The 144,179-nt window shown below is 44.0% G+C and overlaps 2 protein-coding genes across 11 annotated transcripts in view; both read right to left on the bottom strand.

Moving 5' to 3' along the window:
* Positions 1–27,731, bottom strand: part of LOC5519404 (E3 ubiquitin-protein ligase rnf213-alpha) — a 107,189-nt gene extending 79,458 nt beyond the window's left edge. For 3 of the 10 annotated variants that reach the window (XM_048731656.1, XM_048731662.1, XM_048731658.1), the window contains exons 1-23: positions 27,411–27,728; positions 23,519–24,684; positions 23,180–23,373; positions 22,777–23,016; positions 21,782–21,990; positions 21,210–21,511; positions 20,814–21,058; positions 20,307–20,504; positions 19,790–19,982; positions 19,085–19,140; positions 17,599–17,893; positions 17,128–17,226; positions 16,714–16,830; positions 16,313–16,517; positions 15,000–15,314; positions 13,874–14,481; positions 13,407–13,566; positions 12,292–12,509; positions 11,678–11,907; positions 10,885–11,038; positions 9,990–10,741; positions 9,405–9,523; positions 9,229–9,306 (exon numbers count right to left, since the gene is read on the bottom strand). In XM_048731656.1, coding sequence (XP_048587613.1) covers positions 9,229–9,306; positions 9,405–9,523; positions 9,990–10,741; positions 10,885–11,038; positions 11,678–11,907; positions 12,292–12,509; positions 13,407–13,566; positions 13,874–14,481; positions 15,000–15,314; positions 16,313–16,517; positions 16,714–16,830; positions 17,128–17,226; positions 17,599–17,893; positions 19,085–19,140; positions 19,790–19,982; positions 20,307–20,504; positions 20,814–21,058; positions 21,210–21,511; positions 21,782–21,990; positions 22,777–23,016; positions 23,180–23,373; positions 23,519–24,684; positions 27,411–27,597 — 6,340 coding nt within the window. In that variant the 5' untranslated portion in view covers positions 27,598–27,728. The other 7 variants (XM_048731663.1, XM_048731659.1, XM_048731661.1 and 4 more) reach the window with 7 other exon arrangements.
* A 34,576-nt stretch (positions 27,732–62,307) lies between these two features.
* Positions 62,308–142,048, bottom strand: LOC125570308 (E3 ubiquitin-protein ligase RNF213-like). The gene is given in 87 exon segments (XM_048731857.1): positions 62,308–63,110; positions 63,893–64,074; positions 64,514–64,603; positions 64,803–65,000; positions 65,348–65,422; positions 65,778–65,985; positions 66,760–66,940; positions 67,685–67,765; positions 68,068–68,209; positions 68,570–68,757; positions 69,015–69,072; positions 69,489–69,574; positions 69,667–69,847; positions 70,263–70,410; positions 71,773–71,870; positions 72,725–72,759; positions 72,920–72,998; positions 73,896–74,102; positions 74,468–74,521; positions 74,781–74,876; positions 75,009–75,119; positions 75,595–76,032; positions 77,396–77,504; positions 77,991–78,233; positions 78,902–79,081; positions 79,756–79,856; positions 80,331–80,433; positions 80,834–81,048; positions 81,631–81,816; positions 82,167–82,360; positions 82,778–82,977; positions 83,488–83,755; positions 83,941–84,372; positions 86,408–86,609; positions 87,212–87,362; positions 88,287–88,423; positions 89,301–89,507; positions 89,888–90,026; positions 90,637–90,828; positions 90,999–91,084; positions 91,565–91,672; positions 91,960–92,089; positions 92,832–92,896; positions 93,056–93,221; positions 93,445–93,603; positions 94,140–94,495; positions 94,698–94,920; positions 95,591–95,952; positions 96,542–96,616; positions 96,740–96,873; positions 96,977–97,059; positions 97,773–98,008; positions 99,048–99,174; positions 99,312–99,443; positions 100,011–100,205; positions 100,323–100,438; positions 103,372–103,558; positions 103,904–104,066; positions 104,482–104,587; positions 105,265–105,402; positions 105,656–105,917; positions 106,429–106,648; positions 107,815–107,956; positions 108,215–108,321; positions 108,601–108,678; positions 108,778–108,896; positions 109,363–110,114; positions 110,255–110,408; positions 111,048–111,277; positions 111,660–111,877; positions 112,658–112,817; positions 113,180–113,790; positions 113,891–114,208; positions 122,826–123,033; positions 123,169–123,285; positions 123,622–123,720; positions 124,322–124,610; positions 124,954–125,009; positions 125,351–125,543; positions 126,650–126,847; positions 133,743–133,987; positions 134,279–134,610; positions 135,253–135,464; positions 136,135–136,380; positions 137,255–137,427; positions 137,863–139,007; positions 141,728–142,048. Coding segments are annotated over 87 exon segments (16,773 nt in total). The 5' UTR covers positions 141,915–142,048; the 3' UTR covers positions 62,308–62,950.
* Between the last annotated feature and the right edge of the window lie 2,131 nt (positions 142,049–144,179).

Below are 144,179 nucleotides of genomic sequence, written 5' to 3'. Positions count from 1 at the left end.
CTAGAGTGATCACTCCCTAGATTATGGGCCTGTACCTTCATCAGTAACAAGTTCTGTCAGGTGCAACCGCTAGAGTGATCACTCCCTAGATTATGGGCCTGTACCTTCATCAGTAACAAGTTCTGTCAGGTGCAACCGCTAGAGTGATCACTCCCTAGATTATGGGCCTGTACCTTCATCAGTAACAAGTTCTGTCAGGTGTAACCGCTAGAGTGATCACTCCCTAGATTATGGGCCTGTACCTTCATCAGTAGCAAGTTCTGTCAGGTGCAACCGCTAGAGTGACCACTCCCTAGATTATGGGCCTGTACCTTCATCAGTAACAAGTTCTGTCAGGTGTAACCGCTAGAGTGACCTATCCCTAGATTATGGGCCTGTACCTTCATCAGTAACAAGTTCTGTCAGGTGTAACCGCTAGAGTGACCTATCCCTAGATTATGGGCCTGTACCTTCATCAGTAGCAAGTTCTGTCAGGTGTTACCGCTTGAGTGATCACTCCCTAGATTATGGGCCTGTACCTTCATCAGTAACAAGTTCTGTCAGGTACAACCGCTTGAGTGATCACTCCCTAGATTATGGGCCTGTACCTTCATCAATAACAAGTTCTGTCAGGTGCAACCACTAGAGTGATCACTCCCTAGATTATGGGCCTGTACCTTCATCAGTAACAAGTTCTGTCAGGTGCAACCGCTAAAGTGATCACTCCCTAGATTATGAGACTGTACCTTCATCAGTAACATGTTCTGTCAGGTGCAACCGCTAAAGTGATCACTCCCTAGATTATGGGCCTGTACCTTCATCAGTAACAAGTTCTGTCAGGTGTAACCGCTAGAGTGATCACTCCCTAGATTATGGGCCTGTACCTTCATCAGTAACAAGTTCTGTCAGGTGTAACCGCTAGAGTGATCACTCCCTAGATTATAGGCCTGTACCTTCATCAGTAGCAAGTTCTGTCAGGTGTTACCGCTTGAGTGATCACTCCCTAGATTATGGGCCTGTACCTTTATCAGTAACAAGTTCTGTCAGGTGTTACCGCTTGAGTGATCACTCCCTAGATTATAGGCCTGTACCTTCATCAGTAGCAAGTTCTGTCAGGTGTTACCGCTTGAGTGATCACTCCCTAGATTATGAGACTGTACCTTCATCAGTAACATGTTCTGTCAGGTGTAACCGCTAAAGTGATCACTCCCTAGATTATGGGCCTGTACCTTCATCAGTAGCAAGTTCTGTCAGGTGTAACCGCTAGAGTGATCACTCCCTAGATTATGGGCCTGTACCTTCATCAGTAACAAGTTCTGTCAGGTACAACCGCTAGAGTGATCACTCCATAGATTATGGGCCTGTACCTTCATCAGTAACAAGTTCTGTCAGGTGCAACCGCTAGAGTGATCACTCCATAGATTATGGGCCTGTACCTTCATCAGTAACAAGTTCTGTCAGGTGTAACCGCTAGAGAGACCACTCCCTAGATTATGGGCCTGTACCTTCATCAGAAGAAAGTTCTGTCAGGTGTAACCGCTAGAGTGATCCCTCCCTAGATTATGGGCCTGTACCTTCATCAGTAACATGTTCTGTCAGGTGTAACCGCTAGAGTGATCACTCCCTAGATTATGGGCCTGTACCTTCATCAGTAACAAGTTCTGTCAGGTGCAACCGCTAAAGTGATCACTCCCTAGATTATGGGCCTGTACCTTCATCAGTAACATGTTCTGTCTGGTGCGACCGCTAAAGTGATCACTCCCTAGATTATGGGCCTGTACCTTCATCAGTAGCAAGTTCTGTCAGGTGCGACCGCTAGAGTGACCACTCCCTAGATTATGGGCCTGTACCTTCATCAGTAACATGTTCTGTCAGGTGCGACCGCTAAAGTGATCACTCCCTAGATTATGGGCCTGTACCTTAATCAGAAGAAAGTTCTGTCTGGTGCGACCGCTAAAGTGATCACTCCCTAGATTATGGGCCTGTACCTTCATCAGTAACATGTTCTGTCAGGTGCGACCGCTAAAGTGATCACTCCCTAGATTATGGGCCTGTACCTTCATCAGAAGAAAGTTCTGTCAGGTGTAACCGCTAGAGTGATCCCTCCCTAGATTATGGGCCTGTACCTTCATCAGTAACATGTTCTGTCAGGTGTAACCGCTAGAGTGATCACTCCCTAGATTATGGGCCTGTACCTTTATCAGTAACATGTTCTGTCTGGTGCGACCGCTAAAGTGATCACTCCCTAGATTATGGGCCTGTACCTTCATCAGTAGCAAGTTCTGTCAGGTGCGACCGCTAAAGTGATCACTCCCTAGATTATGGGCCTGTACCTTCATCAGTAACATGTTCTGTCAGGTGCGACCGCTAAAGTGATCACTCCCTAGATTATGGGCCTGTACCTTCATCAGAAGAAAGTTCTGTCTGGTGCGACCGCTAAAGTGATCACTCCCTAGATTATGGGCCTGTACCTTCATCAGTAACATGTTCTGTCAGGTGCGACCGCTAAAGTGATCACTCCCTAGATTATGGGCCTGTACCTTCATCAGTAACATGTTCTGTCTGGCCTCTCCGCTGGAATGGCAAGCTTGTAACGCACACATGTAACGGATTAACCGAGTCTTTCCACAACCAGTCTCACCCATGATGACCACAGGTATACCGCATCTGAAACAGATAATTAGAGTCATTTGATAAACTAGCGTGGATATTTTGGTGATTCCATGTGATTTTGCGTGCACCCAAGCTTTTCAAAATAACACTAACACAGAAGACACTCGTAAAAGCGCTGATCATTTAGCTACCTGAAGCGCATGTGAATAGCTAATATCTTCTTCATGTTATCGATGGTCAGCTCATAGTTGGGGTCTGGGTCCAGCATGCCCTCTCTCCATGTGATGCCCATGACGTCACACAACTTCCGAATTTTCATTTCCCTGAAAACAGTAATAACAGTATAACCTAAACATGTAGCTCACAAAAGACACATTTTAAACTGTGTGTGCTGCGTTAAGGAACACTATGGAATGTCAACATCGAGTTAAACTAACTGAAGCAATTGCTGTTTCTTTATGATACAAAAATACCCACCACAACAGATCGTAATTCGTTGTGCCCGGTGTAAAAGAACTCTTCCTGGATTAAAGGTAATGCCTTTACACCTATTGGTGCTAGGAGAGGCAAACACCCCCAGTGTTTTCTAAAATTATAAGGAAATGACAAGAAGGTCGTAGCTATCCCTCCCCCCCTCAGTTTTCTTAATGACCCTTGTATCGTTCTTTTCAGTTTTTCGATGTCTGTTACGGCCCTGAAAGGCGGTATATGTGAGTGTTTGTATACCAAGACTTATCCAAAACACCAAAGCTGTGAGTAAAAGCTATATTACCGTAATGATACGAAGCAACTATTGTTAAGTAATGAAATAAAAAATCGGCCATCCGGACACAGTGCCATATTTTGTTTTCCTTGTTTACATACTTAGACCAGGCCTTGTATTTTGGTGCAAAGTCGACTTTCTGCGCGTCCAGACCAGTCTTTAGTTGTCTTGACATTAGACTATTCTGAAGTACTGTAAGTCTGTCAGGATCGATAAGGTCGCCATCTTTGTTAATGTGGAAACCCATGAACGTCATCGTGACGCGGTCCTGGTTGAAAAATATGTACGGATGCGGGCTGGGGAGAGAAACGAAGGTTGTGACCGTCATCCTTCCTTCCTCTTTTATATTATTACCACCATTATCATCATCAGATCGTCATCTAACTAAGCCCTCTAAACTACCAAGTCCTGACCTGTTCTCCCATCGCCGCCGGATTTGAAGTGGCCTGATGTCCTCGTCTTCCTCTTCGGCACCAGATGCGCCCACTGTGCATGTGACAGCGTCATCAAGAGAAGGCGTGGCAAAGTCCTATAAAAAAGAAAGCATGTTGTTGAACAGCGCAGCAATCAGCGTACAACTACAATGAACAGAACTCTCTTACATCATACACTAGAAAACTAAACTTCTCATTCTCAAGACATAAATAATAAAATAGATAAATCGGAGTAGCTAATCACTCTCATCGCAGCTACATGCTGAATTACAAGAGCGAAGATTGTTGGTAATGTGGAGGAAAGAAAACCGGAGAACCCGGAAATAAACCCTCGGAGCAAAGGCGAGACAAACTAACTCAGGTCGCGTCGGAACCGAGAATTGAACCCGGAACCCAGTGGTGAGAAATACAGGCACTGCAGAGCGACGCTCTGCAACTACGCCACCTGGGCTCCTGTAGGTGTACATGTGAGCTTCCGTGACCTTACCCGAGACATGTGAATCATGAACTGCACAACAAACGTCTTAAATCCACTGAGAGTGTTCTGCATCCAGCTGTCACCGACGATTGCCGGGTCACAGTACACTGATCCCTCACAATCCTGAAGCTGACAACTAAGAAAGTCCACGAAGTGCCTCAACTCCGACCACGAGGGGTTTAGGATACCACAGTACCTAGCGAGACATAAACGAGAGGTTATCGATTTGGAAGTACCAAACATGACATAAAAGGGGTTAAGGATCCCGCAGTATCTAGAGAGACATACACGAAATCTTATCGACCCCGCAGTAACTAGCGAGACATATACGTGAGGTTATCGATTTCGCAGTACCTAGATTTCTCAGTATAGAATATGATATACGAGGGGTTATCGATCCCGCAGAACCTAGCATGACATACACGAGATATGTTCGATTCCGCAGGACTCAGCGAGACATGCACAAACGGTAAGCGATCCCTTTACGGTAGTATCTTTCGAGATCTGTTTTCCCTTTTGTTCCCTTACTTGATGAGCAGGGCGAGGCAGTCCGCGGGAGGACTACAGCGTGTAGCGCTAAACTTGAAATGGTCCAGGTTCATGTTCTTGTCCCGACCGTTGAGGTACTGGTAAGCACGTTTCACCGGTTCGCTGGAGAGCTCAATAGCGTCAAACAAAGGACTTGAGCCTGCTAAAATAACCGAAAAATTCGTAAATGAAGAAAGTGGCTGGATACAGGAAAACCAGTTGCCACTGCAACACAGTTACAAAGAGGAAATACACATAAAAATGGGCACTTTATTCTGAGGTGGATGCATTTTCCAATGTTTCAAGTCAAAATCTATGGCGAACAAGCATGGACTGCACGCTAGATTTCAGGAGCTAGCGCGCCCTACCCATGATGCATTTGGTTGCCGCAATCGTATTATATTTTCTATCCGAAAATAGAAAGAAGTAAACAAGTAAAAAAAAAAGTATGAGTCTGAGAATAATAAGGGGTGACTTTTCTCCGAGAAAGACAAAAACAATGCATTTCAGGAAGAATGGCTTGGCCAACCTTTATTCCTTACTGTGCGTTATTGTTAATTATTAAAAGAGATTACCGTTTGGTGACTCCGACTTGAGAATCTTGAGAGTTTCACGTGGTGTAATGCACGTGATTGCTGGTAGTAGAGAGAACATCACGGCGGTAGGTTGACTTCCAGGAAGCTGAAGTGTGTAACAAAAAAGGGTGACTATTTGAAATAAGGTATCATTGATAAGGAATAAGCTCTTGTATCACGTAAACAAATGCTTAAGTAACTGTTTAAATGTTTTCTTGTTACTGAGAAAGGTGCTAGTAATGATGTCGATACTGACGGTGACTATGATTATGTTGGTAAAAAATGGTGATGATGATGACTACGATAATGATAATCATAGTTACGATGATGGTTGGTTATGGTTGTGATGATGATGATGATGATGATAACGATATCGTGGTAGTGGTGGTGATGATGATCGTAGTGGACATGATGGTAATGATGACGACGATCATGACAAAGATGATGATGGTAGTGGTGATGATCATGTTTTACGATGATAACGGTAGTGGTGATTATGGTAATGTTGACAATGACGATGATGATGATGGTGATGATTGTGGTGAGGATGATGGTGATGATGGTAGTGGTGATTATGGAAATGTTGACGATGATAACAGTAGTGGTGATGATTGTGGTGATGATGACGATGATGATGATAGTAGTGGTGATGATGGTAAAGTAAATGATGATTGTGATGATTGTAGTAGTCATGATGATGATAGTACGTACCTTGTTGGAAGAGCTGGCGGTGGTAACTTCGATGACATAAAGGTCGGTTTTCCTTCGCCTCCATACACGACCTTGTCTGTCACTCATTACTCCTAGCACCAGCAGGTTGAATAGCACAGTATCCAAGCCCTCCACTACCTATGGACAAACATAATGAAAACACTCAGAATATTCGTTGGAATTCGAAGAACTCAAATTCTCCATGAATCCCAACTAAGTGAAGTTACATTTGTACTGTATAATTAGAAATCCTAGGAAACTGATCAAAATTTATATCTAAAAAAGGTGAGCCAAGTGTGTTATAAGAATACAGCTAGATCGCAAATCGGTGACACGTTTTCCTGAATACCATAGCCTTATGCACTTACGAAAGGCGAGACGTCGAGATGAATAATCCTTGAAATTGGCAGTTCCCCTGCAACTGGACTCTTCCAGAGCGCATCTAACAGGGAGGAGGTGTCAACCGCCGTCCCGTGGAGTGGTACTGTCAGAACAAATTGCTGTCGTCCCTTGAGCTCCTTTGCCATTTTCTTGTTGTTTTCAAGCTTGGCCAGTTTGTCCGAGAGTCTGCTGACCACTAGCGATTTGCCAACGCCGGCGCGCTCTGACGTCACAACTCGAACGCATAGGCTGTTGAAAATTCGATAAGTCCTTCGTTTTAGCATAGTCATCCGATGTTACATTTAAAAAACAAAAAACAAAAGAACTGAAACTGTGCACATTCATAGCAGGGTTTACTGGAGTGTGTTGTGAAAATGGCAAAATAAACATTCAAAGGTAAACAACAAATCAGTTATATCGAAACAAATGGATACAGTAAATATACAGTAAAGGGTTTCCTGGAATCACTTTTGCACATCATCTTACAGCGCATCCAGTAAAACCGTGAACATCTAAAATATGTGTGGAATGTTTATTGTCTTCTGACGAATCAGACGCGAGAATTCAGACACTAAGACTTGTTGAGACATGTTTCTAGTTGACTGTCTGAATATCTCGCGGGTGATTGGTCAGAAGAAACATTCCATACATATTTCCGGTGTTTGCGGTTTACTGGTCGCGCTGTAACCTGGGCTTTAAATCCAAACACTTTTTCTTAAAAAGAATGATTTATGAAAGGCAAAACACTAGCTAAAACTCCAACGCACTTGTCGTTATCAAGGGTCGCGGCTGGTGTCCAGGATACCATCTGGTCATTGTAGTACCCGTGTTGTGCTTCTCTACAAGTGAACTGCTTTGTGAAGTACTGAGTCAGCCTGGCCCTGGACGCACAACCTGGTGTTGCCTTCATGCGATGAGCGTCCAGCGCAGCAATCAAATGTGAGCAATCCTCATTTTCCGTGCTGCAGATTATCACTAGTTTCAAATCTATGAAATAATAAGGTAAATAAATTGGAGTAGCTAATCACTCTCCTTACAGCTAGATGCTGAATTAATAGAGCGTAGATTCAGACGTGGTCGAGTTGAAGGCATGGGAAGGCGCCTCAGCCTCCAAAATACACATGTCTGACTACGAACCACAGCTAAGATCGACATTGTGGAGAGACGAAAACCGGAGAACCCGGAGAAAAAATCGGAGCAAAGGCGAGACCAACAAATTCAACTCACGTCGGAACCGGGAATCGAACCCAGACCCCAGTGGTGAGAAGCACAGGCACTACAGAGCGACCGGGAAACCTGTGGTGAGAAGCACAGGCACTACAGAGCGACCGGGAAACCTGTGGTGAGAAGCACAGGCACTACAGAGCGACCGGGAAACCTGTGGTGAGAAGCACAGGCACTACAGAGCGACCGGGAAACCTATGGTGAGAAGCACAGGCACTACAGAGCGACCGGGAAACCTGTGGTGAGAAGCACAGGCACTACAGAGCGACCGGGAAACCTGTGGTGAGAAGCACAGGCACTACAGAGCGACGCTCTGCCAACTGTGCCACCATAAAATATGAGCAGCGATAGTTAGGTGGTATGGCCAGCTTGAGATGTTTTCACAGATGCGAAATCACGGCTTTTTGCGGGCATCTATAAAACATTGTCATGTCTTGATAAAGAAGATGTGTAGTACCATCTCTAAAAAACCGCTTGGGCAGTCTTCATCTAAATCGACGGTATGTAGGTCTTACTTAAAGCACCAATTAACGCTAGTTTTGCATTGATGGTATTCTGTAAAATATTCACATTTTTCAACATTGAAATTTAATAAGGGCTAACTAGGATCAGTTGTGAAACTGACACATCCTAAAAATAGGAACAAGTCTGCCAAAAATGTGCAAAAATATGCGCTTACAGAGTTGGACCTAAGTGCGTCCCTTGTGAAACTGGTATGCAAAGTCTCCGTAATTTATGTAGTCAAAGAAATACACTGTGATTACCCTCTCTGTGGAGATTCTCCAGCATGTGACTGAGGTTTTTGACAGCCGCCTGGCTGACGTTATACGGGAGAAGATCCGCGTTCAGGAGGCAAAACATCTGCTCCTGGTTGTCACCAAACGCCCGCCACCAAAACAGCTCTACCTGCAAGTTGAAATTGGGAATTAAGAGTGCCAAAATATAGAAGTGGCAGTAAGGTGCTAGTAATAACACGATTTCAAACTAAGTGTGTTGGCAGAAATGATCAGGTAGAAATAGTGCAGAAAAATACATAAAAGTGGAACTCAAAAATCACACATGGTAGATGAAAGTAAATTATAGTTTTATGCAGATTACGAGCTATCGCTAACGGGTTAAAGAGGACAAGTAGACAGAATAGAAACAACCGTAAAAGCGCCTCACTTCTTCAGCAGTTGTATCCGGTGTACAGGCGAGTATTTCAGCGGCACTTGGGAGAGGGCTGTTACCATCACCCATATACAGAGTCAGTACTGTTGGAAGAATTTCGGCTAAAAAGAGTATAAAGAGTTAGATATAGTAAGCCATCAAGCAATTTAGAAGTGTTAACATTGAGAAAAACAGAAAAGTAGACTATAGGTTTATAACTCCTAGAGGGGGAGGGGTGGAAGGAATTTAACTGCAAGGAGAATAAAGAGCTAAGTGCAAAAACTCCTTAAGCTATTCAGAAGAGTTAAAATTGAGAAAACAGATAAGTGGATTATAAGTTGGGTCTACTCCTAGGGGGGTGGGGGGGGCGGAAAAACAGTGTGTGTAACTCACCTTGTGGCACCAACAACAGGTTTGGCTGGTCCCGTTTCAGATACTCAGGGAAAGGTCGAGCCGTCGGCGTAATTTCAGCTATGAGGCAGAAATGAATCATATACACGGGTGAATTCTACAACTAATAGCAAAGATGCAAGTAATAGGTCAGGCAAATATGGGCTCCGGGTACTTACAACGGATTGTAAGGGCGCGCAACAGGGTTCCCAGTTCATCCAGTGTTAAGTATAGCCCTTCTTTAGTGTCCTCCTGAAAATCCTCTTCTTCATGCTCACAAGGTTGCTCCTCAAGCTCGCTATATCAAAATTGTTAACGTACGTTAAAATACGTATACAGTTGTAACTCTATGGGAATGATGTTTCAAAGTTTGCTTGTTAGTTTGTACTGTAAAACAATTACCGTAAAAGGTCTAATAAGCCACGGGGAAAAGAGAGGATAAGAGAGGGGGCAATTTCAAAAGGATTTTTTCCAACTAGGTAATTTGCGTATATTACGTTGGTCTCTATATTAACGATGATACTTAATGTCCAATTTACATTTGAAATGTATTGTAAATGTGTTGTTATACTTTTAGAGAGGGGGGTTATTTGATAATTTTGGCTCTAGATGGGGGAATTCAAGAGGGAGGCTTAAAAGAGAAAAGTATACCGTATTCCTCTTAATATACCCAACCTATTATGTGTATATATTTTGAAAGCTTTCAACACTTGATATATGCTAAACCTGTCTGGTGGTAGTAGTCGTATGAAGAGGCAACCCACCTGTCCTGGACTTCTGTGGCTTCCTGGCCATTATCCATTTCCTCGTCATCGAAGAATTCAGCAAAAGCTCGGTCCTGCTTTGCCTCGTCTGTCCAGATATCTATTATTTCATCATCATCTCCATGCTTGAAACACCAGTCCAAAAGGTCAACCTCCAGGACATCATTGCATTTCAGTGTACCACTTGCTTTCAGGCATGCAACTGCGACTCTTTCTGGGTCATCAAAACTCATACTCTCGACTTTTTCAAAGAAGGACGCGTATTGTTCGCGTACGCTCGCATGACGGAAGCTAGCGTTTAGTTGGTCACTGCTCCTTAACTCATGTTGATGTACGCCGAGGTTGCTCACGGCATTGATGCCAAAACATTCGATCAAAGCCTCGTTAAGGAGCTTTGAGCTGATCCCCGGAAGAACACTTTCCAAGAGACATAGCACGTGAAGAGGGAGACCTTTTGCGCCTTCGCCTTCACGTCTCACAGCGCCGATCTTTTCCCTCATTATAAAGATCTGACGAGTCGTGAAGTGGCTGAACTCGTGGTACTTTGTACGCTTTCTGTTCATATACTCACGCCATACCTCTAGTTCATCTTCCATCTCCTTACACAGGCAATCCAGCTTGTTCCGAATTGATTGGCCGGTTAGGTAGTTGTCATGGCAATCGAAGTTTTGCCTCCAACCCAGGAATCTCGCGTTTCCAGCCTCACATAGCGCGATGTAGACTTTGCCTAAGCGCATGATGCCTTCGAATACCTGATATGACATATTCGAAATCAATTAGGAGTGCTAGTCTACTCTACTCTCAACTTCAAACTTTGACTTCTATTGACAGACAGACTGATTGATTAACTGGCTAATTGAATGATGTATTGGTTGGTCGCATGCGTTGTTTTTACCTCTACAAAAGCGTTGATCTCTTCAGCACTCTCTATTTCTTTGTTCTGAAGCTGAGCTGTTTTGCCAGCTATAAGCATCAACTTGCTCTGCAGATCTTTCAGGTCGTTGAGATACATCGTCTTTTTTTCGCTTTCGTCCTCTTCTCTTGCATTTCTATCAACAAAAACAGTCCAGAATTAGGGATTTGAGACAAGAAAATTTGCCGTCCAGTCAAGATCACGTTAAGACATCAGATAGAAGATGTACCCCTGTCAACAAATTGGCATTAAAGGGACGTTTAACGAGCGTTTCACTTGCTTACCTTCGTTTAATGGAAGGTAGAGGTTGGAGGCAGGTAAAGGCCCTCTCACACCTTTTTTTTCTCTTGCAACATGTCTCGCAAACAAATAATTACAAATCGCACGCGCGCTTTTTTACGTGTGACCTCCCTTGCAACTAGAACTTACTTCCACTTTCCGCGAAAAAATTCGCAGAAACACTTCACGTGTGAGTTTTAGCTAGACAAGTTTCAACTGAAAAGTGTACGTGACAGGGCCTTAAGGCGAACCCGGCAAAAGTACAGTAAAAGGTAGGATGGGTTGCTCATAAAACATTTGCGAAATACGGTGAAATGGCATGGGATCAAACAAAAAGGGAAAGGTTTCGCGTACGGCAAGGTTAGACATGGCCAGGAAAACATGGTTATGGTAAGTCAAATCTGGTACGTACAAAATCACTTGAAGACATCAAAGTTTAGAAAAATTAGAAAAAAAAACATAGAAAAAGGCGGTAATTACGTAGTTGAACACTGACCTACTGACATAGTCTACAGGCACAGTCAAATTGATCACTTGATCAAGGGTGGTCTGTCCCTCGGACAGCGGTACTTGGTTCCTGTTAAAGTCTACTCCGGTGTCAAGGAATCCCACTGAGTAAACTCCGCCCTGGTTAATGGTTTTCGCCAGCATGATCGATGACATTTCTACTGATCCGTGAGAATTCTTCACTCCCTTTAACCACTCGAGATGTCGGTTGGTCTCTCTCTGAAGAGTACAGCGAAAAAAATTAACCTTTATCCTTCTTGTTTAAAATCTATGTACTGGATGTATATCGCTTATTGCCTTCGGTCTCGTTCATTAACTCTTACATTCATTTTGACCGAGTGCACGTACAAAACGACATAATAATACAAAAAAAAAAACATTTTGTTTTCTTAATGTTATAATGTCCATGTCTTTATGTCGGGCTTAACATAAGAATATAAGTGTGCGCGCCTGTGTCGTTATGTCGCTAGTGTGCACCAGGCATAATCAACCAATGAGAACGCGCGTAGCACTGTAGCTATATCAACCAATGAGAACGCGCGTAGCACTGTAGCTATATCAACAAATGAGAGCGCGCGTTGCACCGTATCTGGAAATTATTACCAGTTTGTTTGGCAGTTCCTTGTCTTGCTGGACAGCTTTCCAAACAGGTTCACAAATCATCATCAGCCCCTCAAACCCGCATTCTTTACTCAGGTTGAAGATTAGGGGCGCAAAGCTGAGGCAGCTGGTGTGGAAGTGGAAAATACGATCTACTTCCATGTCATTCTCGCCAGCGGAAATCATCGCCAAATCGACAAGTGTGCTCAGCGCGGATGTGTCTAGAAAATAAAGATATCAAAGTAGCAAGCACCAAAAGATCTCTACCTGTCTCACTAGGAAGTCATAGCGACTCAAATCATAGCGCAACTGAGAGCAAAGCAAGTCAAGGGCCGGTCGCACAAAGCTTGGATAAGTCCTATCAACCGGTTAAAACCTATACATTTGGCGAAGTCCGAATAAAAGTTATCCGGTTGAGTGCGGTCCGACAAAATTTTATCCACCGAAAAAATGTGAAGAGAAAATCAAATGACCTATTGTCTTCTTAGTTATTGCCAGAATTAAGACGAATTCAGACACAGTGGAAATTGGAACACACCAAAAACACACATTTCATAGTTGGCAACCACAAACTACGAACTTACATACACATCTGGTAGGACTGGGTCCATTATTGCTTGCTTTGTCGAGAGATTTGACTCCCCGAGACAGAAAGAAGCTAAACACTATCCCCTTTGATCATTTCATAGATTACGTGCCTCAATAAACAGTCACTGTTTGTTTTCTAACATATTTAGTACCTCTTGCCATTTTGTTATGGTTTGCATATAAGATTGGCATATTTAAAATAGCAAAGGGGAGCCACTTAGTGGCAAATGATGGTAAACCAGCGGATAATAATCGAACCTTCTATCCACGCTTTGTGCAACGCTATTTTAACCGGCAGATAGCAATACCCTGAATAGAGGATTTATCTAGTGGATAGCGGCTATTCAGCTGATAACTTATTCAGGCTTTGTTCAACTGGCCCCAGAAGTGTAAGTCTGCAAAAAAAGATATTACCCTAAACTACCTATGGTAAAGGTAGGTAGCCTGTGTTTTTGGCGGGAACATATTTGATCAGTAGTTTTAGGCGGAAACATGCGGGCAACATGTTGTTTTGACAGGGCCTGGCTTACCTCTGATTGTCTCTTTCAGCCACTTGACCAATGCCTCACAGTCCGCGATGGCCTGGAAGCAACTGGAACGTTCTGGGGATATCTTCTCAAGGCTTCCAGTCGCACTAGTCAAGCGATCATCGATACTCTCCAGTCGCTTTGACTTAAACTCAGAGGATGTCTAAAAACAGTAAAGACATCAGTGTAGAAAGTGGTTAGTCCCAAAGTGAATCAAAAATGACAGATAAAAATATATATATTCAAAATAATATTTCTATACTTTTTTCGATCACTCGATTGCCATGTGTGATGGACCCGGTTTCAGTTGGAGTTGACTTATTTCGCTACTGACATGTACATCTTATTTCCTTAAATGTTTGCTGACGTTGCCACACAGTAGGGCAGGATGTGCTAAAATGTGGAGGGTACGTTCGGTTTTAAAGCATTTGTGACATTCAAAAAAACTTGTTAATTATTGAATGACCCACCTGGTTGCGCAAATCGTCCAAGACAGAGAAGTCTCCAGTTAGGCCCACAGCGTCCTTGAACCTCCAAACAGTGTCAGCCGCCCTAGCATAATCCTGCAGACTGAAGTATTGCCCTATCTGTGTCAGGCGCTTCCCCACCAGGCTGTCATTATCACTGCGCCCGGTCACATTTGTGAAGAGAATTCTAAGTTCTCTCTCCACATCATCCTTTAATCGACCTTTGAACAATTTGTCTATCTGTCGAAGAGTGGTCGACCCATCAAGCAGTCCCTGACCTGTACTCTGCCACTCTGAGTACGAGGGCGACCAGACATGACCATAGACATCTTCCAGTGTCAGGCGCCCACTTAGCATTTCGTTCTTCTCCCTCTTTTGACTGGTCGCCTTCTTGCAATGTTTATCCCAGAAAACTTGGAACAATTGGCTCTCAAAGGCAACCGTCAGAAGAGGCAGCATTTCTAGAAAGTTCGGTGATAGGCCAAAGAATTCCAAGAATATGTTTTTGGATGGAGTAGTGCTCGTCTCTGGGTATGTAAACAAGTCTGACATGGATCGCTCTAAAATGTCTTCAGATGTTTTTGCTTTTAGAGACTTCAGTTCGAAAGTTTCTACGGGAGAAACAAGTTAGTATAATCTTTAAAAAGTGGCCTCCAAGACATACATTTTTAGAATGTTCGGCGACAAGCCAAAGAATAACAAGAAAATTTTTTTTGATAGTTCGATAGTGGCACACGTTTCTGTGTTAATACCTCCGCAGGCGTCTCAAGTGATTTGGGAAAAAGGCTTTTTTTCGACTTTGGGCTTCCTGTGGCGTGTTCATGAAAGGGGTTGGGGCCTGGGTTAGAGGGAAAGATGTATTTTGAGGGATTTTTTTTTCCCCCCCCTTCACTTTTCCGGCTTCCGGTTTCGGTTCAACTCGCCACAAGAACACCAATTCATAAAAATACGGAAAAATTACAAAAACACTCGAGATGCCTGCGGAGGCGGCTAGGCACGGCCAAAGATGTCTTCGTTTGTCTTTTTTAACAAGAAATCAAGGTCAAGATATTCTGTTAACAAAAAACAAAAATCAAGTTATAAAACCTTTTGAAAGCAGAAGTCCTAACAAATGAGAAACAAACTTCACCTTTCTCCTTTCCAGAAGAACAGAGCTTGATGTAGGTCGAAATCTCTTTCCTGAGTTCATCAAATATCGCGAGTTCTGTCGTCCGCTGTCGTAGGTTATCTTTTACAGACCCCGCAGAGGGCAGCTTGTCATCATTTTTAGACACAAGGCAATAAAGCTGGATGAAGTCGTCTGAGTGTTGCTGGACCAACTTCAGGGTCTTTACAGTAATCGACCCATCGAAGATACACTCTTGAACTCGTCCAATACTCGAGATGGCTCTCTCCATAATTCTACACGCCTCATCTGACCACATTTCTCTACTTGCAGCCGCTCCTGGTCAAAAAGAAAAGTAAATAATGGGATACAGCAATATCAACATCCCTGTAAGATCCCTATTATATGATGCAATGCGAAACAACAATCTTTTATTCACACTTCTTCCTAGCAAATAAACGGTTTTTTTTATTTTTTATATCTATTTTCTCTTTTTTTATCACAGACTAACAATACTTAGAAGTACCTTAGGCCTAGTTTAAACGCCGTTTTTTTTTTAATTTGCCGCTTTAAATGCACGTTTTGCACGGTCGAAATAGACAAGAGAATGCCTGGCAATTTAGACGCCGTTTTTTAGGCTTGCATTTAGTTATAATTGTTTTAAACAAATTAAAATTTGTTATTTAAAACCGCACTACTTTTTAAGCTTGACATGCTCGAAAGTCTTTTGCATGCAATTCAAGAGAATCAAATTCAAGATGGCAAATGCTACAAGAATTAAGACCAATATTAGTATGATAGAATTAATGTTGAGTAGGAGACGTATTGCAGCAATAGTGCGCAGGGGCGGGTCCAAGATTTTCTTTAAATGGCGGCTTAATTTTTTTGTAGTAATGTAATGAATAAAATCGTCAAAGCCTATAGTTGAGGTGAAGAAAAAAGAAAAGAAAGAATACGGGGGAAAACAGTAGAACGGGACTACAATAGAACAATGAGGTAATCCAGCCAATTACGTTAGGCCTCACGAGCGGGCTGCTACATCTCCGAATTACTAAATGAAGATGGATAATCATATTCTTATTAGATCATTTTAAACAAATCTAAAAAGAATATTAAAAGCTTAAGCAAAAAATGGTAGTTAGGTCGGTCCAAGGGCATTTATAAGGGACAACCCTGAGGCTAATGTTTAAAAAGTGAGTGCTGATTGCATGGAAACCGTTATCATTTTTGGTTGTTGTTTCTAAAAAAAATATTTTTACAAAGCCTTATATTCCTTCTCATATTCCTACTCACAATAAATTTTGAAAATATTAAAAAGACGCGAGTAGCAAGCTTACCATAAAAATCCAGAAATCCTTCCCACGATTTCCAGGTGAACAGATGATGCAGAAAATCATACTCGATGACTTTGGACTTTCCATTGGTGGCTTTACGCCAGGCATCCTCGAGCATGTGAGAGAGGAGTTCTCGCACCTTAGTTCGTTGTCTACCTTCAGAACTTCTTTGCAATAGCTCGAACGACATTTTTCCACCCCTTCCTTTCTACAAAAAAAGCATAGAAAAGAGGCCGACATTATCGAGAGTTCCGGTCTGACGTGGTCTTTATATGTATGTACTTTTGTTTTACCATGCAGTATAATCATACATGTAAGATGGGTATGTAAGTCACCGCTAACATCTGCACCATCCCTCTGTAATGAGAAGCTAGAGAAAAAAGATCTAGATTGAACAGACATACCTCAACAATGCGCTTAATTGCCTCAAAGAGCTCGAAAGTGACAGCTCCAACAATGACAGGAGTAACATCATCTGGTAGTTGGTCACCAAACAGCTCAATAATCTTGTCATCAGAAAGCTTTGAGAAATGGAAATAGTATAAAACGTGGCTGTCCTTATAGCCAGGGCATCTCAGACTTTCAAGGCAGATCTGTTCGACAACAATGTTACTAATTTCCCTGTTATCTAGACAAGCAATCTTTCAAAGTAATTCCCGTTTTGCTCAAGAACTGGTCTGAGGTTATGCTGGAGGACCTAGGGTTGTTCGTAGCTTTACTATTCTTTACAGATACAAAATAAGATGAGTTAACCATGAACTAACTGTATCTATGCACGGGAATAATGATTAAACCAACCTGTTAATGATTAAACCAACCTGTTTAACCCGAGAAATAAATATCGCCAGCAAGCTGTCATCCCAGTAGCGCTTGTCTTCTTCGTCCATTGACGCGACGGCGATAAGTTTGGACCAAGTCTATACACAAACACAATTAAAATGATACATATATAAAGTGCATTTATACTAGAGTATACTAAATATGATATGATCAAGGATGGCATTTCCCCACCACCCAGAATTCAGGATTCTTATGAGTAGCCAATCTAAACCATCTAAACCAATCGACAAAAACTTTCATGTTTACTACTGTCGCGCAGAAACACCATTGAATACCAAAACTGACAAGTGAAGGTCATGACTCACAACGCGATATTTCCACACAAGAAATAGATTTTTAAGGTGGTCGCATAACCACGAATGAATTTTGGCTGTTGCTCAGACTTTGAGGATGCATCGAATTGCAATAGCCAATTTCAAGTTAAAGGTTTTTAATTACAAATTATTCACCTTTATTTCGACTTTTTGTTTTCCTAAATAAGGTTCAATCTTTTTGTAATACTCCTTCTCTATGGTATCTTTTATGGCTTTGACTGCTTCATCCATTAGTTGCCTGTGCCCATTCTTTCCTTCCGAACTTTTTGATGTCTTGTTCATTGTCTTGATACAGGAGGCGAAAAGCTTGATGGCAGTCAAGTACAAAACAGGTTCACCTGAGGCGGGAACATTGAAAGATTGTTTTTCCAACACAGCCACAAGAAGAAGGTGTGCCGAGCGAGCTGTCACCTCTGCCGTTATGTCATTCCTAAAAAGATGGTTAAAGAATACATGAATTTGACTTGGATGGGTAGTATACAAAGGCGACATGCTAGAGATCTCTGAAAAAGGCTAAGAAAATGCTCCCAACATAGGCGCAATATTCATGTCTTCCCAAAACTGGAGTTCTTACTAGACTCGCTGCATTTAACTATATGGAGGGTAGACCGTTGGTCCATTTTACCATCTTCCATTGCGGTAGTTATAAAAGGTTATTTAGGGTACAAAGAGCCCTGCTTAAACTAGGTGGCAAGAAATTTGGTTATTTGTCGACAATGTAATTACATTTTAAGATGGTTTGAAATACGCGAATTTGGTCTTTGGTCATGTCTAATCGAAATAATTTATAACATCCTGTACTTGGCGTACATACGAAGACAGCAATTTAGCTTCCATTGGGCTAAAAACAACAAAAGGTGTATCAGCTTTCTCTAAACGGAAGGATAAAGGAAAGTGGTCCAAAACAGAGGTATAAATAAAGTCTGAGTTTATTCTTACAGTTTATGTTATTGTAGTCATCAAGACAGGTATTTCATAGATAAAAGCGTTCCAGACTTGGTAATCATCTAAAAACATCGTAAATCAAAGAAAAAATAAAGCCTTTTTTGTATTAAAATACAGAATATATTCTCTAAGAAGCTTATTTTATTTAACCGGGAAAAAAACTTCCAGGGTTGTCATCATGGGTCATCTCTTGGTCGAAGGGGTAAATGGCAAATACCATACAAGCAAGGTGCTAGAAACGCTGAGCTCACATATTTAATACTTCATGTTCTTAGGAAAATTCGAGTCGAGTAAGAATGTCTCCCTCAAAATAACTTAAAAGTTATTTATTACAAAACAAAACAAACAAAAGTTATGTATAACAAAACATTTCAATATAAAAGATCCTATACTATAGGATAGGATTAGTAAGTTGAACTTACTCAAATATATATCACAGAAGGAAGAGAGCCAAACGAGAAAAAGAAAATAAAGATACCCATAAAACACACACACACGAATACGTCACTTACGATGCAATTTTGGACGAATCTGTCAGGGCGATTTTTTTTGCGCGTGAGAGAAAAATCAACATGACAAGCGTGTTTGAACCGGCCTTTACAAAGCGTCGCACGTTTTCATAATCGCTCCTTCACCTGTTTAGCGAAGCGAAACAGAGAGGATCCGTTATACTCACATAGAGGAAATGACGCGGGAGCTTAGGTTTTCCAAGCTTGCATGGATTTGAGGAATCTAGAGTGAAAAAAAACGCTATTATGATTTTTCAAAAGAACTTTAGCAAACAGGCCCGTAGCCAGGATTTTTGGCGGGGGAGTTCGTTTACCCATTTAGCGGACCATTTTCTCTGTAGCTTGTCCTAGCTCGAAGTGATTTTCCTTCATAAGAGCGGACCTTCCAGTCGAGTGCAGGGGGGGGGGGGTCAGGGTTCAAAATAGCGGCCGGCTGTTTTTTGGTCTTTGCCGGCTTTTTTTTTTGTATCCCCTTCTCATATTTTTAGTATGCAGGCTTTTTATCCCCACCAAAATCCACAAAGCCGGCAAAATCTAGCACATTTCAAAAAAACTTTTTTGAGCCCTGGGGGTCTTTCGAACCCGTGAACCCCCCTAGCTATGTGCATGGTAAATTGATTAATGTATATTATCCCATTTCATCCCACAACAGCTTTAACACCACAGTTGTTAAACTCTACATTATGGGTGAGTATATACCCAAATAAAAACAATAGTGGATACATGCAAATTAATACAACAATACATATCGTTCGGATATATGGCTTGCAAATAGCAGAAAGAGCCATTTCAGGATATTCAATTAATCTCAGTGTTCTTGGCCTAAAAGCGTGCCTTCCTAAATCAATAGATAGAGCTTATACCATACTCACATTGCTGTATATGTGTCGACATCGCTTAAGACAATCAGCCAGGACAGTACAGACTTCGTGAACAGGGAATGCCTCGTCTGAGCTGATTACAGCTAAGTCTTCAATGATAGTAATTGAGCACAAAAACAGTCGGCGAAGTAGCGGGTCCACGGGAAACATCTCCTTGATTTCACCAACATAGAGATCGAAGGGCCTAGAAAAAAAAAAACACAGGAAATGAGTGAGATGACCCCTTCATCAAGCGTCGATAACAGGGATGCATTTCGGATGTCATGACATGGATCTGCATAGGTAAGGATGTTTGGCGTAACCATGCCTCGTTTGTTCGTTGGTTTGTTTTTAATTTTGTATCAAAATCAAGCTAGCCAAGCACACACTGAGCCAGAACCAGTACTGCTTTAACCAGTGCCTGCATCTTTTAACTAATTCTCGACTTTTTACGCTTACCCCAACCTTGAGTATTTTGGACATCGCAAAACCTCGCCCATAACTGTTTATCAAGACGAATCCCACTAACCGCCAAATAACCTCCGGTATCTTAGATGAGAAGCACCATTTCTCTTTGCTTTCTAGCAAACTTGGGGAAAGCTCTTTGAATGGGGTACAGTCCCCTCTCAGCAGATGGATGACGGGAACCATTAGAAGAATCATAGATGGTTGAATAAGCAACTCATGTACGCAGTTCGATATGTAAAGAACTGCTTCGACCAGTTCCCTGCAAGACATACATGTAGATTAAATGGCAGGAAGCATTCTCTAGATATTCATCAAAAACACAATGGTAAGCTCAATATGCATCCCACTCATGGCCAAGTAAGAAAAGTAGGGCATGAAAAGGCTTTTACGTTTAGTCAAACATACAATCAATGGCCTTCATGATGATGACTTGTAAGTTAGTAGGGATGATAGACGATCTTTTACCAAGACCAACTTACAAAGAAAAGACTGCGCCATACAACAATTCAAACTCGCCCATGACATTAACCACGTAAAATTGGCATATCAAATGAAATTATCATCCTACCCCCACATTTCTTTCGGTGTATCCTTCTCAATGTCATCGAAATCACACCCTCCTTGCCCATCAGGAAGAACCCTCAGACAGAGGACAAGCTTTGAGAGTGTTGCTTTGTCAAACTTAACGTTATGTCTGCGTGCAGTACAAGCAATACCAAGGCTGGACACAAGGCGATCCACACGCTCTACTTTACTGCCTGTCGTGTTGCAGGCGTTTGAATGGATCTTTCTAGTGAGGAATTCACGAAGCACCTTGGCAAAAAAGAATGGTGTGAGTTAAACACCTTATCTTTTGACTTCAGTCAGCCGGGGACTAGAAAAATACCTCATTCGCGAATATTATCTAGTCTTTAATATGATAATGTTGTATTTGTGAAACAATTATAAGAAAGAAAACACCAACCTTATCAAAGTCGAGCTTGGGCCTTCTATCTTGGCGGCCATGTCCTGAATTTGTGAAAACCAATGACATGCAATCTTTGTTCATTAGTATCTGATCCAGCGCCTGACTCAAAGTAATGTCCTCTACTTTGTCTTGCTCCATGCCAGCAGCCACAAACCCCTTCCATTTCGGGAGAAATTCGACAGCAGCACACTCTCTGTCTTTGACAAACTCGTCAGTGTTTTTGAAAAAACTAGAAAGCCATTCTCTGAAGCTTGTCTTAGAGGGCGGATATACGAATCCGTCATACTGGTGCCAAATGCCTACAACGAAAAAATGTACATGTAAAACAAAATACATGTCTAAAACTCAATTTTATTTTAACTTATAACTGAAGTCCTAAAGAAGGCGGTTAAACTCCTCATTGACAGTAGATTCCCCCTCCTGTGAAAGGGACCACAGTGGTATCTCTATTACACCGGTACACCTGTTTGTAACTTCACTCACTTTTCTACTATGCAAGACAAATGCAACTGAGGCACAAACTTGAAACCTCAAGACCACTATCTATCTGAACAATAAGAAAATCTTACCGTCTTTCTTGATGCTGCTCTTTCTTGGCACAAGCTCACGATCAATTATTTCACCGGCATATGCTTCAAATTCCAGATGCTCAAAATTAATGTCTTTCTTGTCGCATGTGGCCACAATGTACTTGTAAGAAAACGAGCGGGATGGGGGAACAAAAAATCGGACTGGTAATCTTGCCTCTCCATGTAGACGAAGTAAATCTTTATGACCACTGGAAACCAGCGAAAAATACTTATATAAAAGACATCACCATCAACAGAATCATCATTAATGTATCGTACACCCTCCCTCCTACCGCCCTACCATAAAGCCCCTCCCACTTCCAGTACTTCAAGGCCCGTTACGTCCAAGTATCATGGTCATGATCATCATTTTAACGGACTTGTCTGTACAGGAGGCTAGTGGAGGATGGTTAGCGAATTAATGCCCACACTCGGCACATAAATATATGTGAGAAATAAAGACTACTGAAGCCCTGTGCCAGTACCCGCCAGCATTGCTGGGCCAGCATTGCTGATAAAGTGCTAAGCCGGAGTTAGTTGGAAATAAGTTCACGAGTGACTGGCGTTTGTTGCTTGAAGGGACCAAAGGCAACCATGGATTCCACCATTTTACTTGTGTTGTTAAAGGCAATTCGCTAATTGAATTTGCGGTCGCCAAGACGGCGACGAAAAATAATGAATTTAATCTAATAATTAGAAAGTTGCATGTGGGACAAAGGAGATGCTGGGGAAGTGCTGGCAAAAGTTTGAACTCAATCAAAGTTTCGCCAACACCTCGCTAGGACCTCCCAAAACGGTGTTCAAACTGCACCAACATTGCTAGGCCAACTTCTGCACAAGGCTTAATGTCAGTCAAGCTGATTTTTAATCCCGATTAGATGCTTTCCTAAAACTGTCATGGTGGCCATGGCAGTGTGTGTCGCATTATAAAATGATAACTGATCAATCATCTTATAGGGTATAGTTAGTAAGATCTTATGAAGAGGGCTGCTTACCACCTTAATACACTAACATCCACCGAATTGTATTTAAAACTGCCAAGCTCTTGGGGACCAAATCTCAGGTGAACCGAATCTTTCTTTGGATCAAATGGAAACTTGGGAGACAATATGGCATGGAAAACAACAGTAAGACAGTCTTCATCAAAATCTCGTGGTGGCGGTGGGGGAATTGTTGCATTTTCTTTAGACACCTCTTTATCTTCCATCTTTTGATCTTCAACGAAGTTTTGTTGTCTAGTATTACAAACAAAATATAATCTAAGAAATAAACACTATAAACACTATAATCTAAGAAAATAATCACAAAAATCAAATGATAGTGTTTTTCTTTATATTTCTCTACATGCACAGGATGATTGTGCTAAAAGCAGAATGAAAACATTCACTGTTTACTCACAGATTAGAAGCTTTCTGTTCCTCATTACTTGCTCCCTTTTCATGTTTTGCTTTTATTTTAGCAGCATTCTTCTGACGCTTTGCTTCTTGATTCTCACGTTTTTTCTGTGCCTGTTTGACTTTCTTTTTCTCATGTTTAGTCATTCCCTTTTTCGACGATGCGCCACTCTCACCATCTTCCAGTTGTATGTTAACCTACAAAAGAGAATACAAGCCTATAAATTCTTTAACAGGGGAGCTATAAACTATGATAACAACTCCAGTAAGGTTAAGATAATACATTAAAGCAAGAAAAAATCAAAACATCCCATTCAAAAATTATGCCTGCACTATAACTTACATCAGATTTTACATCGGCAAGTGCTGTGTCAGGTGATACTTGGTTAGATTTTTCATGGCTATGAGATGCATCCCCTGTGGCTGTTGCCTTTACTACCTCAGAGTCTTTCTGATTGTCTTGCAAAGGAATACTTGACTTCTTTTGGTGGTTTTCAAGTATGGTGTTGTCGGGTTTTTGTCCAGGAGATGTGTTGTTCTCTAGCTCAAGTGAAAGAGTTTTATTTGTGAGACTTTGAGGAACATTCTCTTGATCATGTCTAGGGGATGTGTTCTTCTCTTGCTTATTTCCTGATGATTCTGTGATCTCTTGCCCATATTTCGGAAATGCAGTGTTCTCTTGCTTATCAGATGATTCTGTGATCTCTTGCTCATGTTTAGGAAATGCAGTATTCTCTTTCTTACCAGATGATTCTTTGATCTCTTGCTCATGTTTAGGAAATGTTGTGTCACCCTGCTTACCAGATGATTCTATGATCTCTTGCTCACTGTTAGGAAATTTGGTGCTCTCTTGGTCATTTCTTAGATCTGGGGTGTTCTCTTGAAGATTTCCTGAAGTAAGAGTGTATTCTTTGTTCCCTACATGGTACCCTGGTGGAGTTTTAATTTCTCTTCCCAACATGACTGCTTGATGAGATTGCACAAGAAGTTTTTCTGATTCCTGTATCTTAGGAGCTGCAAATCTCTTCTCCTTTTCACTTGACTTGGAAACACTGACACAAGTCGTTTCTTTCTCAAGTTCTTTGTATGGCTCTTCATCATGTTCAGTAGGAACCTTCTGATAGACTTCACCCTGGTTCTCTTGAATCTTCTCATGAACAAAGGCCTTGGGCCCTTGCTTGTCAGCAACCACATGGTCATGTGAAGCCAAAGCCTCTCCTTTCAAGCTACCCTCTTTTAGTCTTTGAGCTTCATTGTTTCTAGTGCAAGGCAACACCTCTGCAGAACTCTGCCCTATTTCTGCCAGATGCTGAGATTCTGGTGACAAAGGATGCAATGAAGAATTGTTGTAGCCGTGTGAGGAAACTCCAAGAAGGGCAGGTGTGATGGGTGTTGGGGACTGTAATTCAGCGGTTTTGGTTACAGTCACATGTACAGTTACATGCGATGATTGGGTAGACTGGCTAGGGATTGGACTGTCTGGGCCAGGTGAATGCCGGGCCTCAGTTGCTATATGAATAAAAAGAGAATAAGTCTGAAAGGAAATGATGATGGCCATCTTATATCTTATGCTTATTTCCATTTTACCCCTCCCCTCATTCGTGGAGTGAAATATAAGATAGTCACTAAATACACCTACAGCCATCAGGGTTGTAGCAGGGAAGCAGAGATCCCCTACACAGAGAGATAAAGAATGAAATGGGGACTGCCCCCTTCACCCCACCCTATCACCACCCCCTAGTTCATACAACGACTAAGGCTTTTGGTTACATCCATGTTCTTGTAAAACTTGTGAGCCCTCCCTTCCTTTCTTCATAACCTGCCAACACCTTTAAACCTCCCCCCCCACACACACATTGGGCAGCCAAAAAAAGTTGTACGAATGTGAAAAACACCAGCATGTTCACAGATTTACACTAAAACAAGAGGAGAGCCGTATAAAATAAAGTGCTGCTAACTTTTCTAAAATCAGCAAATCCCATACTCATACCCATACTCATAAACATACAACTAGATACAAATGTTTGATACAATGAAACTTTTACCATATTTACTCATGTTTATATAATACACACTTTTCTGACGCGAAAATTACCTCCAAGATCGGGGTGCTTATAACATATGAAACTTCTTGTTTGAGAGGTCAAATTTGCATAATGGCTACACCCAAAGTGCCCCTTCCCCTGCTATGGTTCTATAAATGGACAGGGGGAGAGGGGTGGACAATCAGATTGCTTGTATGATAGTATGTGGTAAATATGGAAGAATTTGGGTGAAAAAGAGTTTATGACAAGGGTTTCTGGGCACCACCCTCTAGGGATGTCTTGAATCCCATCTCCCCAACACACACACACACACACACACTTTTAGGCTAGCTCGACTGCACCAGTGTGGTCTCTATAATGGTATTCAGGGGCATGTTAGAGAATAATACAGGGTGTGCTACAACTGTAACCCGCCGACCTTTTAATGGTTTGAAAATGATTTTCTTACATCCTAAGTAATTCATGAACTCCAGTAAAAATAGTTAATAAGAACCACCTAGACCTAAATACACAGAAAACTCATTAATCGATCACCTATCATAAATCAAGTTACTTCCCTTTTAGCACTCAGTCAACAAAGTTATTGTCAAAGTCAAATAAAAGTGCAACATGTTTTAGGTGAGGCAATTATTTGGGAGAGGTGCTTATTAATATTTTTCTTCTAAGATGAGGTACTTATTGGTGGAGGCAATTATTTGAGGGGGGTGTTTATTCTTGCCCTACCAATCGATAAAAATCGATAATTGGAAACTAATCGAATTAATCAATATTAATCCATATAAATCAGTTGATTATTATTGATTTAGATTGAAAATCGATAATAATCAATACTTACAGACAAGAGCACTCAATCATATTGATTATTATTGATTCATATCGGGTTTTATCGATTTCTTATATTTAAAACTGACCGCTGGAAAATTGAATCTGTTATCAACCGTTACCGCATAAACAGGGAATGATACTTTTAGCATCTGGGCCTGTGTGCATCCGTAAATGTTATTTCATCACAAGTACTTTCAATATGATGGTAATGATACAACATTTGAAGTTGTCATGAAGGTATTCCACGACATTCCAGTTTCAGAATTTCACAATTACGTCCGGCAGGCAGAAACAGTATGAACAGGGAGTTATACATCGTATTATACGTACTTCGTACTTATACATCATCAGCTAAACGGCTAAGCAGTGTTCAAAAATATTTTATCAAGAATTATATGGAATGTCTTGTATCTTGTATATGGAGAATGTGGTTTGCAAATGGTAAAGTTTAGCCTTTTTGATAAAAAGGGCTAAATTATCGATAAAAATCGATAATAATTGATACTCACAGTTTCACGTTATCGATTTCTATCAAATTTCCGATATTAATCGATTGATTGATATTGATTTTTTTCGATTACTATCGATTATTATTGATCATCAGAATTATCGATTGGTAGGGCCGGGGCTTATTGAAACAATTACGGTAGTCATTTTGGTCTATTCAATTGTCACCAAAATGTAATTTCTCGTTCATGCAAATGAGCATGGTTGCTGGTCTTCCTCTTTGTTATATAAACTGTAAATAATTTGAATTGTGAAATAATGAAAATACAAACACATGTAGCCTATATCAATCTGAGGTGAGCTTTTAAATACGCTAGGAGAATTAAATAAAAAATGCTGGTTGCACGCTTGAGCGAGCGCTATGAATATGCAGGCATTCATGCAGAAGTTAATAGTTATCATTTGTTCTTGAAAGATTGTTTCAATACCATTTCTCATACCAGAGCACCATCAAGAAAATGCAAAAATGATACAATGGCTGTTGATATGAGTAAAATGATTTCATATTGCCCCATGTCTATAAAGCACTCAGTGAATTACATGAATACATGATCAGGGTATACCCCCAGACGCCCCTGCGAGCTGTTGTTGTAGAACTACGAACTGCTAACTTCCTACTTTCACTTTCTCTCTCTCCCAAAGAAACACCTTAAAAGTTCAAAAAAGAAGACATTTGAGCTACGAATTACTCTATGAAAACCCTCACACATACTATCTAGGTCGATTCTGTGAGCATACATTCTAGAAAATTGATATAGATTTATTGAGCTTGAGATCGCTACGATTGATTAAATAGGCAAAATGCACCATCATCATAAAGAAACTGCATGGCCAGAGATTAATGGATATAAAACTTACTTTGCTTAGGGGGCAACTGGTCGTTTGGGGACACTGTGGTAGAGGCATTAGTTAATTCTGTTTCCGATTTGCTGCATTGATCTTTGAGAGGAACGCCACACGCGGGACAGAAATGGAGTTCGACTCCTGCTTCAAACAGAGATTTGACAAACTCCGGTGGGTCACAATTAGGATTCGGGCATTTCATCTCGACGATTTTGTCTTATGTAGATCAGCGTAAGCTTTCCATGTCTTTAGTCAAAAGGCTCTACGCCTCAAATGCAATGACTTCTATTTCCAACTTCAAAAGCTAGCTATTTCCAAGAAATTGCAAAAAAAAGCCCCTACCGGAAATGCTCGCGCTCTGGAACGCCAAACGAGCCTCTCGACGTCGTTCCCAGGGCCCTCTCCATTTCCTGTCATTTGGGTCGGGAAAAAGGTAAAGGGCCTGGGATCGGCCGGTCACGTGACTCCTTCTACACCCAGGATTTCAGCATAAATTATCCAATGTTTATCTTCAAACAAGATGGCGGCAGAGTCGGAAGTACCGGCCGTTTTCACTCGATTTAGGCAGGGGCTTAAAAGTAGGGGCAATCATCTGTATTATAGAAGTGTCACGACGTTTCCTAGGATCATGCTATTTTTAGACGCACGGATTAGCCAATCAGATGACAGGGCGGAAAAATTGACTTTGTCTCAAGGAATCCAAAATGGCGGCCGAGAAGGGGGAAAACGGCACTTGCTTTTCAAAGTCTTCCTACATCGTCATATGCCTCCTAATTTCTTAACCCTTCTAGCCACAAAGAAAGAAACATTTTCTTACTAGCCTTGGACTATTTATTTCTCCATAAGTGGACTCAAACTTTGTTACGAGGACATTTTTTCGTACTCTTGCAAAAAATTCGGAAATAAGTGATCATTTGTTTCGATATCGACATTCTCTCGCTGAGAGGCCATATTATCATTCATAAGGTGTTTGATACTTCTAGTTAACTAACAATAGTGTAAGAAGTAAAATACGGAAGTTTATGTCTTGTTTTTTGTTTTACATTTATATTAAACTTATATATAACTTATATAAGAAATAATTTAGTCATGATACGCATAAATATTAACACTCATGACCTGCCCTGGACTCAACTTGCCCTGATCTGGTAAGAAATTGTAAAAAATAACCATGTAAAAGTATGATAACATAAAAGGCATTACATTTGTGTCTTTTTTTGTAAATTCTGTTTCCATTTAAGCTTAATTCGAAAATTGATACTTGTTTCTTACTCATTTAACTTATGATCTGTTATGAATACAGTACTTAAAGTATTACATACTTACAGTACTTTAATTTTTTCAAATTTTACTTTCTTTTGTCTGACCTCTTTGCTGTCCAGAATCATAATAAGATTTAAAATCTATGCAAAAAAGGCCAGGAGTGTATAAAAGCATGCATATCTGTCATCCTGGCTTGTAATAAGGCTTGCCATCATTATAGTAATGGCCCTTGTAAAATCTTTTAAAAAAAGTTCTTGATGGACAGATGATGCTGTCACTCAAACAGTTTCAGGCTCTTGAAATATTGTGGATCACATGGGGAAATGAACTCCTGGTCCATTTACCACCTGGTGCTTGGACCCCTTATCAATTATAAGATTTTTTCACAGACTGATATTCAGAGGAAGGATATAGAAATGACATGATCAATGTAGATGGGGCTAATAAAGTTACAATATAAAATATTCAATTGTTTTAGGACATCTATTTTGGTTTGAATGGGTCAAATAACATTTGACCAAGAGCTCTGCAAAGCCCTCCCATAACAGCATTAGGTTAACATATTCACCCTATATAGCTACCAACTCCCTTGCCTTAGCTTCAAAATACCCAGTTTGTGGCTAATATTTCCTGGTTTGATAAGATGTTGAGAATCAAGGCAAATAGGTCAATAGCTTGGACATATAAACCACTTGACAACGTCTATCCTGCTGGATGTCAACAGTTAGGGACAAGACCTTAAAAGAAAAAGGTTGACACCATTCAGAGGTGCTTTTTAATACACTATATTTTGGCAGGCCAATACCTGCAGTTAGTATTTAATAGTAAGAGTAGCATGTTTACAGCTAATATGAACAACTTCAATAATCATTAAGTAAAAAAAAATGATAATCAAAATAGGGAAATGTGTAAACTAAGTTATTTTACAGTCAACAATAAAGCTTTTTGAGTTGCAAAACTCAATGCAGCAGATTATTTCCTTAAAAGAAAAACTTGTCAAATTTGAACAAAGTATTCATAACAGATCATAAATAAAAAGTATAATTTTTTTAGTTAAATGGAAATAGAAATTCAAAAAGACACAAATATCCAAATCGAGGTTGCCTTTCATGTAAGTATACTTTTACATGGATATTTCTTACAATTTTTTACCAGATCAGGACAGTGAGTGGGGGGGGGGCGGGTTGTTTCAGTGAAACGGCCTGGGAGGCGCGAATCGCCCCTCCGGACCTCCCTGCCCCGTCTCTATATATCAGGCAGATAATGCTTCACGTACATAAACAATCGGCAAAAGCTAATGTAGGCCAAATCGATTTCACGTACATAAGCTTTTGGCGATTGCTAATGTAGGTAAAATCGATTTCACGTACATAAGCTTTTGGCAATTGCTAATGTAGGCCAAATAGATTTCACGTACATGAATGATTAATTAGGGCTGTAGGCCGAGCGCGTTTCGGTACATGAATAATTAATTAGGGCTGCGTACATGAATGATTAATTAGGGCTGCGTACATGAATAATTAATTAGGGCAGTCGTAGGCCGGGCGCGTTTCGCGTACACGACTTTTTCGGGCAAATAGCGATGGCGTCGGGGAGGGCCGCGAAAACGAGGAGGGCTGCCGACCTACGGAGCGCGGAATGACCGTTTTTCGGCCGTAAATTCGAAGCCGATGGCGTAGCGTTTAAACCTGAGCTTTACTCGAACACCTCGCTCCCGAACTCCTCGCGAATTTTTTCGCAGCCTCTTTTTCGCCTTTTCGCGTGCCTTTAGGGAGGGCCCTTTCCCGCTTTTTTTATCACGCGGTGCGGGGCCGTGTCGGGCTCTGATAGCGGCCTTGAGCGCGTTGTATCTCTCTTGTTCCTGAAGTATCAGCCGAAACTCTTCGTCTGAGATACGCCCGCCTTGCAGAGCCTTAGAGACCAGCTCGCTGATCGAGTTTTTCTTACTCTCCGCTAAAACCATCGTGTCTTCGTGTTTAGCCACCTTGCTCGTAAGACCCCTTGAGACCACCCCCGCGCCCGCGCCCACGACACCGACCAGCCCAGCGACCCCTGCCAGCGGAGCGCCGATCAGAACCCCTATCCCACTCAAAGAGACTCCCAGCCCGGCGCTGGAAAGCGCCCCTGCAGCGATGCCGGATGCCACAGACACAGCATGGGTAACGGCAAAGGCGTGCTTATACTTCTTCCGCACCAGTCGATAATGCGTTATCTCCTTGTCTAGAGCCGCCCGAGGGGGGGGACTGGGGGGTTTCAGTGAAACGGCCTGGGAGGCCCGGATCGCCCCTTCGGGCCTCCCAGCCCCGTCTCTATATGTCAGGCAGGTAATGTTTCGCGTACATAAACAATCGGCAAAAGCTAATGAAGGCCAAATCGATTTCACGTACATAAACAATCGGCAAAAGTTAATGTAGGCGTTATCTCATTGTCTAGAACCGCCTGAGTGTCACGTATTACCTGGAGTCGGAAACTTTGCGCGTCGCCGCCGGTGCTTGCCGGAGCGGTAGGCGTTTGCGGGGGGTGGGCACTGGGGAGCGGGGGATATATGGATATGCCACCGCTGCTAACGTCGCTGTTCGCCATGCCTGCTATGTCGGGCCTAGGTTAGCTCTAATACGAGGCGAACAGGCCTGCCCTTAAAGTCCACCCGTCTACCGCGGTCATCCCTGACCCATATTCGGATACTCGAGACAAACTCAGAGGAAGACGCTGCGACACAAGTGGGGGTGTCGGGCCCATAGACGACTTTCTCGTGCGGCCTCCCGCGGGTTTCTAGGCAAGCGAGAACGTTTGAAGGCTCGTCTAAGGCGAGGCACTGCGAGCGGTCTACGATGTCGCAGAAGATGTAGATGGCCTCTATTTTCGACAAAGTCACCTCAATTGGGGGATCCCCCACGGGCAGTACGAGGCCCCCCCCCCATCTGACCGTCTTTAGACTCTAGGCCAAATAGTGCGCAAAGCTCGGCGTTTAGGACGCAATGCCTGTGGACACGAGCACGATCTTCCCAGTGAGGGGATCCAGCTTCGCGGTCAGAATCTGGCTTTTAGCGTGGTTGATCGTTTCCATGGTGGACTCGGCCGTGTGGTGCCCGGCTGGCAGAGTAGCGATGGGCGGGAGGGAGTCTGTAGTCGTTATCTGCTGCTCCCGCTCGAGATTATACCAGCTGTTAAACAGCGAGCACTGCCGGAGCGCCACAAAGCGCGGGCGCCTTATCGGCTGCCCGAAGAAGAGCGTCAGTTCACATCCGGTGAACTCAGCGTGTAGGACCACCATTGTGTTGAACATAGCCCGCCTTCGTGTTTAATAGGGCTGAGCATGGATTGGGAAGGCTGGCAGATGCTGAACGAGGTCCCCCGAAGGAAGGGGGAGGAGACGAAGAAGGCGGCAGTTGCGGCGGGAGCCTCTATAGCCGAACATATCAAACACGCTATAGCCGAACAAGCCAAAAAAACGGTTTCCCTAGGTTTCCCTAGGTCTCTGACCCTCGCGCAAAAGCTGCTCTACGCCGTACACGCGACCCCCGTGGAGAGCACGGCCTCAGACATCACCCCACTACTCACGCAGCTGGAGATACACGTGGCTGAAAACAAATCATTCACGACTAGGGTCCGAGACATATTCAAAGAGACAGTAGTCACGCACAAGTCCGCCAAGGAGTCTCGCCGGTGGCTATCGGAGCCTTCATATGGGTACTGGCCACAGCAACTCATATTTGCGGTCTGGTGCGCAACCGCCGGATGTGGGGTGTCCCTAACTGACCCCACTTTCGCCACGCTCCCCTCTGTCATCAGGGGATTTCTAAGGTTTCACGTCTACTTTACCACCCGGAGGATACTCTACGAGCTCGGCGTCCCCCTGCCTGGCGACAACCCGTTCACGCACAAAGGTTACCCCTACAAGAAGGCCGCTTTCGAGCGTCTATGCATAGAGTTCGGTTTGCCGCGTAAGCCGGACTTCCGATGGAAAGGCGGGCGGAACCATGGGCTAGGCGATGTGTTTGTGTTCTACCCGGGGAGGGGTGTCGCAACGTGCACGTGATCCGTGGCTACGACACGGCGGCGGACGAGTACCCGAGCCACCTCAATCTGTTTAGCGACGAAGGTGGGACGTACAATAGTGGGAAGCAGGTGGGTTACATACGCAACGACGACCACGGGGGCGTGCAATATAGCTGGTTTGCGCCTCCCAAAGGCGAGGGGCTGACGAAAGCAGGGCTAGGGAGACTCGACCGCTCGGTTGAGGCGTTCGTCTACACAGTGCTTGGCGCGCAAGTAAACGTCCGTTCCTCCATCGCAGGGGCCGGTGGGCCGGCCATGGAGGCGCAGGCGGAGTTCACGGAGCTGCTCGAAGACGCGATCATAGTAAACGACATCGCTCAAAGCGTGCAAAGGTACCAGTTAGCCGTGCAGGAGGCCAAGGTGAGACTGAGTCTTGCGGTTGCACCAGGAGTGTGGCTGATGCCGAGCGATCTGGTGATAAACACGCAAAGCGTCGTGGGCTACAACAATAAGCTGCAGAAAGCCACGGACTCCATGAAGCTCGGCGCAAACGCGATTAACACCGAGACAAAGCCAGTCGGTGCTCATAACATGGCCGGTGGGCGTCCTAGGGTGCAACACGCGACTGACCACGCGCCGCCCCGGCGGCAAAGCACCCCTGCGAAAGTGCACGCGGAGGGCGCGGCCCCTACCCTGTCGGGCGAGAAAAGTGACCACACCGCCCTCAAGGTGGGGTTGTCGGTGCTCGTGATGGCCGCGGCGTATTACTCGTTCCGATGACTGCTTTGCATTCAACGAGCCAAGAACGCGGCTACGGCTAGAATGAGCAGCCACGCATTTTCGCCAAGGAATTTCACCGCTTCCCCTGCAGCCTTAAACACGAAGTTCGCGATGCTGCCTACTAGCCCGGGGAGAAGTTCGCCCAGCTTTTTACCGATGGCCTTAAGCCCGTTACCGACCCCTCTGGCCACGGAGGAGAGCGACTTGCCGAGCGACGTCACAATGGCCGCGATCGCCGTCGCTACGGCCAACCTGATAGCGGTGACGGTTTTTTTTAAGATGGCTTTGATGCGCTCTTTTAGCGGCTTTTGGTTCTCGAGCTCTCGGTTTTCGCGTTCTAGTTCGTCAATCTCGGACAGCCTCTCCTCGTTGCGCTCACGGGCCTCTTGGCGGCTACTCTCTGACGAGTTAGGGTCGTCGATGGTCTCCCTGTCTGTGGCTACCACCCCTTGCAGCTCTAGGATCCGTTCTGTGTTCTCCTGGATGACCGCGTCTACCTCTGCCACGGACCCCATCGCCAGCTTGAAGCCTCTCAGATTTGTAACGTCCTGTCGGACGCCCCCGTCCTCGTTGAACAGCTGTCTTGGTTTAGACCAACCTCCTTTGTCGAGGTTGCGAACCCGTATTAGCGTCGTCCCCCTCCGGTCTGACTGGAACCGTAGCAGATTCTCGTTAAGGTTTGGGTATTCATCCCTGAGGAACTGGAGACCGAGTCTTGTCGCTGCACCCTCTGTGATGAACGAGGTTTCAGCGCTTGCCGTTCCGGCGGTTTGCGTTGCGCTTTGAGTGACCGTCCTATGCGCAGCATGCGTACGCGACGACGTGCTCGTCATTGGGATCGACTCCCCATCGTCGGGGTCGAACGGGTTAAGGGGCGTCGTCTCGTCGTCCCCCACCCCGCGATCGGCGGATGCACCGGGGAATGTATCGTCAATGTCGACGTCAACATCACCCATGATGCGTGCGCATAACTCGTGCTATGCTATGTTAGACATGTCTAACAGTCCGCACCATAGCCACGCGACTTCGTACTTTATGTGCATACGCGTATACGATGTCAGTCAGCGATAAACTCGACCCCCAGCGAACACCCAGAATTCCTCTGGGGTTGAAAGCAGAGAGAACTGTTCACCGGGTCACTCTCAACCCGTCGACGGCCTCCCCAGGCGAGACGCTATATGTGGCGGTCCCAAAGCTATCGGAGGGCGTCACGCTCGTGCCTGGCTCCTTGAGGGTCGGTCTCGATCTCTCCGTCTCAGGCCATGCGAATAATACCGTCGTGAACAACGTCGGCCGAAATCTCGTGAGCCGCCTGAAAATCACGTTTGCAGGAGAAACGCTCCAGGACACCAACCGCTATGACGCCTTCAAGACGTATGAGGAGCTTTACCTGCCCAAGGTCGAGAGAGAGGACCGCCTGGAGCAGGGCATACAGTCAGAAAACATGCGCAAGCTTCGCTCCAAGGCTGGCGATAAAGCGACCAGTAACGCCAAGGAGAACGCTCTAAGCGCCGCCCACGGGGCGAGGTACACCATCCCGCTAGACCATTCTCTGCTGACGGACCACGGCGTGCTGTACCCAAGGGCGCTCCCCGAGGCGCTGCTCTTCGAGATCTTGTTCGCAGCGCCTGACCAGGTAGTAGTCGGAACCGATGCCACCAAATTATCCTATGGCATCAAAAATCTAGAGCTGGAGTACGAAAGCCTGAGGGACGACAACCTCGCCCGGTCTGCAGCCGCCGCCTACCACAACGGCACAACGTTCTTCTACGAGCAAGTGAACCTTCACAAGACCTTCGTGATTAGCAAAGGGACGGACAGCATAATCAACGAGAGTGTCAACCTGCCGCGAAGGTCTATGAGTGGTCTGCTGCTCCTCTTTGTGGAGCCATACACGGCAGGGACTCGCGACTCTGAGAAGTTCGTGTACCCCGACATCAAGAGCGTTCGCGTTACAATCGACGGCATGCCAAACAAAGTCTTCAACCTGGGCCTGCGTCCCATGGATTTCTGGAGGGAGGCAAAAAGGCGGTTCGTCCGCCCCTCCCCGGGGGGGCACAGCAGAGCGCCCGCCGCCCCGGCAATCGGCCCCGAGTCGTTCAATGGCGATAACAAGTTTGCTCTGTGGATCGACCTCCGAACGACGGACGACAGCGCCATGCATGGGGGTGGTCTCCGATTGGTCAATACCCGCGACGGTGTGCACCTCGAGATAAAACGCACGGCAGGCGGCTTGGGTAGCGTAAACTGTCACGTGTTTGTGGTGGCCGACGCCCAAATGAACCTTATGAACGGACAGCTAGAGTCCATACAATACTGAGCACATACGCCGGAGCGGTATGGACCCGAAGAACGTCCCATTTAACACTCTCATCGTGGGCCCGACGTCATGCGGGAAGACCCAATTCGTAGTGGACCGACTGCGCGGCCCTTTCCGGGGCAAGTTTGACTACATCGTACTCATGTGCCCTACCTTTGTCTACAACAAAACATACGACGGCTTTGGCGAGGGCGACAATCGTCTGTTTGTCATCGCACCTGAGGCGGGTCAGATCGACGTACTGCTGAGGTTTGTCTCCACTCTCTTCGAAGACACTAATACGCTAATCATACTCGACGACTGTGCGGCCTCGAAAGACGCGCTCTGACCAGCTCGTCAACTTGGCGTTCAGCGCGCGCCACGTGGGTATTAGCGTGTGGGTGATCACGCAGCAGCTCACCAGCATCACGAAGCCGTTCCGCGAGAACATCGCGGCCCTGGTGGTCTTCTATACCCCGAGCAAGGCGGACATGAAAGCTATGCTGCATGACTACGGCGCGGAGCTCTCAGAAGAGAAGATGAAAGAGTACATGAAGGCCCTCAAGACGAAAAAGTTCTCGAAGTTAGAGTTTTGCTTGCGTCACCCTTATACCATCGCCCTAGTTGAACGGTAACCACCGCCCTAGGGCATAACGTATATGCACCTTAGCCACGGCATGATGAGCGACGAATACTTTGAGAGTCTTCTTGAGGGGGACGCCGCAGGCCTCCCGGCCGTCGAGTCGTTGGACTGCTCGACGCAACCTGCCGGGGCGGCAACCGGAGGTGAGCAAACTGAGATAGCAGACGCGAGGGAGGAACTCGCGATTCTCGTAGCCTCGGGGAAGTCGAGAAAAATGGTAGGCAAGGCCCTGACTCACGACGACGTCAAACGCATGAGCGCCGAGGAGGTGAGGAAGTACCAGAGGCGATACGAGACCGCTCTAGCCAACCGGACTACAGACGCCCTGGCAGACAGCTTTCTGAAGCTTACGACCAAGCTGGTAGGCATGGCGCTGCCGATAGACAGTGCGGTCGATCTTCACAATGACCTAGTGTCCGACTACATCGTCAACAACGAGCTCCGCATATTGGGCGGAAGCCTGGCTCTACGCCGCGGTCGTTTGATGGCTTTAGCCGCCGGGGCGTTACACATAGCGCGTCACGTGGACTGTCGTGCCGACACCGGAACAGCAAGCGCCGACGCGCGGAGCCAACACGAGGTAGCAGCCACGGACAGTGTCGAGCCCGCCATCCCAGAGTAGACGCTCATTTGAAAGCTCGCCACTTCTCCTACCACTTGGTGCCAAGTACTTGGTTCCAAGTAGTTGACACCGCGTGTTCGCACGTCGACGCAGATGGAGGAACCTCAAGGGAGTACTAGTGCCCAGCCTGACGAACAACTTGCTCAAGAACTTGCCCAAGAACTTGGCAAACGGCATCAAGAACCTGCACGTGCGCCTGTGGCTGCCGTCCCGGCAGCGGCGCGCGACGCGCGAATCACGAGCCCCGAACCGCCCGCGACCCGACCTCACCCTGGACTAGTCGAAGCCGGAAGGCGCTTGGCAAAGAATCAACCGAATCAACGAACCGAATCAACAGAGCGAAGAAAGAGTCGCTTCGTGTCGCCGCTGCGCAGCAGCTGCCGGTGGCCCCGGGGCCGAGCGAGCGGCAGCCGGGTCGGCGCTTGCGCGCCGACGATGCCGCCTCCGGAACGGCAAGCGCTGGCATGCCATCGGCACACACACCTGCCCCGGAGAGCAACTCTGCCTGGTCGGCCAGCTCGGTCATCGGGCTCGCTGGTCTTCTAGTGTCATTGATCGGCCTCTACACACCTAGGCGGGAGCTAGCTGCCGCGTTCACGCGCACACCAGCTGGTGGCCCCGGGGCCGAGCGAGCTACCGATCCGCACGCAGCGGCCGACGGCGGGACTCCGCCCGCAAGGCCGCTGGCGGCCGCACAGCAGACCAAGGAGCGCGCTCCGATGACAGCGCTTCGTGCTCCCGGGTCTCGGCTGTTATCCATGGAGTAAGCAGACATTTATACACGAGGGCCCCACCCATATCCGCACGATGTCGACGACGCAGCAGAGCAAGATTAAAAAGACCATCACCGACGCCGCAGTCATAACCGGCCTCGTCGCCGGTATTGGCTGGGTTGGGCGTAAGGTCTTATGCGAGGACTTCACCAAAGATCCCTCCGCGAACGCCATGAACTACGCAAAAATGACTGCCGCCGTCGCAGGTGCTGTCGCTTTGAAGGGTTACCTTGAGAACCAGAAGATCCTGCCCATGTAGTAGCGTGGGCCGTGTGTTAGACTCGTGCGCGCCTTGCGCATACCACAGCGCGTGGAGTGTGTTTCGCATAGACATGGCCTCTATCGCGATTTTGGTTGGCGGCGCCGTCCTAAACGCGACTGCATTCGTTGGTGGCAACTACCTCGCAAAGTTCCTGTCGAACGATGAGAGCCCCGCCTTAGCCGAGAAGGAGAGGCACGACAAGGCCCTGGAGAAATACCAACAAGACTATGGACGCTACCAACAGCGGCGACAAAAAATCCTCGATTGGCAAGCTCAAAGTCGCGAGAGAGGGTCCCTCAAACTCCTACAACCAGACCTCCATGGAGTCGATGCGGGCCCCCGAGCTGTCCGACTACTACGTCCCCAGAAAAACTGGGGGAATTGGCGTACATAGGCGCCGGCGCTCTCGCCATCGGCTACGCAGCTAGCCGCTTGCTGTGATGCAGCTGCCGTCGAAACGCGTATACGTACGTATGCGTCTAGGCGGCCTTTTTTCATGCTGCGCGTATACGTGTACGTATACGTACGCCGAAGGCTAAGCAGACGGCATCCGCCTGTTGGAGACTGATTCCCCCGTCCCGATACGCACGTAATGGCCCGCCGGAACGGCAAGCGCATGTCCGACGAAGAGCTCGATGCGTTCCTTCGTCCTATATACTACGCCAGAGGTGGTTTCCAGGGAGTGACCGCCCTGCATGCCAAACTTCCCAAGGGCTCAGCCTCCATAGATCGAGCGCGCAGGTGGGTAAGCTCGCAGCCCGTCGGGGGCTACACACAGACGCCCCCTCCTCCGACTACCTACGCCCACTTCTCGGAGCAGATACCAAACCGTATCCACCAGTCGGACCTGTTATTCTTACCAACCGACCGCGGGTACAAGTATGCCCTGACTGTCGTTGACGTTGCTTCACGATATAAAGCCGCCCGCCCACTGAGGACTAAGAGCGCGGCCGTCGTCTCCCGCGAACTCGCTGGCATCTACGAAGAGGGACCTCTCACATGGCCTAAAGTCCTCATGGTTGATGACGGCACGGAGTTCAAGGGTGCTACCACGAAGCTCCTAACAGACCACGGGGTGAAGGTCCGACGGGCTGAGCCTGGGCACCACAGGAGCCAAGCTTTCGCCGAGTCTTTCCATCGCTGGCTAGCGCAGCGCCTATTTCGTGCGCAGTACTCGAAGGAGCTTGCTTCCGGCAAGACAAACCGCGAGTGGGTTACTGCTCTGCCAATCGTCTTCTCGGACATAAACGCAACGAAGACTGGCATGACTGGCCTTGCGCCTGAGGACGCCATAAAGCTGAGGCGCGTGCCTCTCAAAGCCGAAAAACCCCCTTAGAGGCCCCCTTGGAGGTCGGGACGGGGGTGTAAATCGCCGTAAACGAGGAAGACCTTCAGGACAAGGGCCGACGGCGGGCGACGGACCCGTGGTGGACAAGCAAGGCGTACCCAATACTAAAGAGGGTCATGGAGCCCGGACAGCCAGTGTTGTATTACACGGCGTACTCTAAGCACGGCTTCACGCGATCGCAGTTGCGTAGCGCGACGCCAGCGCCACCCTAGCGTGATCAGCGCTTGTGCCTTCTATTGCAGCTGAGGCACGTGAGTCTGACATTCCACTTGTAGTGACCCTGACTGTCGTCCCACCGGTCGATACTGAAGCATTGGGGATGACTCTTGGTGTACCCCTGAAGCAGAAGCTGAGTGCCACAGAGCGTGCACTTCTTTTCCGCTTCAGCAATCATGCCGAGTACGTGGTCTACCGTCAGAACGTGGTGCGGCCCCGTGTACTTCGTGCGACCCTTTTGCCTGTTGTCTATAGCGTATCGCTTGATTCGCGCTATAATGAGCTCTTCACTGGGCGTAGCCTGCAGTCCTGTGGGAACCAAAGCCCCTGGGGTGTCATCGGGGGGATCACGCGGACTATCTGGTCGGCGAGCCGCACGCGGGAGATGCCGGTGTACACAGCATTCGTGATCCAGCCCTCTAAGCTGTGGTCTATGATAAACAGACGTCTTGGGTTCTGGATGGTCTTGCCCTGCACCCGGTGGACTGTCACCCAGCCCGCGTATTTCCACCCGAGGGGAAGCCCGTTAAGGACCACGCCGAGAGGGACCTCGACTACCGTGCCTTTGTACGCGTCAACCTTCTCGCCCCTTTTGCCTGGCACGGGCACCGGCCCTCCTTGCTTGCGATAACGATGCGCGACGCTAGGATCGGGGTCAAAGCGGATGGTTGCTGGCAGTCGGGGGTAGTTTTTCCTGTGGTGCTCTATCAATCGCTGCTGGACAAGGGCCCCCATCTTGTTGGTCGAGCACACCCACATATCGCTTGGGTGGGCCTGCTCGATCGCCGCGTCGAACGCCACCCCATCCCACTCCTCTCGAAACACCTCAAGCTGTTGGGAGTCTGGCTGACACCAAATCCGGCCCTTTATGTCGTGGAGCCTGGAGGAGGGGGCGGCAGAGCCGCAGTCGCATGTACTGTACGGCTTTCCGCAGTCTTCACACAGGCAGCGGTAGTCGGACCCGAACCAGCGGATGTTCCCTTGTGCCCACTCCTTGAGCATATCGTGAGGCCCCTCTTTATCTCCCCAGGGCGGGACCTGCCCATAGTCGCCACAACACACTACCTGACACGGCCGCGTGGCGAGATACCCTAGGATGGCGCGTAGCACTTTAGTCTGCACCTTACAGCACTCGTCAATGATGATTACTTCTGTAAGACGGTCGAGTTTGTGCCCCAGCTCGGAAGGTCTCCACTCCTCTATCGGCTTCTCCGCTGGTATGCAGAGGTAGTGGTGGTAGGTTTGAGCCTTCACCGCGAGGCGCGGGTTGTTGCGATGGTCGTGGGCGAGGTCGTTCTCGGGGGTGAGCACCACAGCGTTACGGCCACGGAACATGCTCACCGCCCTCTCGGTCTTCCCCGATCCTCCCTGGCCGACTAGATACATCCTCGCAGAGGTTGCGGCCACCAGATCGCACGGCAGACTCGGCGCAGTGCTTGGCTCCCTAGCCAAGCACCCCGACCTCTTCGGACCCCAAGCCGCCTCGGGCCGCCACTCGTACCCAGGCCTCTTGTGGCGCCACTCTCCATACCTCGGATTTCGCTCCACGAGCCTCACACCACTGGGCACCGCCTTTGCGTATATGGCATCTGTGCACACTCGGAGGACGTCTTCGCGAAGGATCCGCCTCAAATGCGTCGCAACGCTATGTTTGTGTACGCCAAGACGAAGGCCCTGATGTGGTACCATTGTGAGCGCCAGACTCCGTCTTTGTATTGGATCAGATGAGCCCCGTCGGCATGCTCGGAGTTAAGTAAGTGGTCGGTGCCCGCAAGGAGGTTTGTCAGATACGCGGCTTCCTCACGGTCGCGGACTACGATCGAGGACTCGTCGCCATGGCGAGCGCACTTGCCTACGAAACGGACAGCGAGATCTCGACCCTGCGAGTCTTCGCCGCCGGGACCGGAGTGGGGGAACTTGATGGAGTCCTTTTTTCCGACGCTATACAACACCTCCCTCGCCGCGGCCATGGCGAGGTCACCCAAGTCTAGCAGGTCCTTGAGCTCTGGCGTGGTGATCCAGCCCTCGTTTTGTTCCAAGTGCTGCCCTACCCTCCCGGAAGTGTAGGGGTGGCAGGCCTCAGAGAACCCCCACTCGGTCAACAGAATGGCCCCGGTCAGTTGAAGAACCTTGCTCAATGGCCGTCCCGCAACATCCGCGATACGATACACGTTCGTAGGGAAGCCGTATTTCCGTACCAGATCAATGGCGTCCGAGGCGCCGCCGAAGACACTGTCCTCGCATACTAGGTACGCCGCACGCATGTCGATGTGAGCATGAGGCTGCGCCCCTAAGTTTTCCCTGCTATTACACACTTTGGACTCAACCTGCGCCGCTCGCCAGACGTCCCTGTATTTAGGAGGCGTTGGCCTGATGTTTTCTCTTTGGGTCCACTTCTTGAAGCGGTACCCTATTGCGCCGCCCATCGAGTGCGTAGCTTCGATGTACTCTTGGTAGGCTGGGTGATCATCAGGGAGCCATTGAGGATCATGTCCAGTCTCGTCTGTAAACGCCCTGTTGATAGCCCATCCGTCTTGTCCCGATCGGTACAGTTTGCTTTCGTGCGTGACTATAACACGCCCACACACCCGGACCCCCGTGCTTTTGGGGATCGCCCTGTTTATGAAGCGGATGAGCACCTCTCGCATCTTCGCCTCGTGCGTTTTTGCGGCGGCACTGGTAGCGCGAGGCGCTGCCTCCCCCTGACAGCGAACGAAGCTCCCTCTCAGTCTCGAAGTCTAGGCCGTGGACGCTCGCGGCGCAGGTGGTTCAGTCGGAAGCTCCGCCCAGGCGTGGTTGTTGTGGCAAGGGATGCGGATTTGTGTGTACCCCCTCTCGTACTTCCCCGAGTCCCACAGGACGTTGCCCAGGGCGTCCACGGCTACCAGCTTTATCCCGAGCTTCTTTTCCATCTCAAAGAGGTCTTCTTTGGTGCACCTCGTGGTGGCCAGCTTCTTGTCGAATCGCTCGAGGATCTTGCCTCGTGTCTTGGTTAGACCAAGGGAGCGCGAGGTGTCGCGATTCCTCAAGAAGTCGGCAACATAGCTCACAACACAGTTAACGAAAGCGTCACTCCCATCTCGCTCAAACATTGGCCCAGGCTCACAGGGCGTCCACGGCTACCAGCTTTATCCCGAGCTTCTTTTCCATCTCAAAGAGGTCTTCTTTGGTGCACCTCGTGGTGGCCAGCTTCTTGTCGAATCGCTCGAGGATCTTGCCTCGTGTCTTGGTTAGACCAAGGGAGCGCGAGGTGTCGCGATTCCTCAAGAAGTCGGCAACATAGCTCACAACACAGTTAACGAAAGCGTCACTCCCATCTCGCTCAAACATTGGCCCAGGCTCACCATTTCGCTCAGGTAGAGGGCGAAGCTCGTATCTCACGTAGACGAGGTACTCTCGTCCTTTCTCCCAAATACCCGCATCGATGCCTTCCAGGGCACCGACTGCGATTTGGCCCCCTCTTTTGACTAACGACCCACCGATCTTGTGCTCCGAGCGCCCTTCCTCCTCTGTGATTGGCGCCAATGGCTCTGCGGAGGCCTTACCAACGACCGTAAAGAGTCTGTAACGCCGGTCGGGGTCTACCATCTCGAGCACCAGCGGAAGCACTGCGTTCGCCCGCAGAGACTCTCGCTTGTGCGAGACCCACCACACCGAGCCGTCGTCATTAATATCAGGCCCCCGCACAACCGGCTTTAGAGCAACGACACCTGTTCCACCAAGATCTCGTATCTCCTGGTAAACACCGGCGCTTATGTCTTGGCCCCGTAGAGTGGCATCCACGCTTGAGAACCGAAGATGGGCGCCGCCGACGAAGAGAGAATAGTACTCCTCGGGGTCTAAGCCCTCCGGGTCCTCTTGCCGCCGTTCCAGCAGCAGAGGGTCGTCTTCCTCCGTCCACACCTTCTCCGGTACGAGCGGCTTAAGCAGCCTGTGTTTGACATCGTCGGGGATGTCCTCGTCCAGGATGTTCTGGACCAGCCCTGCCAGTACGGCGGGCGCCTCTTTGTCACGCATGCTATCGAAAATCTCCTCTATATAAGCGTCCATGTTTGGGTATACCCTGTGCCACCCAATCTCCGACTGCCCGTATCACAACCGGCGGGACGAGTGTTCGGGTATGACCCGTGCCACCCAGTCTCTAATTTCCCGTACCGCAGCCGGCGGGACGAGCGTTTGGGTGTGCCTTGTGCCACCCAGCCCCTAATCGTCCGTACCGCGTGCCGCGGTGTCGGACAGGACGTTTGGGTATGCCTTGTGCCACCCAGTATCCAGTATACCACAGGACAGACGGATGTCTAATTGCAAGTCCTTGGGGGCCCTAATTAATTATTCATGTACGCAGCCCTAATTAATTATTCATGCACGCGAAACGCCCACCGGCCTGCAGCCCTAATTAATTATTCATGCACGCGAAACGCCCACCGGGCTGCAGCCCTAATTAATTATTCATGTACGCGAAACGCGCCCGGCGTACATGAATAATTGCTAAAAGCTTATGTACGTGAAATCGATTTGGCCTACATGGACGATTGCCCTAATTATCTATGTACGCGAAACTGATTTGGCCTACACCCTAATTATTCATGTACGCGAAACGCGCCCGGCCTACAGCCCTAATTAATTATTCGTGTACGCGAAACGCGCCCGGCCTACCATTGCCCTAATTAATTATTCATGTACGCAGCCCTAATTAATTATTCATGTACGCGAAACGCGCCCGGCCTACAGCCCTAATTAATTATTCATGTACGTGAAATCGATTTTGTCTACATTAGCAATCGCCAAAAGCTTATGTACGTGAAATCGATTTGGCCTACATTAGCTTTTGCCGATTGTTTATGTACGTGAAGCACTATCTGCCTGATATATAGAGACGGGACTGGGAGGCCCGGAGGGGCGATTCGCGCCTCCCAGGCCGTTTCACTGAAACCCCCCGGTCCCCCCCGTGAGTCCAGGACAGGTCATGGCACAGGTAGCCCAGGCAATGGTTTCGAAGCTTGTTCGTAGCTTGGAATCGGCTGTTATTCTTAGAGGTAAAACGAGCGGATTGAAGTCGCGATTTTTTGTAAAACATTGCCAATAAAATTGCCTTAAAACTTAGAACATGCCTTGTTGTTGTCATATTTATGGGTAATATACGATTTTGGGGGGTTTTCGTAACGGAATATATGACTTCTCTCCCCCTACTAAGGAAAGAAACAAGGTTGGAGGCGCCATTTTCGGTAGCACTCAAATACCGTCGAAATTCGCGAGGAAAATACAACAAACGAAATATTTTTATCCCGCAGACCTATGCCAGGGTACACTTACATTCGATATGTGGCAAAACATCAGAGCTAAATCATTTTCCCTGGCCTCTAGCCATTTTTTAAAACGAGTAAGCAGCGATTTGAATCCTTGACCGGCGCCGTTGGACAATTAGGTACGCTCGGCTGAACACGGGAGCGAAGCAAACAACTTATAGCGCGAGGCTGTCACCGGCGCATCCGATACGGATTTCATAATTTTTCGTGGTCTAAAAGTCAGAGCTATCAGTTTTCGAAGCAAGGTAAGTAATCTGTTATCTCTTATTTTTGTTTAATTTATATAACAGATTACTATACGCCGATGACAGCCTTTCCACCTCGCAGGCTAATAATAGTTTGCTTCGCTCCTTGTTTAGCCGAGCGTACCTAATTGTCCAACGGCGCCGGTCAAGAATTCAAATCGCATATGACAACGTTTTCCCCTTTCTCGGCCGCCATTTTGGATTCCTTGAGACAAAGTCAATTTTTCCGCCCTGTAATCTGATTGGCTAATCCGCGCGTCTAAAAATAGCTTGATCCTAGGAAACGCCGTGACACCTATATAGTACCAGAATATGGGGAAGTTGATTGCCCTTACTTATGAGCCCCTGATTTAGGATAGCTAAGAATTGCTACGATTTTTCATCTTTGAATTTGTTTCAAACAAGTTTCGTTAATTTTACCCGCGCAAGAAAATAGCGTCATATCAAACGAGCGCCCGCTCTTTTTGAATTTTATTCTTAATCACACTTTTTGGGCGATTTTTGTTGTAGAAAACAAATCCCAAGCAACTCTCTGTAATTCCCTTGTGTACAAAACACTGTTTCCAACAGTCGATCTGCGGCTCTGCTTTTTCGATGTTTATTTTTAAGTTTGCGCTGCAAAATTTGCATTTAGCCGCAGACCAATCAATATGTAGAACGCAGTGGCCGATCCCAGGGCCATTTCGGGCCGACCCAAAAATGACAGGAAAGGGAGAGGACCCTGGGAACTAGGTAGAAAAGCCTTTCAAAAAATAAAGTGCGTTTTCTGGCTTGATTGAATAGTGATTTATCTTAACCCTTTCACTCCTGGGTACTTTTGAGCAAAATTGTAAGAAAAACAGACTGAAAACAGAAACCTCCCCCCTATCTCAAATCCAACACTATCAGTTAAAAGCTACCGCTGACCCAAGACGGTATGCCTCGAAGTTTCCAACAATGCACTGCTGTGCCTTTTCAATCTAGCGACGGCATTGCTACAGCCTGTTGCTTACAACAGTTTTGCTTGTAATTTGCTTAAAAATTACAGCGTTTTCACATCTGGAGAGTGCCTTAGGAAACCATAAAGTCTATTTGGGCATAACTAATGCTGTGCTTATGGATGTTTGCACGCTGCGGTTGATTCAATGGGATAATTCCTTGTCTACGCTTTACCAAGTAAGAAAGGAATTTTTTTAGTGAATGGCCTTATACTCTCCAATGTTGGCCATCTTTGCTACCCAACCTTATTCAAAAATTGTTTTCAGGCTTATTCTGGGTTCCTTGGACCTGGAAATGTTTTGTTTGGCTTCGGAGCAAAGAGACTTATAAAAAAACTGTTATGATTCTGGGGGAGGAGATTGCCCGCCTGTCTGTCAAGGTGTTTCCAAGACTCCCATGATGCAGTGCAGGCATGCAAAAAAGGCTAAACATGGTGACTGGCTTCTAATGGAGGTTCTAGCATTGACTATTGTGGCTGATGGCTGTAAAATATTTCTGACTTGATCTGTGTTTGCTTGTCTCTAATTGTAGTTCGGAATTTTGGTAAGAAATGTTTCCAGGTTTAAGCATTTGTTTACAAATTGGTCAGAAATCAAGGTTGATATTTTGAAAATAGAGTCAATTCTATTACATTGCTTGGATGCGCTTTTAAAGGTCGTCTATGCCTTGGATGAATCAATGAGTATCCGGGTCTGGTGATGTTTGGTTTGCATTTCTGACTTTTTGGAGTTGGGCCTATATTTTACAGGCGCCTCAGGGCGTAATAGTAATGAAAGGGTTATTAACTGGGTCTAAATTGCAGCAAGCAGAGAGCTTATTAACTGGGTCTAAATTGCAGCAAGCAGAGAGCCCTCCTAACGAGATAAAATGCAATAATTTTAAAGTTTCCAGTCATTACCTTCTTGTTGAATTTAGGAAGATCGCTTGTATTATTATAGAAATATAATTATTCTATAATTACAAGAGAGCATAAGATAAGAGAGAAACAATTACTAGGAGATTATTAGGACAATTAAATAGGGTATTACTAGCGCGCCATGTCGATTCCGAATCTCGCTATTTTTAGTGACCACCCCACCACTGCGCTTGAGAATTTTTACTCACCCTACCCCAGCGCTTTGGCATTTACATCTTATTGTTTGCCGCTGTTTTGTGACTTGAATCCGAAAAAGAAAACACCCTATTTACACTAATAACATCGACCATTTCATTCTAGCATAAGGATACTGGCAGTTGCGGTTTATTAAGGGAATGTAGTACTTCGAGAATTGCAAGATTTCAAAAACGTGTAAAAAAAAAAAAAGACTTCAGAGACTTCATTCAAAATCAAGAGCGGAAAACCTAGTGCTTCAAACACTGCTTCCGCTCTACTTGCTGCTTCTTCGTGGTTTCTCAACATTCAAAATCTGTAAGTTAGATGTGATATTGATTTTTGTTAATATTCCGGTTAATTGAGAAAGAATCTAAGAAAAATACATAAAACCATCCTTGTAGCGAGGGAATGCATTTTTGTGATTTACAGAGGCCGCAAGCTGAAGTATCTGAACTTCTCTAATAGTGAGAAAATAAAGAGGGAGTTATTACTGTACTTCTTTGATGTTGTTTCTAGACATTTCTATAACTATTAAGTATATTATACAAGCTGGAGTGATTTGGAGGATTTGAATCAAACTCGGTATCACAGCCATTTTTTCGCTCGTCGCTATTTTCTTTCTTCTTGACTTAGCTTCGCCGCTCAGATAAACAAAACAGTCAAGTTATTCAGGGATTTAGCTTTTTGTGAGTATATTTGCCAATCTTGCTTACTTAAGTTAGACTTGTTTTCTTTTTCCGAGTTATTTTTCATGATCTCTTTTAATTCCTATCGAGTTGGCAAAACAACAACACGCAACCCGCGGGGGAGTAGGACAAAATAAAAGGAGCAAATCCTCACGTGCAGTGGTGGGGTGGTGGTTACTAAAAATAGCCAGATTCGGAATCGACATGGCGCGCTGCAGGGGCTCATAATTAGGGGCAATCAACTTCCCCATATTCATGTATGCTACATAAGCACAGAGCATAAGCGCAATTTAGCATTAAACTCATCGTCTGATAAGTTTGGGGTCAGGTATCGGATAGCTTGGTGACCCCCTAACCAAGCGCACCCAAGGAGCCGGGCCTCCGGGCCACAGCTCCCCGCCCAAACAGGTGCTTGAAAAGAAGGGACTGAAGACCGGGGAATGGTACCTCCTGACCCCAAACATAACCAAGCACCACCGGAGAACAAGCACTTGAAGACCACAGGTCGGGTCACCACGGGGAGCCCAGCAAAATAAAAAGCCAGCAGGTATGCATATCAACCAGGCACGCAAACCTGCCCTGTGGCCAACTGCCAGGCCCTACCCATCCGGTTTACCATCACCATACATTCCGTACGCCCGCTTGAGAAAACTTATTCACCTCGCCGTCTTGGTAGAACCAGGTGTGAATACTATGTATGGCCATTGGCCTAACAGGACGCTTCTACCAGCGCCTGAGTAACCAGCTGTCCTACGGACTAAATCGTTCCAAACCTGGGAATGTGCCGCTCTGTATCCGGGCACTACATATACTCGAACACGCCAAGTGGGGAGTAGCAGACAAGACCCCTTGCTTACCAGCCGGCGATGCCCGATCACCTACCGGTGAAATTTTCCGAAATAATAATAGCTTAGAGTGCAGGCACATGCCTCATAGGGTAGCTCATGCGTGTACTCTGAATGTATTGTAACCATATACCATTACAGAAAGAGTTCGATATCTGTGTAGCCGCCTATTACACTGCCTCGCACCCATATGCACGAACCCTTGCGTAATACGGGCACCTTACGTCGCGAGAGGGCCCGGGATTGAATGGGCATGGTCCTCGATTACCCATTCGCGATAGATTGGGCGAGGTTTTGATTGCCCGGCGTGAGAAAAAACGTGTAAAGGCTGCGGTGGCCCACCCTCTCATGCCTGGGCGTAGGGGCCAAACCGGCCCGTCCTCGTTTGTCTGGGCGTCCTCGTTGGCCCATACTCACTTGCATGGGCTAAGAGCCGCCCTGGCCCGCCCTCTTTCGCATCGGCTTAATGGCCGCCCTGGCCCACCCTCTCTCGCATGGGCTTAATGGCCGCCCTGGCCCGCCCTCACTCTCATCGGCTTAATGGCCGCACTGGCCCACCCTCTCTCGCATGGGCTTAATGGCCGCCCTGGCCCGCCCTCACTCTCATCGGCTTGATGGCCGCACTGGCACAACCCTCTCAAGCATGGGCTTAATGGCTGCCCTGGCCCGCCCTCACTCGACTGGGCTTAGTGGCTGCCCTGGCCTGTTCTCCCTCAAATCGGCTTAATGGCCGCCCTGGGCCGCCCGCACTCGCATGGACTTAAGGGCCGCCCTGGCCCGCCCTCACTCGCATGGACTTGAGGGCCGCCCTGGCCCGCCCTCACTTAAAAACTTTCACCTATATCAAAGCATAGATAAACTTCCAAATTCTGAAAAGGGAATTAAATTTGATTGAAATTTGAATTCCCCACCATCTTGAAAATTTTCCTGGCCGCGCGAAAGGAATTTGAATCGAGTGAATAACTCCAAGCTTTGGCGGGAAGATCCCAAACAACGCATCCTCCCTAAACCCGCCAAAATTCAGAGACGGCAATACCACAAAATACCGGTGAAGTGCCCCCTATTGCAATGCCACCCACAATGAAGCGAAGAATAGTTTAAAGTCGAGAATTGTATGCGAAAAAAATATTTAGTTGTATGTTTCAAAAACAGCGCGAGCTCGTAAGAACGTCATCATTCTTGATTGCGAATGCAGCGCGCGCGCACAATGCAAAAACAATGCAAACACTAAAAAATATCTGCTAAATTTGCAGATTTATTTGCTGAAGTTAAATAATCACCTGACTACCAGGTTGAGATATAAAGATGACTGTAAAAGTTGCAACCACACAACGTTCTTCAGCAATAACTAAGAAGAAATGAAGACGGGAACCGGTTTAGCGCGCGCATATGTTTTCTCCTGTGATTTGGCTGACATCTTGATCTACGTCACAATGGACTGGACCCGGGCCTTTCAGTTTACGGCCTTTTTTCCGAAGGTTGACCAAAATACCTCAATATTACAGATTTAAGTTATTCATGCGAACGCGTGTTTTATAGGGTCCATACGAACCACATACCATTTGGAAGATGAAAATATAAAGAATTGACTATCAACTCTGAAAGGTTATATGGCCGCCCTGGCCTGTCCTCCCTCAAATCGGCTTAATGGCCGCCCTGGCCCGCCCTCACTCTCATGGGCTTAAGAGCCGCCCTGGCCCTCCCTCTCTCGCATGGGCTTAATGGCCGCCCTGGCCCACCCTCACTCGACAGGCTTAGTAGCCGCCCTGGCCCGCCCTCACTCGACAGGCTTAGTGGCCGCCGAGGCCCGCCCTCACTCGCATAGGCTTAATGGCCGCCCTGGCCCGCCCTCACTCGCATGGGCTTAATGGCCGCCCTGGCCCGCCCTCACTCGCATGGGCTTAATGGCCGCCCTGGCCCGCTCTCTCTAGACTGGGCTTAGTGGCTGCCCTGGCCCGCTCTCACTCGCATAGGCTTAAGGGCCGCCCTGGCCCGCCCTCTCTCGCATGGGCTAAATGACCGACCTGGCCCACCCTCTCTCGCATGTGCTTAATGGCCGCCCTGGCCCGCCCTCACTCGCATGGGCTTAATGGCCGCCCTGGCCCGCTCTCTCTAGACTGGGCTTAGTGGCTGCCCTGGCCCGCTCTCACTCGCATAGGCTTAAGGGCCGCCCTGGCCCGCCCTCTCTCGCATGGGCTAAATTGCCGACCTGGCCCACCCTCTCTCGCATGTGCTTAATGGCCGCCCTGGCCCGCCCGCGCTCACTCGCATGCGCTTAGTGGCCGCCCTGGCCCACCCTCACTCGCATGCGCTTAGTGGCCGCCCTGGCCCACCCTCTCTCGAATGGGCTTAGTGGCCGCCCTGGCCCACACTCTTTCGCATGGGCTTAATTGACGCCCTGGCCCGCCCTCTCTTGCATGGGCTTAATGGCCGCCCTTGCCCGCCCTCACTCGCATAGGCTTAATGACCGACCTGGCCTTCCCTTTACTCGCATGGGTTTGGGGCCGCCCTGGCCCTTCCTCTCTCGGATGGGTTCAATGGCCGCTCTGGCACGACCTAACTCTCATTGGCTTAATGGCCACCTTGGCCCGCCCTCACATGGGCTTAAGGGCCGCCCTGGCCCACCCTCACTCACATGGGCTTGGTGGCCGCCCTGGCCCTCCCTCACCCGCATGGTCTTAGTGGCCGCCCTGGCCCGCCCTCACTCGCATGGGCTTAAGGGCCGCCCTGGCCCACCCTCTCTCGAATGGGCTTAAGGCCCGCCCTGGCTTGCCCTCACCCGCATGGGCTTAGTGGCCGCCCTGGCCCGCTCTCACTCTGATAGGCTTAATGGCCGCTCTGGCCCGTCCTCCCATCTGTATAGGGGCTGGAGGGGAGGGGGGGAGGCCAATCGACTCGCTTGTACTCACCGCCCGGCTAGGGCTTACGGGTGGACTTAATGCCCCCTCAGCCACGCCTCGGGGCTTAAGGTTGACCTAACTAGCCTCATGGTCACCTCGCACAGTCTCGCTACCTATTGTAACGCCTTGATCTGTATGAGCATACTGGAAGGGAGGGGGATGTCCTATCACGGGCTAGCTGGATGGAATTGGAAATGGCAAACGAACTCTAAGATCGCTAGATAAGAAGGCTGACGAGTCTTATGGCGACGCCTTGCATGAGCTTGATGGGTGGGGCTAGGGCGGACCTGAGGACCACTACAGCAACGCTGTTGAAGGTTAACTGGGGGAAGGGGGAGGGAACAAAGAACCGCCTAGCTCGCTCGGGATTGGGACTAGAACGAGCCAGCAGCATTGATTGTCCACGCCTAATAACACAAAATAACCTAGTAACACATACGCAAGAATCTGACTGTGACTTAAGTTTGTGTATCTAATTGGCTGTCCTAGCCTGGATCTAGTCGATCCAATAACGCATAATAGTACCCTGGCAGACAGTAAGGTAGATAACACGCACAGGCAGCCACCGCCACCTAATATAGGTAACATCGTGCTACACTGTACTGACAAGGCAACCTGCCCCTATAAACAGATCCAATGCCTCACCATAAAATGGACTATACAACCGATGTCACCACCGTGTAATGCCATTGCTACAACAATAAAAAAAAACCAAGTTAGCTCTCCCTAAGACGGTCAATCACTGACTAGTTCCACGCGGTGCTGGTGTTGTTGACATGGTTGCTGTTATCCACGACACTCGGCTATTTGCTCGACTCTTTGCCAGCCTCAGTTACCTGCCCAAGCTAAGATATATATAGCATTCCACCAATTAATCAGCCGGAATCACCCGACATAAACGATAAAATAAGTTGAGCATATACTTCAGATATAGAAATCTGAAGTAAGTTACCTTACTTAAGTTAATACTCACGAATAGCCGTTCTCAAGAGGAGCGAAGAACTCGATCAAATACACCTATAGTGTATAGCCGCCCCAACAAACCTTCTGTGTCAGTTTCAACAGAGCATGGGACAAATGGCTATCTCTGCAGATTGCTCCACTATTAGCACATGTGCCCTGCTGTTGATGGTTGATAGCTGTGGGTGAGATGTTTTTACCGACTTAGCCGCCTCCAACGCCGCTGAAATAGCTTCTAAAAAACCTCCAGGGATAGGAACATGAGCGGGACTAGTAAGCCTAGCGAAGATTTCTGTTTTGTACACCTCTTACACGGTAAAAACACGCCAAAATATCCCCGAATCCCGTGCTGAGTCATGAATTTGCAGGAATGCAAGAGAGAGTGCAAACGTGCCACGGCTTGAATGGAAATGGGCCCAGGCACCAGTGGTCGTCCTCGATTTTAACTTATGCTAAAGTATGCTAATGTAGCATACATTAAGTTAAAATTGAGGATGACCGCGCGCTCCTGGGTCTAGTCCCTGCTGCGGTTTGGGTGCCCCCGGTTATTCAGGCCTTGGCACGTTTGCATCCTCTTTCAGAGTTCTGCAAATCTCGCTCGACTCAACACTGGATTCGCGGGTTTTTCGCCGTGTTTTCAATGTCAAAAAGTACTCAAGCAGGAATCTTCGGTAGGCCTACAAGTTCCAATCATGTTCGCACCGCCGGGAGCTGTTTTCAATGGTTGGAGGCGACCGCTTCGGTAAAAGCAAACGACTCAAGACCATTTAGTGTGACAGAGCTATGGCATCTCAACATCAAGGCACTTTTGCTAGTGGAGGAAAAGATGCAATTGCAGTTAGCATTGACGAACCTTCACTTCACGTAGGTGGTAGTGGTGAGTAATATATACTGTCAGTATATATGCAGTGTGCTGGCTTGTCGTTTTGTAGAATGCCACGATGTTTAGCAGAGGCAGTGTGTCAAGCATGTACTTAATAGATGCTGGTAGCAGTTGAGCTGGCTGAACGACAGAAACCTAACTATCAACAACATTTGCTGAATTGGCTCGGGTTACCTTACTATAGTTAGACGTATTTACTTGTAATAATCTTGCTGGGGAATACCAACCACACTGGTGGATCATATTGCTGTATATGACTTTGCATTTGGAGGAGAACAGCTGCAGCCAAGCCTCGCCCGGGGGATTTTGATATTGTGTTGGGGCGGCTAATCCACCTCTCTCTCAATGCCCTAGCAGTGTTGTGTTGGGGAGGGCAAAAGCTCCCCCCACCAGCCCCAGTGCTGTTGTATTGGGATGGGTAAACCCCATCTCCTCCCTCTTAGCCCCAGCAGAATGCCATGAGGTGTGGCCTCACTCATAACTGCGTTGCCTGGAAAGATGATGGCGTCTCCTCGAGACTAGAGCTTTGTCATATATATATATATATAGTGTTGGTTTGAGAAAAATACAAACTACATAGGTTTCCCTACAGGTCTGTTTCGTGGTTGCCCACTCATCAGGGGAAGCTCCCCATCGTAACATCAAATATCGTGTTGCTTTTCTTCTGCCAGGGTGTTTGGTTGTGGACCAGGAAGGAGCTCTTGGAGTGGGTTATGATCTCTTTTTCATCAGGGGTGATTTCGTCATAGTTGGAGGCGAAGTCGAGTGCTCTTGATAGTAGGTCTTGGCTGATAGATGGGTAGAATTCTACAATGTCAAAACAGATGAAGTTGAGTTGGTGTTTGTTTTCGGCAGCCTTGAACCAGTCAATGACGGCTTTAGTGCTTTTCCATTGGTTGAAGTTTCGTTTCTTTGCAATTACGCTATTGATACGGTCGAGGATCTTTTTGCTGATTTTTCCGATTTCGGGTTTCGTGGGGTTGATGAGTCTGCAGGTAGGTTTGTTAGCGAAGTTCGGCTTATGGTCTTTGAGAGTTATGAAGGCTTGCTTGTTGGCTGTGGTGTCCATTCTATCGTCTAAATCCAGTTTTGTAGCGATCTCTTTGTTTTTCTCGTGGACAGATTGCGTTGTTTCGGAGGGTGCTTTTTTGTAGGACTTGTTTATTTCTTTTTCTAGGAGATTCTTGTAGGTAGCTGGCTCTAGTTTGTAGAAGTTTGTGGTTTTATCTGCGGGGATCAGTAGTTTAGGTTCTTTTTTAATGTTGTCGGTGTCTTCTTTTAGCTTGCCCAGGAAAGGAGTGTTCAGGTTCTTCCTCAAACCAACACTATACACCGCTCTACTTTCGAGTATTGAGCACTTTCTATGAAAGCCTTCAACCATCATTTATATATATATATATATATATCTAATCTAGCTAACCACCCTGTACGCAACTAATTTACTCAAGAACTATAGAACCGCCCCCTCCCCCCCCCCCCCACACCTTGTGACATTCCAGCTCCTCCCAGCCTCCTAAAGCGACTTAGCAACAACGACTAGCAATTTGTGTTTGTTAAGTATCTAAATGTGTAGTCTGCAAAACAGCGGTAAAACGTCTGCGCATGCGTCAGAATATAAAAAACAAAATGGCGGAAATGCAATGCCAGTTCTGGAACAAAACGATACAATTCGGGATTTTTATACTATAACAATGGCTTAGTCACTCCAGATCTCTACAATATAGAATCCTCTATAATTGTGAATGTGGTTTTATGAGTTTTAATTGTTAGACATGGCCGCATTTTCCTGGAAAGTTTGGAAATAGATGTTTCCCCGGAACAAGCATGTACGAATTATGGTAAGACAAATGCGCAAAACAGAACAGAATGAAAGACGCCGTGGACCCGCATCTACGTGACCAACAAGCCGGCTCCCCAAAGGAGAGATCGTGCACGGACCAGATCGCAACCCTGCGCATCATTCTGGAGCAGTCCCTGGAGTGGAACTCGCCCCTCTACGTCAACTTCATCGACTATGAGAAGGCGTTTGACAGCGTTGACAGGCAGACCCTCTGGAGACTACTGAGACACTACGGAGTGCCAGAGAAGATAAGATCATTTATTTTGCATGTATGTGCATTATTAGGGCACAAATAAACGATAAGTAGTTAAATAATTATTTTAGGATATTGTTTGTCATAAAGGGCTTATTGTTTGTAAGAAGCACGCAAATGACTTTCACAAAATACTATTGTTTGCACTTGCTGTAATAAAATTGTTAATGAATATTTCGTTCACTGTATTGATTGCGAGTTCTCGTATTATTGATATTCTGTTTGTGCTATTGTTATGTTTCAACGCGCAAATGAAAATAGATTTTTCATTCCTGGTTGTCGAATAGTGTAAATGAATGTGAAGAAAATGCAATTGTGTGCACTCATTTATGTAAAGTTCGTTAATGTATTTCCTTTTAGTTCAAATGATTTTACTTTCGCTTAAATGACAGTACATCGGCGTAAATGTTTGTAAATTTTGGCTAAAATGAATGTGTATTTCTTGGTAATGAAAAGCAAAAGGGGGGGGGGGGACTGGGGGGGGTTCATAGAAACGAGTGGGAGGCGCGAATCGCCCCTCCGGGCCATCCAGCGCCGTCTTAGGCTTGGGAGGCGCGAATCCCCCCTCCGACCCCATTCCAGGCTGGGGGCTTTCAGTGGCACCGAAACGCGTTTCGCGTAGATTAATAATTGCCGATTGTTAATCTACGTCGGGACCACTTCGCGTAGATGGGTAAATCTACACAAAAAACACTCCGCGTAGATGGGTAATTAGCGATTGTTAGCAATCATTAATCTATGTCGGGGACGCCAGCGCCTTGTGCTAGGGCCTGAGGGTCGTGAAAACGAGGGACGCGGATCGGGCCGCCAACCTACGGAGCGCGGAATGACCGTTTTTCGGCCGTAAATTCAAAGCCGCTGGCGTGGCGTTTAAACCTGAGTTTTACTCGAACATCTCGCTCCTGAACTCCTCGCGAATTTTTTGCAGCCTCTTTTTCATCTTTTCGCGGGTCTCCAGGGAGGGCCCTTTCCTGCTTTTTTTCTCACGCGGTGCGAGGCCGTGTCGAGCTCTGATAGCGGCCTTGAGCGTTTAGTATCTCTCTTGTTCCCGAAGTACTAGCCGAAACTCTTCGTCTGAGACATGCCCGTCTTGCAGAGCCTTAGAGACCAGCTCGCTAATCGAGTTTTTCTTACTCTCCGCTAAAACCATCGTGTCTTCGTGTTTAGCCACCTTGCTCGTAAGACCCCTAGAGACTACCCCGCGCCCACGCCCACGCCCACGACACCGACCAGCCCAGCGACCCCTGCCAGCGGACCGCCGATCAGAACCCCCATCCCACTCAAAGAGACCCCCACCCCGGCGCTGGAAAGTGCCCCTGCCGTGATGCCGGATGCCACAGACACAGCATGGGTAACGGCGAAGGCGCGCTTATACTTCTTCCGCACCTGTCGATGATGCGTTATCTCGTTGTCTAGAACCGCCCGAGTGTCACATATTTTCTGGAGTCGGAAGCTTTGCACGTCGCCGCCGATGCTTGCCGGAGCGGCAGGCGTCATGTGCGTACCCTTTGATGGGCAGACGCTAGGAAGCGAGGGGTATATGGCACCGCTGCTAACGTCGCTGTCTGCCATGCTTGTTATGTCGGACCTAGGTTAGCTCTAATACGAGGCGAACAGGCTTGCCCTTAAAGTCCACAAGCTACCGCGGTCAGCCCTGATCCATATTTGGATACTCGAGACAAACTCAGAGGAAGATGCTGCGGAACAAACGGGGATGTCGGGTCCATAGACGACTTTCTCGTGCGGCCTCCCGCGGGTTTCTAGGCAAGCGAGGACGTTTGAAAATTCGCCTAAGGAGAGGCATTGCGTGCGGTCTACGATATCGCAGCAGATTTAGAGGGCCTCTATTTTCGGCAAAGCCACCTTAAGTGGGGCCCCCCCAAGGGCAGTGCGAGGCCCCGCTCCCCCAACTGATCGTCTTTAGCCTCTAGGCCAAATAGTGCGCAAAGCTCGGCATTCAGGAACGCAACGCCATTGGACATGAGCACGATCTTCCCGGTAAGGGGATCCAGCTTCGCTGTCAGAATCTCGTTTTCGGCGCCTTTGGTGAGCACAGTATGTAGGACCACCATTGTGTTGAATATAGCCCGCCTTCGTGTTTAATAGGGCTAAGCATGGATTGGGAAGGCTGGCGGATGCTGAACGAGGAGGCGATTCCCCGAAGGGAGGTAGAAGAGACGAAGAAGGCGGCAACTGCGGCGGGAGCCTCTATAGCCGAACATACCAAACACGCTATAGCCGAACAAGTCAAATGCGCAAAACCCGGTTTCCCTAGGTCTCTGACCCTCGCGCAAAAGTTGCTCTACGCCGTGCCGGCGACCCCCGTGGAGAGCACGGCCTCAGACGTCACCCCACTACTCACGCAGATAGAGATACACGTGGCTGAGGACAAATCATTCACGACTAGGGTCCGAGACATATTCAAAGAGACAGTAGTCACGCACAAGTCCGCCAGGGAGTCTCGCCGGTGGCTATCAGAGCCTTCCTATGGGTACTGGCCACAGCAACTCAACTTTGCGGTCTGGTGTGCAACCGCCGGATGTGGGGTGTCCCTAACCGACCCCGCTTTCGCCACGCTCCCCTCTGTCATCAGGGGATTTCTAAGGTTTCACGTCTACTTTACCAACCGGAGGATACTCTACGAGCTCGGCGCCCCACTGCCTGGCGACAGCCCGTTCACGCAAAAAGGTAACCCCTACAAGAAGGCCGCTTTCGAGCGTCTATGTATAGAGTCCGGTTTGCCGCGTAAGCCGGACTTCCGATGGAAAGGCGGGCGGAACCACGGGCTAGGCGATGTGTTTGTGTTCTACCCGGGGGAGGGGTATCGCAACGTGCACGTGATCCGTGGCTACGACACGGCGGCGGACGAGTACCCGAGCCACCTCAATCTGTTTAGCGACGAAGGTGGGACGTACAATAGTGGGAAGCAGGTGGGTGCAGGTGCAATATAGCTGGTTTGTGCCTCCCAAAGGTGAGGGGCTGACAAAAGCAGGGCTGGGAAGACCCGATCGCTTGGTCGAGGCGTTCGTGTACACAGTGCTTGGCGCGCAGGTAAACGTCCGTTCCTCTATCGCGGGGGCCGGTGGGCCGGCCATGGAGGCGCTGGCGGAGTTCACGAAGCTGCTTGAAGACGCGATCATAGAAAACGACATCGCTCAAAGCGTGCAAAGGTACCAGTTAGCCGTGCAGGAGGCCAAAGTGAGGCTGAGTCTTGCGGTCGCACCAGGAGTGTGGCTGATGCCGAGCGATCTGGTGATAAACACGCAAAGCGTCGTGGGCTACAACAATAAGCTGCAGAAAGCCACAGACTCCATGACGCTCGGCGCGAACGCGATCAACACAAAGCCAGTCGGTGCTCATAACATGGCCGGTGGGCATCCTAGGGTGCAACACGTGACTGACCCTGGGATCGACCGCGAGGTGCGAAGCAAGGCTTCCGCCCCTGCGAAAGTGCACGCAGAGGGCGCAGCCCCTGCCCCCTCTCCACGTATGCACGCTGCGCATAGCATAACTGCCGCCGGAACGGCAAGCGCAAACGGACCGGGCGAAAAAAGTGACCACACCGCCCTCAAGGCGGGGTTGTCGGCACTCGCGTGCCATAAAATAAAGAATCATTTTATCGAGCGCTAACAATATCAATGAGGTTGAATTTAAAATGAAGTTCTTTATTCGGGATAATCAAATCAATCCTTTTCGCGGCTTTATATCTGAAGTCCAACAAAAAACACACTATGGGCGCAGGGTGATACTTAACTATTCCGACGACTTCCTAGAAGCCCGAAAACCTAAAAGCAACGTAAATCGAAAAAATCGCATCAAGTCAGAAAAAAAACCCATACACATTAACAGACATTCTTTCTTCCAGGCATTCGTGTAAAAATTAGGACATTTTTGTTAAAGGAGCTATTGTTTTCATCTGACTTTCGTGACGCGGGTCAGTTCACTGTGCAGCAAACGCCGCTCATGTTAGCAACAATTATGAAAACCGCTTCGAAATAATGATACTTTCTGAAAGAACCATTGGATAAATAAGCTGGATTTATATCTCAGGAAAGGTTAATGGTTTTGTATAATTAGTTTTGGATTGTTTAAATCTACAATATTCGAGGCAAAAAGATAAAAACAAATGCTGATTGATACGGAACTAGGGCTGCTACGGAACTGGTTATCGTACTGTAATGAACCTCACTACAAAGGGTGGGTCTTAGGGAAGGGGCTCTGTACTGTACCTCACTACAAAGCGTGGGTCTTAGGGAAGGGGCTCTGTACTGTACCTCACTACAAAGGGTGGGTCTTAGGGAAGGGGCTCTGTACTGAACATCACTACAAAAGGTGGGTCTGGTGAAAGGGGCTCTGTATTGTACCTCACTACAAAGGGTGGGTCTTAGGGAAGGGGCTCTGTACTGTACCTCACTACAAAGGGTGGGTCTGGTGAAAGGGGCTCTGTACTGTACCTCACTACAAAGGGTGGGTCTTAGGGAAGGGGCTCTGTACTGTACCTCACTACAAAGGGTGGGTCTGGTGAAAGAGTCTCTGTACTGTACCTGACTACAAAGGGTGGGTCTGGTGAAAGGGGCTCTGTACTGTACCTCACTACAAAAGGTGGGTCTGGTGTAAGGGGCTCTGTACTGTACCTCACTACAAAGGGTGGGTCTGGTGAAAGGGGCTCTGTACTGTACCTCACTACAAAGGGTGGGTCTGGTGAAAGGGGCTCTGTACTGTACCTCACTACAAAGGGTGGGTCTAGGGGAAGGGGCTCTGCACTGTACCTTACTACAAAGGGTGGGTCTTTTGGAAGGGGCTCTGTACTGAACCTCACTACAAAGGGTGGGTCTTAGGGAAGGGGCTCTGTACTGTACCTCACTACAAAGCGTGGGTCTTAGGGAAGGGGCTCTGTACTGTACCTCACTACAAAAGGTGGGTCTTAGGGAAGGGGCTCTGTACTGTACCTCACTACAAAAGGTGGGTCTGGTGTAAGGGGCTCTGTACTGTACCTCACTACAAAGGGTGGGTCTGGTGAAAGGGGCTCTGTACTGTACCTCACTACAAAGGGTGGGTCTGGTGAAAGGGGCTCTGTACTGTACCTCACTACAAAGGGTGGGTCTAGGGGAAGGGGCTCTGCACTGTACCTTACTACAAAGGGTGGGTCTTTTGGAAGGGGCTCTGTACTGTACCTCACTACAAAGGGTGGGTCTGGGGGAAGGGGCTCTGTACTGTACCTCACTACAAAGGGTGGGTCTGGGGGAAGGGCTCTGTACTGTACCTCACTACGAAGGGTGGGTCTTGGGGAACGTGCTCTGTACTGTACCTCACTAAAAAGGATGGGTCTTAGGGAAGGGGCTCTGTACTGTACCTCACTACAAAGGGTGGGTCTGGGGGAAGGGGCTCTGTACTGTACCTCACTACAAAGTGTGGGTCTGGTAAAAGGGGCTCTGTACTGTACTTCACTACAAATGGTGGGTCTGGGTGAAGGGGCTCTGTACTGTACCTCACTACAAAAGGTGGGTCTGGTGTAAGGGGCTCTGTACTGTACCTCACTACAAAGGGTGGGTCTGGTGAAAGGGGCTCTGTACTGTACCTCACTACAAAGGGTGGGTCTTAGGGAAGGGGCTCTGTGCTGTACCTCACTACAAAGGGTGGGTCTGGTGAAAGGGGCTATGTACTGTACCTCACTACAAAGGGTGTGTCTGGGGGAAGGGGCTCTGTACTGTACCTCACTACAAAGGGTGGGTCTTAGGGAAGGTGCTCTGTACTATACCTCACTACAAAGGGTGGGTCTGGTGTAAGGGGCTCTTAATTGTACCTCACTACAAAGGGTGGGTCTGGTGAAAGGGGCTCTGTACTGTTCCTCACTACAAAGGGTGGGTCTGGGGGAAGGGGCTCTGTACTGTACCTCATTACAAAGGGTGGGTCTTGGGGAAGGGGCTCTGTACTGTACCTCACTACAAAGGGTGGGTCTTGGGGAAGGGGCTCTGTACTGTACCTCACTACAAAGGGTGGGTCTGGTGAAAGGGGCTCTGTACTGTACCTTACTACAAAGGGTGGGTCTTGGGGAAGGGGCTCTGTACTGTACCTCACTACAAAGGGTGGGTCTGGTGAAAGGGGCTCTGTACTGTACTTCATACAAAGGGTGGGTCTTAGGGAAGGGGCTCTGTACTGTACCTCACTACAAAGGGTGGGACTGGTGAAAGGGGCTCTGTACTGTACCTCACTACAAAGTGTGGGTCTTAGGGAAGGGGCTCTGTACTGTACCTCACTACAAAGGGTGGGTCTGGTGAAAGGGGCTCTGTACTGTACCTCACTACAAAGGGTGGGTCTTAGGGAAGGGGCTCTGTACTGTACATCACTACAAAGGGTGGGTCTGGTGAAAGGGGCTCTGTACTGTACTTCATTACAAAGGGTGGGTCTGGTGAAAGGGGCTCTGTACTGTACCTCACTACAAAGGGTGGGTCTGGTGAAAGGGGCTCTGTACTCTACCTCACTACAAAGGGTGGGTCTTAGGGAAGGGGCTCTGTACTGAACATCACTAGAAAGGGTGGGTCTGGTGAAAGGGGCTCTGTACTGTACCTCACTACAAAGGGTGAGTCTTAGGGAAGGGGCTCTGTACTGTACCTCACTACAAAGGGTGGGTCTGGGGGAAAAGTCTTTGTAATTACTTCAAAGGTTATGTTAGTGTGTACAGTTTTGTAGGAATTTATTAACGTTTTCTTTTCTTATCTTTTTAACGAACATTAATGTATTTCAGGTATTATGATTAAGGTCCTCTGGTGTCTTTGTTGCAAACCAATGCAGAAATTTGTTGTTATTGACATGTAAGACAACAGTAGCACATTTTTAATCTAAAACTATCATACATCTCTACATGCACGAATTGCGCTCCTAATTCGTATACAAATTGTTGGCAATAAACATGGCCCTAAAATAAAACAAACACCAATAGAACACACAGCCCAGAGGCCGTAAACCGCTATTCAACATTGTGGATCCCAAGCAGCATGGTTTAAAAATTATAGGGTGGTTAAGTTTTATAATTGGTGTAATAAGAATTCCAACTTGTTTTTCCAGTCTCTGTCATCCTCCCAACAAACACGAACGACTAAGGATTTCCCAAAATTAAAATCTAGCTGAGGCTATGGACATCAAGTGCTGCGCCCTTGCTTCAGGGTAACCTGCCTACGTTGCCTATGGTTATTGTCCATCAAGTGGAGACCCGCCTGGGTCGCTCATTGTGACTCTCAACCAAGAATCCCATTTCTACGTTATATATGGTTATTGCCAACAAAGTGGTGCCTAGCCTACATTAGTTATGGCCAGTGCTAGCCAAGTGATGCCCTGCCTATGTTTCTCATGGTTACTGTCAATCAAGTGGTGCCCCGCCTACGTCGTTCATGGTTACTGTCACTTAGCCTGACCACAGTTCTCCAGAGGTGAACGATGTGCTTAAGCTGTACGTTCTGAGGAATGTTCTTGATTTCAGGTGTAGATCTGTCCTCAAGGATCCAAGGCATCACATCCTGCAGACTGTATCAAACAAGATTTAAAGTTCGTTTTCAATAGCTCGAGTCTCCAAGAGAATTAGCTCGATGGGTAACGAGTCAATCACTGATGGTAGTTTATTCTCTTTAAAAAACTACCGAATTACTTATACCTGGTCAATATTGTTAAATTAACGCAGCATACCACAAAAGTTGTTGGGTATAACTAGAAAAACTACAGACAAGCTGTAGAAAAACTAGATGGTAGGCGCGGTGTAGACAAGCTATAAATCGACAAAATGTTAAAAAAAAGTATGTTTTTACGCCTCTGTGAAACAGAGTATGTTGCGTCAGGCCTTCGTCAATTAACTCAGCAACTACTCTGTTTCACAGGGGCGTACAACACACTTTTTCAACCTTTTGTTGATTTATATCGCATAAAAGCTCTTAGGGCCCCGCGGCATATTTTTTGCCTCAAAGAAGGTTTTATAGAGAGAGAGAGGGGGAGGGAGTGTATTGAAATATTGTGGCTCTAGAGGGGGATTATTGATGAGAGGGAAGCTGAATAGGACTTTTACGGTCAGACCAGTCTATTCCCAGGCCTTTTGACCGGTTTTTTTCTGATTAGTTAGATGTGTGACGTCACAGAAAGCCATCTCATCATGTCTGGGTTGTCGATTGTAGTCCCATTTTGCCTCACGGCCAACCACATCAATCCTGCACAAAACGCCTGGGACTAGGCTTATATAAAAGATATGACGGTATAATATAACAAAACAGGTTGAAAAGTGAAAGTGCAGTAAAGTTAGCCTTGTTACGAATATTGACCTTGATTCGTGATTGAACTTGTCTGATTGGTCGAGCCGTAAGATGATGATCTCTAGCAGTGTAGTGAGCAGAGAGTAGATGTTGGCTTCGTCCAGTTTTCTGAGCTCTTCATTCAGCCGCAATTCGTCAGTATCGCTCCTTAGTTTGTCCTTGAACTTATTCGGAAGATGTTCAAACGGGTCCTAAACGGTAAAGAAGACCAATAAAAAGTATTTTGATTTTTGAAAACTTCAGATTAAATGCGTGTAGACAAGTGAAACGGGTCCTGCATAGAATAACAAACAAGCCAAAGAGGATTTGCCGTACGACGTTACGATTACGACAATAAACATGTCAAACATGATTTGATACTTACGACAAGACGTTACGTTTACGACAACAAACAGGTCAAACAGGATTTGGCACTTATGACACGAGTTTACGATTACGACATTAAACATGTCAAACAGGATTTGGCACTCACGACACGACTTTACGATTACGAAATGAAACAGGTCAAACAGGTTTTGATAAAATAGCTAACAGGGTCATTAGAATGACTAACAGGTCAAACAAGTCCACACCAGTAGAACAAAGATCAACAAAAAAGTCAAACAGGTTCTGACCAGTCATGCGTCGTACCTGTCCACTGGCCATCAGGTGCTTGGCACGCTCGATATTCAAAAGAAACCACAGGGAAACCACATGTTGAAGCTGGCAAACTTCTTCTGCCTACAATTTTAACATGTTGATGAATAAGATAAATTGCCGGGCTACTGTTCTTTATGAGCAAAAAAACGAGTAAAACAGATACAAACATTGTAGGTATTTTTAATTCAAACGATGTTTGAAAGTTTAATGTTAATAAATATTAGGATCGGCAATTTGGCATTTGAAGAGTTTTAAAAACAGGCTTCTTTAACATCGTTACCTTTCGGTTACGAAGTCCTAAATCACTGGGCATGCTTAGGACATCTCTCATGAATCCGCTGACCGGCATATCTGGTTTCCCACCTCCTGAGCCCAGGAATGTGATAGCGATGGTGAGGGACGTCAGTGCTTCCGTGAGGTCCTGGAGCGAGCGATAGGAACTCGCGATCTGGTGCTGAATGGCTAGCGACAACGACTCCTGAAGAAAGGAGGGAAGAAAGAGGAAGGTTTGTTTTGTTGGACAAATGACCTAAACCCTGTCATACCGCTACCCTAACCTTATCCCTTCCCTACCCTAACCTTACCAAACCAACTTACCTTTTCCCCATCCTAACCTTACCCATTCCCTACCCTAACCTTACCCTTTTCCTACCCTACCCTAACCTTACCCTTTCCCCATCCTAACCTTACCCTTTCCCTACCCTACCCTAACCTTTCCCTAACCTTACCCTTTCCCTAACCTACCCTAACCTTATCCTTTCCCTACCATTACCTTACCCTTTCCCTACCCTACCCTAACCTTACCCTTTCCCTACCCTACCTTACCTGGGGTATTTTGTCGCGTAGTGACGTAAGCACTGAGTCTGCGCTGACGGTCGACATTTGGATGTAGCGATCCTCCTACCACGCATAATAGAATTACCACCACATAGCCACCATGCAATACGAGAAAAAGATAACTATAATTTAACACCATATAAGGGCATGTTGGCGAGAAAAAACGTTTCGGACTTTTCATGCGATATCTTTTACTAAAATGTTTTTTTTTTCAAATAAATATTATTTTGACTCATAACACGTTAACCACTTAAATAAACTCCAACTTGACTAAAACGGACAATAAACTGAGCGCTGTGGCAATGTTGACAACATTCTTACCCGTCCCATTACGAATCACAAAGTCATAAAAATAAATAGTACATATTTTACTGGGCAATTTTAGAGCTCACTCGAGCAGGGCCTGCCATCCCCTCACCTTGAAGTCAATGAGCGCCCTCCCACGTATAAACCTGTCAATCACTTGTCTTTCCATGCCAACCCAGTCGTACGTTACATGGGCTCCCTGTGCAACTTCGAACGAGTAGCGGCATTGCCCGAGCACCAGTGGCAAAAGGTCCCGGTCAGGGTTATAGGACACTAAGTGAGCCTCTCTCACTTTGGCCAGCGGTACGTGGGGCACATCGCTACAAAAGGAATTCCACGTCATTATTACAAACGAAGATAACCCTATCTTCGGAATAACAGCCTTTGTGTCTTGTCTCTGCGCTTATAACAAAGTTTCTAAGCAGTAAATGAGAAAGGAAAGAAAAAAGATGGAGAGAAAGGAGAAAGGAAAAAATCGAGTGTCTGATCTTGTGTAGTTAGTAAATACTGCCACTGGTCACTACCAGATGGTTTATTGTATATTGTTTATTCTTTTTATTAAATCCTTTCTATTCAGGTGAGTGTAGTGGAGCTTGAAGCGACGGGACATCCGGTTTAGAGTCCTTTTCCGAGAAGACTGGAAACACAGGAGAACTCACTTATGACACAATTCGAATGAAGGCATGAACTCGGGAGAATCCCAAATCAGAGTGTCAGGATTCGAACCTGGGCCACAGCGGTAAGAGGCCGACGCGCTAATACACAAGGCCCAAAAATCATACCAGAAGCGGATCCTCACAGCCTTGTTTTTGTAAAAAAATTCCCGATCATAATTTGCTGTTGTATGATTTGTGTGTTGCCTCGTTAAGGGTCGTAGCATTTTACTGTATGGAAGCGAAATTCCCCTTTTTAAACATGATTGTTAAATGTATGCAATATGTGTTTTTTAAATTTGTATCATAGTTTGAGTGGGAAACCTGAACTGGAAAAAAAACTAGTCGTTTTTCTTTAAGAAAAGAAAAATTCTGTTTAGTTAAAGTAAAAGTAATAAGGTTTTCTCGTAAACGCGTGGATAGCAAAGACGTTACTTGTACCTGCTGTGGATGTCCGCTGACCGATTGTACAGCTGCAGTAGCTCGTTGTGAGTATGCACCAGGAATCTGACTAGCACTAGTGAGCAGGTCCCCGGGCCACTATTGAACGGGAGGAATAGGGCGACCGGGCAGTCGTCTCCAACATCAGTCTCCAACAGTCGCCTCTCGGCTTCGGATGCGCCTGCGGGAAGAGGTCAGCAGTTGGGAACTTAAATACGTTGGTCCTTCATATATTGTTCACTATAGTAATGGTTGGGGTTAGGATTAGTAAAACCTACATTCTCACTTGCACTGCATCCATATTATAAGCAACAACAACGGCGAAGGCATTTAGTGTTTAGTGCTCAATTTGTATTTAGTTTCGATAAAATAAATCATGTCAATAGTCCGTAATAGGCAAAGATGAGCCTAGGGCGGGCTATTTCGAACAATGATAGTCTACAGCGCGAATACCTCCTACAACTCCAAAAAAACTTGTTAAAGCTTGTTTTGTTTCCCTGCTAGCAAAAGTCTCTCAAGCACCAGGAATGAGAGAGGCTTTTTGCCGGCCTGTGACAAGTTCCCTATCGAGCACGTAAAAGGCAACGAGTGATATTTTACGCGAAACGTGACAGCGAAGAACCGGTTTTCGTCGTTCACGGTCTTGCTATTCAAAAAACGACAATATCATCCAATCGTACACCACGCACAAATACACAATGAGCGAAAACACACACACACACATAAAACATTGTTTGTGCGTTTTCCTAGGAACAAAAAAACCCCGTATTTGAAAACCGGTTTGGTATCACCCAGAAAAACTGAATGGTGGTAAAATCAAAGAATTCGTTGGGGCCCAACAAAGGTCTCTTCATTTTTGACACTGGAGAGACCTCTCCTAGCAGGAAAGATATTTTTGGGTCGAATGTTTGTCAATCCTCGTTACCTGGTATGTTTTCACTTTCTTTGAAAATCTTCCACGCGTACCGGAAACTTGGGACAAGCTTGCGGTACTCTTTGGCAGTGCCTGATCAAAGGAAGTCAACAGTTAAAGGGGCTACTTTCCAAGTTTTTCGTGGGCTACTTAACAAACCGCCATTACGGGGAATAAAGATCTGCTTATACATTTCAAGAATCACAAAATTTAAACCACTACAGTGGCACAAGGGGGGAAACCATTTCAGTGCTGGCCAATGAAACCCCTTAAAGGATTGTGACTGACGTAAGTCACAAGGGAATTTAGCAGTTGGAAATCGTCGTCGAGAGTTCGCAGAATATCAAAACCCGCAGTAACGGGGTTCCATGGCATGCTACATGTTAACATGTTACCGGGGCGAATTTGCTTGTAGAACTCCTTGAGTTTGAGTTTATCTGTCCGGCCACGGTCCAGTGTCCGGTGAAACCTTTCCATTAACAGCCTTTGTAGCCTCAAGACATCTGGGAGCAGCCGGATTGCACGCAACACACTTTCCTAAAGCAAAAATAACCAAACCAAAGTTTGCATACAATACAATCCCCATTAAAACATAACAAACAAGTGCACACAACACAGTCTGCTACAAAACAACAAGCATAAAGATTGCAGATAACACAAAACCCCATGAAAATATTTAAATCAACACAATCTGCTACAAAAACTAAAGTTTGGATGAAACAATCCCGTACAAAACATTAAACTGGCAGATTGTATGCAACCAACCGAATCAAATCACCAAAACAGAAAAATTGCATGTGACATTGCCCTCCTATAAAAACGAAAAAGAGCAGAAGTACACAAAGAAAAGTCTGTCACTCCCCTACGGCCGTGCAATCAAAAACTATTATCTCTAACCTGCTCCAGGAACGCCTTTAGAACTGGGTACTGGTCTGTTTGCGACTCGTTAAAGGCTCGAGTCACGTGATCTAAACTGACGGGATTCCTGTGGCGCCAAAGGGCGGTGCATCCTGGGTTGATACCCTGGGTGAGATCTTCTGCGCCCGCGTCAAGCTCGTATAGCTGGCGGAGGAGTGGGTCCGAGCCTGCAGCAGTGTTCGTAAAGTACATAGGGTGTCAAACTATCAAGCAGTAAAGTGAAAAGTCTACAATACCAAAACATGTTAAATAAGCATTACTCTCGCACAGTATACAATAACGAAACATGATAATTTTCCTGGCCGTAGATATCTGTAAGTTCTAAAAAGTATATTTACAGACGTGACCCCCCTTTATGAGATACTTGCCTCCCCCCCCTCATTTGAACTCGTAGACCTACCCCCTGTAAAGGACAAATGCATACCGAATCTTGTGTCGTTTGCAATCAACTGCAGGCTTTGTTGAATTGACTCATTAACGTTCTGAAAGAAGAAGCGTCAAGATAATATGCTATGATTATTATTATCAATATTATATTATTATTATTTTGCACCACTCAAATGGACAGTGCTAAATAAACAATAGACTCGATTCCCTTGCATGCATTTGCATTGAATACGGCTCATGGATAATACGATGTTTTAGCTTAGCATTAGGCTTATGGAAAGTACGACGTTTGTTCAACTTACAAAAGCTGATAGATTTATTTGATAATAAGGGAGTGATTTTAGCCTCAAAACAGAAAGGCTGGTTTAACTGCGCGGTACTGAAACTAGTCTTGCGTTTTTCAGCACTGACACTCCAAAGAGGTAACGAAGATGAAAAAATGAGAAAAATGAAGAAGGATACACAAAAAGCGGGTCGAGGAGAATAATTAACAATAAAGAAGAAAGCTCACCACGAGGGTCGGGGCCAGTACAACCTGATTAAACTGCTGTTCCCACTGAGCGCGGGCTTGCTTGGACTTCAGCATTCCATAATTACCTAAAAATAAAACCCTAATGAACACCGACAGCCGATGCGCAGGGGGTCTTTAACGTCACCACAGCAGCATTAACGTATCCATGGTAACACACCTGCATTCATCTGCGCATGTGTAGCGATGTTACGTATCAGCAAATGGACGCTGAGTATTGCATCATCCACGCTACGACCGCTGCTTTGCGTGAGAAGGCGCAAGTCGTTGGCCACGTGATTCCAGAGGAATTGCTGTACCGCGTTTGGTGTGACGTACGGGGTAATCATCTGAGCCACGTGCTGTAAGGAAACATACAGGTTATACACGTGATTTACACGTGCCGATCAGTCGGGACACCCATTTGGTGTTGGCCCGACTTAAAAAGACTTTTGGTGTCGGGACCAATTTTAAACTTCACAGACCGGAGCAGAGGCCCGAGAGGTTTCAGCTGTGTTAATACTCTCTGTAAATCTGCTGGCCAACAATCCTCAATCTGTGCGAGAAGTGATAATGTAAATAGCTGACAGTCGTGGTAGCTTTTTAGTAACATTTTGGATTGCATTGGAAGCCAATAAAAATTGAGGGGATTTATTCAAAAAAGGTTTGAGGTTTTGAGCGCCTCTCCAATACAGAAAAGAATTTTCATCAACCCTGTGTTATACCAACTAGAACAGAGTAAATGTCCATTAGCATTGACCGTCACGTGACCTTTACCTGTGCATTTTGGAATGAGCCAATCAGCATCGAGCCGTGAACCAGAAGGCGGACAAGAGACACCGCGACAGATGACAAGCCTCTCTCTGGTGCGACAGACCGATTCGTTGCTGCGCCGATACAATGACCGGTGTTGGTCCGATCTCCACTGGATTAAAAGTTTCAAATTAAGAATCAAGATTTGTCACTGGCTTATTCTGTTTTTCTAAGATTAAAGGTGATTGAGTGAAATCCAGACATTTTGGTTACCTGCGAGATCTACCAAATCGAAACTGAATATGGCCATTTCTAAGCTCATCTGTGAGTGGTGGAGGGAGTCAGCCATTCGTTGTATTAGTATTTCTATATTATCAATATGTCCTTTGTAAAGTTCGGGGCCTTATGGCTAAGGAGCGTGGGGGTGGGGGTGGGGGTGGGGGTTTTTGAATAGTTGGCAGATGCCCCCATCCTCTTGCTTGCTACGGCCCTGGCATGGCTCGAACTTTTAACACTATACAGACTCCCCTTGCTTGCTACGGCCCTGGCATGGCTCGAACTTTTAACACTATACAGACTCCCCTTGCTTGCTACGGCCCTGGCATGGCTCGAACTTTTAACACTATACAGACTCCCCTTGCTTGCTACGGCCCTGGCATGGCTCGAACTTTTAACACTATACAGACTCCCCTTGCTTGCTACGGCCCTGGCATGGCTCGAACTTTTAACACTATACAGACTCCCATTGCTTGCTACGGCCCTGGCATGGCTCGAACTTTTAACACTATACAGACTCCCCTTGCTTGCTACGGCCCTGGCATGGCTCGAACTTTTAACACTATACAGACTCCCCTTGCTTGCTACGGCCCTGGCATGGCTCGAACTTTTAACACTATACAGACTCCCCTTGCTTGCTACGGCCCTGGCATGGCTCGAACTTTTAACACTATACAGACTCCCCTTGCTTGCTACGGCCCTGGCATGGCTCGAACTTTTAACACTATACAGACTCCCCTTGCTTGCTACGGCCCTGGAATGGCTCGAACTTTTAACACTATACAGACTCCTCTTGCTTGCTACGGCCCTGGCATGGCTCGAACTTTTAACACTATACAGACTCCCATTGCTTGCTACGGCCCTGGCATGGCTCGAACTTTTAACACTATACAGACTCCCCTTGCTTGCTACGGCTCTGGCATGGCTCGAACATTTAACACTATACAGACTCCCCTTGCTTGCTACGGCCCTGGCATGGCTCGAACTTTTAACACTATACAGACTCCCCTTGCTTGCTACGGCCCTGGCATGGCTCGAACTTTTAACACTATACAGACTCTACATGGTTCTACCGTTTAACACGATACATTGTCATTTGGGGTTGGCACAGCAAGTAATTGCTCCTGTTCAAGCAATGGGTTTTTGTCTTCTTGTGCTGAAGATCGGCTACCATTGTTTATGCGTAGGGCGTTTAGTCGTAAAACCTGTACATGTCAGTCCAGGAGACAAAACCTCATTGTAATTCATTTGGACTTACGTTTGAGCCTGCCTGTTTCCTGCTACAAGGTTGTAACCAGTACCCCCAATTGGAGCTCTGCACTCCGTACAATTCAACTGCTGGGTTGGCCTGCCACACTACATGTCCCCAAAAAAATTAGACGTTACTTATCGAAACACAAGTCAGTACAAACGACGCAAATAGCAGGTGCTTATTGGTACTATTTAAAGGTTATATATAAAGTTCTGCAATGCATGAAAGTTCGATATTATCCTGCTTCGGTAGAAATATAATGATCCATTGTACCTTTAGATCGTAATACTGGTATTTAAAGCCCATTTCCGCTTTCATTGGCGAGCGCAGACTGGTGCCAATGTTCGGTATGAAAGCGAGGCTCTGTACATTGGTCTTCAAAATGGCGGGAAATTCTGGAAGTTGCTGGTCTCTCCCTTTTTTAGCTTTTTTTCCACTACTTCAATTTGTTATCGATGCGTAGAAAAAACCTTAAACCATTAACAACTAATGCAAAAATGTTCTAGATCTGTGCGGATATGATTGCTATTTTCACATTTCTTTACAATACACTAGACCATTTTTAAATACAAAGTTTTGTGTCAAAGCATAGGCGGCCATAAAGTGGGTCATTTCTTATTAGTGAATCTTCAAATACTAGGCTTTTTCGATTTTTCGATATGATACCTATGACTGCGCATCCCCCCCCCCCCCCCCACTCAGGCAATGGGTACACGCGCCTAGGCGCGGATGCAATATCCTCGTTTTCGTGCATTATTTCGGTATTAGTCCGCGCCCGGCAGCTAGCGATAGCGCAAATGGGCTATTGACAATTTTGCGATTATCCACTTTCTTAAATAAAAATTTCTGCGATTATCCATTTTCTTAAATAGGTCATTCATTCTAGTCAAAACCATGAGAAAATAACCCTGGTAGTACTGGTAGCAATGGTAGTACAGAAACATCTCTATAGACTTACTTCAGTGATAACATAGGGATGTCCGTTTGGGCATTCTGTCGAATTGAATAAGAAAAAAAGCTCTGATTATATGGAATTAAATAATGGAATTAAATAATTCTTGTTGAAACAACAAAAACAAAAAAAACATCAAACCACGATTTTAAATACATATAACTATTCTCCACCATATTAATAATCATATTAATACATTACCATATAACTGCCCTGTTCCCGAAAATGCGGATCTCACTTCAGGGATGATGTCCTCTGGCATCGTTGGTAAAAATGAACGCTGTTGAATAGGACATTATATGTACTCAGAGGCGAGACCTTTTCAAGTACACGACAAAGAACTTTTTAAACCGCTAAATGTACATACATGAACAAGGACAGTTGTAAAGAGAAAGGTTTTTTTTTATAGCGGGCACTCTTTATTGCGATTGGGTTGCGTGCGAGTATTCACTTACTGCCATTATGTTGGGGTTGCGTACGAGTGTTCACTTACCGCCATTGTGTTGGGGTTGCGTGCGAGTGTTCATTTACCGCCATTACGGTGTGGTCGCGTACGAGTGTTCACTTACCGCCATTGTGTTGGGGTCACGTACGAGTGTTCATTTACCGCCATTGTGTTGAGGTTGCGTGCGAGTGTTCACTTACCGCCATTACGGTGTGGTCGCGTACGAGTGTTCACTTACCGCCATTGTGTTGGGGTCACGTACGAGTGTTCACTTACCGCCATTGTGTTGGGGTTGCGTGCGAGTGTTCACCTACCGCCATTACGGTGGGGTCGCGTACGAGTGTTCACCTACCGCCATTACGGTGTGGTCGCGTACGAGTGTTCACTTACCGCCATTGTGTTGGGGTTGCGTACGAGTGTTCACCTACCGCCATTGTGTTGGGGTTGCGTGCGAGTGTTCATTTACCGCCATTACGGTGGGGTCACGTACGAGTGTTCACTTACCGCCATTGTGTTGGGGTTGCGTGCGAGTGTTCACTTACCGCCATTACGGTGGGGTCGCGTACGAGTGTTCACTTACCGCCATTGTGTTGGGGTTGCGTGCGAGTGTTCATTTACCGCCATTACGGTGGGGTCGCGCACGAGTGTTCACTTACCGCCATTGTGTTGGGGTTGCGTGCGAGTGTTCATTTACCGCCATTACGGTGGGGTTGCGTACGATTGTTCACTTACCGCCATTGCGATGGGGTCGCGTGCTAGGGCGACCAATGGGTGAGCAAGAGTCTGTTTATCATGAGCTGAAAGCACGGCTGCGAGATGTAACACAATCTCTGCAATCGACCTGTCACGCGGAGTACTTCCACTCATAACCATCAGGGAGACGACACTGTGACTTTCTTGCGTGACGTCTGAGACCAGTTCTAGCGCTAAACGGCGAGGCTGCAACATCAAAGAGATCGATAGTGATAACACTCATGTTGATGGCGATCCTGCTATTATTATTATTATTATTATTATTATTATTATTATTATTATTATTATTATTATTATTATTATTATTATTATTATTATTATTATTATTATTATTATTATTATTAATATTATTATTATTATTATTATTATTATTATTATTATTATTATTATTATTATTATTATTATTATTATTATTATTATTATTATTATTATTATTATTATAACTTGATGTGATAACTTAAAATTGATAAAGATAAAGGAAATTGGAAAGTTGTAGACATACGTATGATTATCGTAATAACGATGTCGTCGTTGGTGACAATACTTCTTACCTGTTCCCGGATTTGTCGTGACGCCAAGATAAAATCATTCAGGACTTGCATACTCTTCAAAGATGGAAGCATTAGATTAGCTCAGACTATTGTAGTCATTATTTTGCTATAAACATCCTCGCAGTCAGCAAATCGATGTACTAAAACGTACATCTCGTATATATTTTATTGCGGCACAAATAAGTCGCAGCGACTTTCTACTAACTACCGATGCTTATTTTAAGCATGATGATTATCACATTATGCTTGACAGCAGTATGCTTTTACGCCAACAAATAGTACTTACAAAAAGCAAACAATTTAATGTACTAACATTTGGCGAAATACGTTGCTGGTCAGCGGTAACAGCCTGTAGTAATGCTAGCGACATCATGACTTCGGTAAAAGGGTCACCTTGAGTAACCAGGCCCTGTAGGGAATAGGAAAAAAACCCCAGCTCATTAACCTCGAGCACAAATTGGCCGCCGCATATAACTTATAAGTCTGACTTATTATAGATACAGCAACTTTTAGTGGGAGAGCTAAACCGCTTGCATCGTACCTGCAGGCTCTGAGCGACTTCAGTGACGTCACTAGATACCGCTACACGTGCTATAGCTTCTCGAAGACCCTGGTAGTTGTGTCCATATACCAGAAAGCGGTCTGGTGTAGCCTGAAAAACGGGATATAAAAAAAGGGAGCCTGTGAAGACGGATAGAACTTAACGCAAATCCTGTCATAACGTATATAGAATCACGAAGCGGTGAATATTTAGAGCTTGATAGACCTGTATAACGGGAAAAAACATGAAACATGTATCATTCGAGAAACACAAAGGTTGACAATTTACCGTGTTATTTTCGTATATTGAGAGCTGTCGACATTTATTGTAACAGATTGTAGCAAATACCTAAGCATCACCAAACTTTTTAAACATTTTATAGTGTACACAGACAACGGAAAAAATTCAATCCCGACAACAAAATTCAATTCAGAGTCGATTGCCCTGTCTCGAGAAATATAAGATGCTTTTGACTTACTGGGCTATTTGATTCAATTAAAAGGGGCGGGTATTTAGTCAAATCGGCGGGACCTCGAAAGTGGAGCATTTAGCCACTGCGAAATAAACAATTGTCTCCCACCCTTACCTCACGCGGAGCCGCAGTATCCCGAGGAGGCAGAATCCACCCAAGCCCAACAGTACTCGCTAACTCCTTCAAGGCGTCCACACCAAACCGGTTAGCGAGCTGCTTCAGTAGAAACAGGCGCGGGGTCTGGTATACGCCGTTCATGCAGACCTTCTTGACCTCTTTAAGCAGACCATTTAGGGCGTTCACTACTCCAGCAGTCTCCCACTCTCGCGTCCCACATGTGTGGCGCTGGTGGATGAACTCCGCTGTTTGTGTCAGCGCGAATCGGGTCACCGCAATGGCTTGGAGTGTAGGGACGTTCACATTGGGGTGGCCAGGTGCTGGCTCGCTAAAAGGCTTGACGGGCATCTGACGAAGGGCACGCTCCGTCAAGCAGATCTTGTTCTCAAGAGGGAACTCTGCGGTGCGTCGGACGAAGTCACTGTACCGTGCGTCCTGAGACGAAAAGGCGTTACTCTTGGAGACAAAATGAGCGATTATTGATTCTAGAGGATGCTCTATAGGGAGTTTACTGTAACGATCACCCAAGACACTGGATCACCTGAAAGCAAAGTGCGACTTCTTTCTAAAGGCACTAGTTAGGATTGCGTGACAGCAAAGTGTGGACTATTTACTAAAGGCACTATTTAGGGTAGCGTGACAGAAAAGTGTGACTATTAACCAAAGGCACTATTTAAGGTAGCGTGACAGCAAAGTGTGATTATTTACTAAAGGCACTATTTAGGGTAGCGTGACAGCAAAGTGTGATTATTTACTAAAGGCACTATTTAAGGTAGCGTGACAGCAAAGTGTGGACTATTTACTAAAGGCACTATTTAGGGTAGCGTGACAGCAAAGTGTGGACTATTTACTAAAGGCACTATTTAGGGTAGCGTGACAGCAAAGTGTGGACTATTTACTAAAGGCACTATTTAGGGTAGCGTGACAGCAAAGTGTGATTATTTACTAAAGGCACTAAGTAAGGGTAGCGTGACAGCAAAGTGTGGACTATTTACTAAAGGCACTATTTAGGGTAGCGTGACAGCAAAGTATGATTATTTACTAAAAGCACTATTTAGGGTAGCGTGACAGCAAAGTATGATTATTTACTAAAGGCACTATTTAAGGTAGCGTGACAGCAAAGTGTGATTATTTACTAAAGGCACTATTTAAGGTAGCGTGACAGCAAAGTGTGATTATTTACTAAAGGCACTATTTAAGGTAGCGTGACAGCAAAGTGTGGATTATTTACTGAAGGCACTATTTAAGGTAGCGTGACAGCAAAGTGTGATTATTTACTAAAGGCACTATTTAAGGTAGCGTGACAGCAAAGTGTGATTATTTACTAAAGGCACTAAGTAAGGGTAGCGTGACAGCAAAGTGTGGACTATTTACTAAAGGCACCAAGTAAGGGTAGCGTGACAGCAAAGTGTGGACTATTTACTAAAGGCACTATTTAGGGTAGCGTGACAGCAAAGTATGATTATTTACTAAAGGCACTATTTAAGGTAGCGTGACAGCAAAGTATGATTATTTACTAAAGGCACTATTTAGGGTAGCGTGACAGCAAAGTATGATTATTTACTAAAGGCACTATTTAAGGTAGCGTGACAGAAAAGTGTGACTATTTACTAAAGGCACTATTTAAGGTAGTGTGACAGCAAAGTGTGATTATTTACTAAAGGCACTATTTAGGGTAGCGTGACAGCAAAGTGTGATTATTTACTAAAGGCAATAGTAAGGGTAGCGTGACAGCAAAGTGTGACAACTTACTAAAGGCACATGATATAATGACAATGATACGGGTAGAATGCGTTACCTCGATACACTGGATGCATAGCACAAACACCTCCATCACATTCTCCAGACCGACTCGCTCTTCGGCACTGGAGACGAACTCTGCCAATAACTCCTTCGCCTTTGTATCACTATATAAACAGGAACCGGAAGTAAGTACACCAGAAAAAGAAAGTATCACAGGAACCGGAAGTATCACAGGGTTCTGAAGTATCGCAGGATTTGGAAGTATCTCAGGAACCGGATGTAAGTATCACAGGAACCGGAAGTAAGTATCAAAGGAACCGGAAGTAAGTATCACAGGGTTTGCAAGCAAGTATCGCAGATTTTGGAAGAATCACAGGAACCGGATGTCAGTATAAAATGATTCAAGAGTCATAAAAACGTAAAGTAAATGTGGGGACTGGGAATTAACCTTTACATTACATTAATGCACACTTCAGGGTGTTCACTGGATTTGGTTCCACCCAGGACGTCGGTAAGGTCGGGTTTTTGCGACCAAAAAGTAGAAAGTCGATAAAAAAAATCAGTGTATAGGTATTGTAGTAACGCTGCAATGTAGATTCTGTTCGAGTATTCACCTAGTTATTTCAGTACCAGCAAGATGGGATTATTACCTTGACTTGAGAAGTTGTTGGAGTAAAAATGATCGCACCACAGGGTTGATATCAATGCCGTAATCAGGGAATGGAGAGAAACTCTTTGTTGAACGCTCACTAGTTGCATAACCCATCAGCGTCTGGAACGTGCCTTGTTGAAGTGTTCCGCATGGCGAATAACCAAAACAGAACATCGACACGACATCCATGAAGAACGAGTTGCAAGAGTGACGAAATCCCTTGACGAGTGCCAAAATCTCCCTGTAAAAAGGTCCCGCAAAAAGAAACGGGTCACTAATATCCAAGACTTACAAACGCAACGTGAGTCTGCAAACATACAAACTCTTTTTAAGCGATCACTATAATAAACCCCAAAATATTCGCTTTGCACTGAAATGCTTTATTCGACAAACCTCCATTCAGCAGCTCCATCACGCAGCAAGCACACGGTCATTTTACCTTTTTAAATGCTTACATAGTGTGATAATCGAGCGTGTTATATGGGTGCTACATTCGTACACAACACGGCTTGATAACACATGTGACTTATGCCACAAACGGTCATTTAACCTTTTTGCATGCTTGCATAGTGTGATAATTGAGTGTTTTATAGGTGTAACATTCATATACTACACGGCTCGTTAACACATGTGGCATATGCCACAAACAGTCATTTCACCTTTTTGCATTCTTACATAAGTGTGATAATTGAGTGTTTTATAGGTGTTACATTCATATACTACACGGCTTGTTAACACATGTGTCTTGAGCCACATGCTTGCATAGTGTGATAATTGAATGTGTTATATAGGTGTTACATTGATATACTACTATACACGGCTTGTTTAACACATCCGACTGCCACACACGGTCATTATACCTTCTCTTCGCTACTTTCCGTTTGCATGTATAATATATGTGCTACATACATTCTCTCCTGGTCTTCCGCTGGTTCATAGCCATCCGGGACATGCTGTCTGCACACAGGGCACCCGCTCTGTTCATTGAACCATCTCCGAGCACATTCGAGGCACGTGAGGTGATGACATGGCGTAGAGGACGGAACGCGGCATTCACGCAAACAGATGGGGCAGGTCAACTCTTCAGCCCTACTCGGCAACAGACAACAGTTACCGGGGCGTTAGGAAAGGATAGCCTCCTTCGCAGGCGTCTCGAGTGATTTGGGAAGAAAAGACGTTTTTTTTCGATTTCGGGCTTCCTGTGGTGAGTTCAAGAAAGAGTGGGGTCCTGGGCTAGAGCAAAAAAAGCTACCCTTAGCTCTTACGGCTTCCGGTTCCGGTTCAACTCGCCACAGGAACCCCAATTCATAAAAACACTGAAAAATTACAAAAAACACTCGAGATGCCTACGGAAGGAACTTAACAACAGTGGCGCATCTAGTTGACCTATGTTTCTCGTGGGCTACGCTTAGGTGAGAAAATCTATGATTCTTTTAATATAATAAAGCAGACTATTAGGGAAACTATAAAGGTTCATATCGGATTCTTTAGGATAGCTTTCTCCTCTGTAATGACGGAGGGTTGAGTAAACTGTGGCCCACGGATATTTGAAACAAAAAAAAGCGTTGCCCCTTTACACCAGTGCTTTAGTTTTAATAATAAGTCGAGGAAAGGCACAAGGAAGGCTGAGCACTGAAACAAAAAGCTAACACTGCATGATATGCGATAAAACAAGGAGCAGAAAATCAACTATGAAGAATGACATACAGGATTTTATTCTTTCTGTTTTGTGTGGCATTTTAAAGCCTTTTTTAACAGCTTACCAATTATGTCGACGACAAAATTCCTGGCTGCAATCCTTCAGGAACCTCTCGAGTGCCTCAAGAGCCTCGTTTGCCATCATATCTGTCTCATCGCCGAGAATCTAGAAGCAAACCCTCGTTAAAAGCCTTTCAGCATGCGCCCATTGGTGTTACTTTAGATTCAGAATGATCTCCCTCACCCTCTTCCACGCGCAACCAGCAAGTCCCACTTACCTTTGATTCCCCTTGTTTATTATCCATAAATCATCCTAGTTATCCCCAGTAACCATGGGTCCCTTTTTTTCTCTATATAGCAAAAGCTGGACGCTTTTGCGCTTGGACAAAGGCATTCGCATAAAGATTCTCCTGACTCTTCTCGATCATTAAGTTTTGGTGGCGGTTTGTGGAGCATTCCCCGATTGTACCAAGATTATTCTTAGGAGGTAGGAGAGGAGGTTCATCATAATATTTCATAGTTAATATATGGGGAAACAAAATTTACGTTTTCGTATTTTGTCCGTGAAGACTTAAACGCCGTGGAGACTTCAACGGTATTCCCAATTCAACGTCATGAAGGTTTCATGAAATAAACGCACCTTCCACAACTTTTGCAAGTTAGCTGAGTTGACGGCGTGGTCATCGGGACTAGTCACGTGCTCAACAAATAGCCGGACGATTGAGGCCCTCTGCCACAATGACCTGCAAAGTAATAATCAAATATTGTCAGTTACTCAACCATGTTGTCAAGACTATAGATTAGAGAACATCTCAACGACGACAACGACAAGGAGAACGTGACCGAGAGTATGCCTTTTGATTAGTTCAATACAGTTATTTAGGATTTTATAAGAATACGGTCTTATTTTTGCAATAAACATACGTTCTCGTGAAACCCTAACACTTCACGTTCTAGTTTGGAGAAAAGCGGCTAAAAAGTATCAGACACAATGGACATGTTGCTGTCAATGTTGCACATGTTTTCCATTTTTTTCTGTCGTTATCGTACTGGAGGCCACCTCAAGTTACAGTCGTTTGACAAAACGTTGTCGTGAACCGGCTTCGCGATTACGCGAAAAACGACTGTATACGTAATTCTCACCAGCAGTGTTTAATGATGTTTTGAGTCCTTTCCCCGTAGCCTCCACTTTTCTCGTCTGTCTTGTCAAAGTGTTCCTTGCTCGTCATGGTTTCCACAGTTTGTCTAAGGCAAGTTACCCTGGCGCACCAGCGAGAAACACCGTCATGGTCTTGAAGGTCCTGGACACTAGGCACGAGGCCTTCCAGGCACGTCTGCAGCGCGACCGCATCCAGCATCTGAAATAGAACGCTTCACTGGTTGATAACGTCCACTACCGTGGTAACTCTATCAATTGACCACCTTCGAGATCGACAGCAACATTGACCTGTGTAACCTGTATAAAGCGACCACTCTCGAGAGCGAAACAGGTGGCCGCTCAATAAAGGTTGACGCCTTAACAGTGTCACCTAAGTACAGGAGTTTAGTGCCGAAAAGCAAATAGTTTAGGACTTTATACAGAAGCTGTTAAAAAAAGGTATCACTGCATGAAAAAAGGCAGAACAAATGACAAATGCCAGCCGTCAAATAACAGTTCGCGATCGAAAGTACATGGGATAGTCGTTAAAACATAAAAACGTTGCCAGTGAAAAGACAAGACACATTTCACGTACCGACCGCTAGTGTAAGGTATCATTTGCAAGAATAAAAATAATAAGTAAACTAGATGCATGATTTACACATGTTTTTCTTCTTTTCAGTAGAAATATGACGATATAATGGCCTTTTTCGATAGTTGATCTGTCATTTGACAATTGGGTTTTGCCATTTGACATTTTCTTTTACAACAGTTGTATATGAGACAACAACACACCACTAACCATCTCCGCGCCCTCATCTGCTCGCTGAAGATTTCTCAGGACACCCGGTTGTATGTGCAGCAACTCGCTTAAGTTGTCCAGTCTCCGTTGAATATGTCTGTACGCAACATGAACTGTCGCTAGGTCCAGAGTCTCTGCTTCTGCCTCACGAATCCTTGCTTGCTTCTCGATCGCATTGCAAACAATCTGAACGAACCCAATTTGGTATCTTTTAACATTTACGCCCCTGCAATATATGATCGATACAACCATTGGGAGCCCACGAATTGTCCAAAACTATCCATTTGACCATATATGAATCGCTAACAAAAGCCAGTTTGATACTCGCGTCCATTTAAGAATAAAAGAAGCAGAATCCGACTTGGGTGAGACTTGGATCTAATTCAAATGAACTTGTCATGACTATGGTTATCCATGTATAGCTTATGCTCTTAGCAGCCGTTTTCGTTGTAGGGTGGATGGACTCTCAGAGGCATTCAAGCGTATTATTTCCATACTAAAACATACATCACATTTGTTTAGATTTTTATGACTACCTGGATTTCCTGGTCATGTTGATCTGTGGACGGCCTATACACCATGTGCACCAAATCGTGCAGGTAACGAGCAATTGCTTTCCTCTCAATCCCCTCCCTTCTGAAATCTGCAATCACGTGACCGAGCTCTGTACTGTCAATCAACCTGCGTAACCTCTCCTCCTCTGTGGTATCGGACCTTGTCCATTGAGAAGCTACGAAACGTGTGCAGAAAACTATTAGCGACCGCACCCTGGTTGCCATTATTCGCGCTTTCCGTTAAAAATCATCGGAGATTGTTACGTAATCGATAGGTAGTAAAACTGGTGACAATGTGGCTTTAAGTAACGGAATAAAACACGATAATCATCCAATTCAGGTTTTCCAAACAGCAATTTTCATCCCGCCCCTTCAGGATTCCAACCTGTCTTTTCCCCTTCAAGGTCAAGGTCAGCAATCTCAAACATGTTCCAAGAAAATTATCTCACAAATCGAAACAGAACCATCTACGCATGACTGATCAAAAACTGCGTGTAACCAGTTTTTCATGTTTAACTTTGTCTGATTTCACCTGTTTGTAGTATGTAGTCGATGAAGTTGACGAAGCGTAATAAATAAAATAAATAAATAACCTGATGAATCGGAGGTCCCGCGTTCCAGGTCTTCCACAAAGTCCCGGATGAGCCAGGAGAAAGGGAAGCGACAGCGGAAGTGATGGCCTCCCCGTCCGGAGACTGGGACGGGCTCACGCGCGGTACTGGAATAGGAGATGGTGGAGACGTCACAGTACAGCTCGCTGACGCGCTCATTGCCAAATATAGCCAGCCATAGTCTGTACAAGAAATATAAGACACAACATGATTGGACATAAGCAAAGATGGCCAGCCATAGTCTGTACAAGAAATATAAGACACAAAACGATTGGACATAAGCAAAGATAGCCAGCCATAGTCTGTACAAGAAATATAAGACACAAAATGATTGGACATCAGCAAATATAGCCAGCCATAGTCTGTACAAGAAATATAAGACACAAAATGATTGGACATAATCAAAGATGGCCAGCAATAGTCTGTACAAGTAATATAAGACACAAAATGATTGGACATAATCAAAGATGGCCAGCAATAGTCTGTACAAGTAATATAAGACACAAAATGATTGGACATAATCAAATATAGCCAGCTATGCGGTTTCACACATTCATCTCGGTAATCCTTTTGATATATTGAAAGAATCTTAGAGCTCTTTAAGGGTGATTCACGGGAAACTTAGAAAGCTATGCGTAAACTAGATGACGTAACTAGATGACGTAATTAGATGACGTAACTTATTAATGCACCTTTTGATCCACGCTTCACTGTCCACCAAAAGATCCAAGTTGCAGTCTCTGTCGGCGTAAGCAAGGACCTTGGACAGGTAAGGGACTACCTCGCTAGAGACCCTGTGCTGTAGCGCCTTACGGAAAGTGCCCCTCTCGTGCATATTTGTCCCCGACAGGGCCACTGCCTGCATCCAGGTCTTCGCCAAGTGCGCCTGCCGTTTAGTCTCGCGCTGTAACACCAGCTTGTAGATCTTCTCATTGAGCGCACGAGCAAACATCAAGGAATCTGCCAGGGAAGCAAGGGAGTTAAGATTGAACTGGCACGCTCACAAGAGACGTAAACAAACTGGTGAACACATATACATACACGCTCACACATGTGCACACCTGGAAAACACGAATACATGTCGCTCACGCGACACGTACACACCTGGTGACACATACAAGGACGTTCACACGAAACGCACACACCTGGTGAACACTCGGCGAAGTCGTCTGGTAGCAGTCTAAGCATAATTTCAACTCGATGTGTGCCTCGACTAGACATCACGTGACTGTCGTCAAGGCGACCAGCAGCAGCGTGCACACTTCTGCGAAGTAACGCAACCGCTTGTGAATTTACGCTCTTGGGTTGTGATGGCGTCTGCATTTGGGGTGAGGTTGTCTTGTTAGGTGTTACCATGGCAACTGCTTGTGGACTTGTGGTTGCAGTTATTTCTTCGGCTACATCAGTTTCCATGGAGATTTCTACGGACGACACAGAAAGTGGTTCTTTTGTTTCATCAGTTTCCATAGGGAGTTCCCCAAGGTTTGAAGCTTGAGCCTCTTCTGGAGAGGTGACGGTGAGTGCCTGTGTTGTTTCGTCGGTCTCCATTGGAACTCCGTCGTCTTGTTGAGAGACATCTGTAAAAAATATCAAACTCAGTGCAAGTAAAAACTCCTTCACGAGCGACGAGGACAGCGAGGGTAAAATCTTGGGGGGTACTCGCTATATCCATCGGACGGGGATCATCGTTGTATCTTTTAGGGTGTAAATTTGGAGCTTTTGTTATCTTCTAGGGGTGTGAAAATGAGAATGCCCAGATTTAACTCGGTATCTTTTGGGATGCTATTATAGCCATTGCCCATCAAGCCTGTAACTCATGAAGGAGGGTTAAAACGTGTCTATCTTCAATTGAAGTCAGTTTTAAATGAACGTATTTATAACAAATTATTTTACGTTTGCTTGAGGTATCTTTTAGGGGGTAAATTCATGCATAACCACTTTAGTATCTTTTAGGATTAAAATATAACCAGACCACGCCCACTTTTAGGGTTGTTTAAAAACAATTCCGACGATGATTCCTTTCTGTTTGATATCGGAGTATCCTCCGGGAATAAAATAGGGTGATTTAGATTCACGACGCCGGCAAGAGGACTCCGCCTCGCGCACGTCCGATTGCGCGCGCACGCTAATTTTTACCGGCGTCCTGTCCTGGGGCTGGTTTTTCAAAACACCCGAGAATTCTCGGGCACGAAAACGATTTATTCCTTAAATTTGAAAAGCTTATCATCGTATTTACCACAAAGATTCATGTAAAGGATGATTCTCTTTATAGATTTAAAGATTTTGATCTTTCCCGAACTTCTCGGGCCTGAAATTCACATGGCTCATATATTAAGAAAGTTCTCGGGACCTCGCAGTCACCGAGACTTTTCGGGTAACTTTCTGGCTCCAGCAAAACTTCGAAAATATTGAGCGTAATCATTTGGAATATGAACCAAGAGGAAGTTCAAACTGTTCTAAAACATGAAAGCGGTTATCAAAAAGGAAAACGTGCGAAATTTTGGGCAAAAATGCAAAAATAAAGTTTTCGGGCCCGAGAATTGTCGGGTGTTTCGAGAAACGGGCGCCTGAAGAGGACGTGAAAAAGCATGAAATGCCGTCCTGAACAGGACGCGACGCCGGCAAGAATAGCGTGCGCGCGCAATAGAACGTGCGCGAGGCGGCGTCTTCTTGCCGTCGTCGTGGATCTAAATCACCCTAATACAACAACAACAACTGGGCTGATTTGAGAATTCAAAGTAGAACCACGTTCTGACTGAAACATTGTTTTTTCCCGGTAAGGATTATCGTGCCCGTTCCAAGGATGCCATTGGTGACACCATCAAGAGCATTTCATTCGCGTAAAAAAATACTACATTCTACAGAAGTTTATGGACTTTTCTGTTTTACTAGTCTACAATTGAGATATGATATCCATATCTCTACATATCTATTTGTATATCCCATATCTCTATATCTATACTGAAATTGTTCGCATGTGAAGATGATGATTTGAGTTTTTCACTCGTTTTCAGTCACACGTGCACACTGTGCCTTTTGTTTTCGAGTCACAGCTATGTTTTGGTGGACGTCAATCATGACTTTTGACTTTTTCCAATTCTGCATCTGTCACAGATCGACCACAGCCAAATGATCATCAAAGAGGATCGCCTTCTTAGCTACTGTCACCGAGAAAATACCGATAAACACAAAGTCAGCAATTGATAGAAATTCGAATTGTTTCTTAGCTCTGCGTTGTTGTTGATTCAGTGCGTATGTGCGCATGCATATCTTGTCTGCTTCCGTCGGCTGCGAAATGGCTTCCGTCACCATAAACCAGTCGCGAATCGGAAAGGAAAAACACTTGGTTACGCAAATACGAAACATGTGAAGCGTGTTTATAATTGAATTTATGCCTGGTGCACACTAGAGACATAACGATATGGCGCGCACACTCTTATGTTCATATGTTCAAGTGTGAATGGTTCAACATAAAGACATAAGCCCGACATAACGACGAGACGTGTTTTTTTCTTTTATGTCATGTAATGTCGGGCTTAATATACGAACATATACGAATGCGCGCGCCCATGTCGTTATGTCACTAGTGTGCACCACGCATTACAATCATACCAGGCCTCAGAAGGTCGCTTATACAGGTGTCAATCAAACGTTCAATTGGCGGAATCTCATTGGTCGGCGGACGAAGGTCGTCCACGTGGTAGGACTGCCACTTGCCTCCCGGGAACCCAACAAAGTGTTTGCATCCACCGGAAACACGTGAAAGCTGAGCAACGATCACAAGATGAAGAGGAGCGATCTTATCAGGGGCGATCTATAGAAAACAGAATGTGTGAAACATATACGAATGTAAGAAGAACTAGTATTTATATTGTATTGCCAGCTCCTCTTAATATTCCCCCTTTATCTTACTCCTTTACTTTTTAACACTGTAAATTTTTTCTCTCCTCTTCTTCCTTGCTTCACTCAACATTCTACCCCTCTCTTCTAATTATCCTTACTCAACTTCCCTCTTTTTTACGCCAGCTCGTCCTCCACTAATTACTAGGCTTCCTTAATTTTTTTTACCCTAATCTTTCTTACTTACTTCTTTCATCCTTTTCAACATTCCACCTCTCATTTTTAACTATCCTCTCCACTTTCTGCTCCTCCTTTTTACACCAGGTCAGCCACCACTAATTACCAGACTTCCTATAAATTTTCCCCTTATCTTTCTCCTTTACGTATTTTATCCTTTTCTCTTTTTTCTCTCCTCTTCTTCCTTGCCACACTCAACTCAGCATTCTACCTCTCTTTTCTCCACTTTCTTCTCCTCCTTTTTACACCAGGTCAACATATCAAGCCATTTATTTTCCTTGTTTTCTTCATATACGCCGCTCAGCGTCACCAAACATTTACACGTAACTTTCCACTTGCCTTTAGTTTCTCCTGGAGCATCTCTGTGCGCTTGAACCGCTGATCCATCACGACATGGCGGGCGCAGGCAATCAGGTTAAAATTCTCATCGCCAGAGTCGCACTGGACGATAAGCATCCCTTCATAGTTACCAAGGTGAACAAAGAACTCCCTGCAAGGTATTATACGTTATAGAACAACTACCTTGGATATCTGGAATGAAAACTAAACACAAAAAGTTATAGAACAAAATGCAGGATTTGCGATAGACCTCTAGTTGGTGTTTTCTAATGCTTTTTAGTACCGAATAAACTATGTATTCCTACTTCAACTGGTTGTATTTGTCTTGGTTTCGCTCCTCCAGCGAGCTCTGTCCCTACGCGCTAACGACCTTTAAAACGACGACGGCGTAAATGAGAAACACGACCCCCAGCGGCGCGCTTTTTATGTGGGAAGATAAAAAAAAAACACCCCGCTGGGGGTCGTGTTACCCATCTGCCAGGCGGTGGTTACATAGCTCGTCGTTTGGTCGTAATCGCGTAGGGACAGAGCTCGCAGGAGCGAAAGGAAGGTAAATACACCCAGTTGAAGTAGTAATAGCTTTTAGGATTTTAATTGGGAGCCATTATTGGAAAGACAGCAAAACATTATAAAAACACGAATATTGTTGGAGATAAACGTACCCAAGTACCTCCAATGCCGCAAAACAAAAGGACAAAAAAAAAATAGAAGGTGGTTCTGAGTTTAAAAAAAACAGTTTCATTTGGTCTGATCGGCAAACACAAACAGAGTTGAATCGTGTTTTTGCTTCGTATCACTGAAGCCCTCCAACTAAAGAATCCAGTCATTACACGGAAAGTTTTGTCAGAGAAGTTTTGCCAGCAAAGCCAAATTAGAATATGCTCTAGGGGGCTATTCAAGAACTTACATTGGCGCTTATGAAGTGTGAGTAACAGGACAGAAAAAGCGTAAATACAATACGCTTGCGTTGAGATAGATTTAGTTATTTGTGCGCCCAAGGAAATACAATCAGAATGCAATGAAGCCGTTTGCTACAAAAATATATTTACAACTAGCACCAGTGTCTTTCCTTCACCTGATTCGTTTTGAGAACTGCTGCTCGGTCTGGAACTGCTGCAGCGTGAGGTACTCCACATCCCGTCTCTTCAGCTGCACCGCGTCACAGACGGCGGGGAGATCGTGCTCCGAGAGGAGCCTGGAATGAGTAGATACCTGGAACACAGGGTAACCAATATGTGGTTAGGTAGGGCTGCGGTATTTGAACCTGGGCATTTGCTCTTGTAAATATGGGTTGTTTTAAAGAGGATGAAATTTGAGAATGAAAGCGATGCTTTTTTTTGGTCGGGGTTTATTTGCAGCAGCTTAGCGATGTTTTTAAATGTTCTGTCCGTTTTACAATAGACCACGAGGCTAAACACCAGGTTAAATAAGGCAGTAAAAATGCAGTAATTGGAAAAACTAAATGAAAATGGTACCAAGATGGATGTAAACAAACTCCAACATGCCAAAATTCTCGCTTTCGAGCTTAAATCAAATCGTCTGGAAAGCAGCCCATTTGAACGCAAGATAACCAAAACTAATTAGCTAGGTTTGAACTTTAACCTTAGTATTCACACTAAGAATTGGAGAAAAAAGATTTCCCAACACGTTACATGGTAGGGTTGAACTTTAACATCAGTATTCAAACTAAGAACTGGGGCAAACGATGACCCAACGCCTTATATGGTAGGGTTGAACTTCAACATCAGTATTCAAACTAAGAACTGGAGCAAACGATGACCCAACACCTTACATGGTAGGGTTGAACTTCAACATCAGTATTCAAACTAAGAACTGGAGCAAACGATGACCCAGTAACCACCCTTGTACTGAGTAACCACCCTTGTACCGAGTAAACACCCTTGTATTGAGTAACCACCCTTGTACTGAGTAACCACCCTTGTACTGAGTAACCACCCTTTAAGAGTCACTGTGTCCGCTGGACTAACGGATTAAGGGCGCAAAAATACAAAAGGGGGCCTACGATTGAGCTAGACTTCAAGCTGGACCATAGGAGCGCACAACTAATAACCACGCTCATTACTCTTACCTGCACTAGCATCCCATTAGATGACGTCACATCCGGTCCACTTGCCATAAGGTGGGCCAGCAGTTTGGACAGACATGTGTGCGGTTGCTCGCTAAAGTACTCCAACCACAGCTTATCAGCTTCGTTTCGGAGATTTGTCCGGAACAACCGGGCCAGGGCGTCCGGAGTGGCACACTGCAGAAGCACAGATTTGCACCTGTCAAGGACCTGTCAATCAAAGACGAAGATGTCAATCACAGATTTCTGTATATTTCTGTACCTTAAACACCTGAGTATAATATTTTTCAAGGGTTCTTTTAGGTTCTTAGTTGGTTCTTAATATTTTTTCATATACACCGAACATTTGTCAGAAATGTTTGCCGACTATTACAATCAATGCTGTACACAACATAAAAGCTCATGCTGTAACTACAGTATTCAATGCACCAAACCTTTATAAAAAGCATCTTTTCTTACTTGTTATCAACCGTAAATTATGTTTTAAATTGTCTTCACATGTTCTATTTTAAAGGTTTCAATTAAGTAATAATTGTCTTCACATGTTCTATTTTATAGGTTTCAAATAAGTAATAATTTTGATATCTTACGGCATTTGCCACCGCGTTGTCCTCGTCTTCGCTCTGTGCGCATGCGTCCTCGTCGCCAAGCTTCGTACAAACTTGCAGCACCACCGAGGCTACAGTGTCGTCATGGAAACCAACGAACACGTCACCGACCTTAAACGTCCTAAAATTAAAAAATCCAAATTTTAAACATATTTAAAATCCTTAAAGGAATTACATTTTCTACTTTTGCATTGTTTGAAATCTTATAATTAGCAGGCATGATATATTAAATGCAATGTAGTTTAAACTTAAACGATTTTGATTAATCAAATAATGTAGGTTGTCGATTATAATAATAATACTCTTATGTTCGTATTTTCAAGTGTGAATGGTTCGACATTTTGACATAAGCCCTACATAACGACATGGACATACCGACATAAGAAAAAACATGTTTTTTTCTTTTATTTAATTATGTCCATGCCGTGTGCGCGCACGCCCATGTCGTTATGTCACTAGTGTGAACCAGGCATAGGGATGCTAATGCTCCTCCTTTATTCAACGGCATCGCTTTTCCCCCAACACTTCCTCCTGAGTTATTGCTTTCACAGAACTCTTCACTTAACTCCACCCCTCCCTCCTTAGGTATCACTTTTGCTCAACTACGTCCTTCCATGTTTTCTTGTTTGCTCCACCCATCCCCCCAAGGCATCATCCATCCTGAATGACGACTTTGCATAATCCCTCCGCGCTAAGTCCCCCGCGAGACACTCTAAAGAGTTGACCCTTACAGTTTGTTCTGCTCGTGGCGCTGGTATTGCACGGTCGCAAAATCCTCAACCCAGGCTTTTAGTCTGGTTGCCAGCGCGGTCTGTTTCGCAGACAGACTTTTAGATGTGACGAGATAGTGCTTCTCGAGTCGGTTAATGAGAGGAATAGGAAACTTCTCGTAAACGACGTCTTTCTCGGCGATGACAATCAACCTAACGAGACAAAGGTTTACACATGAGAAAGTGAAACTTTTTCCATTTCTCGTGACACAAGATATAACTATAATTTTGTCGCTTTTGAAAAGTGTGTTTTGATGACGATGACGTTGGTTATGAAGCTGATAAAAGAAATATTTAATATACAAGGAAGAGACTGTTTTCACCTGAACGTGTCATCCACCCTGCACTTGACGCGATGGCTTCCGAGTCCCAAGTCCACGTACTTTTGATCCGCGCAGTACACGTAGTACTGAAACAATTAAAATTGGGTTGGGTAAGAATTTAATTTATACCGCGTTCTAGCCAGTTTCATGGTTATCGTATATAGTGTTATCCTCGAATTGTCGTCGGTCTGTTGTCGTGGTGTTATCGCGGTTTTGTCGTACCTTGCCGACAAGCTCTCATAAAGACTGGTAACGCGTAATGAGGTTGTAGTGTCTCCGTGATTTTATCGTAGTGTCTCCGTGATTTTATCGTAGTGTCTCCGTGATTTTATCGGAGTGTTTCCATGCTATGGTAGTGCTTTCGTGGTGTAATCACAGTATTGTCGGAGTGTCGCCGGGTAGTTGTCGTAGTGTTACCGTACCAGACTTAGCCGTGCAAACACTCGTACAAACTTTTGTTACTTTCGTTGCGTCATGGCGTTTTCATATTGTTGTCGTGGTGCTATCGTAGTGCTGTCGTGGAATTGTTGGAGTGTCTTCGGGCTGTTGTCTTGGTATTATCGTACCTGATTGAGTGCATCGTACAGGCTCTCGTAAAGACTCTCCAGGTTTAGGAGGATCACGGTGCGGCCGGTCTCCATGCACACCTTGATCTGATTGATATTTCGACAAATCTACAACACAAAAATAGGCCCGTAAGAACTGCATGTAGCTGCTGTAATAATAAATTATAACAGTTAAAGTAATTCAAACGTTTTAAAAATACAATACTATCATACACAAAAATAAGCAAAACAAAATAAAAACAGTGGAATTTTTCATAAATATCCTTGTTTCCGGGACCGCTTAATTAAATGTAAGGGTTAAATAACGAGGACTGAGGCAGTTCGCCCCTGACAAGGAGAGATGACTGCATTGTGAGCTAACCTGACAAGGAGAGATGACTGCATTGTGAGCTAACCTGCGTGTACTCCTGGTCCTTGGGGAAGCTGCTGCCGAATATGACCACGTACTCCTCGTCCTTGAGCTCACTCTCCACGATGGGCAGGGCGGAGTAGTTCTCAGTCAGCACAAGAAGGTAGCGTGTCTCACTGGGAACAAACAAATGTTGATTAACATGATGACGACAATGGTGAGAATAGTTATTATGATGGTGATGATAATGATAATGGTGGTGATTATGATGGTGATGACTTATCATGATGGTAATGGTGACGATAGTGGTCATGGTGGCGATGACGAAGATGGTGATGATGACGATGATGATGATAGTGGCGGTGGTGATGATTATGATACTGATGAAAATGATTGCGGCTATGGTTATTTTATTGACTCTAGTTATTACGATGGTGATGATGATGACGATAATGACCCTGGTTTTGGTAATTGTGGTTATGATCATTTTGATTATGGAAGTAATGGCAGAGATGATGGTGGCGATGATGATGAAAAAATGATTGGAGCGATGATTATTTTGACGATGACCACGATGATTGCGTTGATGATATAAACTTAAAGCCGCATTGTCACCAGTTTACTTCCGGTCGATTACGTAACAATCTTTAACGGAAAACGCGAAAAATATTTCAAAATACTAAAAGCAGTGTGTTTATTGAAAGTTCTTTTGAGGATGTGATTGATAATTTAGAGCGGATGGCCTGTTTAATATCTCGGATTTTAATAGATTCTTTTGTCTTCTAACGCTTGAGGTTTCCGTCGGACCTCCGGAAGTAAACTGTTGACAATGCGGCTTTAAGTTGGATTTAGCAACTTTAGGAAAATGTGGATCAATCGGCAACTTTAGCTTACTGCCAGTCTTCTACGAGCACTCACCCAATGGCATTTCTTCTGTCCAGACTCGCCTTGATTAAATCTATCGGATTCACCGGCGAGGCCTCCTAAGAATCCAATCAACAAAACAGCGAGGTAGTCAATTGTATTGGGATAATGTAAACATCAGCCTGCCCGCACACCCGCAGGCATTTACTCGGAGTAAACACCGAGTGTGGGTATGGTAAAAGGGCTTAATTGCACATTTAAAGTTTGAGTTAACTTACATCTGTCGTGATATCAAGGACTGAATTTCGCAGTTGTTCTTGGAATATCTTGACAGCATCGATCTCGTCCAAGCCGCCAAAGTTTCTAAGAATCGCATGCTTGATGTCGTTCCAGGATGGTTCAGCTCTGCTCTGCTCGGCCATCTTGTAAATCATCTTCACCAGGCTGTAAGTGGAGCATAGAAGTGAGCGCGCATGGGGAGTGACCCTTTTTTGTGTGGACATTCAATGTGTCACCATACTACTATCGTGAAATGCAATGTAGTTTTCGTAAACTCTTTATAATGCTCGTTGAAACCATGATGCCTTACACGGTGAAGCGTCAGTGCAATTAATAGTTTACGAACTCAAAATAGATAAAACGCAATTTATTCAAAACATTAATTTACCTGTAAAAGTCACGCAGGCCAAAAAACTCGTCTCTCTTGGACTCAAGCAGCGACTTAAAGCCTTTCTGGTGTCGGTACAGCGTAGAATATCAGGCAGCCAGATCTTCAAGCAGTGGAGCGATGAGTCTTTGCACGGTCGGGTCTTCGGCACAAATTCCCCTGTTTAATAAACATTATCATACTCAAAGAACTTGCATCTTGGAAAATAAAAGAACATTCAGGGCTCTTTCCAGTTTGCATGAATGTTTTTTTAGTAAATGATTGTTTTAGTGAATGAATGTTTTTTTTTTCAATTTCCAATTTATGTAGGTACGTGTGGCTTTCGTCAATAAAAATGCAGCAACGTGACTTACTAAGGGAGCGGGGGTGCGGAAGCAAAGAAAGAGCGCTTTTGAGTGGTCGGGGGGCATGCTCGAAGATCCAGCATACTTTGCGGGCATTCGGGCCCCGCGAAAGAGCCGCTGGAAAAGTTTCCTAGTAAGACTAGTTCTGGTCGGGGGGTGGGGATACGCGTGCCCCTCACCACCACACCTTGTTAGACGCCTGTAATTACACAACTGTTACGAGGACATGAAAAGGTTCGAAACGAGAAAACGGGTTTAAGAGTGCCGCGTGTCTGTGTGAGGGAAAGGTAGTGGACCGGAAAATGCGATTTGACACGTGACCTAACACGCTGACCTGTACTATGGGCTTACCTGGCGCTGTCCACAAGTTCCTCCTCGCTCGGTTCATCCCTCAGCAGCATGAGCCCGCGGTTCATTTTGGCTGGGTCTAGCGACCAATTGGAAATACCGACAAACGCCACGCGCGTCGGCGTCTCGTCAGCGTCGATTACGTCATCAGATGACGTCACACCATCTTCAAGCAGGGGGTGCAGAGTCTTGAGGGGCATCAGGGGGGAGTCTTCCGCCAGCCCAACCTCATCTAGAACCACTACGGAGGCAAACTGTCCCCCTGGATTGTTCTCCTGGAGACGGCGACATTGACGAAACGTGGCGACAATCCCGTCAGGGGTGGAGAGAGGACTGCACTGGTAGGAGACCATATGAGCCTGAAAAAGCGAGAATATCATGAATCCCGTCAGGGGGGCGGGAGTTTATAAGGGGACGATATGAGATATGATTGTGCCAAGGGTGGAATATAATTGCAGCACTCACAACGCTATAAATTAGCATGAAATGTTTTAAAATTTCTACATTTAAGAAACCCAACTTAAGAACGTTATAACAAAATAAAATTGCAAAAATACATACTCGCTTGAAATTCTTGAATAGACTTGACCTGGATGATTCCCCTTGCATGTTGTCGGCAACCACTGTCTTGGCCAGGGATTTCGAGCTTCCTGGCTTCCCTACCAGGAAGAGAGGAATCCTCAGGTCGATGCACACCACCATCATGAACACGTTCTCGGTCAGCGCTTTGTTCCGCGCGATGTTCGGGCCAAGGGAGAGTTCCCTGATCACGACACGCTGGCACCTAGACAAAAGCGAAGTTCTTAGAAAGAGTTTACTTTCTAGGAATTTATTTTTTACACAAGGTACGATCAATGATGATATAGCAGCATGCGAGAATGCGTTCTGTCTGATACACATCGACCGTTTTCTACTTAACCACAACGTGAAAACCCCTTTTTTTACCCCAAATGAGCTACGGCATATAATAGACACAATTGATTTAGTTGAAGGGATACAGGCACCCTTAAATACCTAAAAGCTCTACCAGCAATGCACTCCTATCTCTGAACATTATGCTTCGGTAATTTATTGCTACTACTTTGAAATGAGCGTCAAGGTTGAACGCAGTTTATTACCCATCCTACCCTTCGTCGTCGTCTTTTATTGCACGAAAATAAAAGCACAGCTGCATGTACCGTACAAATAATACAAAACATTCAAGTAAGTAATATATATGCGCGCGAAAATTTCATCCTAAAATTCAACAAACGTTGTCAGTGCAAACGGCAATGGGCGAATGCGTTAATGTGTACTAATTATTCACAAACTTGGATGACCTCAAATGGATTATCGTATGATTGATCTACATTGTCCTGCACACGGAAGAAATGTGACCCATGGAATCCTTTTTTTAAATAAGTGTGTACATATAAATATATATCTTGGATGACGTCTTCTCGGTTAAGTCTTACTTTCTAATTGCTTTATCCATCTGTCTTTCTCCTTTGAGGTTTAGCGGTACAGAACAGTTCCGCACCACGTGACAGCGGTATGGCTTGCGTGACTGTAGCTTAGCGTGGTAACACACACAAAGACTCATGACCAGCAACCACGTGTTCAAGTCCATCTCGTCCTCATCATCCTCGTCATCGGTATCAGAATCAGAGTCTGATTGGTCACTGTCATCATCATCATCATCGCTGTCATCCTCATCATCATCATCATCTTTTTGGGGCTCCCTCTGTGGCCGCAAGGCTTGATGGTGCCGACGGAACCAAAGCATCACGGTCATGGCTCGCTCAATGTCACGAAGACTCACAAAACTACATTCGTCCTGAAATGTTCAGAGAGATTATGAGCAAAAAGCACCATCAAGATCAAAGTCAAAGTCAGACAGACTATGGTTAAATGAAAGATTTCTGAAGAGCCGGAGAGAATACGGTTAAAGGATAGGGGAAAAAGTTAGAAACATTAATACGACTGAAGACGATTTCACAATTTTCCTTATTATCTCAAAAGTATGACATCTTATAGGCTCCCATATACAGCGATTAGAAATGGGCTAATTTCCTACCCGCTATACTACTGACATACTACAATCCGCGCCAAAACTAGTTGACCCATTCACCGATTAAGCTAAACCTTGACAAAATCCCATGTCTGGCAATCACGTGTGCCACACAAATAAATGATCCCCCCCGTGCCAATGTTGAGCGCCTATCGTTAGTATGCGGTGGCTGAGTTCCAGGCCTAAGTGAGCAACACTGGTATGGGGGAGGGACGAAATGGATGTGCTTGACAAGTGGTTAACAGGTATGCAACCATTCGGGGCACCGATTTTGCGAAATGGGTCAAATGTTTTGGCGGGGATTGTAGTCTTAGTTTTTCCCGTGATACAGTTCATGCATTTATATGTTTATCACCTTCTGGTCCCTCATGTACTGCTGTGATGCCGCCAGCACCTTGGAGATCGCATCCACCAGGGGATGGCTTCCAATCTGTGCCCAAAACATCATGGGTACGGTTAGATTTTTCATTTTAGATAATCTTAAAGTACAAGAATCCATCACGTGACATTATAGTTGTGAGCCTCACTATCATGCTAGCATTTTACTACTCACGTGACGCTTTACAATCTGCCGGATGTACATTTCCTCAATTTCCGGTTTCAGCTGACCGAAGTCCCACACCAGCGGGCGCATGCTCGCCGGGAGTGCGTGCACGCGATAGACCAGGTGACGGAGAGGAATTTTACCTGAAAATAAAAAAACGCATATTAAGGGAAATCTCCGGGGTGTATGTGTGTGGGGGGGGTGTCTTTTTTTAACTGCACATCTGTCAATCTGAGAAGTATTTACCTAGCTTCTCCTTCGTTTCTTGAGAGGTCACGTGATAGCCTAGGCCGGCTGACTCGAGTTTGTGAATCATTTGGTCGGTGTGTCTAGGAATAGAAAACATGCACATTAGGGGCGCTAAAACGTCACAAAACTATAACACAGCACACACAATTTATCAAAAACTAAATCGCAGGAAAAACTGGGCCATAACAAAAAAGACGATTATTAGAAAAAGTCGAAAGGACACCAGAAACACAAGATCAAAAGAACCCCAAAATAATATTAACAATGCCTTATCAAACACAGTATGCAGGATTATTAGAACAGAGGCTAAAAGATAATAGGGACCTTAAGCAACGACAACGGCAACGCGAGCGCCTATTTCCTTCAAACGACGGTCTAGCGAGGACGGGAACGTGTGCGCTGACAACTAGACTATCCTTGTTCGCTTTGTTAGAAATAAGATTCTAGGGTTTACTATAGTTTTTTTGGAAATACATGAACGAGTGAATTGTATCAAAACTTGTTTAAAATTGAGCGCAAAGTATAAAAGCTGGTCTGGGGATCACGTTCTCACCTTAGTCGCCGTCGTCGTTGCTTAAGGTCCCTAATAACAGCTTCACAAAACAATCATATATTGGCGAATCCAAGACACCCTGCGCCGTTGGTTGCCAAGGATAAAGATATATCATCCCTTAACACACACACACTCAAAATAGGATATACACAACTAACAAGTCCCCAACTACAAGTCACCGCTATGTTTTTGCCAACAGGGTGTGGAGTGGAATTCGAACAAACTAAAGGAATGTCATACTTGCGATATGGGTTGCACGCCGCTATAAAGTGTAGGCGACGAATTCCCTCCCCCACGGGACGGCCGTTCACTCTCTTATCCACCATCACCTCCTTGATCAGCCCAAGCGCATGCGTGGTGTTGGCCTCGTCAAAGAACAGCACAGTATCAATACCTAAAGTCTCGTTTTCACGTGCCATCTTTTCGGCTTGTTCAACCTTTCTGCTGATATCCTCGTAAGACGTCCCTCCGTGAACCTGATAAACCGGAACAAACAGGTTTAAAACAGCTCTTGATAAAATTAGAAAGATTTATGAACATTTACAAGCAACATCATGCCGGCATTTACAAGCAATATCAAGCTGGCTTTTGTCTTTAGAAAACAAACACCAGAAAGGAAACGTAAAAGACAACACGCGTGCAAATGAATGTGAGTGAAGGGAGCGGAGATGGAAAATTAATAAAAAAGAACCATTCTGTTCCTTCCTTTTGGTCAGTTGTAACCACTTGCGGTGACCCCTAGATTATGGCCTGTACCTTCATCAGTAGCAAGTTCTGTCAGGTGCAACCGCTAGAGTGATCACTCCCTAGATTATGAGACTGTACCTTCATCAGTAACAAGTTCTGTCAGGTGCAACCGCTAAAGTGATCACTCCCTAGATTATGGGACTGTACCTTCATCAGTAACATGTTCTGTCAGGTGCAACCGCTAAAGTGATCCCTCCCTAGATTATGGGCCTGTACCTTCATCAGTAACAAGTTCTGTCAGGTGCAACCGCTAAAGTGATCACTCCCTAGATTATGGGCCTGTACCTTCATCAGTAACAAGTTCTGTCAGGTGCAACCGCTAGAGTGATCACTCCCTAGATTATGAGACTGTACCTTCATCAGTAACAAGTTCTGTCAGGTGCAACCGCTAAAGTGATCACTCCCTAGATTATGAGACTGTACCTTCATCAGTAACAAGTTCTGTCAGGTGTAACCGCTAGAGTGATCACTCCCTAGATTATGGGCCTGTACCTTCATCAGTAACAAGTTCTGTCAGGTGCAACCGCTAGAGTGATCACTCCCTAGATTATGAGACTGTACCTTCATCAGTAACAAGTTCTGTCAGGTGCAACCGCTAAAGTGATCACTCCCTAGATTATGAGACTGTACCTTCATCAGTAACAAGTTCTGTCAGGTGTAACCGCTAGAGTGATCACTCCCTAGATTATGGGCCTGTACCTTCATCAGTAACAAGTTCTGTCAGGTGCAACCGCTAGAGTGATCACTCCCTAGATTATGGGACTGTACCTTCATCAGTAACATGTTCTGTCTGGCCTCTCCGCTGGAATGGCAAGCTTGTAACGCACACATGTAACGGATTAACCGAGTCTTCCCACAACCAGTCTCACCCATGATGACCACAGGTATACCGCATCTGTAACAGATAATTAGAGTCATTTGATAAACTAGCGTGGATATTTTGGTGATTCCATGTGATTTTGCGTGCATCCGAGCTTTTCAAAATAACACTAACACAGAAGACACTCGTAAAAGCGCTGATCATTTAGCTACCTGAAGCGCATGTGAATAGCTAATATCTTCTTCATGTTATCGATGGTCAGCTCATAGTTGGGGTCTGGGTCTAGCATGCCCACTCTCCATGTGATGCCCATGACGTCACACAACTTCCGAATTTTCATTTCCCTGAAAACAGTTATAACAGTATAACCTTAACATGTAGCTCACAAAAGACACATTTTAAACTGTGTGTGCTGCGTTAAGGAACACTATGGAATGTCAAGATCGAGTTAAACTAACTGAAGCAATTGCTGTTTCTTTATGATACAAAAATACCCACCACATCAGATCGTAATTCGTTGTGCCCGGTGTTTACTTTGAAAACGTTTTTGTTTGTAAAAGAACTCTTCCTGGGTTAAAGGTAATGCCTTTACACCTATAGTTGCTAGGAGAGGCAAACACCCCAGTGTTTTCTAAAATTATAAGGAAATGACAAGAAGGTAGTAGCTATCCCTCCCCCCATCCCAGTTTTCTTAATGACCCTTGTATCGTGCTTTTCAGTTTTTCGATGTCTGTTACGGCCCTGAAAGGCGGTATTTGTGAGTGTTTGTATACCAAGACTTATCCAAAACACCAAAGCTGTGAGTAAAAGTTATATTACCGTAATGATACGAAGCAACTATTGTTAAGTAATGAAATAAAAAATCGGCAATCCGGATACAGTGCCATATTTTGTTTTCCATATTTACATACTTAGACCAGGCCTTGTATTTTGGTGCAAAGTCGACTTTCTGCGCGTCCAGACCAGTCTTCAGTTGTCTTGACATTAGACTATTCTGAAGTACTGTAAGTCTGTCAGGATCGATAAGGTCGCCATCTTTGTTAATGTGGAAACCCATGAACGTCATCGTGACGCGGTCCTGGTTGAAAAATATGTACGGATGCGGGCTGGGGAGAGAAACGAAGGTTGTGACCGTCATCCTTCCTTCCTCTTTTATATGATTACCACCATTATAATCATCAGATCGTCATCTAACTAAGCCCTCTAAACTACCAAGTCCTGACCTGTTCTCCCATCGCCGCCGGATTTGAAGTGGCCTGATGTCCTCGTCTTCCTCTTCGGCACCAGATGCGCCCACTGTGCATGTGACAGCGTCATCAAGAGAAGGCGTGGCAAAGTCCTATAAAAAAGAAAGCATGTTGTTGAACAGCGCAGCAATCAGCGTACAACTACATTGAACAGAACTCTCTTACATCATACACTAGAAAACTAAACTTCTCATTCTCAAGACATAAATAATAAAATAGATAAATCGGAGTAGCTAATCACTCTCATTGCAGCTACATGCTGAATTACAAGAGCGAAGATTGTTGGTAATGTGGAGGAAAGAAAACCGGAGAACCCGGAGATAAACCCTCGGAGCAAAGGCGAGACAAACTAACTCAGGTCGCGTCGGAACCGAGAATTGAACCCGGAACCCAGTGGTGAGAAATACAGGCACTACAGAGCGACGCTCTGCAACTACGCCACCTAGGTAGTGCATGATAGGCAGGCCATAAACTGGGAGCATTGTTTTTCGCACTGTAAAGACGTAAACGACTACTTTGACTCTTTCTACGCTTCAGTAGAAAGGATTATTGACAAACACGCCCCCCTGAAAAAACTTTCTAGAAAGGAAATCAAATTCCTTTCCAAACCATGGATCACAACAGGCATCAAACACTCAATTGCTATTAAAAATAAACTCTATAAACAGTTTCTCAATACTCAGAATTCCTTTATACATAATCAGTTTAAACTATACAGAAATAAACTTAAACGTCTATTAATGGCCAGCAAGGAAAAATATTATGAAGACTATTTTTCAGCACATCTTAAGAACGTTAAAGAAATATGGAAAGGTATAAAACAAATAATCACTCTTAAAGCATCTCCGGTTTCCATTCCGAGTAAAATTATAACTAGTGACTCGGTGCTTACGGATCCAACAGCCATTTCTAATGCCTTTAACAACTACTTCACAAACATCTAGCAAATGATATTCCAGACACTGCGAAATCCTTCTCTTACTATTTGAAAAAACGACAGCCAAACAGTTTTTGCCTTTTCCCGATTCTACCCAACGAAATCGAGTCTGAAATTTGTAAACTCAACTCAAACAAGTCAACGGGGCCCTTCAGTATTCCCACGCGAGTTCTAAAATCTGCAAGCTCCATTTTATCTAAGCCCTTGGCAATGCTGTACAATTTTTCAATCGAGTCAGGCATAGTCCCAGACAAGTTCAAGATCGCTAAGGTGATCCCTGTATTTAAAAAGGGTTCCGCCCTTACCCTTTCTAACTATCGACCTATCTCCTTGCTCCCAATTTTCAACCAAATATTTGAAAAACTAATTTGCCAACGCTTAAATCATTACTTACAAACTCATAATATGTTATACAGCAATCAGTTTGGATTCCGCCCTAAACACTCAACAACTCATGCTGTACTAAGCGTTGTTGACAAAATACAGAAAGCCATAGAATTGGGCCAATTTTCGTGCGGACTTTTCCTTGACCTTAGTAAAGCTTTTGATACTGTAGACCACTCGATTCTTTTACGCAAACTCGAACATTATGGAATTCGTGGCATCGCGTATGACTGGTTTTCTTCCTACCTTACAAATCGAAAACAGTTCACACAAATTGGAAGCAGCAAATCTTCACTGAGCTCCATCTCCTACGGAGTTCCCCAAGGGTCTGTGCTTGGTCCGGTTCTTTTTCTACTATACATGAACGACTTTAACAACTCCTCCCAAACCCTAGACTTTAACATATTTGCAGATGATTCCAATTTGTTCTATTCAAACAAAAACCTAACCAATTTAGAATCTACCGTGAATTACGAATTAAAACATATATATACGTGGCTCTGTACCAATAAACTCTCTCTAAATATAGATAAAACTAACTTTGTGTTATTCCATCCTCCTCAGAAAAAAGTAACTCATCCTATAAAACTGAAGATAAACAATAAACCAATCAAATCAGAAAAATACATAAAATATTTAGGAATAATGATTGATTCACATCTTAACTGGAAATGCCACATAACGGAGCTTTGCAAAAAACTTAAACGTAATCTAGGAGCACTCTCAAAGATACGTTACTTTGTCAATATTAACATTTTGAAACAACTATATTATTCACTTGTTTTCCCCCATATAACTTACGGAATTTTAGTATGGGGCAACACCTATAGTACAACACTAAAACCTCTCTTTTTAATGCAAAAACGTGCGATACGAATTATGACTTTTTCTAAATTCGATGCCCCATCTTCCCCCATCTTCAAACAACTAGGACTTCTCAAGGTTAAAGATATAGTTTACTTCCACACAGCGCTATTTATGTACCAACACCACTCTGGAACTCTCCCCACAACTTTTGACTCTTTCTTTCATATAATTTCCCACAAATACAACACCCGACTTTCTGCCAAATCTAGTTACACCCTACCTAAAGCACGCACCAACTACGGGAAATTCAACATCCGATTTAGAGGTGTACAAATTTGGAACGAACTCACCCAAAATGACAAAGACCTAAATATGAAATCCTTCAAAAAAAAATTGTCAGACGACCTAATCGCCACCTATTAACCCACCCACATCTTCACCTGTAACCCATACTATCACCTAATTCTTGGCCATATATTCCTTCCTTTTGTTTTTGTTTCCGCTCTGCTTGTACCAGCTTGTATTCTTGTCGTATCCTTGTTGTATCCTTGTCGTGTCTCTATATCTGTGTTTTTCTCGTACATTCTTGCTTATGCACACAGCCTCCAGATCTCCAAACTAGGATTTTTCCCTAACATTTAAGTGCACCCTAGCCCGTTTAGCTCTCAAGCTATTCTAGCGTGCCCGCACCGAAGTATTGTCCCCCCTTGGTATGCAACTCTAGGTTTTTTTTTTCTTTTTTTCTCTCCTCTCCCTATCAATAAATATATTAATATAAAAAATAAAAAAAAACCCCAACCTATGTAACACTTAATTTTGTGTGCAAATAAAAGATGTTTGTTGTTGTTGTTGTTGCTAGGCTCCTGTAGGTGTACATGTGAGCTTCCGTGACCTTACCCGAGACATGTGAATCATGAACTGCACAACAAACGTCTTAAATCCACTGAGAGTGTTCTGCATCCAGCTGTCACCGACGATTGCCGGGTCACAGTACACTGATCCCTCACAATCCTGAAGCTGACAACTAAGAAAGTCCACGAAGTGCCTCAACTCCGACCACGAGGGGTTTAGGATACCACAGTACCTAGCGAGACATAAACGAGAGGTTATCGATTTGGAAGTACCAAACATGACATAAAAGGGGTTAAGGATCCCGCAGTACCTTGAGAGACATACACGAAATCTTATCGATCCCGCAGTAACTAGCAAGACATATACGTGAGGTTATTGATTTCGCAGTACCTAGCGCAGTACCTAGATTTCTCAGTATCGAATACGATATACGAGGGGTTATCGATCCCGCAGTACCTAGCAAGACATACACGAGATACGTTCGATTCAGCAGGACTCAGCGAGACATGCACAAAAGGAAAGCGATCCCTTATACGGTAGTTTCTTTCGAGATCTGTTTCCCCTTTTGTTCCCTTACTTGATGAGCAGGGCGAGGCAGTCCGCGGGAGGACTACAGCGTGTAGCGCTAAACTTGAAATGGTCCAGGTTCATGTTTTTGTCCCGGCCGTTGAGGTACTGGTAAGCACGTTTCACCGGTTTGCTGGAGAGCTCAATAGCGTCAAACAAAGGACTTGAGCCTGCTAAAATAACCGACAAATTCGTAAATGAAGAAAGTGGCTGGATACAGGAAAACCAGTTGCCACTGCAACACAGTTACAAAGAGGAGATACACATAAAAATGGGCAATTTATTCTGAGGTGGATGCATTTTCCAATGTTTCAAGTCAAAATCTATGGAGAACAAGCATGGACTGCACGCTAGATTTCAGGAGCTAGCATAAATGCTAAATGCATGATGCATTTGGTTGCCGCAAACGTATTATATTTTCTATCCGAAAATAGAAAGAAGTAAACAAGTAAAAAAAAAGTATGAGTCTGAGAATAATAAGGGATGACTTTTCTCCGAGAAAGACAAAAACATTGCATTTCCGGAAGGATGAATTGGCCAACCTTAATTCCTTACTGTGCGTTATTGTTAACTCTTAAAAGAGGTTACCGTTTGGTGACTCCGACTTGAGAATCTTGAGAGTTTCACGTGGTGTAATGCACGTGATTGCTGGTAGTAGAGAGAACATCACGGCGGTAGGTTGACTTCCAGGAAGCTGAAGTGTGTAAGAAAAAAGGGTGACTATTTGAAATAAGGTATCATTGATAAGGAATAAGCTCTTGTATCACGTAAACAAATGCTTGAGTAACTGTTTAGATATTTTCTTGTTACTGAATAAGGTGCTAGTAATGATGTCGATACTGACGGTGACTATGATGGTGAAAAATGGTGATGATGATGACAACGATAATGGTAATCATAGTTACGATGATGGCTGGTTATGGTTGTGATGATGATGATGATGATGATGATGATGATGATGATGATGATGATGATGATGATGATGATGATGATGATGATGATGATGATGATATCATGGTAGTGATGGTGATGATGACGACGATCATGATAAAGATGATGATGGTAGTGGTGATAATCATGTTTTACGATGATGACGGTAGTGGTGATTACGGTAATGTTGACGATGATGGTGGTGAGGATTGTGGTGAGGATGATAATGATGATGGTAGTGGTGATGGTAGTGATGATGATGATTATGGTGGTGATGATGGTAGTGGTGATGATGGTAGTGGTGATTATGGTAATGTTGACGAAGATGACAGTAGTGGTGATGATTGTGGTGATGATGACGATGATGATGATAGTAGTGGTGATGATGGTAAAGTTGACAATGATGATTGTAGTAGTCATGATGATGATGATAGTACGGACCTTGTTGGAAGTGCTGGCGGTGGTAACTTCGATGACATAAAGGTCGGTTTTCCTTCGCCTCCATACACGACCTTGTCTGTCACTCATTACTCCTAGCACCAGCAGGTTGAATAGCACAGTATCCAAGCCCTCAACTACCTGTGGACAAACATAATGAAAACACTCAGAATATTCATTGGAATTCGAAGAACTCAAATTCTCCATGAATCCCAAATAAGTTAAATTTGTACTGTATAATAGAAATCCTAGGAAACTGATCAAAATTTATATCTAAAAAAGGTGAGCCCAGTGTGTTTTAAAAATACAGAGTATGGAATACTTCAAGAGTAGAGACAGCTAGATCGCAAATCGGTGACACGTTTTCCTGAATGCCACAGTCTCGTGCACTTACGAAAGGCGAGACGTCGAGATGAATAATCCTTGAAATTGGCAGTTCCCCTGCAACTGGACTCCTCCAGAGCGCATCTAACAGGGAGGAGGTGTCAACCGCCGTCCCGTGGAGAGGTACGGTCAGAACGAATTGCTGTCGTCCCTTGAGCTCCTTTGCCATTTTCTTGTTGTTTTCAAGCTTGGCCAGTTTTTCCGAGAGTCTGCTGACCAGTAGCGATTTGCCAACGCCGGCGCGCTCTGACGTCACAACTCGAACGCATAGGCTGTTGGAAGATCGATAAGTCCTTAGTTTTAGCTTAGTCATCCGATGTTACATTTAAAAAACAAAAAACATAAGAACTGAAACTGTGCACATTCATAGCAGGGTTTACTGTTGTGAAAATGGCAAAATAAACATTCAAAGGTAAACAACAAATCAGTTATATCGAAACAAATGGATACAGTAAATATACAGTAAAGGGTTTCCTGGAATCACTTTTGCACATCATCTTACAGCGCATCCAGTAAAACCGTGAACATCTAAAATATGTGTGGAATGTTTATTGTCTTCTGACGAATCAGACGCGAGAATTCAGACACTAAGACTTGTTGGGACATGTTTCTAGTTGACTGTCTGAATATCTCGCGGGTGATTGGTCAGAAGAAACATTCCATACATATTTCCGGTGTTTGCGGTTTACTGGTCGCGCTGTAACCTGGGCTTTAAATCCAAACACTTTTTCTTAAAAAGAATGATTTATGAAAGGCAAAACACTAGCTAAAAATCCAACGCACTTGTCGTTATCAAGGGTCGCGGCTGGTGTCCAGGATACCATCTGGTCATTGTAGTACCCGTGTTGTGCTTCTCTACAAGTGAACTGCTTTGTGAAGTACTGAGTCAGCCTGGCCCTGGACGCACAACCTGGTGTTGCCTTCATGCGATGAGCGTCCAGCGCAGCAATCAAATGTGAGCAATCCTCATTTTCCGTGCTGCAGATTATCACTAGTTTCAAATCTATAAAATAATAAGGTAAATAAATTGGAGTAGCTAATCACTCTCCTTACAGCTAGATGCTGAATTAATAGAGCGTAGATTCAGACGTGGTCAAGTTGAAGGCATGGGAAGGCGCCTCAGCCTCCAAAATACACATGTCTGACTACGGACCACAGCTAAGATCGACATTGTGGAGAGACGAAAACCGGAGAACCCGGAGAAAAAATCGGAGCAAAGGCGAGACCAACAAACTCAACTCACGTCGTAACCGGGAATCGAACCCGGAACCCAGTGGTCAGAAGCACAGGCACTACAGAGCGACCGGAAAACCTGTGGTGAGAGGCACAGGCACTATAGAGCGACCGGGAAACCTGTGGTGAGAGGCACAGGCACTACAGAGCGACCGGGAAACCTGTGGTGAGAGGCACAGGCACTACAGAGCGACCCGGAACCCAGTGGTGAGAAGCACAGGCACTACAGAGCGACCGGAAAACCTGTGGTGAGAGGCACAGGCACTATAGAGCGATCGGAAAACCTGTGGTGAGAAGCACAGGCACTACAGAGCGACCGGGAAACCTGTGGTGAGAGGCACAGGCACTACAGAGCGACCGGGAAACCTGTGGTGAGAGGCACAGGCACTACAAAGCGACCGGGAAACCTGTGGTGAGAAGCACAGGCACTACAGAGCAATCGGGAAACCTGTGGTGAGAAGCACAGGCACTACAGAGCGACGCTCTGCCAACTGTGCCACCATAAAATATGAGCAGCGATAGTTAGGTGGTATGGCCAGCTTGAGATGTTTTCACAGATGCGAAATCACGGCTATTTGCGGGCATCTATAAAACATTGTCATGTCTTGATAAAGAAGATGTGTAGTACCATCTCTAAAGAACCGCTTGGGCAGTCTTCATCTAAATCGACGGTATGTAGGTCTTACTTAAAGCACCAATTAACGCTAGTTTTGCATTGATAAGTATTCTGTAAAATATTCACATTTTTCAACATTGAAATTAAATAAGGGCTAACTAGGATCAGTTGTGAAACTGACACATCCTAAAAATAGGAACAAGTCTGTCAAAAATGTGCAAAAATATGCGCTTACAGAGTTGGACCTAAGTGCGTCCCTTGTGAAACTGGTATGCAAAGTCTCCGTAATTTATGTAGTCAAAGAAATACACTGTGATTACCCTCTCTGTGGAGATTCTCCAGCATGTGACTGAGGTTTTTGACAGCCGCCTGGCTGACGTTATACGGGAGAAGATCCGCGTTCAGGAGGCAAAACATCTGCTCCTGGTTGTCACCAAACGCCCGCCACCAAAACAGCTCTACCTGCAAGTTGAAATTGGGAATTAAGAGTGCCAAAATAGAGAAGCGGCAGTAAGGTGCTAGTAATAACACGATTTCAAACTAAGTGTGTTGGCAGAAATGATCAGGTAGAAATAGTGCAGAAAAATACATAAAAGTGGAACTCAAAAATCACACATGGTAGATGAAAGTAAATTATAGTTTTATGCAGATTACGAGCTATCGCTAACGGGTTAAAAAGGACAAGTAGACAGAATAGAAACAACCGTAAAAGCGCCTCACTTCTTCAGCAGTTGTATCCGGTGTACAGGTGAGTACTTCAGCGGCACTTGGGAGAGGGCTGTTACCATCACCCATATACAGAGTCAGTACTGTTGGAAGAATTTCGGCTAAAAAGAGTATAAAGAGTTAGATATAATAAGCCATCAAGCAATTTAGAAGTGTTAACATTGAGAAAAGCAGAAAAGTAGAGTATAGGTTTATAACTCCTAGAGGGGGAGGGGTGGAAGGAATTTAACTGCAAGGAGAATAAAGAGCTAAGTGCAAAAACTCCTTAAGCTATTCAGAAGAGTTAAAATTGAGAAAACAGATAAGTGGATTATAAGTTGGATCTACTCCTAGGGGGGTAGGGGGGGGGGGGGGGCGGAAAAACAGTGTGTGTAACTCACCTTGTGGCACCAACAACAGGTTTGGCTGGTCCCGTTTCAGATACTCAGGGAAAGGTCGAGCCGTCGGCGTAATTTCAGCTATGAGGCAGAAAGGAATCATATACACGGGTGAATTCTACAACTAATAGCAAAGATGCAAGTAATAGGTTAGGCAAATATGGGCTCCGGGGTACTTACAACGGATTGTAAGGGCGCGCAACAGGGTTCCCAGTTCATCCAGTGTTAAGTATAGCCCTTCTTTAGTGTCCTCCTGAAAATCGTCTTCTTCATGCTCACAAGGTTGCTCCTCAAGCTCGCTATATCAAAATTGTTAACGTACGTTAAAATACGTATACAGTTGTAACTCTATGGGAATGATGTTTCAAAGTTTGCTTGTTAGTTTGTACTGTAAAACAATTACCGTAAAAGGTCTAATAAGCCACGGGGAAAAGATAGGATAGGAGAGGGAGCAATTTCAAAAGGATTTTTTCCAACTAGGTAATTTGCGTATATTACGTTGGTCTCTATATTAACGATGATACTTAATGTCCAATTTACATTTGAAATGTATTGTAAATGTGTTGTTATACTTTAAGAGAGGGGGGTTACTTGATAATTTTGGCTCTAGATGGGGGAATTCAAGAGGGAGGCTTAAAAGAGAAAAGTATACCGTATTCCTCTTAATATACCCAACCTATTATGTGTATATATTATGAAAGCTTTCAACACTTGATATATGCTAAACCTGTCTGGTGGTAGTAGTCGTATGAAGAGGCAACCCACCTGTCCTGGACTTCTGTGGCTTCCTGGCCATTATCCATTTCCTGGTCATCGAAGAATTCAGCAAAAGCTCGGTCCTGCTTTGCCTCGTCCGTCCAGATATCTATTATTTCATCATCATCTCCATGCTTGAAACACCAGTCCAAAAGGTCAACCTCCAGGACATCATTGCATTTCAGTGTACCACTTGCTTTCAGGCATGCAACTGCGACTCTTTCTGGGTCATCAAAACTCATACTCTCGACTTTTTTAAAGAAGGAAGCGTATTGTTCGCGTACGCTCGCATGACGGAAGCTAGCGTTTAGTTGGTCACTGCTCCTTAACTCATGTTGATGTACGCCGAGGTTGCTCACGGCATTGATGCCAAAACATTCGATCAAAGCCTCGTTAAGGCGCTTTGAGCTGATCCCCGGAAGAACACTTTCCAAGAGACATAGCACGTGAAGAGGGAGACCTTTTGCGCCTTCGCCTTCACGTCTCACAGCGCCGATCTTTTCCCTCATTATAAAGATCTGACGAGTCGTGAAGTGGCTGAACTCGTGGTACTTTGTACGCTTTCTGTTCATATACTCACGCCATACCTCTAGTTCATCTTCCATCTCCTTACACAGGCAATCCAGCTTGTTCCGAATTAATTGGCCGGTTAGGTGGTTGTCATGGCAATCGAAGTTTTGCCTCCAACCCAGGAATCTCGCGTTTCCAGCCTCGCATTGCGCGATGTAGACTTTGCCTAAGCGCATGATGCCTTCGAATACCTGATATGACATATTCGAAATCAATTAGGAGTGCTAGTCTACTCTACTCTAAACTTCAAATTGACTTCAATTGACAGACGACTGATTGACTAACTGGCTAACTGAATGATGTATTGGTTGGTCGCATGCGTTGTTTTTACCTCAACAAAAGCGTTGATCTCTTCAGCACTCTCTATTTCTTTGTTCTGAAGCTGAGCTGTTTTGCCAGCTATAAGCATCAACTTGCTCTGCAGATCTTTCAGGTCGTTGAGATACATCGTCTTTTTCTCGCTTTCGTCCTCTTCTCTTGCATTTCTATCAACAAAAACAGTCCAGAATTAGGGATTTGAGACAAGAAAATTTGCCGTCCAGTCAAGACCACGTTAAGACATCAGATAGAAGATGTACCCCTGTCAACAAATTGGCATTAAAGGGACGTTTAACGAGCGTTTCACTTGCTTACCTTCGTTTAATGGAAGGTAGAGGTTGGAGGCAGGTAAAGGCCCTCACACCTTTTTTTTTTCTCTTGCAACATGTCTCGCAAACAAATAATTGCAAATCGCACGCGCGCTTTCTTACGTGTGACCTCCCTTGCAACAAGAACTTACTTCCACTTTCCGCGAAAAAATTCGCAGAAACACTTCACGTGTGAGTTTTAGCTAGACAAGTTTCAACTGAAAAGTGTACGTGACAGGGCCTTAAGGCGAACCCGGCAAAAGTACAGTAAAAGGTAGGATGGGTTGCTCATAAAACATTTGCGAAATACGGTGAAATGGCATGGGATCAAACAAAAAGGGAAAGGTTTCGCGTACGGCAAGGTTAGACATGGCCAGGAAAACATGGTTATGGTAAGTCAAATCTGGTACGTACAAAATCACTTGAAGACATCAAAGTTTAGAAAAATTAGAAAAAAAAACATAGAAAAAGGCGGTAATTACGTAGTTGAACACTGACCTACTGACATAGTCTACAGGCACAGTCAAATTGATCACTTGATCAAGGGTGGTCTGTCCCTCGGACAGCGGTACTTGGTTCCTGTTAAAGTCTACTCCGGTGTCAAGGAATCCCACTGAGTAAACTCCGCCCTGGTTAATGGTTTTCGCCAGCATGATCGATGACATTTCTACTGATCCGTGAGAATTCTTCACTCCCTTTAACCACTCGAGATGTCGGTTGGTCTCTCTCTGAAGAGTACAGCGAAAAAAAATTAACCTTTATCCTTCTTGTTTAAAATCTATGTACTGGATGTATACCGCTTATTGCCTTCGGTCTCGTTCGTTAACTCTTACATTCATTTTGGCCGAGTGCACGTACAAAACGACATAATAATACAAAAAAAAAATTGTTTTCTTAATGTTATAATGTCCATGTCTTTATGTCGGGCTTAACATAAGGATATAAGAGTGTGCGCGCCTGTGTCGTTATGTCGCTAGTGTGCACCAGGCATAATCAACCAATGAGAACGCGCGTAGCACTGTAGCTATATCAACCAATGAGAACGCGCGTAGCACTGTAGCTATATCAACCAATGAGAGCGCGCGTAGCACCGTATCTGGAAATTATTACCAGTTTGTTTGGCAGTTCCTTGTCTTGCTGGACAGCTTTCCAAACAGGTTCACAAATCATCATCAGCTCCTCAAACCCGCATTCTTCACTCAGGTTGAAGATTAGGGGCGCAAAGCTGAGGCAGCTGGTGTGGAAGTGGAAAATACGATCTACTTCCATGTCATTCTCGCCAGCGGAAATCATCGCCAAATCGACAAGTGTGCTCAGCGCGGATGTTTCTAGAAAATAAAGATATCAAAGTAGCATGCACCAAAAGATCTCTACCTGTCTCACTAGGAAGTCACAGCGACTTAAAATCATAGCGCAACGGAGAGCAAAGCAAGTATAGGGCCGGTCGCACAAAGCTTGGATAAGTCCTATCAACCGGTTAAAACCTATCCATTTGGCGAAGCCCGAATAAAAGTTATATAGCGGATAAAGTAAACACACATTTCATAGTTGGCAACCACGAACTACGAACTTACATACTCACCTGGTAGGACTGGGTCAATTATTGCTTGCTTTGTCGAGAAATGTGACTCCCCGAGACAGAAAGAAGCTAAACGCTATCCCCTTTGATCGTTTCATGGCTTACGTGCCTCAATAAACAGTTACTGTTTGTTTTCTAACATATTTTGTACCTCTTGCCATTTTGTTATGGTTTGCATATTTGGATTTGCATATTTACAATGGCAAAGGGGAGCCACTTAGTGGCAAATGATGGTAAACCAGCGGATAATAATCGAACCTTCTATCCAGGCTTTGTGCAACGCTATTTTAACCGGCAGATAGCAATACCCTGAATATAGGATTTATCTAGTGGATAGCGGCTATTCAGCTGATAACTTATTCAGGCTTTGTTCAACTGGCCCCAGAAGTGTAAGTCTGCAAAAAAAGATATTACCCTAAACTACCTATGGTAAAGGTAGGTAGCCTGTGTTTTTGGCGGGAACATATTTGATCAGTGGTTTTAGGCGGAAACATGCGGCAACATGTTGTTTTGATAGGGCCTGGCTTACCTCTGATTGTCTCTTTCAGCCACCTGACCAATGCCTCACAGTCCGCGATGGCCTGGAAGCAACTGGAATGTTCTGGGGATATCTTCTTAAGGATTCCAGTCGCACTAGTCAAGCGATCATCGATACTCTCCAGTGGCTTTGACTTAAACTCAGAGGACGTCTAAAAACAGTAAAGACATCAGTGTAAAATATAAATAAATAAATAAATAAATAAATAAATAAATAAATAAATAAATAAATAAATAAATAAATAAATAAATAAATAAATAAATAAATAAATAAATAAATAAATAAATAAATAAATAAATAAATAAATAAATAATATTTCTATACTTTATTCGATTACCCGATTGCCATATGTGATGGACCCGGTTTCAGTTGAAGTTGACTTATTTCGCTACTGACATGTAAATGTTTGCTGACGTTGCCACACAGTAGGGCAAGATGTGCTAAAATGTGGAGGGTACCTTCGGTTATAAAGCTCACTTTGTGCCACTTAAACAACTTTACCGAATGACCCACCTGGTGGCGCAAATCGTCCAAGACAGAGAAATCTCCCGTTAGGCCTACAGCGTCCTTGAACCTCCAAACAGTGTCAGCCGCCCTAGCACAATCCTGCAGACTAAAGTATTGCCCTATCTGTGTCAGGCGCTTCCCCACCAGGCTGTTATTATCACTGCGCCCGGTCACATTTGTGAAGAGAATTCTAAGTTCTCTCTCCACATCATCAGCCTTGAATCGATCTCTGAAAAATTTGTCTATCTGTCGAAGAGTGGTCGACCCATCAAGCAGTCCCTGACCTGTACTCTGCCACTCTGAGTACGAGGGCGACCAGACATGACCATAGACATCTTCCAGTGTCAGGCGCCCACTTAGCATTTCGTTCTTCTCCTTCTTTTGAATGATCGCTTTTTTGCAATATCTTCTCCAAGATTCTTGGAACAATTGGCTATCGAAGGCAACCTTCAGACAAGGTAGCATTTTTAGAAAGTTCGGCGACAAGCTAAAGAATCCCAAGAACATGTTTTTTGATAGGGTAGTGCTCGCTTCTGGGTTGGTACAAAGGTCTTTCATGGCATGACCCGAAATGTCTTCGTTGTACTTTTTTAACAAGGAATCCAAGTCAAAGAATTCTGAAAAACAACAACAGCAACAAAACAAATCAAGTTATGGTAATTTTCAATAGCTGCAGTCGTGGCAAAAAAACAAAACAAAAAGAAACAAAAACTTTACCCTTTTCTTTTCCAGAACAGAGCTTGATGAAGGTCAAAATCTCTTTCCTAAGCTCATCAAATATCGCGAGTTCTTTCAGACGCTGTAGCAGGCTTTCTTTTACAGAACCCACAGGTGTCGGAGCCAGCTTGTCAGCATTCTTAGATACAGAGCAATAAAGATGGATGAAGTCGTCTGAGTATTGCTGGACCAGCTTTAGCGTCTTCACAGTAATCGACACATCAAAGATACACTCTTTAACACGCGCGATACTCGAGACGGCTTTGTTTATTACTGCACACGCTTCATCCGAGAGCATGTCTCGTCCTCCATCCGTTCCTAGCCGGATAAAAAGCAAAAATAAAAGAATACGGTAACATCAACATATCCCATTAAACAGAGGCAAATAAGAGTATTAGTATATAATAATTTAACCCTACGAATTTGTCTCGCAAGATGAAGAGTCGTATTTCTTTTTAACTCATGGTTGCGAAAGATTGTCACTAGACCGTTCATCTGTAAATTTGTAGAAAAGCTATTGCTACACTAGAAGCTCGCGTTGATTATGTCTACTGCTACACTAGAAGCTCGCGTTGATTATGTCTACTGCTACACTAGAAGCTCGCGTTGATTATGTCTACTGCTACACTAGAAGCTCGCGTTGATTATGTCTATTGCTACACTAGAAGCTCGCGTTGATTATGTCTACTGCTACACTAGAAGCTCGCGTTGATTATGTCTACTGCTACACTAGAAGCTCGCGTTGGTTATGTCTATTGCTACACTAGAAGCACGCGTTGTTATGTCTACTGCTACACTAGAAGCTCGCGTTGATTATGTCTACTGCTACACTAGAAGCTCGCGTTGATTATGTCTACTGCTACACTAGAAGCTCGCGTTGATTATGTCTACTGCTACACTAGAAGCTCGCGTTGATTATGTCTACTGCTACACTAGAAGCTCGCGTTGGTTATGTCTATTGCTACACTAGAAGCACGCGTTGTTATGTCTACTGCTACACTAGAAGCTCGCGTTGATTATGTCTACTGCTACACTAGAAGCTCGCGTTGATTATGTCTACTGCTACACTAGAAGCTCGCGTTGATTATGTCTACTGCTACACTAGAAGCTCGCGTTGGTTATGTCTATTGCTACACTAGAAGCACGCGTTGTTATGTCTACTGCTACACTAGAAGCTCGCGTTGATTATGTCTACTGCTACACTAGAAGCTCGCGTTGATTATGTCTACTGCTACACTAGAAGCTCGCGTTGATTATGTCTACTGCTACACTAGAAGCTCGCGTTGATTATGTCTACTGCTACACTAGAAGCTCGCGTTGGTTATGTCTATTGCTACACTAGAAGCACGCGTTGTTATGTCTACTGCTACACTAGAAGCTCGCGTTGATTATGTCTACTGCTACACTAGAAGCTCGCGTTGATTATGTCTATTGCTACACTAGAAGCTCGCGTTGATTATGTCTACTGCTACACTAGAAGCTCGCGTTGATTATGTCTACTGCTACACTAGAAGCTCGCGTTGATTATGTCTATTGCTACACTAGAAGCTCGCGTTGATTATGTTTACTGCTACACTAGAAGCTCGCGTTGATTATGTCTATTGCTACACTAGAAGCACGCGTTGATAATGTCTATTGCTACACTAGAAGCTCGCGTTGATAATGTCTACTGCTACACTAGAAGCTCGCGTTGATTATGTCTATTGCTACACTAGAAGCACGCGTTGATTATGTCTACTGCTACACTAGAAGCACGCGTTGATAATGTCTACTGCTACACTAGAAGCTCGCGTTGATTATGTCTATTGCTACACTAGAAGCACGCGTTGATTATGTCTACTGCTACACTAGAAGCACGCGTTGATTATGTCTATTGCTACACTAGAAGCTCGCGTTGATTATGTCTATTGCTACACTAGAAGCTCGCGTTGATTATGTCTATTGCTACACTAGAAGCTCGCGTTGGTTATGTCTATTGCTACACTAGAAGCACGCGTTGATTATGTCTACTGCTACACTAGAAGCTCGCGTTGATTATGTCTATTGCTACACTAGAAGCTCGCGTTGATTATGTCTACTGCTACACTAGAAGCACGCGTTGATTATGTCTATTGCTACACTAGAAGCTCGCGTTGATTATGTCTACTGCTACACTAGAAGCTCGCGTTGATTATGTCTACTGCTACACTAGAAGCTCGCGTTGATTATGTCTATTGCTACACTAGAAGCTCGCGTTGATTAAGTCTATTGCTACACTAGAAGCTCGCGTTGATTATGTCTACTGCTACACTAGAAGCTCGCGTTGATTATGTCTACTGCTACACTAGAAGCTCGCGTTGATTATGTCTACTGCTACACTAGAAGCTCGCGTTGATTATGTCTACTGCTACACTAGAAGCTCGCGTTGATTATGTCTACTGCTACACTAGAAGCACGCGCTGATTATGTCTACTGCTACACTAGAAGCTCGCGTTGATTATGTCTACTGCTACACTAGAAGCTCGCGTTGATTATGTCTACTGCTACACTAGAAGCTCGCGTTGATTATGTCTATTGCTACACTAGAAGCTCGCGTTGATTAAGTCTACTGCTACACTAGAAGCTCGCGTTGATTATGTCTACTGCTACACTAGAAGCACGCGTTGTTATGTCTATTGCTACACTAGAAGCTCGCGTTGATTAAGTCTATTGCTACACTAGAAGCTCGCGTGGATTATGTCTATTGCTACACTAGAAGCACGCGTTGATTATGTCTACTGCTACACTAGAAGCTCGCGTTGATTATGTCTACTGCTACACTAGAAGCTCGCGTTGGTTATGTCTACTGCTACACTAGAAGCTCGCGTTGATTATGTCTATTGCAACACTAGAAGCTCGCGTTGATTATGTCTATTGCTACACTAGAAGCTCGCGTTGATTATGTCTATTGTTACACTAGAAGCACGCGTTGATTATGTCTATTGCTACACTAGAAGCTCGCGTTGATTATGTCTACTGCTACACTAGAAGCACGCGTTGTTATGTCTATTGCTACACTAGAAGCTCGCGTTGATTAAGTCTATTGCTACACTAGAAGCTCGCGTTGATTATGTCTACTGCTACACTAGAAGCTCGCGTTGGTTATGTCTACTGCTACACTAGAAGCTCGCGTTGATTATGTCTATTGCAACACTAGAAGCTCGCGTTGATTATGTCTATTGCTACAGAAGCTCGCGTTGATTAAGTCTACTGCTACACTAGAAGCTCGCGTTGATTATGTCTACTGCTACACTAGAAGCTCGCGTTGATTATGTCTATTGCAACACTAGAAGCTCGCGTTGATTATGTCTATTGCTACACTAGAAGCTCGCGTTGATTATGTCTACTGCTACACTAGAAGCACGCGTTGTTATGTCTATTGCTACACTAGAAGCTCGCGTTGATTAAGTCTATTGCTACACTAGAAGCTCGCGTTGATTATGTCTACTGCTACACTAGAAGCTCGCGTTGGTTATGTCTACTGCTACACTAGAAGCTCGCGTTGATTATGTCTATTGCAACACTAGAAGCTCGCGTTGATTATGTCTATTGCTACACTAGAAGCTCGCGTTGATTATGTCTATTGCTACACTAGAAGCTCGCGTTGGTTATGTCTACTGCTACACTAGAAGCTCGCGTTGATTATGTCTATTGCAACACTAGAAGCTCGCGTTGATTATGTCTATTGCTACACTAGAAGCACGCGTTGTTATGTCTATTGCTACACTAGAAGCTCGCGTTGATTATGTCTATTGCTACCCTAGAAGCTCGCGTTGATTATGTCTACTGCTACACTAGAAGCTCGCGTTGATTATGTCTATTGCTACACTAGAAGCACGCGTTGATTATGTCTACTGCTACACTAGAAGCTCGCGTTGATTATGTCTATTGCAACACTAGAAGCTCGCGTTGATTATGTCTATTGCTACACTAGAAGCACGCGTTGTTATGTCTATTGCTACACTAGAAGCTCGCGTTGATTATGTCTATTGCTACACTAGAAGCTCGCGTTGATTATGTCTACTGCTACACTAGAAGCTCGCGTTGATTATGTCTACTGCTACACTAGAAGCTCGCGTTGATTATGTCTATTGCTACACTAGAAGCACGCGTTGTTATGTCTACTGCTACACTAGAAGCACGCGTTGATTATGTCTATTGCTACACTAGAAGCTCGCGTTGATTATGTCTACTGCTACACTAGAAGCTCGCGTTGGTTATGTCTACTGCTACACTAGAAGCTCGCGTTGATTATGTCTATTGCTACACTAGAAGCTCGCGTTGATTATGTCTACTGCTACACTAGAAGCTCGCGTTGATTATGTCTACTGCTACACTAGAAGCTCGCGTTGATTATGTCTACTGCTACACTAGAAGCTCGCGTTGTTATGTCTACTGCTACACTAGAAGCACGCGTTGATTATGTCTATTGCTACACTAGAAGCTCGCGTTGATTATGTCTACTGCTACACTAGAAGCTCGCGTTGATTATGTCTATTGCTACACTAGAAGCTCGCGTTGATTATGTCTATTGCTACACTAGAAGCTCGCGTTGATTATGTCTACTGCTACACTAGAAGCTCGCGTTGATTATGTCTACTGCTACACTAGAAGCTCGCGTTGATTATGTCTACTGCTACACTAGAAGCTCGCGTTGATTATGTCTACTGCTACACTAGAAGCACGCGCTGATTATGTCTACTGCTACACTAGAAGCTCGCGTTGGTTATGTCTACTGCTACACTAGAAGCTCGCGTTGATTAAGTCTATTGCTACACTAGAAGCTCGCGTTGATAATGTCTATTGCTACACTAGAAGCTCGCGTTGATAATGTCTACTGCTACACTAGAAGCTCGCGTTGATTATGTCTACTGCTACACTAGAAGCTCGCGTTGGTTATGTCTACTGCTACACTAGAAGCTCGCGTTGATTATGTCTATTGCAACACTAGAAGCTCGCGTTGATTATGTCTATTGCTACACTAGAAGCTCGCGTTGATTATGTCTATTGCTACACTAGAAGCACGCGTTGATTATGTCTATTGCTACACTAGAAGCTCGCGTTGATTATGTCTATTGCTACACTAGAAGCTCGCGTTGATTATGTTTACTGCTACACTAGAAGCTCGCGTTGATTATGTCTACTGCTACACTAGAAGCTCGCGTTGATTATGTCTATTGCTACACTAGAAGCTCGCGTTGATTATGTCTACTGCTACACTAGAAGCTCGCGTTGATTATGTCTACTGCTACACTAGAAGCTCGCGTTGATTATGTCTACTGCTACACTAGAAGCACGCGTTGATTATGTCTACTGCTACACTAGAAGCTCGCGTTGATTATGTCTACTGCTACACTAGAAGCTCGCGTTGATTATGTCTATTGCTACACTAGAAGCTCGCGTTGATTATGTCTATTGCTACACTAGAAGCTCGCGTTGATTATGTCTACTGCTACACTAGAAGCTCGCGTTGATTATGTCTACTGCTACACTAGAAGCTCGCGTTGATTATGTCTACTGCTACACTAGAAGCTCGCGTTGATTATGTCTACTGCTACACTAGAAGCTCGCGTTGATTATGTCTACTGCTACACTAGAAGCTCGCGTTGATTATGTCTACTGCTACACTAGAAGCACGCGCTGATTATGTCTACTGCTACACTAGAAGCTCGCGTTGGTTATGTCTACTGCTACACTAGAAGCTCGCGTTGATTAAGTCTATTGCTACACTAGAAGCTCGCGTTGATAATGTCTATTGCTACACTAGAAGCTCGCGTTGATAATGTCTACTGCTACACTAGAAGCTCGCGTTGATTATGTCTACTGCTACACTAGAAGCTCGCGTTGATTATGTCTATTGCTACACTAGAAGCTCGCGTTGATTATGTCTACTGCTACACTAGAAGCTCGCGTTGATTATGTCTACTGCTACACTAGAAGCTCGCGTTGGTTATGTCTACTGCTACACTAGAAGCTCGCGTTGATTATGTCTACTGCTACACTAGAAGCTCGCGTTGATTATGTCTACTGCTACACTAGAAGCTCGCGTTGATAATGTCTACTGCTACACTAGAAGCTCGCGTTGATTATGTCTACTGCTACACTAGAAGCTCGCGTTGATTATGTCTACTGCTACACTAGAAGCTCGCGTTGATTAAGTCTACTGCTACACTAGAAGCTCGCGTTGATTATGTCTACTGCTACACTAGAAGCTCGCGTTGATTATGTCTACTGCTACACTAGAAGCTCGCGTTGATTATGTCTATTGCTACACTAGAAGCTCGCGTTGATTATGTCTACTGCTACACTAGAAGCTCGCGTTGATTATGTCTACTGCTACACTAGAAGCACGCGCTGATTATGTCTACTGCTACACTAGAAGCTCGCGTTGATTATGTCTACTGCTACACTAGAAGCACGCGTTGTTATGTCTATTGCTACACTAGAAGCTCGCGTTGATTAAGTCTATTGCTACACTAGAAGCTCGCGTTGATTATGTCTACTGCTACACTAGAAGCTCGCGTTGATTATGTCTATTGCTACACTAGAAGCTCGTGTTGATTATGTCTACTGCTACACTAGAAGCACGCGTTGATTATGTCTACTGCTACACTAGAAGCTCGCGTTGATTAAGTCTATTGCTACACTAGAAGCTCGCGTTGATTATGTCTACTGCTACACTAGAAGCTCGCGTTGATTATGTCTATTGCTACACTAGAAGCTCGCGTTGATTATGTTTACTGCTACACTAGAAGCTCGCGTTGATTATGTCTACTGCTACACTAGAAGCTCGCGTTGATTATGTCTACTGCTACACTAGAAGCTCGCGTTGATTATGTCTACTGCTACACTAGAAGCACGCGCTGATTATGTCTACTGCTACACTAGAAGCTCGCGTTGGTTATGTCTACTGCTACACTAGAAGCTCGCGTTGATTATGTCTACTGCTACACTAGAAGCTCGCGTTGATTATGTCTATTGCTACACTAGAAGCTCGCGTTGATTATGTCTACTGCTACACTAGAAGCTCGCGTTGATTATGTCTACTGCTACACTAGAAGCTCGCGTTGATTATGTCTATTGCTACACTAGAAGCTCGCGTTGATTATGTCTATTGCTACACTAGAAGCTCGCGTTGATTATGTCTACTGCTACACTAGAAGCTCGCGTTGATTATGTCTACTGCTACACTAGAAGCTCGCGTTGATTATGTCTACTGCTACACTAGAAGCTCGCGTTGATTATGTCTATTGCTACACTAAAAGCTCGCGTTGATTATGTCTATTGCTACACTAGAAGCTCGCGTTGATTATGTCTATTGCTACACTAGAAGCTCGCGTTGATTATGTCTACTGCTACACTAGAAGTGGAAAAGAGACAATTATTAATCTAAACAGTCACTTCCTTTATCAAGCAAAATTGCCGTAAAATATTATAATGTAGCCTAGTGATATTAGTTTCTTGGTATCTGTCTTTCAGCTCGACAAAATTTGCTAGTGAGTAGAGCGAATTCATTCATTCATTCATTTATTCATGTACTACGATATATCTATGCTATATAAAGAGACTAATGATTGACTAGTTTAGACTGGTATCAAAATCTTATGACTCCTAGAATCAGATAAGTCTAATGATCGTGCTGTACGGTTGCTCGTAACCCACTCCGTGGCCCGCACCTAGCCTCCTCCGCAGGCAACTCATAATGAAAAGGACGGAAAGAATGGGTTACCTGTGGCGAAATTGCGGAGGAGGTTTGTCACTTCCGTTTTTCTGCCACAGGAAACCCAATCCTTTTTTTTTCTTTTTCCGCTCGTTGAGATGCCTGCGGAGGAGGCTAGCCCGAACCGTGCATGGAAGAAGTCCCTTGGACCTTCACTGCCCAGTGTGCTTATTCCGTTAAATAACAAATAATAAAGCATTTGAAGTAATCATCCATGCAAGAATGAGGCAAAGTCCCATTTTCCTGCGGCAAAAAGCTTTATTATAGCTTTCCCACATAGGATCTTTTTTTATACCAAACATGCATGCAGGACATAGTAAGATAGTAAGATTTTGAAAGAATTGCGAGAAAAATGTCCTTTGTTATATACCTTACAGGTGATTTTCTGTGGTGAACCAATCAAAAGAAGCAAGAACAATAGCTGTTAGTTGTCTTTAGAAGGTTTCCCACATAAAATTTACCTGAAAAGCTGGATCAGACATAGTAATTAACCCTATAACCAAAATATTAAAAAATATTATAAACCATGTTGTGTTATCTGTATCTTATGTTATAATGTTTTGTTTTGGCCAATCAAATTTCTTGAATAAACAAAGGCATTTTCAAGTTCTTACACGAAGCATTACTTAATTCAGAGTTGTTCATTTGTCTGATATCACTATGTATATTCGAATTACATAACCTATGCTTTGTTAGGGGTGTATTTTAGCAATTTATCCTAAAAAAAACACAAAAGAAATACATTTTTGATCCATTTATGGTAAAACGTGGCAGTAAAAGAAGCAGTTGTAAATAAGGAATTGTTCTGGTTATGATAAAATATATATATTTCTTGCGCATGCGCAAAAAAAAGTATACAGCGACAAAGTTCCATTTCCACAAAGTAAAATATTTCAATCCAAAGATATCACAAATTCAAAGTGAATGTTTTAGTTAATTAGAGAAATAAAACTACATAATTCGAGTGCACAACTGTTCAAGTGCTTTACCAACGTCTATCGATCTAGTTTCATTTCAATAAAAAAAATCATAAAAGTTATATATTCCATGTTTCGTCAATCAATATTGAAAAATATATGTCGTATGAGCACAGATAGCGACGTTCTTTAAGGGAGATTTTTCTTCAAAATATCTACTGCAACTTTTCCAGACCTTCTTCGATATCTTCTGATATTTACAAAATTTAATATTACTTACCATAGAAATCTAGAAATCCTTTCCAAGATTTCCATGTAAACAGATGACGCAGAATATCATACTCGATTACTCTGGGCCTTCCATTCATGGCTTTAGTCCAAGCACCAAGAAGCATGCGAGAGAGGAGATCACGCACTTTAGTTCTCAATCGACTTTCAGAACTGCTCCTCCACAGCACGTCAAGAGTTTTTTTGTTATCCCCACCTTTCTGCAAAGATTAAAGGAAGAGAGAACGATTTTGTGGAAAACTCCAGATGGTGCTAAATTTCTCTCCATTCTACTATACTTATTTATTACACTTATAATGCATACATACTATCTGAAATGCATAATGTATACATACCTCAACAATGCGCTCTATTGCCTCAAAGGCCTCGGTCGTGACAGCTTCAATAACGGCAGGTGAAGAGTCTTCAGGGAGATTGTCACCAAACAGCTCAATGACCTTTTCATCAGGAAGCTAAAAATATAGCAAAAATCGCGAGATGTGCGTGTTGATTATGCATTTCTTAAAACAATATAACTAAATTTCTACTAGCTACCGTAAACGATCAATGAACAACATTGATTCTCGTAACGCCTAGAGATGGATAATTTATCGTGGTCGCCAACTTGTTCTAGCCGCGCGCGAATCTAGAACAAAACAAGATGGCGGCCACGACTCAGCACATAGCGAAAAATACCGAGTTAACGTCTGCAAGTAGGCCAGAAAGCGTGCAGCTTTTCCCAAGCTTTACTACACTTTTCTACCTGGAGTGTATTCTATCACATCAATTATAAAGTAAGTAAAACCAACCTGTTTAACTCGAGCAATAAATATCGCTAGCAACCTGTCATCCCAGTAGCGCTTGTCTTCTTCGTCCATACACTCAAAGGCAAGAAGTTTGGTCCAGGTCTAGACGAAAAAAATCAATGTCCATATCCTTGTTTGGCAAGACGTCTTAATATACATGGCAAGTCTGTAAATGCTAGACATTAGACGTTTATTGAGTGTATATTATTGATTTTACTGTGAGGCAAAAGTTGATATTAATTTTAGCGTTAAACTGAAAGCCCCTAAATTATCAGCATCTTGCAGGCATTTACGCAAAGATTAGTTATGAGCTGGAACACCTCCACCTCTGAAACGTTTCCGGGCTCCTAATGTGACGCGCGCTACCGTGGCCACCTTTAACAGTTTTGGGAAATAAGCCAATAGGGATGCAAGTGCTTTCTGACTAACAAGAATTTCACAAGCGAATCAGTGTGGCAAAGAAATACTTCAGTGTAAATTATATTACAACACAACGAAATCCTTCTAATTATGATATTTTTGTGAAGTTTGTGTCAAATGTGGTTCTCGCAGGCTAATTTGCTGACATTTTTAAAACTCCTGGCTAACTTTTTAAAAGGTATAAATCAACACAAGGTTGAAAAGGTATGTGCCCCTGTGAAACAGAGTAGTTGTGCTGATGTTTCGTGCGTTAGCCCTTCGTCTGAGCAAAAAGGTTACTGACCTTCAATTCTTCCTTTTGCTTTACGGAATAAGAAGCCATGTCTTTGCCATACTCTTTCTCTGCTGTATGTTGTATGGCCTTGACTGCGCCATCCATCAGCTGCCTGTAGCCACCCTTCTCTCCCAAACTCTTTGTCTTCATTGCCCTGACACAGGTAACGAAGAGTTTGATGGCAGTCAAGTATAGGAAACAGTCATTAGAAGTGGGAGCCTTGAAAGAAGAGACTTCTAGAACGGCGACAAGAAGATGATATGCCGAGCGAGCTGTCACCTCTGCTGCCACTTCATTCCTGAAATAAGGGAATTCGGAAATAGAATAACGGGCTTTGCTTCTTCGCTTCTTTCAAATGTTAAAGGCACACATTAACTAAAATTAGAAACCAACAACAACAAAATAAACAGAGTTTATGGGTGACGTCATATTCCCAAAAGTTTACTAAATTGCCTTAAAAATTGTATATTTGGCTCATTCGGGCGAACGCGTTTAACAGCCATACAAACCAAATACGATTTGGTATATGACAATCATATCAGAAGCCTTTCAAATCCGAAAAGCTATATGGGGGACATTAACACAGGCACCATACTGCTACATTTATTGCTCAGTAGCGAACAGAAAGACGTTATACTCACATTGAGAAAGAAACGCGAGATCTGAGGTTTTCCATACTTGCATTGATCTGAAGGATCTAGGGTAAAGAGTTTAACATAACTCATTGTAAATAACCAGATTAAATTTACTTCTTTATAGTAATCAAAGTTACCCTCGAACAGAGAATATATGCTTGAACAGTTTATCCCGAAAAAAGCAGACAAGCCCAAGCATTGGGACAATTAGCAATTGGCGAAAGCAAACAAATATTGAGTGTCACTTAATTATCCCTTAACACCCCGTTTATTAAGAACCAAGAATTTTCAAGAGCAGACTGAATAGGTTTCTTTAAATTGGGATAACTTTTGGCTGTTAATCAGGCTGTTTAGGCTCTTTATTGGTTCTTTTTTTTTACACTAGTACAAGATATTGGCTTACGCAGTTGTATATGAATCGTTCTCTCTTCAGACTAGCTGTCAGGGCAGAACAAACTTCATAAACAGGGAATGCCTCGTCTGAGCTGATCACAGCAAAGTCATCAATGACAGTGATCGAGCACAAAACCAAACGACGAAGAAAAGGGTCCACACAAAACATCTCCTTCGTCTCGTCGCTACACGCATCCGACGGCCTTGAAAGAAAAATCAAAGCGAGAGCAGGATATATAGTTTGCAAACAAAAAACATTTATTTTAAGTACCATGCCAAACCTTATTTTCGAGACGCATACAAGTAATGTTCGATCTTAGCATTCTGAACGTCGGCTTCATATTAGTATATAAAAGAATATTTGTCTTCTTGTCTATGTGAGCTTGGCATAAACAAGTATTTACGGTAGGAAATGCTAATAGTAAAATAGGCCATGTCCACACGTATCCGGTAATTTTTCGTCTTTAATAAGATTAGCATCCACACTAAGCATTTAATTCGGCCCGCATGTGTGGACACAGAAACGATACAAAAAAGAGAAGAAGCTTCAACCCATTGATCCCTGGATATTTTAGCAGCTTTTACGAAAAAAAAAAAACTCCCCCATCCCGACCATTCTAATTTTTTAACAGCCCTGTCATTGTGAAACATTACCGAGTCAGCGGTATCCAAGCTTTTCAACAGTGCAACAGTAAAGCTCAGCAAAGCAAGCATAACTTGACAACAGTTGTTTACCTAATAGTATTTTGGGAGAATGCCATAGGACATCATTAAGTCTAATAGGGGCCAAAATGAGTGCTGTGCTAACAAATGCTTTCAAGCAAAATTCCTGGGGATTTTCTAAAACTTTTCTAAAACCAAATTGTTCCAAAATTGTTTACACTGCTATTCTGGGTCTGTTTAACCTGGAATTGATTTGCTTTGCTTTAAGGTGAATACATGGGTGTTAGATGTGTCATAGGTTCCAGAAGCCTTCGAAGATAAACATTGTGTTTTGAGATCATGGAAATGGGCCTGGAGGATCAGAATAAAGGTATATATGTGTGACTAAAGTTGTGTTTGCTGATCTCTTTTTCTTGTGTGATATTTTGAACGTTTGGTTAAGAGGTTTAATACTGCTGTTTTTCCTTACTTGATTTTAAATTTGTTTGAGAGCCCGAGCTATTAATTATCTGGCTTAAGAGTAGTTGCTATCACTTTGGTTGGAGGCATATCTTAAAGACCATTTATGCTTTAGACTGGTGCCCGAGTATCTTGAACTCGTATTTATTTTGCATTTATGAATTTTAAAATGTTGAAACATACATACCGCCAACTAATTTCCATTTCCTTAGATGAGCAGCACCATTCTTCCTTACTTTCAAGCAAACTCGGTGGTGGTTCTTGAAATGGGACACAGTCTTCTCTAAGCAGATGGATGACGGGAATGGCAAGAAGAAGCACACCATGTCCGATATGGGCCTCTTGTGCACTTTTCATGCAATAAAGAACTGCCTCGGACAATTCCCTGCAATAATAAAGGATGGGGCCAAACTTCCAGTAAGAACTCCTCGCCGATTTATTATAGTTCTGGTAATGACTCGTTGATTACTAAGGGAGCGGTCATTTATTGCTTGGGGGGGATATGTAGGGGGGGGCTATGTTTTTTGGGCGCCGATTTAGGGGGGGTCACATTTTTTTGGGCTGTGATTAAAAATGGTCATATTTTTTGGGGCGCTGAATTTAAGTCTGCTTTTAATATAATACTGAGCAAGAGAGTCATTGTTGAAATGTAAATTTTATTCAGTTCATAATGTTTCCTACTGTAGTGTATTAACACACTTTACTTAGTATCATATAACAGAGATGACGTTATTGATAATGATTATTTGTAATACCATATAAGGTCATGGCGTATGCCATAAGTTGTAAATACTGTGATTAAAAATCAGTCTATATTCGCAAACCAAAGCGTGCGGTTGTGTTAACTGACTCCAATGAATATATAGCGAGAGATACTAAATTGGCGACGAGCGATTCGGGATCATGGCCCAGCAGATGTCACAGGGCGTCCCTGTCCCAACTTATACAGGAGTTGGTGACATCGAGAGCTATATGGAGCGATTGGAATGTTATTGCGATTTGATGAAGACTCCAGAGGAAAGCAAGGTTGCGCTTCTCCTTTGCGGACTAACTGCGGGGCAGTATGAAACACTGAGGGTTCTAGTGTCGCCCGAAGTACCTAAAACGGTGGAATTCAAAGTCCAGTAAAGAAGGAAGAAAACGAGAGTGTGGCGGCTTTCGAGGTAAGATTGCGTAATGCAATCCGACATTGCGGTTTTACCGGCGAGACTTTAAACGAGAACCTCGTTGAACAGTTTATATCTGGTATAAACCACAGTGGCATAGAGCGAAAACTTTTGCAGAAGGGGAACGACCTAACTTTGGCCCAGGCGATTCAGTTGGCGAATACGTTTTTGCTGTTTGAAGATTCAGCACGTGGAGGAAAAGTCGACACACCCCCAATCGAATAGCAAAGTGGAATTTCCAACGTAATGTCCGAAGTAGAGTGCTATCGCTGCGGAAGAAAAGGGCACCGATCCAGCGACAAGGTCTGTAAAGCATTGGGAAAGAAATGCAACAACTGTGGAGTCGTAGGACATTTTTCAAAGTCGAAATTTTGCAAAGGAGGAGAGTTGAAATCTCATGCTGTGCGTGGACGAGGACGTGGCCGTGCGCGACGAAGCGCTGGAATTCAACACCAGATAACGGAAGAGTCAGCAGATAAGGACAGCGGGGTGACCCATTAATTTTCTGTAGATGAGGATATTAGGCAACTCAGGGAGACTCCTATGTGTCAGGCGATAGTCGGGGGAAAGAGTTTTCCGTTTATTATTGATTCCGGGGCAGCGGCGAATATTGTTTCAAGTAAGCTTTACGAGGAAATTAAGAGAAAACCAGCAAGAAATTGTATGCGTTTGGTCAAGAAGACGCGCTTAAGCTGAAAGGCGAATTTGAAACGGAAGTTAGTATCTGTAGCCGGAAATGTGTTGCAACATTTTATGTTTTTGATGGCAATGCATCAGTTAGCAATTTGATTAGTCATAATACTGCTAAGAAGAGCTACAATTATTACATGTAAATTCAGTTTCATAACAAGAACAGCAATGTAACACTAGCCTAGGTTCTGAAATGAAGTCTAAATTTCCAGTGTGCTTTTCAGGGGTGGGCAAACTAAAGGGAAATAAGGTTAAGTTACACATTGACGATAAGGTGGAACCGGTTGCTCAGCCAGTAAGACGATTGCCATTTGGTTATCGAGACAAGGTGGCGGATCTTCTGAATAGACTACAGGAGGAAGACATAATCGAACCAGTGGAAGCTGTAGCATCGAGATGGGTAAGCCCTATTGTGGTAATTCCTAAGGCAAATGAGGAAATTAGGATGTGCATTGATTTGACGAAGGTTAACCAGGCAGTTTTGCGCGAAAGGTATCCGGTTCCGACTATGCAGGAAATGCTAGTTGAGCTTAATGGTGCTACAGTTTTCTCAAAGTTAGACCTTAAACAAGGATTTTTTCAGTTAGAATTAGAGGAGGAATCGCGAGACGTAACCACTTTCATAACCCATGTAGGATTATTTCGCATAAAGAGGTTAGGTATGGGAATTTGCAGTGCACCAGAGGTATTTCAGTATACAGTGCAGAAGGTGTTAGTTGGATTGCCAGGAGTGTTAAACTTGGCAGATGACATAATGGTATTTGGTAAAGATCAGGCTGAACACAAGAAAAGACTAACTAGTGCTATGGAAAGATTATCAGAGAGCGGGTTAACCCTTAACCCGGAGAAGTGTCGGTTTGGTTTATCTTCGGTTACGTTTTTAGAACACGTAATTTCAGACAAAGGGATAGCTGCAGACCCAGGCAAAGTGGAATCCATAGTCAATGCTAGAGCGCCAGTTAATGTAACAGAGCTACGTGGATTCTTAGGCTTAGTTCAGTATGTAGGCAGGTATATCCCAGATTTAGCAACACTTTCCTCACCTTTAAGGATAGTGGAAAGGGTCAGAAGCACTCTCTGACCAATTTTTTTTTTTATTTCGAATTGACCTGGTAAAAAATAAACTACAATTTCCAAAAAGAATTTTCTTTTTATCTCAAAAGAATCGCGAGTCACAAGGAAAGTTAGTTTTCCGTCGAATATAGACATAACACGAAAGGTGTCACAAATCCTTTAATCCTTTTAAGACACAGGATCCCACAACCAATTTGGTGCTCGTTATCCGGGAGTTTTTAAATCTAGGTGACACAACACAGCGTTATTATAATTTCGGCGCCACTCTCGAGTACTTCTCAAACTATAATTCCTATAAGCATTTATTATTATACTGTGACTTCATCGACTTTTCCGAACTTCAACGTGGTAAAACCTGAAGCGAAATCTAACCGAAATCTGCGGCTATCAACCATCATATCTGGACAAAAATTGATCGTTCACGTATTGAAAGATTTTTGAATGAAGCTAATATCATTTTACCCTGAAAACCAGATGCTCCGAGAGTTTTTCGAGCGAAGCGCCCCCTAGCATACTGGGAAAAGTGGATATTCAGCCTCTCTGGAAGCCAGCGAGATATCATTTATCTCGTGGATCCAAAGAAGCGAGAGCATTTTCGAGAACTTGGGGAGTTGCAGCAGCACGTTTGTTTAGTGGCCTTAGCCATAGTGGCTTGCCTTCCCTTATTAATTTGTGGTTTCACGCTTTCTTTTTTTGCTCACTCTCTTGCTCATCCTCTTGGGTTTACTTAGCTTTAGCGGCGAATAACTCTGCTATGAGTTTTGCTCCGATCTGCGTGCTTTAAGAAGCTATTGGCACAACACAATTTATCGTAAAGAGTTCATGTTTGAAACATTGTTTTAGTCGATAACTTGAGATTAATATCGTGTCTGCGAACGTCTTACGACTTTGAAAACCAATTCCTTTGGAACAAAAGAACCAATCAAAATTCGCAGACACGATTTTGGTGTTTGTTATGTGCTGATTGATATTCTGCGTTTGAGCCGGTTTCACGTGGTAACCCTGTGGTCCTATAACTCGATATGTAAACACCACTTGTTTTGTCAGTTTTCGGGGCGCGCTTCATACCGTATAGACAAATCACTAAATGTAGATATATGGCATTATTCTACATTTATTCAGCTTTAAAACGATATATTATTCGCAATATTTCGATAAATATTCGCCCGTCAAGACGCATTCTACGAGAGCCGGTCGACGACACTTTCCACTATCCTTAAGGGAACTTACTAGGAAGTCAGTGACCTTTGAGTGGACCTCCAAACAAGAAGAAGTTTTCAGGCTATCAAGCGTGTAATGAGTGCCAGCGAGACCTTAGCTTATTTTGATAGGCAGGCAGAAACTCTCGTAGTGGCGGACGCTAGTCCTGTAGGGCTTGGGGCAGTTTTGATACAGAAGCAGGGAGGAACTGAAAAGGTATAGTTGCTTATGGACACCGTAATTTGTCAGATGTGGAGAGTAGACATTCACAGACATAGAGAGAAGCTTTGGCTTTAGTGTGGGCGTGTGAGCATTTCAGATTGTATCTGTTAGGTATACAGTTCACGTTAGTCACGGATCACAAGCCACTTACACACATCTTTAACAATGCTAATTCTAAGTCGACACCTAGATTAGAAAGGTGGAGTTTACGATTAGCACCTTATAAGTTTAGGATAGTTTATAGGCCAGGCGAGTCTAATATTGCCGACCCGATGTCTAGGTTGAGCTGCAGAGGCAATGTAGAGTTTCTATGATTATATGATGAGTTTCTATGATGATATTTCTATGATTATTCAGGAGGCAGTGCTATGTCATGGCAGGAAATCAAGGCCAGTTCAGATGAATGTGAGGTTGTACAAGTAGTCAAGGAAGCAATTAGGACAGGAAGATGGGAGAAATGTTCAACAAGCATGAAAGCAGTCAGATCAGAACTCAGTGAGAGTGACGGTGTAATCTTGAGAGGAAAAAGGATATTCATTCCACCTAGTTTACAAGATAGAGTTTTAAGGCTAGCTCATGAGGGACACCAGGGTATTGTCAAGTGTAAACAGCGTCTAAGAAGCACAGTGTGGTGGGTAGGCATTGATAAGGACATAGAGAAACTGTGTAAATCATGTCAGTCATGCCAGCTAGTGTCTAGTTATGACAGACCAGTTCCCATAGCAACGACAGAGATGCCAACATCACCCTAGTAGTTTTGTAGTACAGACTTGATAGGCCCACTTCCAGATGGTCGTTACGTTATAGTGATAATTGATTACTTCAGTAGGTACTTTGAGGCAGCATTGCTCAGATCTACTAAGACAGGGGCAGTTATATATTTTCTGGATGCCATTTTTACGAGATTTGGTTACTCAGAAGCCCTTAGGTCAGACAACGGGCCACAGTTCACTTCGGTAGAGTTTGAGACATACTTAGAAGCAATGGCATCAAGTGGGTGTCAACTACTCCGTTGTGGCCACAGGCAAATGGTCTCGTAGGGAGGAGTAACAGAACCATAGAGAAGATACTTAAAATAGCCACAGTAGAGAAAAAGGATCTTCAGAAAGAGTTTAGGAAGTTCCTAGTAGCATACAGGTCCGCATACAAGTACTGGGTGCACTCCCTTTTCTCTGATGTTCGGAAGAGAAATGAGGAATAAGCTACCAGTTAGATTATTCAGCTGCTGCCATTCCAGAAGTGGCAAGAGAAAGAGATATGGAGTATAAGCTAAAGATGAAAGACTATGCAGACAAGAAGGCGGCGGATAGCAACATTCAGGAAGAAGATATAGTAGTAATGCGGAATGAGACAAAAAGGTAAATTACAACCGAATTTCCGACCAGAAAAGTACAAGGTAATCAACCTTAATGGTCCAGACATGATAGTGCAATCAAAGGAGAATGGAAGTACTGTTAGGCGGAATGTTCAGTTCGCGAAGAAAGTACAAGTAGCAGAACCCGATACTGAAGTAGAAGTTTCAGAGCCTGAACCGGAAACAGAGCATACAGGGCCAGATGCGGTTACTATGGCGACCGAAACTTCAGCACCTGAAGTCAGACGGAGCGGACGAGTGCGGAAGCCACCAGCCAAGTTTGCTGACTACCTTGTCAACCATTAGGGGTCGTTCTTGCGGTTTGTTTAGTTTTTTATCTGAAAGGGGTGGGATGTAGTGTATTAGCACACTTTACTTAAGTATCATATAACAGAGATGACGTTATTGATAATGATTATTTGTAATACCATATAAGGTCAAGGCGTATGCCATAAGTTGTAAATACTGTGATTAAAAATCAGTCTATATTCGCAAACCAAAGCGTGTGGTTGTGTTAACTGACTCCAATGAATATAAGCGAAAGACACTAAACCTACTATTGTATATCTAGCTCCATATTGTTCAGGTACCAATCTTGTCTTTATATAAATAAATTTTAAGAATCCCTCTCATGGTTGACAGAAAAAGCTGCCCGTTCTAATCAGTTGAACAAAACGAATACTTTGAAATGTTGCGAAACCTAGAATGTCTTTGTTATCGTCGACGACGTAGTCGTTTTCTAGCAATACCGGTATTTGTTGTTTATCTCTGTGCCACTCTTAAACTAGCGAAAGTAAAGATTCATACTTAAATTAGATAGGACAAAATTGCCATGCTAGCTGATCTATTCTTTAGTAAATATTCAGTTACATTCAGTTACACTCAGTATGTATATGAAGTCTCTGTGGTTTTAAAGAGATATAATTATTGAATATAAAAATGTGGAGGTGGTGGTGGTGGTTTGGGGGGGGGGGGGGGGGGGTTACAAATTTTTGCGCGCCCGGTCTAGGGGGGATCACGATTTTAGGGCTTGGATTTGACGGAGGGGGGAGGGGGGATTCTTTAGCCCATGGTTTTGCAAAATTGCCGGCCCACCCTCCCCCAGTAATTAATGACTCCCTAAGACTTTATAGTAAAACAAACAAACAAACAATAACAAGAACATTATAAATTGGCAATATGAACAAATTATATTAGGCAACGTAAATAAATAAGGAACTGTAAAATTAGAATAAAAGTACCTAGAGCATAAAGATTAAGCGAACGGGGCTCTTGACATACTATGTCTATCTTACAAAACTAGATTTGGCCAAGAAAACAGGGCCGTGGCTAGCATGGGGCAAAGGTGCAGCTGCAATGGTTAGCCGGGGTTTTACAAAGGTCATACAAAAGAAAAGGACATCCACAATACAAGAGATGACTGAAGTTTGACCTTCCTCATCACAAACAAAATTTGCAACTACAGCCTCAGAAGAGTAGTATTGTTTTTTCAATAACTTCTTTCCATATCTAATTACCAAAAAGTAGCTTTCAGTTATCCAGCAAATAAAAACCTTGGCTCAAGCCAAACTTACTTCCACATTTTTTTAGGCAACTCCTTATCGACTTCATCTAAGTCGCAGCCTTCTCGCCCATCAGGAAGTACCCGTAGACAGTGAATGAGGTCAGTGAGTGCTGCTTTGTCAAACTTAACGATATGTTTGCGTGCAGTACAAGCAATCCCGAGGCTTGACACAAGGCGATCCACACGCTCTGCTTTACTGCCTGGCTTTTTGCTGATGTTTGAATGGATCTTTCTAGTGAGGAAATTCCGAAGCACCTTAGGAAAGAGAAAACATTAAGTAAACGTAGCATAATTATAATAATAACAATAATAATGATAATGATAATGGGAATGATAATGATAATAATTATAATAATAAAAAGCATAATATAGGTAAAAAGACAAGTTTTGTTGTCGCTTGACAACAAGTATATCCTTTATACCCAATAAATAATAACTCGTCCAACAAAGAATTTGGTCGTGCTGGGAAGAACTGAGGCTTTCCCTTATCTGTTTATAATACGTGGTTGACTTCCTTTGTAGGTTCTACGCGGGATTTTAATGTACCTCCACAAAATTAAATCCATCTATGCGCCTTTTCACGGAATATCCGTGGGAATCGTGTGTGTAAACCGTCGTCATTCCTGTTCTGATCATTGAAATCTGTTCCAGTGCTTGTAAAAATGTTATTTCTTTGGATTCGCAAGACTTCGTTTCCGTATCATTAGGAATAAAGCCTTTCCATCTGGGAAGAAATGCGTTGGTAGCGATGTGTCTGTTTTTCAAGGTTTTGCTGCTCGAGGAGGAATGACTTGATGATATCCAGCTTAGGAAAGGCCAACTCGTTTCCTTGACACAATCTTGAGAGTAGACAAACCCGTCAAACTGGTGCCAAGTACCTAAGCAATTAACAACAATAAAATTCGTAAAGGAAACACAGCAAGGATATCAAGAACATCCGTGGGTAACTCTTAGTTTGTAAAAAAGCTGATCGAGGGAAAACGCTTGTTAGTATGTTTGAGAAAAATTTGTCAATGGGGCTTTTTACCCTTATAAGTCAAGGAAAAATGTCGTTAAGCCCCCGTCATATTCACCGGACGATATTTATGCTAAATTTTATAACTTCAAAGCCTATAACTTCAAAGCCTATAACAAAATCCTGTTAGATTCGAAGAATTGTTTTTTTTTTCTAGGCCCTAAAGCCCAAATGCATGAAAAGACAAAGAAAGTGAAAATAGAAACCCCTGTATCAGTGTTTTTACTCGCTTATGGCTCCACAAACAAATAACCGTAGCAGTCACAGGTCGATGCCAAAGCTATTTTATAGTACTAAGCTTTAACCGGAAGTTGAACACCGGAAGTTTACAGGATGACCTAAGGATTGCTGTGTTGCAAAAGCACAGAAAGATCATAAAAAGTGTACGGATTGGTGATCCTATGATGGAGTGACATCGGAATCCCCCACAATAACTCGTACATGCTTCGCATTCCCGATTTAGAAATGCAATCAAAAGTCACGTTTTGTATTAATAAACACTTACCAGTTTGGGAGATAAAGCCCACATCTAAATCCAAATTCCTGTTGATAATTTCCCCGTACAAGGGATTGAACTCCAAGTACTCCCATCCTACTTTCTTGGGGTCTCGTTTGTAGTTCACCACATACTTGTAGGGAAGTTTCTTTGTAGAGAGGAGACGAACGGGGATTCTGGCTTCACCATCAACAAAAACAAGTTTGCTTTTCTGGTGAACACTAAAAGAACATATTTCAATCATCACACAAAATCATAGCAAATCATAGTAAATCAAGTATTTTTATACGAACAAATGCAATAACAAGGCCAGGGGAATGTTACAAACAATTACAACTGAATGTTCTTAAGACATAATGGGATATATAAGGCAGTCCATTGGGACTTATGTAGGCAGAGTGTGGTTTGGAATGGTACTATCATGGCCGATGTTGAAAAGGTGAGAGCGTAAAGTGAAATTTCTATGATGGAATAACTGTCGCATACATCGGATACACTCTCTCTTTTTATGAGAACATCTAATTTTCAGAGGCTTGGATGTTTTTATTTTTGGAGGTTGAACATACTTTCAAAGAACAAAATTATGATTTTGCATTTTAGAACGCGTAACAAAACAATATTTTGCATGTTCTTAAAATTTGGTGAAGGGGCGTGGGGTGCATGCTAAAGGGGCGTAACCAGGATTGGCTGAGGGGGGGGGGATGCGCAATCACAGGGGGGGTGCGCAATCATAGGAAAAGCCTAGTATTTGTGGATTCCTTAATAAGAAATTACCTACTTTTTGGGTGCCTGGGCTGAACCTTCTTACAAAAAAAGGGTTCTTTTTAAAAAGAGTTTACCATTGATTGGCGAATCGAATATAAACATTACATAAATTGATTAATTACTAACGTTGCATGAAGGTTTACACAGTTGTAAAATGGGCCACCCAGCTCAGGATGATCAAATCGTAAATGAACAGAGTCCTTGTCCATGTTGAATGGAAACTTGGGCGACAAAATGGCATGAAAGATGACTGTGATACATTCTTCGTCAAAATCTTTTGGGGGCTGTGGTGGAATAGGATTTTGTTTGGATTCCTTGCTTCTGTTCTCACTTGCTTCTTTGTTGTCATTGTTAAGATCTACTGCATGTTCCCTGACATATAAAACAAAACAAATCAATATTCTATACCTACATATGATGCTGCGAATCATATGATTGATTCCTCATAAGCCTGTTCCCCTTAATAAATTTTCTATCAATATAACGAACTTCAGTCGATTGATTTTCTGTCTGCTTTGAAAAGATGTAGGCTTTAAACAGGGAGCTATGGGGAACCTCAAGTGCTCTTTTTTTTCTAGTTTGTGGATTATTGTTCTTTTTTCTTGAAATTGTTAGACAAATGGAGCTCATTCCTCATCTACAACATAGCTAGTAACTATGTCTACAAGTACTCGATAACAACGCCTGGGACTAGGCTTCTCAGAAACCATTAAAACCGTAGCTCCCTGTACTTGGAATAACTCAATTTTGCTTTTGTAGTTTCATAATCTATTCCAAACGATATCAGAGCATTAAAGAACAAACAAATAACTTTGATTTCAATGAAATCGGATCAATTATAATCAAATTATGGCAGTTTTCGCAATTTTTTAACACCCCAAAGATATATTAAATAATTTTTTTCTTGTTATATACATAACAGGCAGCTAAAGCATTTTGGTGGTTTAATGGATAATGTCGACAATATGATATAAATGTATACTGATTAATGACAAAAATGTGCAATGAACATTAAAGAATGCACAATCGTCAAGGAGGTTGGTTTGTTCATATCTTAGGACTTGGAATTTGTAAGAGTTTTTTTGAAATACATCTATGTTGAATCTGCAGTACTTTTTATAGGTGTATTCATTTAACACATTTGACTAAGAATCATCAAGTCCGTTGATGTCATATTTCTAACAATCTGATCAAACCATAACATTACAGAGACAAGACAGCCTGTGTTCGCAAGACATATTCTTACACTTGTTCTTGTTTGGTGTCCGTATTTCTTTTGCTTGCACTTTTTTTCTGCTGACGCTTCTGTTTTTTCAGACGCTTTTTCTCGGCTTGCTTTGTTTTCTTCCTCTCATACTTGTCCTTTTTCTTCTGACTTTGACCTGCTACTGGTTCACCTTCTTCACTCTGATCTGACACCTACAATACATTGTCAACGAAGGATGATCAAAAGAATCTTGCTGCATGAGTAATGTTAGCAAATGAAACCATTAATCAAAAGGTGTATTATTTTGTAATATAGCTGTGTACATCACAAAGGAAAATTTACAATCTTTACAAAATTACAATGATCTATTTGCAAAAGCACTTCAGAATAACTGATACCTGGATCAACAATGTAATTAATGAATTATTTAAAAACTCGCTTGATTAAGCCAGGGAAACGGATGCTTTGCATAACATTTTTTTGGGAGAGGGGCGGGAGGGGGCTTAAAACAGCGGCTTGACCTCCTTTAGCATTTGTAGCTCAAATCTTCCAAAACATCAATGGACAGCGAGGAGGCAAAATGAAATAAACCCCAGGTTGTAAAAGGGCAAAGTTTAAGCGTAAAGTAAATTTTTCCTCTTACTTACATCTGACGCTTCATCCGAGGAATCTCCGCCCTGACCATTATCAGCATGTTCATTGACTACTGCCTCTTGCTCAGTCTCTTGTTTCAAGTTCTTGTCACTTCCATAAGTTCCTGATCTGTCCTTTTCAGAATTTTCTCCAATGCTTTTTGAAAACTTATCCTTATGGCCATGTTCTACAGTGGAACCGTTTTGTGTCATATCTGCTTCACCTAAAACTATTTCTTTGGAATTTTCTGGTTCTACTGAGGATGTCTTATCCGCTTGGCATACACCAGACTGCTCATTCTCAGATTTCTGCAACTTTGCTAAAGAGCCTTCATCATCCAGATGGTGCCTTGGTGTTGTGTTGTCTGTGTGATGCCCAGGAAATGTGGCATTTTCAGGGTAACTTCCAGGAAAGCTGGCATTATCGTGACGTTCATGAAATTTGGTGTTCTCAGGGTGATTTTCAAGATATTTTAAATTGTCTTGTTTAAAAAATGTGCCATTCTCTTGGTGGTGTTCAGTTTGTGAGGTGTTGTTTGTTGGATGATAACCTGGTGGAGTTTTAACCTCTCGCCCAACTACATTGACAGTTCCATCTGGAGCACAAGCAGAGGTTGCTTGATGGGCTTGGACAAGAGGCCTATTTAAGCCTTGTTTCTCAGGTGTTGTGAGTTCATTCTCCTTCTGACTCGACTCAACAACAGTAACAGAAGTTGCTTGTATTATTTTCTCTTCATCATGCTCAATAGGAACCTTCTGATAGACCTCACCCTGGTTCTCTTGAATCTTTTCATGAACAAAGGCCTTGGGACCTTGCTTGTCAGCAACCACACGGCCATGTGACGTCAAAGCCTCTTCTTTCAAGCTACCCTCTTTCAAGCTACCCTCTTTCAGTCTTTGAGCTTCATTGTTTCCAGTGCAATGCAACACCTCTGCAGAACTCTGCCCTATTTCTGCCAAATGCCGAGATTCTGGTGGTGAAGGATGCAATGAGGTGTCATAGCTTTGTGAGGAAGCTCCCAGAAGGGTAGGTGTGATTGGTGTTGGGGTCTGTAATTCAGTATTTTTGGTGGCAGTCACTTGTACAGTTACGTGCGATGATTGGGTAGACTGGCTAGGGGTTGGACTGTCTGGGCCAGGTGCATGCCGGGCCTCAGTTGCTATATGAATAAAAAGAGAATAAGTCTGAAAGGAAATGATGATGGCCATCTTATATCTTATGCTTATTTCCATTTTACCCCTCCCCTCATTCGTGGAGTGAAATATAAGATAGTCACTAAATACACCTACAGCCATCAGGGTTGTAGTAGGGAAGCAGAGATCCCCTACACAGAGAGATAAAGAATGAAATGGGGACTGCCCCCTTCACCCCACCCTATCACCACCCCCTAGTTCATACAACGACTAAGGCTTTTGGTTACATCCATGTTCTTGTAAAACTCTGTGAGCCCTTCCTCTTTTTCATCATAACCTGCCAACACATTTAAACCCCCCCCCCCCCCCCCCCACATTGGGCAGCCAAAAAAAGTTGTACGAATGTGAAAAACACCAGCATGTTCACAGATTTACATTAAAACAAGAGGAGAGCCGTATAAAATAAAGTGCTGCTAACTTTTCTAAAATCAGCAAATCCCATACTCATACCCATACTCATAAACATACAACTAGATACAAATGTTTGATACAATGAAACTTTTACCATATTTACTCATGTTTATATAATACACACTTTTCTGACGCGAAAATTACCTCCAAGATCGGGGTGTTTATTACATATGAAACTTCTTGTTTGAGAGGTCAAATTTGCATAATGGCTACACCCAAAGTGCCCCTTCCCCTGCTATGGTTCTATAAATGGACAGGGGGAGAGGGGTGGGCAATCAGATTGCTTGTATGATAGTATGTGGTAAATATGGAAGAATTTGGGTGAAAAAGAGTTTATGACAAGGGTTTCTGGGCACCACCCTCTAGGGATGTCTTGAATTCCATCTCCCCAACACACATACACACTTTTAGGCTAGCTCCACTGCACCAGTGTGGTCTCTATAATGGTATTCAGGGGCATGTTGGAGAATATTACAGGGTGTGCTTCAACTGTAACCCGCCGACCTTTTAATGGTTTGAAAATGATTTTCTTACATCCTAAGTAATTCATGAACTCCAGTAAATAGTTAATTAGACCCATGTAGACCCAAATACACAGAAAACTCATTAATCGATCACCTATCATAAATCAAGTTACTTCCCTTCTAGCACTCAGTCAACAAAGTTATTGTCAAAGTCAAATAAAAGTGCAACATGTTTTAGGTGAGGCAATTATTTGGGAGAGGTGCTTATTAATATTTTTCTTCTAAGATGAGGTACTTATTGGTGGAGGCAATTATTTGAGGGGGGTGTTTATTCCCGGCCCTACCAATCGATAAAAATCGATAATTGGAAACTAATCGAATTAATCAATATTAATCCATATAAATCAGTTGATTATTATTGATTTAGATTGGAAATCGATAATAATCAATACTTACAGACAAGAGCACTCAATCATATTGATTATTATTGACTCATATCGGGTTTTATCGATTTCTTATATTTAAAACTGACCGCTGGAAAATTGAATCTGTTATCAACCGTTACCGCATAAACAGGGAATGATACTTTTAGCATCTGGGCCTGTGTGCATCCGTAAATGTTATTTCATCACAAGTACTTTCAATATGATGGTAATGATACAACATTTGAAGTTGTCATGAAGGGATTCCACGACATTCCAGTTTCAGAATTTCACAATTACGTCCGGCAGGCAGAAACAGTATGAACAGGGAGTTATACATCGTATTATACGTACTTCGTACTTATACATCATCAGCTAAACGGCTAAGCAGTGTTCAAAAATATTTTATCAAGAATTATATGGAATGTTTTTGTTATCTTGTATATGGAGAATGTGGTTTGCAAATGGTAAAGTTTAGCCCTTTTGATAAAAAGGGCTAAATTATCGATAAAAATCGATAATAATTGATACTCACAGTTTCACGTTATCGATTTCTATCAAATTTCCGATATTAATCGATTGATTGATATTGATTTTTTTCGATTACTATCGATTATTATTGATCATCAGAATTATCGATTGGTAGGGCCGGGGCTTATTGAAACAATTACGGTAGTCATTTTGGTCTATTCAATTGTCACCAAAATGTAATTTCTCGTTCATGCAAATGAGCATGGTTGCTGGTCTTCCTCTTTGTTATATAAACTGTAAATAATTTGAATTGTGAAATAATGAAAATACAAACACATGTAGCCTATATCAATCTGAGGTGAACTTTTAAATACACTAGGAGAATTAAATAAAAAATGCTGGTTGCACGCTTGAGCGAGCGCTGTGAATATGCGAGCATTCATGCAGAATTGAATAGTTATCATTTGTTCTTGAAAGATTGTTTCAATACCATTTCTCATACCGGAGCACCATCAAGAAAATGCAAAAATGATACAATGGCTGTTGAAATGAGTAAAATGATTTCATATTGCCCCATGTCTATAAAGCACTCAGTGAATTACATGAATACATGATAAGGGTATACCCCCAGAAGCCCCTGCGAGCTGTTGTTGTAGAACTACGAACTGCTCACTTCCTACTTTCACTTTCTCTCTCCCAAAGAAACACTTTAAAATTTCAGAAAAGAAGACATTTGAGCTACGAATTACTCTATGAAAACCCTCACACATACTATCTAGGTCGATTCTGTGAGCATACACTCTAGAAAGTTGATGTAGATTTATTGAGCTTGAGATCGCTACGATTGATTAAATAGGCAAAATGCACCATCATCATAAAGAAACTGCATGGCCAGAGATTAATGGATATAAAACTTACTTTGCTTAGGGGGCAACTGGTCGTTTGGGGACACTGTGGTAGAGGCATTAGTTAATTCTGTTTCCGATTTGCTGCATTGATCTTTGAGAGGAACGCCACACGCGGGACAGAAATAGAGTCCGACTCCTGCTTCAAACAGAGATTTGACAAACTCCGGTGGGTCACAATTAGGATTCGGGCATTTCATCTCGACGATTTTGTCTTATGTAGATCAGCGTAAGCTTTCCATGTCTTTAGTCAAAAGGCTCTACGACTCAAATGCAATGACTTCTATTTCCAACCTCAAAAGCTAGCTATTTCCAAGAAATTGCAAAAAAAGCCCCTACCGGAAATGCTCGCGCTCTGGAACGCCAAACGAGCCTCTCGACGTCGTTCCCAGGGCCCTCTCCATTTCCTGTCATTTGGGTCGGGAAAAAGGTAAAGGGCCTGGGATCGGCCGGTCACGTGACTCCTTCTACACCCAGGATTTCATCATAAATTATCCAATGTTTATTTTCAAACAAGATGGCGGCAGAGTCGGAAGTACCGGCCGTTTTCACTCGATTTAGGCAGGGGCTTATAAGTAGGGGCAATCATCTGTATTATAGAAGTGTCACGGCGTTCCCTAGGATCATGCTATTTTTAGACGCACGGATTAGCCAATCAGATGACAGGGCGGAAAAATTGACTTTGTCTCAAGGAATCCAAAATGGCGGCCGAGAAGGGGGAAAACGGCACTTGCTTTTCAAAGTCTTCCTACATCGTCATATGCCTCCTAATTTCTGAACCCTTTTAGCCACAAAGAAAGAAACATTTTCTTACTAGCCTTGGACTATTTATTTCTCCATAAGTGGACTCAAACTTTGTTACGAGGACATTTTTTCTTACTCTTGCAAAAAATTCGGAAATAAGTGATCATTTGTTTCGATATCGACATTCTCTCGCTGAGAGGCCATATTATCATTCATAAGGTGTTTGATACTTCTAGTTAACTAACAATAGTGTAAGAAGTAAAATACGGAAGTTTATGTCTTGTTTTTTGTTTTACATTTATATTAAACTTATATATAACTTATATAAGAAATAATTTAGTCATGATACGCATAAATATTAACACTCATGACCTGCCCTGGACTCAACTTGCCCTGATCTGGTAAGAAATTGTAAAAAATAACCATGTAAAAGTATGATACTTGTTTCTTACTCATTTAACTTATGATCTGTTATGAATACAGTACTTAAAGTATTACATACTTACAGTACCTTAATTTTTTCAAATTTTACTTTCTTTTGTCTGACCTCTTTGCTGTCCAGAATCATAATAAGATTTAAAATCTATGCAAAAAAGGCCAGGAGTGTATAAAAGCATGCATATCTGTCATCCTGGCTTGTAATAAGGCTTGCCATCATTATAGTAATGGCCCTTGTAAAATATTTTAAAAAAAGTTCTTGATGGACAGATGATGCTGTCACTCAAACAGTTTCAGGCTCTTGAAATATTGTGGATCACATGGGGAAATGAACTCCTAGTCCATTTACCACCTGGTGCTTGGACCCCTTATCAATTATAAGATTTTTTCACAGACTGATATTCAGAGGAAGGATATAGAAATGACATGATCAATGTAGATGGGGCTAATAAAGTTACAATATAAAATATTCAATTGTTTTAGGACATCTATTTTGGTTTGAATGGGTCAAATAACATTTGACAAAGAGCTCGGCAAAGCTCTCCCATAACATTTGGTTAACATATTCACCCTATATAGCTACCAACTCCCCTGCCTTAGCTTCAAAATACCCAGTTTGTGGCTATTATTTCCTGGTTTGATAAAATGTTGAGAATCAAGGCAAATAGGTCAATAGCTTGGACATATAAACCACTTGACAACGTCTATCCTGCTGGATGTCAACAGTTAGGGACAAGACCTTAAAGGAAAAAGGTTGACACCATTCAGAGGTACTTTTTAATACACTATATTTTGGCAGGCCAATACCTGCAGTTAGTATTTAATAGTAAGAGTAGCATGTTTACAGCTAATATGAACAACTTCAATAATCATTAAGTAAAAAAAATGATCATCATAATAGGGAAATGTGTAAACTAAGTTATTTTACAGTCAACAATAAAGCTTTTTGAGTTGCAAAACTCAATGCAGCAGATTATTTCCTTAAAAGAAAAACTTCAGGATATTTTCCTTATCGTTACATATAATTATCTATTACAGCGAAATAACAGGCTGTTATTATTACAGGGAAATAACAGACTGTTTGAGTGGCAGCATAATCTTACCCACAAGAGCTTTTCTGAAAGATTTAACAAGGACTTAAAGTGCATTACTATAATGGTGGCAAGTCTTACATTATATGCATGCTCTTATACCTTTCTTGCCTTTTTTGCAATTATTATAAAACGTATTATAGTTTCCGGTCAGCCAAGAGGTCACATTAGAAACGACTTCAGTGGATAGTC

Source organism: Nematostella vectensis, chromosome 8 (assembly GCF_932526225.1).
Source record: "Nematostella vectensis chromosome 8, jaNemVect1.1, whole genome shotgun sequence".
Lineage (NCBI taxonomy): Eukaryota > Metazoa > Cnidaria > Anthozoa > Actiniaria > Edwardsiidae > Nematostella > Nematostella vectensis.
This window is presented reverse-complemented; position numbering and strand designations above follow the sequence as displayed.